Genomic DNA, 144,179 nt, shown 5'->3' on the forward strand with positions numbered 1-144,179 from the left:
AGGTACAGAAGACAAAGGACCCAGGAAAATAAAGAGATCAGCCAAAGAGCCAGAAATGAATATGCACAGATAAGAAGTGAGGCTCAGCGACAATATGAAAATGACATAGCATCGAAAGTCAAGTCTGATCCGAAGCCGTTGTATAGCCACATCAGGAGGAAAACAGCGGTCAAGGACCAGGTTATCAGACTGAGGAAGGATGATTGGGAGTTCACAAGAAACAACCAAGAGGTATGTGAGGAGCTCAACACGAGATTTAAAGAAGTATTTACAGTGGAAACTGGTAGGACTCCAGGAAATCAGAACAGGGAGGTACACCAACAAGTGCTGAATGTGGTACACATAACCGAGGAGGAGGTGAAGAAGCTGCTATGTGAACTCGATACCTCGAAGACGGTGGGACCAGACATCTCTCTGTGGGTCCTTAGAGAGGGAGCAGAGATGCTGTGTGTACCACTAACAAAGATTTTCAATACATCCATTGAAACTTGGCAACTCCCTGAGGTATGGAAGATGGCAAACGTAGTCCCAATTTTTAAAAAAGGAGACAGACAAAAGGCATTAAACTACAGACCTGTGTCACTAACGTGTATAGTATGCAAAGTCATGGAGAAGATAATCAGGAGGAGTGTGGTGGAGCACCTGGAAAGAAACAAGTGTATAATCGACAACCATCACGGTTTCAGGGAAGGAAAATCCTGTGTCACAAACCTACTGGAGTTTTATGACAAGGTGACAGAAGTAAGACAAGAGAGAAGGAGGTGGATAGACTGCATTTTCTTGGAATGCAAAAAAGGCCTTTGACATGGTTCCTCACAAGAGGTTAATGGAAAAGCTAGAGGATCAGGCAAACATAACAAGAAAGGCACTGCAATGGATCAGAGAATACCTGACAGGGAGGCAACAACGAGTCATGGTACGTGACGACGTGTCAGAGTGGACGCCTGTGACAAGCAGGGTCCCACAGGGGTCAGTCCTAGGACCTGTGCTGTTTTTGGTATACTGTGTGAATGACATAACGGAAGGGATAGACTCAGAAGTGTCCTAGTTTGCAGATGATGTGAAGTTAATAAGGAGAATCAAATCGGTCGAGGATCAGGCAGGACTACTAAGTGACCTGGACAGGCTACAAGCCTGGTCCAGCAAATGGCTCCTTGAATATAACCTTGCCAAATGCAAAGTCATGATGAACGGGGAAGGGCAAAGAAGACCGCAGGCACAGTATAGTCTAGGCGGCCAAAGACTGCAAACCTCACTCAAGGAGAAAGATCTTGGGGTGAGCATAATACCGAACACGTCTCCGGAAGCACACGTGAACCAGATAACTGCTGCAGTATATGGGCGCCTGGCAAACCTGAGAATAGCATTCCGATATTTCAGTAAGGAATCGTTCAAGAGTCTGTGCACAGTGTACGTCAGGCCCATACTGGAATATGCAGCACCAGTTTGGAACCCACACCTGGTCAAGCACGTCAAGAAATTAGAGACAGTACAGAGGTTTGCAACAAGGAGCTCAGGGGAATGTCCTATTAAGAAAGGTTGAGGGAAATCGGCCTGACGACACTAGAGGACAGGAGGGTCAGGGGAGACAAGATAACAACATACATAATACTGCGTGGAATAGATAAGGTGGACAAAGACAGGATGTTCCAGAGAGGGAACACAGAAACAAGGGGTCACAATTGGAAACTGAAGACTCAGACGAGTCACAGAGATGTTAGGAAGTATTTCTTCAGTCATAGCGTCGTCAGGAAGTGGAATAGACTAGCAAGTTATGTAGTGGAGGCAAGACCCATATATAGTTTTAAGACGAGGTATGGCAAAACTCAGGGAGCAGAGAGAGAGAGATGACCTAGTAGCGATCAATGAAGAGGTGGGGCCAGGAGATGAGTCTCGACCCCTGCAACCACAATTAGGTGAGTACAATTAGGTGAGTACACAAATAGGTGAGTTCACACACCACACACGAGTATACATACACACACGAGCAGCTATGTATGATAATCTATGTAACCGTATTTGCGTACACCCGAATTATTGAGCAAATGGCTGTTTTGGAAGATGTTAATAAAAATAATACATTCGTTTTGGCATAAATGGCACATCAAAGCCTATTAACATTTAGTTTTAAGCTGTGTAAGACACTTGGCCAATCACAGCAGTGTAAACAAAAACTTGTCATCCCCATATCCACCGCTGGAGAAGTAAGGTTATTACGTTCATCACTGCAGAAAATTTACAGGATATATACAGTGTGAAATATATACAGCGAAAGTTGTACAGTGAGAGGGATATACTCTGAGAGATGAATTTACTTAAGAACTCCAGTATTCTTGATGTTATGAATGACACAGCCTTATTGGCCCATATACAGTCGACAGGGTTTAACCTAAGAAACTAAACTAAAAAATGTTCTACAATATATAATCCTCATGTATTTAGGTCACCACCAAGCAAGATAGAACAATTATAACAGAGGGATTAGTACCAAACCTGCACACGAAACTCCCTATGACAGCAAAAAACTCGGCAGACAGTGTAACATTCCCCCAATGAAAAGCAGAGGTGCCATTAGTACAATAAGAGACAACAATAAGTATCAGGGGTCCAAGACTGTTCAACTGCCTTCCAGCATACATAAGGGAGATTACCAATAGACCCCTGGCTGTTTTCAAGAAGGCAGTGATCAGGCACCTAAAGTACCTGACCAGCCGGGCTGTGGTTCGTACGTCGGGTTGCGTGCGGCCAGCAGTAACATCCTGGTTGATCACGCTCTGATCCACCATGAGGCCTAGTCACAGACCGGGCCGCGGGGGCGTTGACCCCCGAAACCCTCTCCAGGTATCATTACTGCGTGGTCAGGAATAATAATTATATCCTAGCCAGTGTAATTGTTTATGCCTTCACATGAGCACTGTACAATTATATTACAGTACAGTGAAGAAACTGGGTACTCATATTTGTGTTATATTGCACAACCGTATTTTGTAATAGCATTATTAGTCTATCTGGGAGTTTTATATTGGACAAAGCTCTCGCTTCACACACGGAGGGCCCGGGTTCGATACCCGGCGGGGTAGAAACATTTCGACGTGTTTCCTTACACCTGTTGTGCTGTTCACCACCTAGCAGCAAATAGGTACCTGGGTGTTAGTCGACTGGTGTGGGTCGCATCCTGGGGGAGTTAGTTTAATATGTTTATTATGCACCCCATACCCATCCTGTGGGCGGTAGTCAAAAGATTACAGAGGTACATAATTGGTCCAGGGACTGGACTCCAAAGTTTTGACAGCTGGGGGACAAAACTGAGAACCACAATGGAAATAAGACAGACAGTCCTCGATGACACACTGACTTTCCTGGGTGGCTAACCCTCCGGGGTTAAAAATCCTAACGAAATCTTATCTTAAACTCCAGATTTACTGGAAATATTCTTTATTTGTAGAAGGTATCTGCACACTGTAGTGTAGATGATGATATTAAAAATTGAAAAAAAAAAAAATCACTGAGCTACTTGGTACTCAAAATTGGTGCCATGACGACTAAAGTCTCACTAACGAAGTTATTCTGAAGGAAGTATTTCCTCACTATCATTGTGCCACACCGCATTTATTATCAGTTAAAAATTTTTCCTTGTTATTTGTTCTTTTGTCAGTAATCATCTTCCAAAATGATTATTTGGTGTCGCTGTCTTTCAATCAACACTTCTTCTCTAAACAAGGCAAGGAACAAAATTATTATCATTATTCTAACTTGATAATAAATAATTGCTAGTTTACACAGAAACTTTTTTTTTATTTTACGTATGTTGTCTTTTGTAATTCTGTCAGTATAAGTACAATGTGTCGTTGTCATTCTGGGGGATCTAAGAGACAGTAGTGGTATTAGATACAGCAGTTGCTGCATTTGATTAGATTCTATTAACTTGGTTGATGCTTTTCTGTTACCACTATTTTTGTGGGGACGGAATTTGTTTGGTTACTATCAGACAGGTGTAACACAAACAAGGCGGATTATACTCATGACACACCAGTGCCAGTGGAGTCGGAGCATTTAGGCATCTGTGTGACGGCGTAAGAAGCAGCAAGATGTCTGAGGACTACGGCAGTGTGACGCTGAGTGATGAAGACAGTGAGGAAGATGCCCAATACCACCACTACGCCTATGGTAGACAGCCTACAGAACTACAGGTGACAGTAGCCCCTCTTATCTCCTAACTACATTAATATGACACGAATACTTCATAACTGCAATCATGCACTTCTCACATTAAATCATAATTCATCGCTGTAGGTTTATATAACCATATGCCTCTTGTAAACAATTTAGAAATTTTAAACAGCAGTTTTTTAAAATTGTTCCATTAACCTAAATAAAAGTTACCTATTTGTTTGCTCTTTATTTTAAACTGTTCACGCTACTACTGTTGCTACCATTTTGATTAGAAAAACCCTCTAAGGAACTTAGTATGTATATGCATACTAAATAGAAAATACTAAAAAAGTTTCACTGTGTTAAATAGATGTGATTGGGTGGGTGTGCTGGGTGAGGTGAACCTGCCTAACATGGGCCAATAGGCATACTGCAAAGCTCCACTGTTCTTGTGTGTACAGAACAGGATATTCTGTATGTAGGAAATTCATAAGACGGAAATTAGGGACTAGCCACTTATCAAGGCTGGGAGACTGATCACCTCAAAATTACCTCTCCACTTCTGTCTGCAGTGTCATAATTACCTGTGTTTGACTGAGGAGTCTAGTGCACAGGCAAAATGTTTTAACAAAGATGCTTAAGTGTTGCATGTATGTCTTTATAATGTAAGACATTTTTAATGGATGTTGACCCCCAGCAAAGGAGCAGATAAGATAGCAAAATGGTTATTAAAAAATGTGAAGAACCGGGTTATCCACTCTCAGAATGTTTTGAAATTTTACTACAAGAAGGTAAACTGGCAAAGCAATGGAAGTGGCACACATTGTCCAATATCTAAGAAAGGTAACAGGGAAGACCCCTTAAATTACAGGCCAGTTTTGCTGACATTTGTAAAAATATTGGAAAAAAGTAATTAAAGTGGATAAAACTCTTGGAAAGGAATAACCTACAAACAAATTTAATTTTAAATTATCACAACTGTATGTCTATGGTAATCATGTGCTCAGTGTAAATGTACGAATTTAAAGCAGCATTCTGTAAGAACACCTGTTTATTTAACACAAATAAAGCTTGCTTTCTTTCCATTGCAACACAGGCAAGTTCTTTGAGAACTACAAACAAGATATATAATTTTTTTTTTTTATATTTTATTTAAAAGGACACAGTACAAGATATAAATAAATAAAAGAACACAATTATTAACCGTTTGAAAATACAATGACCTACCATTAACCCCATAGAATACCACAAGTGTTACATTCATATTGTATTAAAGAATATACCATCACCGAACAATGAAACGAACAGGATAACACCTGCTCAGAAAAAACATCAACAAATTCTAAACCTACAAATCATGCCTATTATACAGTACAGTAAAACCTCCTTGCACAAAGTACACAGATGATATGATGCAGCATACGAAGGATAAAATTATACATTACAATAATTAAACAAAGGCTAACCTAACCCTACAATAAAATTGCAAAGACATACCACATTAATACTTCCCGCAAATAGCAGGAATCTCTTAACATAATAAAGAGCGAGAGAGCTCCAGCACCGAACAAAAAAAAATTAGCAAAAACCAAAAACTCAAAAATTTTATGTCTGTGTCCACATAAATCCCCCACAACTCTGTACAATTAGACCCCTTGCACAAAGTGCACATTAAATATTATTTAACATACAAAATTAAAATTATACAGAACATTAATTTTAACATTATGCAAACCTAAGCCTACAATAAACATTACATTGATACATCTCACAATGAAACTCCTCACATAAACACTGGGCAGGAAACACCCTCAAGTAAAAGACATAACATTATATACGCAAGTACAACCCATACAACTAACAAAATCCTAACATAAGGTATCAAAACTGTCTAGTTACAGGACATAAAAAACCTTATCTCCCTATTTGAAACACTAGTACATCATTGCTGATTTTTTTTTTTTTTTTATATATAAACGGTCTAAAAGATAATATATAAACAAATAATTAGCATATAATTATAATTCTCATTGTCTAAAGACTCGCCGCACTTCGTGCCGGCACATACTACCCCCCCCCCTTTTCCCTATTATCAATGTTATTATACTGAGCATTATCATGGGAATAAAAATTCCTCATGCACATACAGTAGTCATAATTAAAAATATTGACATACAAGTTCGTACATGTTCCATCCTTGTTTTTTCCCCAATAACACCATTGAAAAAAACCAGTTTACAATCTCATAGAAACCCCATTAAGGGCATCACACAATAAAATTGCCCACTCCTAACCTAATACCTCACTATCCATTATAATTCATATATCATTACATAACATGATTAGGTACATAGAAAAAGGTGTCATTATATGTGATTATAAAATTGACTAAACCAAAGATCATGATTTCATATATAAAACATAGCAGAAAATTTTTCCCACAAAGCAACTGTGCAGGGTGACAGCACTTCACAAACATAAGTTATACAACGATCAAGTTAACTTGTGTGCTTATCTTAACATCATTCTGCTCTAAACCCGAGATCCCAAGGTTTAGTCATCATGATTTTTAAGGTTATCCTGTATGCAGTGAACATAACCATAGATTCCAAATCCTCATTCATCACCCTTCCACTCTATTCATAACCCTCCCACCATCCACACTACAAAGAAGCCTAAACCAACCCACCCTCATGCATCCCCCGGTAGGAGACCAACCCTTTGCCCGCCCCCTGGGTTCATGAGGAGAAGGCCCCCCACAGTGAGATTCCGGTAACCCTCCGAAAAGCTAACTACCCACCTCCCACCATAGACTTGCCTATTCCTACACATAGTTCTATAAAATCTCGCTGCTAACGCTTTTATCCTCAACTCTCCCCTAACCTCCCTCATCCCCCAAGATACATGTAAATAATCCGTCATAACATACATTAAGGCTCTACCCACATCACCCGGCACCCCAGTTACATCCAACATTAAGGCCCGTAGGAATGGCCATTGCCCCCCCCCCAAAAATCTGATAACTCTCACCATCCATAACCTCACCCCCTCCAAAGAGGGACAAAAATATACCGCATGAAAGGCCGTTTCGATGTCCCCACAATGCAAGCATGAGTCCTCTCTCACAAGACCCATTTTATATAACACATCCCTAGAGGCCAATATTCCCATCAGAAAACGATATACTAACTCTCGTACCCTCGCTGGTATTCTAAGCAACCCAAACTTCCTCCATATGCTTATCCAGTCATATGTTGGATATACAGCAAGTCCCTGTAAGACACCCTTGCCTACCACAGCACCCACCATTCGTTTGACCTTTAACGTGGACACCTGTTTAACATGTAATAAAACCCTCAACATATCCTCACAATACCTCAAATCCCTTCCACACCACCATCTTCGTGCATCCTCCATTACCCTACCTACCCTGACTCCTCTATTCCCCCCAGTCCGAATATATCTTTGTTTAATATATAAAGCCATTACTCTATGACCCAATGACATCAGGCCAAGACCCCCACGTCTCCCCTCCGTCATCACCACGTCCTTGCTCAACCATGCCCTCCCAAACCCCCACACATACCTTAGAACCTTCCTCTGGATTTCTGCAATATCCTCTGCTCTTAAAGGGAACACCTCAGCCACTCCCCACACCTTACTGTAAACCAGAGAGTTGACCACTAAAACTCTCTGCTGTAATGTTACATCCCTAGCCCTTAAGCCTCCTAGCCTACCCAAAACCCTGCTCGTAACTAATTCCGAATTTATCTTCCTACTTTCCTGCACTTCCGCCATGTACCATATTCCACAAACCTTAATTCTGTCCACTACTGACCATCCCAACCCCTCCCCCAAGCCCCCTCCCACCCAATCCCCCACCTCTAATAGTCTCGACTTCATTAAATTAACTCTCATACCCGTGGCGTCCCCAAAAATCTGAATGATTCCACCAACTTTCCTTAGATCTTCCTCATGCCTTACCAGCACGGTAGTATCATCTACGTACCCCACAATCCCCCCCCTCCCACCCCCCCTAATCCCATGTTCAATCATCACCTCATCCACCAGCCCATAAAATGGATTCTGTACGCAGGCAAACAATAACTGAGAGAGTGGACAGCCCTGCCTCAAACCTCTCTCCATCAGTACTGGGTCCCCCAACTTACCATTAACCTGTACCCTAATAACTGCTCCCTCATACAAGGTTTGCACCCATCTCACCACCTTCTCCCCCAAACCCAGCTGTTCCAAACAAACTTTTAAGAAATCCCTATTCACACAATCATACGCATTAGCCCAATCTAATCCAAGTATTCCCCCTCCGGTGCAGTCCTCAATAAAATCCCTTATTTGACTATGCCCGTCCCTCATACTTCTTCCCGGAATGCCAAACTGTCCCCCATGTACCACTGATCCTAGAACCTTCTTCAGTCTATTGCCCAGAATTTTAGCATAAATTTTATAATCTGCACACATTAAGGATATTGCTCTATAATCATTCAATACTTTCCCATCCTTCTTCTTCGGCACCAACACAACGATCCCTGTTTTCTGGGTCTTCCCCATCCTCCCACTGCTCCACATATGATTCAAGACTTCCACTAACCCATACCTAATGCATTCCCAATAAACTCTATAAAAATCATTCGGTATTCCATCAATGCCCGGCGTCTTACCCTGACTCATCCCGTAAACCGCCTCCCCCACCTCCTCCTCACTAATACTACCCTCCAGCATTTCCTGTTCCTCTTGTCCCAATACAATAGTATTCTGCATAACCCCAAATACCTCCTCACTGACAACTTCCTTGTTCCTCCTCCATTTCTCCCTAAACCAATAATCAGCATAACCACTAATATCATCTGTATCAGTAAGACCTTGACCCACCACATAACCCCCCCCCCCCCCATCAGCGACCACTAGATGCGCTATGGTAGTCACCATCTGCCTTTCCCTAAATTTTCTTAGGACATAACCTGATGGTCGATCACCCTTTAACACCTCCTCTAATCCTGCCCTAACTCTAATCGCGTTAAACCTTTCATTATGTAATCCTTCAATCCTACTCCTTAAGCCATCCACCTCACCTCGCACATCTTCCCTTCCCCCCCCGTCATAAACAGCATTCAGCTGTCCCTCCAGGTAGTTTTGCAAACCATATCTCCACCTTGCCTGTTCCTTTCCACGTATCCTAAAAAACTCTGCTATTGCTGTCTTTGCTCGCATCTCCCACCAGTCAAGCAAATCCATCCCACCATCCCTACCCTCCCAGCAATGTCTCCACCATTCCTCAAAGGATGAGCCTTCATCCCCCTCCTGCAGAAGCCTCACATTCAATTTCCAATACCCAGCATATATGCGAACTATACCATCCACCCGCAGATCAGCTATCACCGCCCTATGATCCGAAAAACCGACATCAAAAGCCCTCACTCTCTCCACACCAATCCCCTGCATCACATATATCCTATCTAACCTCGCCCCATAATTCCCACGAATAAACGTGTGCTCCACCCCATACTCCCCCCTGCCCACCACATCTACAACACCTACATCCCTCAACACATCCCGTAGTGCACCCAAAACACATCCTGCCCCCCTCGGCGTCACATCCCCATACCTAATCACACAGTTCCAATCACCTCCAAGTACAGTTATGGAAGGTAAACCCCGCAAATAATACATCAAAACATCACGTACAAAATCAACTTTAACTCTAACATTGTTACATGCTGGCATATATACACCAATGAAACATACTCTCCTCACCCCCCAGTGCCCATCTACCCTTACAACCCTCCCCCCTCCCCCCTCCCAACCCATGACACGCAATGGGCTGGTCTCCTTTACAGCTACTGCTACCCCTCCTTTTAATTGCAAAGCATTACTGACAAACATTTTATAACCCCTCAAACTCAATTCACTCCCTAACCTATGGTTATGCTCCTGCAAAAAACATACATCCACATCAAACCTTCGTAAAAACCACTCTAACCAAACCCTTTTTACCTCAGATTTAAGCCCATTGACATTTATTGTGACACACTTGAATTTGCTAGAAGAGGGGCTTACCCCTATGCCGCTGTATCTTACTCACTTCACCTTTCTCAGTACCTGTACCATTTTTATCCTTTTTTCTAACCTGGCCTCCAGCCCCTCCTTGCCCCCCCCCACTGATCTTCCCCGGTACACCCCCTCCCCTGCCTACCTTTTCCCCTACAACTACCCATGACTTCTTCCCGGGTCTCTGCCCAGGTGTTAAAACCTCATCGAGGTCAAAAGCACCCGCAGTCCTTTTTCGTGAGCTCTCACTCACACACAAATCTACTTCCTGCACATCCTCCTGATGGACTTCCACCACCACTTCCATGTCCTCTCTGGCATTCCTCGAACCCTTCACCTGTTCCTGCTGCTCAACCATCAGCTGTATCTCACTTGACTTCTCAGGACCATCCTCCCCGGCCACCGTCTCGTCGAAGAACTCCTTCAGCACCGCATCCAGCAACTTCTCCTGGGTAGACTCTTCCACGTCCACCCGTCCCTCAGGCGATGGGGGCCCCTCCCCTGTCACCTCTGGGATGGTAACACAGGTACCGACCGTCGATACTTCCCGTTCTACCTCTTCACTCCATCGACCACTCGTCACTGGTTCCACCTCTCCCAACTCAGGCATCAACTCACATGGTCTCTGCTCCACTGCCAACGTACCAGGAGCCCTGGTAGGCTGCCTTCTAGGACAGTGAGCTGCCATATGATCATATGAGCCACAAAGTCGACAGGTCTTTCTCTGGCCGGCATAGTGTACAAAAACCTGCGTCCTGGACTCCACCAACATGACGTAGGATGGTATAGGCCTAGCCAACGTCATTTTGAGGGTATAAGAGCCCTCAGGTCGTCCCTTATATGGCCCTTCTGTCCATACTCCCATCGTTGCCGAATGGACTTTACCGTAGTTGTTGAATACCTCCTGTATACTATACGCCGTCGCCTCGAAAGGGACATTCCTGACCTTCACCCACGTATAGTACCTGGATACGTCATGCATAACGACGTCCACTGCCGAGTTCACCGTCACCTTCCTCTCCTGATACTCTTCAACAAGTCTGTCGTAGACGCCGGTACGATTCAGTTTTAGGAATACTCTGGTCATCCCATTCAAGGCAACACCATATACTTCCTCGTTGGGGACACCATAGGCGTCCCTGATGATAGCAGGTAGCAATGTATGCATCGTTGCTCCAGTAAGCGTGCCACGTACCAGCTGTATACAAACAGTGTTAATCCGTTGTCCCACTCGGTACGCCATTTTGTCTTCTAGTTGCTATAGGTCACCACCAGAGGGCAGGTGTAGCTACTAGGCGTGCGTCCTCTCTCCCCGGAGGTCGAGAGACGAATGAAGATATATAATTAGTATGTATGCAAGTGTGACTTTTTCTAATGCACAGAGCACTGAATGACCTTTTGTCCCCATCTCTCTTTGCCCATCAGAAAAGTGCCATCAGTATTTAACAGCATTCTTTTATTCCATTCCCAGTTTCAACTTTTATTCTGTATCTGTACTAGCTAGATTACCTTAATTGCTCTCTCAAAATATTACTTAATTGGGAATTGCATCATGCATTTTACTAATGTGCATTAATATACAATAGTAAAATGATATGTAGTTATGTTGTTACCTTTTTTAAAATTTTGTTTACAGGGTACAGTGTCAAAATGGACCAACTATATTCATGGATGGCAGAACAGATATATGGTGCTAAAAGATGGCACCATGAGCTACTACAGGAATCCAGATGAAACAGCGTTTGGTTGTCGAGGTTCCATAAGTGTTCAGAAAGCTCATGTAAAGGTAAGCATCATTTTAGTTCGAAAACTGTTGACATAGGAATACAGTATATGAGTTTATTTTGTTGCGTATATAGGAAGTGGCAAAATTCTGTATTTGCTTAGTTAATAATCAAAGAAGCTTGGTCATCGACAGTGGTGACAGTAGAAAGAACTTCTGTAATGTATAAATAATGTAATTTATTGCAGTGGAAATACTGCACTAGAAATCTTCCCTCGTAAGTCATGTGTGTCGCAAAACTGTGGTGTTTGGATGTATGTAGGTATAATTTATTGCATTAGAGATGAAACACTTGAATTCTTTCCTTGTAAGCCATGTTGCAAAAGAGAGCAAGGAGTTGGTAACCCCTTCTGTATTTAATTATTAAAATGCTGATGAAGAAAATTTTGAAACAGGTGTTTGGATGTGCATATGTTTAGCACAGATAAGAAAGACTTGTTAATATTATGAATGAAAAAAATGGTGCTCTAGCATTAAGTGAAGCAAAGCTAAAAGGGGTGTATCTGAAGGCAGGAGGGGTAGAGGATATCCCAGGAATGGTTGGAGAGAAAGAGTAAAAGAGACTGAATTTTAGGTGCTTGAGCATCCAGCAGTGCTAAATTGGAGTGAATGGAGACAAGTAGTTTTTAGTGGATGTGCTGTTGGAGTGTGAGGAAGATGATCTTCTTGAAGGGATTTACAGAAACAGCTAACTGACTTGAGTCCTGAAGGTGGGAAGGGCAGTGTCTGCACTCTGAAGGAAGGATGGTAATGTTGCAATTGGATGGTAATCTGCACTCTGATGACAGCACACTTCTGGAAAGACAGCGAATGAATAAATGTTGGTGAATGTATTTTCCTGTTTGGGACACCTTTCTGTGATTGTAAATAGCTATTGAGGTAAAATAAAATTTTTTAATACAATATATGTAATGTATAAATAATGTAATGTAGTAAATAGTGTACAGGTAATGTAGTATGAGTGAGAAGAGTTGGGTTTGAGAAGGATCTGCCTAATATGGGCCAGTAGGCTTTCTGCAGCACTTGTCTATCTAATGTGCTCATGTTTAAATGGGTGATTTTGTCACAGGTCTGGAAAATATTACAGTATGGCAATTTTTTTATTTATTTCATTATATAATTTCATTTCAATTTGAGTAACCTAAAATCTGAAGTGGCTGTAGTTTTATAACAAGTGAAGTATTGCACTTGAGTAAAGATGTAATATGTGCTTTACATGATTAGCAGTATAGTATGTATATAATACTGATGCGATTTATTTCTCTTGTGCCCTATGTAAATGGTATTAAATTAATGTTACACACACATATAGACATTTGACTGGTATTTCTCACATGACAAGTAGAACTTAGAAACATGTGACCCTGACTGAGCTCATGCAGTTACCATGTCTTCATTATTTATAATTAGTCCTGATGCTGGACTCATATTGTGTATTGCTGTAATGTTATGGCACAAATAATGGGAGTATTGGATGATTGAAGTTTGTTGTTTTTTACTTGTAAATAAAAAGAATAAACCTTTTAAAACATAAACTGATGGAAGAGTTGCCAGTTGTTTGCTGTTTTGGCTTGAATAGATGATGTAAGCAATTGAACTCTATATCTCTGAGTGAATAGTTGATTTTAGTAACAAGTTTATACCTTCTTTATTGCAATTTCAGTGTTCACTATATTTTGTAGTACAGGTGTGAATACCAGGTATATTCCCTAGTGTGTTTGAGTGAAATCTAATAATTTTTTTCATAGTGATACTTTTCATGTTATTTTTCATGGACACATCTGTGACCTGGAGGTGAGAAGGTAGACAGTTGCTTTATTCTATTAACTAACATTTCTTTATTAATTGGCAGTATTCTTGAATTTTAAAAATATTAGTACAATACCATATTAGTATCTTCATTCCTCAGTGTATAAATTTGCAATATCCCCATGTTACAGCACATGTCCATAATCATGCCCTTGCATAACTCCTGTACATGAATATATTCCAGATTCCTATTCTTTAGTTTCAGTTTCCAGTTAAAGTACAACTTTTTCATTGAATACACGACATAATCGAATAAGGCGCAACACTTACCAGAAATTAGGATCTTGTTTACGAGCAAGTTCTCTCTAATGTGTCACCATCTTGTACCATTAGTATTTAAGATGCAACACTCTTTATATGTTTAACATCTGCAGTGATTGTAACCATAAAAATACTCGTCTACTATAGGCAGTGTTTTACCTCTTCATGTAAACTTGTTTTTGTGGCAAAGTACTGTAAGTAAGTTTATTCAGGTACAGTTACATTGGTTACCGTACATAGGAGCATATGTGTAGAGAACCTAGGATAACCCAAAAAAGTCAGACAGGGTGGCTTATTTCCATTGGGGTCGTTGTGATAATTATTGTTTAGATTTAAAAGTTATAAAGCAGGTAAGTATCTTAACTATATAAAAGGAGTTGCAGTTGCCACTAGTGTTATACAGTACTGCTGTATATACAAAATTATCAAGTTTATCATTGAAAATGCTAACATTCTTTTGAAATACACCTTTTAATATTAACCCTTTGAGGGTCGACAGGCCCTCTCCGAAACTCGTTCTCAGGGTCGGCCAAATTTAAAAAAAAAAAAAATTATTTTCTCTTATGAAAAGATAGAGAATCTTTTCCCGATCATAAGGACACCAAAAGTTTGAAATTTGATGGAAAACTTACGGAATTATGCTCTCGCAAAGTTAGCGGTCTCGGCGATGTTTACGCATCGGCGATTTTGCCCACTTTGAGCCCCATTTTCGGCCAACTCCACTGTACTAGTCGACAAAAAACATGAATATTTCGCTAGAACTCCATTTTTTCTATCGAATGGGTGCAAGAAACCACCCATTTATGAAATTCAACTATCCAGTACAGTGGTCAGAATTTAGCAATTTTTTCCAATTTCCCACAAATTTCAAAAGATGCCAATTTCCGAATAGGGTCCAGAAAGAACAAGAAAGACATTCCTGGCACTAAAATGACATTTCCTCTGGTCATTAGTCACGTCTCAAGGCCCCTCTTATATTCTTTTGCTTTCCACTTTGAATTTTTATTCTCACAAAAAAATAAGATTTACTGTTATGCAGACTACTGCATTAGGGTAAGAAATGGTATAAATATTGTTGGTGCACTTGTGAAAGACTATTAGACTCACCAGTTGACGTGTATTGCACACTTGGCACGATTTGTTTACTTTTGAAATTTGGTAAAAATCGAACATTTCTGCTACTTTGAGCTCAATTTCAAGGTATCTTTCATTGTAAAACCAGTCAAAATCATCTCAATTTCTGTAATGTCTTCCATTCTATAAAATGAGACCAAGAAAACTAGAATACAACAATAAATACCATACGAAAATACACTGCAAAGTCGCTGTTTTATTCCAAAACAAATGGTCAAAGTTTTTTTTTTCTCATTATGCACTGTGTGCTGCAGGATTTTTTTTAGACTGTGCACACTGACCACATAGATCCATTCTTTCACATGAAGGCCTACCAGCTTTCTCCCACTAGATTTGAGGGCGCTAGAATTTAGGCGTACTAGTACGTCAAAAACCCTGGGTCGTAAGCCGTACTAGTACGTCCGAAACCCTCAAAGGGTTAATGAATATCTAATAAAAATTATACCCGATATTTGTATGTTTCCAATTGTTTACATGTTTGCTATTTTTACTTTACACTTTGAGCAGTATAATGGCTGCCCAAAAACCCTATTCTTCACCTCTTATGAGTGATACAGAGAATTTTCTTTTTAAGTATGTACAGTTTTATAAAGTGAGGAGTGATAAATGTGTGTATGGTATTAACTATAACGGGATGGGATGAATTATGTTCCACACAACTTCATTTAACCAGAAATCTCAAGAACCAGATCATTTTATAAATAATGTGGTGCAATTTTATTAATATTAATTTTGTAAATTTTTTTATTAGGTTCTTTTTATCATATACATTGTACACTATTGAGGAATAAACACAAGTCATGCCATGAGATACAGTATATATAAAAATATTTATTGTAATATAAAAATACCCTATGCCTTTTGTTGTTCAGTAAAGTAAATGCTATTTCCCTATCCATTACAGTCTTACCTAATTTTTTTTAACTAGGTTACCTTTATCTGACACATAAGCAAGTTGTCTAACCTCTGTCAGGTGCCTTCAAATAATGTTGTGTTGGCATTTTTTGAAGTTAGTGAAATGTGTGGGAAGCCCCGCAATAGAAATGTGGGTACACTCTTTTTCATTTCAGTTCTCTATACTCCCTCCCCCTACCCTATATAGTAGGGCCCCACTTTTATGGCAGGTTAGGTTCCAGGCTACTGGCGGAAAGCGGACATCGCCCGAGAGCAGAATGCCATTTTTCCACTTATAAATACATATTGATGGGATAAAGATAGAAATGTTAAAAGCAGGTGGGGATATAGTTTTGGAGTGGTTGGTGCAATTATTTAATAAATGTATGGAAGAGGGTAAGGTACCTAGGGATTGGCAGAGAGCATGCATAGTTCCTTTGTATAAAGGCAAAGGGGATAAAAGAGAGTGCAAAAATTATAGGGGGATAAGTCTGTTGAGTGTACCTGGTAAAGTGTATGGTAGAGTTATAATTGAAAGAATTAAGAGTAAGACGGAGAATAGGATAGCAGATGAACAAGGAGGCTTTAGGAAAGGTAGGGGGTGTGTGGACCAGGTGTTTACAGTGAAACATAAAAGTGAACAGTATTTAGATAAGGCTAAAGAGGTCTTTGTGGCATTTATGGATTTGGAAAAGGCGTATGACAGGGTGGATAGGGGGGCAATGTGGCAGATGTTGCAAGTGTATGGTGTAGGAGGTAGGTTACTGAAAGCAGTGAAGAGTTTTTACGAGGATAGTGAGGCTCAAGTTAGAGTATGTAGGAAAGAGGGAAATTTTTTCCCAGTAAAAGTAGGCCTTAGACAAGGATGTGTGATGTCACCGTGGTTGTTTAATATATTTATAGATGGGGTTGTAAGAGAAGTAAATGCGAGGGTCTTGGCAAGAGGCGTGGAGTTAAAAGATAAAGAATCACACACAAAGTGGGAGTTGTCACAGCTGCTCTTTGCTGATGACACTGTGCTCTTGGGAGATTCTGAAGAGAAGTTGCAGAGATTGGTGGATGAATTTGGTAGGGTGTGCAAAAGAAGAAAATTAAAGGTGAATACAGGAAAGAGTAAGGTTATGAGGATAACAAAAAGATTAGGTGATGAAAGATTGAATATCAGATTGGAGGGAGAGAGTATGGAGGAGGTGAACGTATTCAGATATTTGGGAGTGGACGTGTCAGCGGATGGGTCTATGAAAGATGAGGTGAATCATAGAATTGATGAGGGAAAAAGAGTGAGTGGTGCACTTAGGAGTCTGTGGAGACAAAGAACTTTGTCCTTGGAGGCAAAGAGGGGAATGTATGAGAGTATAGTTTTACCAACGCTCTTATATGGGTGTGAAGCGTGGGTGATGAATGTTGCAGCGAGGAGAAGGCTGGAGGCAGTGGAGATGTCATGTCTGAGGGCAATGTGTGGTGTGAATATAATGCAGAGAATTCGTAGTTTGGAAGTTAGGAGGAGGTGCGGGATTACCAAAACTGTTGTCCAGAGGGCTGAGGAAGGGTTGTTGAGGTGGTTCGGACATGTAGAGAGAATGGAGCGAAACAGAATAACTTCAAGAGTGTATCAGTCTGTAGTGGAAGGAAGGCGGGGTAGGGGTCGGCCTAGGAAGGGTTGGAGGGAGGGGGTAAAGGAGGTTTTGTGTGCGAGGGGCTTGGACTTCCAGCAGGCATGCGTGAGCGTGTTTGATAGGAGTGAATGGAGACAAATGGTTTTTAATACTTGACGTGCTGTTGGAGTGTGAGCAAAGTAACATTTATGAAGGGATTCAGGGAAACCGGCAGGCCGGACTTGAGTCCTGGAGATGGGAAGTACAGTGCCTGCACTCTGAAGGAGGGGTGTTAATGTTGCAGTTTAAAAACTGTAGTGTAAAGCACCCTTCTGGCAAGACAGTGATGGAGTGAATGATGGTGAAAGTTTTTCTTTTTCGGGCCACCCTGCCTTGGTGGGAATCGGCCGGTGTGATAATAAAAAAAAAAAAAAAATACATATAAATGCCAGATTACAGGTTTACACTAACATATATTAAGATAACAATAGAACTAGGCATTAAAAACAATAAAAAGTAAAATATACACACAGTACACTCATTACTTACATTAAAATATTTGTAGTCTTAACCCTTAAACTGTCCAAACGTAGATCTACGTTCATGTGCGTAGCACTCCGACCATAGATCTATGTTCGATCTTACATGCTTTCTTGTGTAAAAAATATGTAGATCTACGTTCGGAGTGCTACGTACATGAACGTAAATCTGCGTTTGGACAGTTTAAGGGTTAATGTAGGGTGAGAGGTGAGTAGTATTTATTGTAAGAAGTCAGGTGTGGGAGGTAAGGCAGCCAGCCAGGCCAGACCACCCCCACACACACGTAATATATGTACTATGACATTTAAAGCGCCCCGGAGCAATAAAATCATATACAGTATGCTCATTATTTTAAAATATTTGTAGTCTTAATGTTTTATGCGCCTCAGTGATTATTATTGTGTATTATTATCATTAATATGGCATCCTCAAGACTAATAAGACATTCTTAGTGATTTTAATGTGTATCTGCATGCCAGCACAGTGTGTAAGTTTATTTAGGTACAGGTACACACAAGTATAATTATCAGAATACATGAAATAACTTTAAAATACTTGAAATTTTTAAAGTTTCCAGACATAATGGAGAGACGCAGTGCTCACGGAGTATACAGAGAAGGTAAGCAAATGGGGTGGGGGCGTGGTGACCATATTAGAAAGACAGGTGGGGGGGGAGCCATATTGCGAGTTTTGGTCATAATTTGAAATGTCTGTATTAGCAGAACGTCGTAAGGTGAAACGCCATGAAGCAGGGCCCTACTGTATGTTATAAGTCTCTGCTCAGAATTTTGCAAATGCATTAATTGATCACTTGTCTTGCAAAAATATTTATGTATTTGTTCAGCACAAGAACTTTCAAAAATTATTTTATTTCGACTTTCAGCCCCATGAGATAGACGAGTGCCGGTTTGATGTGTGCTTGAATGACTGTGTATGGTACTTGCGGACAAATACTGAAGAAGAGAAGCATCAGTGGGTAGATGCGGTTGAACAGCACAAGGTAGGGAGACCTCTTCCTTTATGAAGATGAAATACAGTATATTATATCCATTGCACTTAATTTGGAAGTTGTTGTAAAATAGTCCATATGACCATAATATATCATTTTAGAGTACATGATTTTGGTAAATTGATGTAAGGCAGAAATTATAAGCATATACAGTAACTTCCACTCTTGCTGAAAGCTCTTTACTTTTCAAACACATTTTAATATGTAGTTGCACATCAGAGGTCTAAATGAATATATACACAGGCATGTATAAATCAACTGTTTTCTTTTAGTACTTGGAGAGTGAGGGTCTTCGGCGGCATGGAAGCACCATTTCACTTACATCCAACACGTTCTCTACTACATCTGGCTCTTCACTTAAGAAATCAAAAGGTTAGGTGTTTAAAGCCTTACATTTTAGCTTTGTATCTTCCTATCATCAGATGTTCTGTACTTTATGGGGGTATTATAAATAATTTTTTTTTTTAATATGCCGGCCATCTTCTACTGAGAATTTTTACATTTAGTAGTTTTTACAGAGAAGGGGTTACTATCACTTTGCTCCTGGCAATTTAGTCACCTCTTTCAACATGCATGGCTTATGGAGAAAGGATACTTCTCAATTTATCCATAGAGGGATAACATTAACCCTTTGAGGGTGGGTCCTGTTGTACTACGGCTTTCAAGCCAAGGTCTGTCCTGTAGCATATGCTATGAGCTCTACTCACTCAGATAAGCTGTGAGCAGTAAATATGGGTCTAGATATGAGAGAATGGATCTTTGCAGTAAGTGTGCACCATATAAAAACAAAGTCCTGCACCATGCAGTACGTAACAGTAAAAAAAACTGATGGTGTTTTTGGATTAAAACAGCAACTTTGTGGTGTATTTTTGTATGGTTGTATTCTCATTTCTTTGGTCTCATTTGATAGAATGGAAAATACGTCACAGAAGTACACATGATTTTGATTGGTTTCAGGACTGAAAGTAGTTTGAAATTGAGCTCAAAGTGGCAGAATTGTTTGATTTTTGCCAATATTCCAGAGTACACAAATGAGGTCACTCGTTCAATATGCATCCAGCTGACCACTCTGATATGCATTTAGAAATTCACTGACATAATTTATACAATTATTACAATAATGCAATAGAATGCATAATGGTAAATATTAAATTTTTTTTGTATGAATAAAAATCCAAAATGGAAAGCAAGCGTAAGCGTAATATAGGAGAGGCCTGGGGACGTGACTGATGAACAGAGGAAATGTTATTTTAGTGCCAGGAATATCTGCATTGTTTATTCTGGACTCTATTTTGAAATTGGCATTTCTTGAATTTTGTGTGAAATTGGCCAAATTACCACTTTCTGATCACTTCATTGGGTAGTTTAAATAGTTGAATGGGCAGTTTCTTGTAGTCATTTGATAGAATGGAAGCCATGCTAGTGAAGTAGCTAAGAATTAGATCAACTGGAACAATGGAAATGGCCTAAAATTAGACTGAAAGTTGACGAAATCACTGATGCACAAATATCGATGACTGCAAAATTTGCTAAAGCGTAATTTCGTCAGTTTCCCATCAATTTTTTTTTTTTTTTTTTTCTCTCAACAAGTCGGCCGTCTCCCACCGAGGCAGGGTGACCCAAAAAGAAAGAAAATCCCCAAAAAGAAAATACTTTCATCATCATTCAACACTTTCACCTCACTCACACATAATCAGTTTTTGCAGAGGTGCTCAGAACACAACAGTTTAGAAGCATATACGTATAAAGATACACAACATATCCCTCCAAACTGCTAATATCCCAAAACCCTTCCTTTAGAGTGCAGGCATTGTACTTCCCATTTCCAGGACTCAAGTCCGGCTATATTAAAATAACCGGTTTCCCTGAATCCCTTCACTAAATATTACCCTGCTCACACTCCAACAGATCGTCAGGTCCCAAATACCATTCGTCTCCATTCACTCCTGTCAAACACGCTCATGCAAGCCTGCTGGAAGTCCAAACCCCTTGCCCACAAAACCTCCCTTACCCCTTCCCTCCAACCTTTTCGAGGACGACCCCTACCCCGCCTTCCTTCTCCTACAGATTTAAATGCTCTCCATGTCATTCTACTTTGATCCATTCTCTCTAAATGACCAAACCACCTCAACAACCCCTCTTCAGCCCTCTGACTAATACTTTTATTAACTCCACACCTCCTAATTTCCACACTCTGAATTTTCTGCATAATATTTACACCACACATTTGCCCTTAGACAGGACATCTCCACTGCTTCCAACCGCCTCCTCGCTGGTGCATTCACAACCCAAGCTTCACACACATACAGTGGACCCCCGCATAGCGAACTTAATCCGTGCAAGAGGGCTGGTCGTTATGCGAAATTTTCGCTATGCGAATTAATTTTCCCCATAAGAAATAATGGAAATAAAATTAATCCGTGCAAGACACCCAAAAGTATGAAAAAAAATTTTTTTTACCACAAAAAAATGTTAATTTTAGTACACACAAACTGAAAAAGGCATGCACAATTACATGACACTTACTTTTATTGAAGATCTGGTGATGATTGATGGGATGGGAGGAGGGGAGAGAGAGTGTTAGTGTTTAGAAGGGGAATCCCCTTCCATTAGGACTTGAGGTAGCAAGTCCTTTTCTGGGGTTACTTCCCTTCTTCTTTTAATGCCACTAGGACCAGCTTCAGAGTCACTGGACTTCTTTCGCACAACATATCTGTCCATAGTGGCCTGTACCTCTCGTTCCTTTATGATTTGTCTAAAGTGGTTCACAACAGTGTCATTGTAACAGTCACCAGCACGGCTTGCAATAGCTGTGTGAGGGTGATTTTCATCAAAAAAGGTTTGCACTTCAAGCCATTTTGCACACATTTCCTTAATCTTTGAAGTAGGCAATTCCTTCAATTTCTCTCTCCCCTCCTTTGAACCAGTTTCCCCAGGTCTGGCCTCTTGCTCTTGAAGTTGATCTATCAGCTCATCAGTGGTTAGTTCTTCATTGTCCTCCTCCACCAACTCTTCCACATCCTCCCCACTAACCTCCAACCCCAAGGACTTCCCCAATTCCACAATTGATTCCTCAACTGGTATACTACTCCTCTCAGGGTTAGCCTCAAACCCTTCAAAATCCCTTTTGTCTACACATTCTGGCCACAGTTTCTTCCAAGCAGAGTTCAAGGTTCTCTTAGTCACTCCCTCCCAAGCCTTACCTATAAGGTTTACACAATTGAGGATATTAAAGTGATCCTTCCAAAACTCTTTTAGAGTCAATCGAGTGTCTGTGGTCACTTCAAAGCACTTTTGAAACAGAGCTTTTGTGTACAGTTTCTTGAAGTTGGAAATGACCTGCTGGTCCATGGGCTGCAGGAGAGGAGTGGTATTAGGAGGCAAAAACTTCACCTTAATGAAGCTCATGTCCCCATAAAGTCGCTCTGCCACGTCTGTAGGATGACCAGGGGCATTGTCTAACACCAGGAGGCACTTAAGGTCTAATTTCTTTTCAGTTAGGTAATCTTTCACATTGGGGGCAAATGCATGGTGTAACCAGTTATAGAAAAATTCCCTAGTGACCCATGCCTTACTGTTTGCCCTCCACAGCACACACAAATTATCCTTGAGGACATTCTTTTGCCTGAACGCTCTGGGAGTTTCAGAGTGATACACTAATAAAGGCTTAACTTTGCAATCACCACTAGCATTGGCACACATCAACAAAGTAAGCCTGTCTTTCATAGGCTTATGTCCTGGGAGTGCCTTTTCCTCCTGAGTAATGTAGGTCCTGCTTGGCATTTTCTTCCAGAACAGGCCTGTTTCATCACAATTAAACACTTGTTCAGGTTCCAGTCCTTCAGTTTCTATGTACTCCTTGAATTCATGCACATATTTTTCAGCCGCTTTGTGGTCCGAACTGGCAGCCTCACCATGCCGTATCACACTATGGATGCCACTACGCTTCTTAAATCTCTCAAACCAACCTTTGCTGGCCTTAAATTCACTCACATCATCACTAGTTGCAGGCATTTTTTTAATTAAATCGTCATGCAACTTCCTAGCCTTTTCACATATGATCGCTTGAGAGACGCTATCTCCTGCTAGCTGTTTTTCATTTATCCACACCAATAAGAGTCTCTCAACATCTTCCATCACTTGCGATCTTTGTTTCGAAAACACAGTTAAACCTTTGGCAAGAACAGCTTCCTTGATTGCCGTTTTCTTGCCCACAATAGAAGCGATGGTTGATTTTGGTTTCTTGTACAACCTGACCAGGTCGGTGATACGTACTCCACTTTCATACTTATCAATGATCTCTTTCTTCATTTCAATGGGTATTCTTACCCTTTGAGGTGTAGGGTTGGCACTAGAAGCTTTCTTGGGGCCCATGGTCACTTATTTTCCACAAACAGCACCGAAAACACTGTAATAATACGAAATATTCCGAGTGTATGCTTGAATGTTACCGCGGAGGCTGGCTGGTAAACAATGGGACGGGCGGCACATGTGAGGCTGGCTGAGGGCGCACATTGGACGCGTCTCGGACGAAGGTCGCTGAGCGGGTTTTTGTCCACTATGCGGGGCAAAATTTTAGCGAACAAAGCGTTCGCTATGCGGATTGTTCGCTATGCAAGGCGTTCGCTATGCGGGGGTCCACTGTATAAGAGTGTTGGTACTACTATACTTTCATACATTCCATTCTTTGCCTTCATAGATAACGTTTTTTGTCTCCACATATACCTCAACGCACCACTCGCCTTTTTTCCTTCATCAATTCTATGATTAACCTCATCCTTCATAAATCCGTCCGCCGACACGTCAACTCCCAAGTATCTGAAAACATTCACTTCTTTCATACTCCTCCTCCCCAATTTGATATCCAATTTTTCTTTATCTAAATCATTTGATACCCTCATCACCTTACTCTTTTCTATGTTCACTTTCAACTTTCTACCTTTACACACATTCCCAAACTCATCCACTAACCTTTGCAAATTTTCTTTAGAATCTCCCATAAGTACAGTATCATCAGCAAAAAGTAACTGTGTCAATTCCCATTTTGTATTTGATTCCCCATAATTTAATCCCACCCCTCTCCCGAACACCCTAGCATTTACTTCTTTTACAACCCCATCTATAAATATATTAAACAACCATGGTGACATTACACATCCCTGTCTAAGACCTACTTTTACCAGGAAGTGGTGTCCCTCTCTCTATAAAAAGAGTCTCTACTATTTCATAAGAAAAAATAATTGTTTTAATTTTCCGACCCTGAGAGCAAGTTTGAAAGCAGGGGTCCCGACCTTGAAAGGGTTAATAAGATCTTAAAGTTATACAGTTGTAGTTAATCTTGACACAGTACTGAAAAAGTAATTTAAAACTTCATTAACAGGTTATATTTATTATCTTCAGAATACTCCTCATTTTTTTTTTTTTTTTATTATCACACTGGCCGATTCCCACCAAGGCAGGGTGGCCCGAAAAGGAAAAACTTTCACCATCATTCACTCCATCACTGTCTTGCCAGAAGGGTGCTTTACACTACAGTTTTTAAACTGCAACATTAAGAACATAAGAACATAAGAATGTAGGAACACTGCAGAAGGCCTACTGGCCCATATGAGGCAGGTCCTTATCAAAACGACATCTACCTAAAGCTACCCAAGAAATAACTCCCGTACCCCATGACACCAATCAAACCCAGCCCCTCCCACTCATATATTTGTCCAGTCTCTTCTTAAAGCTACCCAAGGTCCTAGCCTCTATCACCCCACTGGGAAGACTGTTCCACGCATCCACAACTCTGTTAGAAAACCAGTACTTGCCTATGTCCTTTCTAAATCTAAATTTATCCAACTTAAATCCATTATTCCTGGTTCTTACCTGGTTCGACACCCTCAGTACTTTATTAATGTCTCCCTTGTTTATGCCCGTCATCCACTTATACACCTCAATGATATCTCCCCTCATTCTACGCCTCTCCAGAGAGTGGAGATTTAAGGCTTTAAGTCTATCTTCATACGGGAGGTTCCTTACACAGTAAATCATTTTAGTCATTCTTCTCTGTATGTTCTCTAATGAGTCTATGTCCATCCTGTAGTAAGGGGACCAAAACTGAGCAGCATAATCTAAATGAGGCCTCACTAGTGATGTATAGAGCTGTAAAATAACTTTTGGACTTCTGTTACTTATACTTCTTGAGATAAATCCAAGTAATCTGTTGGCCTTGTTGCGCACACTAAGGCACTGCTGTCTTGGCTTTAGGTTTCTGCTTACCATGACTCCCAAGTCTTTTTTACATTCTGTATGACCAAGCTCTACTTCACCTAGATTATAGCTTCGAGGGTTATTTTCATTACCAAGGGCAAGTACCTTACACTTATCCACATTAAACTTCATCTGCCATTTTTCAGACCAAGACGTTAGTTTGTTCAAATCGTCCTGGAGTTCATTGATATCCTCCTCAGAGTGAATTATACGGCCTATCTTTGTATCATCAGCAAACTTACTCATGTCACTAGTAATCCCTTCATCAAGGTCATTAATGTAAATTATGAACAGGAGAGGGCCTAAAACTGATCCTTGTGGAACGCCACTAGTGACTAATCCCCATTCAGATTTCACTCCATTAATTGTAACTCTCTGCTTTCTATTGGTAAGCCATGCCTCAATCCATGCTAGAACTTTACCTCCTATACCATGAGCTGCCACTTTTCTTAAGAGTCTCTTGTGACGTACTCTGTCGAAGGCTTTACTAAAATCCAAATAAACAATACCATATTCCTTATCACTGTCAACTGCCTCAAATGTTCTATTGAAGAATGTCAGCAAGTTTGTCAGGCAGGAACGACCTCTCGTGAATCCATGCTGAGATTCATTTATCAAGTTATGCTCTTCAAGGTGACTTCTGATAATGTCAGCTATAATTGATTCTAATAACTTGCCCACTATAGATGTCAGGCTTATTGGACAGTAATTTGAAGGAGTGGACTTATCCCCTGATTTGAATATAGGAACCACATTAGCCATCTTCCATAACTCTGGCACAACACTGATAAGGATGGACGCATTGAATACACTCGTTAATGGCTGACTAAGCTCCATCTTGCATTCCTTAAGTACCCTTGAAAACAACTCATCGGGTCCCGGGGACTTATTTTGTTTCAGTTTGTCTATCTGTTTAATAACCATGTCCCTCGTGACAGTAATATTAGTTAACTTAAATTCATCAGGAACTAAATAATTGTTAATTACTGGAATCTCATTTACATCTTCCTGTGTAAAAACTGACAGAAAGTAGTCATTAAATAAGGAACACATTTCCAGTTCATTATCCGTCAGCTGTCCATTCCCAGTTTTCAGAGGTCCTACTTTTTCCTTCACCTTCGTCCTATACACTTGAAAGAACCCCTTTGGATTAGTCTTTGATTCATTAGCAACTCTAATTTCATAGTCACGTTTAGCCTTTCTAATCGCCTTTTTTACTTCTCTTTTAAGCTGAACATATTGGTCAGTAAGGTTAACCTCTCCTCTTCTGATGCGCCTATAAATTCCCCTTTTCTCCCCTAATAGATGTTTTAGCCTCCTGTTAACCCATTTGGGATCGTTATTATTAGACCTAATTTCTCTCTGGGGAATGTATATACTCTGGGCACTGTGTACATTATTAAGAAAACAATCATAAAAGCAGATCCCTTCATATTCATAAGTATGATTATCATCAATAAAATCATTAGCTAGATAACCCCAATCAAGATTAGACAGATGTTCCCTAAGTCCATTATAATCGGCAGAACGAAAATCAGGGATTTTTACTGTATTATCATTATTCTTGCATTCCCAATTAATGCTGAAAGTGATGGATTTGTGATCACTTGCGCCAAGCTCTTCAGTGATCTCCAGATTATTTACGAGTGTTTCCTTATTTGACAAGACTAGGTCTAGCAAATTATTACCCCTGGTAGGCTCAGTTACGCTCTGTTTCAGAAAACAGTCCTGAACTGTTTCCATAAAGTCACTGGACTCTAGATTACCTGTCAAAGAATTCCAGTCAATTTGACTAAAGTTAAAGTCCCCTACTATGACTATGTTACTGTGTCCAGAAGCCCTAACAATTTCGTCCCAAAGAAGTCTCCCTCTATCGTGATCCAAGCCTGGAGGTCGGTATATTACACCTAGAATTAGTTTTTCTTAACCCTCCACGAACTCTACCCAAACAGACTCTGTTACTGCTCCATCTATTTTTATACCTGTTTTTATGCAACAATTAATATTTTCTCGAACATACAATGCAACTCCTCCCCCCTTCCCATTAGATCTATCCACATTGAACAACTTAAATCCCTGAATATTACACTCAGCAGTCATATCCCGACTCTTTAAATCATACCACGTTTCAGTTAATGCAATGATATCAAAGTTCCCAGCACATGCTACCAAACGTAGTTCATTAATTTTATTTCTTGCACTTCGACTGTTAGCATAAAACACCTTCATATGTTTTTTCTTCTCCTCATTTTTCCTAGTCATCACTTTCAGAGTGCAGGCACTGTACTTCCCATCTCCAGGACTCAAGTCCGGCCTGCCGGTTTCCCTGAACCCCTTCATAAATGTTACTTTGCTCACACTCCAACAGCACATCAAGTATTAAAAACCATTCGTCTCCATTCACTCCTATCAAACACGCTCACGTACGCCTGCTGGAAGTCCAAGCCCCTCGCACACAAAACCTCCTTTACCCTCTCCCTCCAACCTTTCCTAGGCCGACCCCTACCCCGCCTTCCTTCCACTACAGACTGATACACTCTTGAAGTCATTCTGTTTTGCTCCATTCTCTCTACATGTTCGAACCACCTCAACAACCCTTCCTCAGTCCTCTGGACAACAGTTTTGCTAATCCCGCACCTCCTCCTAACTTCCAAACTACGAATTCTCTGCATTATATTCACACCACACATAGCCCTCAGACATGACATCTCCACTGCCTCCAGCCTTCTCCTCGCTGCAACATTCATCACCCATGCTTCACACCCATATAAGAGCGTTGGTAAAACTATACTCTCATACATTCCCCTCTTTGCCTCCAAGGACAAAGTTCTTTGTCTCCACAGACTCCTAAGTGCACCACTCACCCTTTTCCCCTCATCAATTCTATGATTCACCTCATCCTTCATAGACCCATCCGCTGACACGTCCACTCCCAAATATCTGAATACATTCACCTCCTCCATACTCTCTCCCTGCAATCTGATATCCAGTCTTTCATCACCTAATCTTTTTGTTATCCTTATAACCTTACTCTTTCCTGTATTCACTTTTAATTTTCTTCTTTTGCACACCCTACCAAATTCATCCACCAATCTCTGCAACTTCTCTTCAGAATCTCCCAAGAGCACAGTGTCACAGTTGCAAAGAGCAACTGTGACAACTCCCACTTTGTGTGATTCTTTATCTTTTAACTCCACGCCTCTTGTCAAGACCCTCACATTTGCTTCTCTTACAACCCCATCTATAAATATATTAAACAACCACGGTGACATCACACATCCTTGTCTAAGGCCTACTTTTACTGGGAAATAATTTCCCTCTTTCCTACATATTCTAACTTGAGCCTCACTATCCTCGTAAAAACTCTTCACTGCTTTCAGTAACCTACCTCCTACACCATACACCTGCAACATCTGCCACATTGCCCCCCTATCCACCCTGTCATATGCCTTTTCCAAATCCACAAATGCCACAAAGACCTCTTTAGCCTTATCTAAATGCTGTTCACTTATATGTTTCACTGTAAACATCTGGTCCACACACCCCCCTACCTTTCCTAAAGCCTCCTTGTTCATCTGCTATCCTATTCTCCGTCTTACTCTTAATTCTTTCAATAATAACTCTACCATACACTTTACCAGGTATACTCAACAGACTTATCCCCCTATAATTTTTGCACGCTCTTTTGTCCCCTTTGCCTTTATACAAAGGAACTATGCATGCTCTCTGCCAATCCCTAGGTACCTTACCCTCTTCCATACATTTATTAAATAATTGCACCAACCACTCCAAAACTATATCCCCACCTGCTTTTAACATTTCTATCTTTATCCCATCAATCCCGGCTGCCTTACCCCTTTTCATTTTACCTACTGCCTCACGAACTTCCCCCACACTCACAACTGGCTCTTCCTCACTCCTACAAGATGTTATTCCTCCTTGCCCTATACATGAAATCACAGCTTCCCTATCTTCATCAACATTTAACAATTCCTCAAAATATTCCCTCCATCTTCCCAATACCTCTAACTCTCCATTTAATAACTCTCCTCTCCTATTTTTAACTGACAAATCCATTTGTTCTCTAGGCTTCCTTAACTTGTTAATCTCACTCCAAAACTTTTTCTTATTTTCAACAAAATTTGTTGATAACATCTCACCCACTCTCTCATTTGCTCTCTTTTTACATTGCTTCACCACTCTCTTAACCTCTCTCTTTTTCTCCATATACTCTTCCCTTCTTGCATCACTTCTACTTTGTAAAAACTTCTCATATGCTAACTTTTTCTCCCTTACATCATCATTCCACCAATCGCTCCTCTTCCCTCCCGCACCCACTTTCCTGTAACCACAAACTTCTGCTGAACACTCTAACACTACATTTTTAAACCTACCCCATACTTCTTCGACCCCATTGCCTATGCTCTCATTAGCCCATCTATCCTCTATCCTCCAATAGCTGTTTATATCTTTCCCTAACTGCCTCCTCTTTTAGTTTATAAACCTTCACCTCTCTCTTCCCTGATGCTTCTATTCTCCTTGTATCCCATCTACCTTTTACTCTCAGTGTAGCTACAACTAGAAAGTGATCTGATATATCTGTGGCCCCTCTATAAACATGTACATCCTGAAGTCTACTCAACAGTCTTTTATCCACCAATACATAATCCAACAAACTACTGTCATTTCGCCCTACATCATATCTTATATACTTATTTATCCTCTTTTTCTTAAAATATGTATTACCTATAACTAAACCCCTTTCTATACAAAGTTCAATCAAAGGGCTCCCATTATCATTTACACCTGGCACCCCAAACTTACCTACCACACCCTCTCTAAAAGTTTCTCCTACTTTAGCATTCAGGTCCCCTACCACAATTACTCTCTCACTTGGTTCAAAGGCTCCTATACATTCACTTAACATCTCCCAAAATCTCTCTCTCTCCTCTGCATTCCTCTCTTCTCCAGGTGCATACACGCTTATTATGACCCACTTCTCGCATCCAACCTTTACTTTAATCCACATAATTCTTGCATTTACACATTCATATTCTCTTTTCTCCTTCCATAACTGATCATTCAACATTACTGCTACCCCTTCCTTTGCTCTAACTCTCTCAGATACTCCAGATTTAATCCCATTTATTTCTCCCCACTGAAACTCCCCTACCCCCTCCAGCTTTGTTTCACTTAGGGCCAGGACATCCAACTTCTTTTCATTCATAACATCAGCAATCATCTGTTTCTTGTCATCCGCACTACATCCACGCACATTCAAGCATCCCAGTTTTATAAAGTTTTTCTTCTTCTCTTTTTTAGTAAATGTCTAGAGGAGAAGGGGTTACTAGCCCATTGCTCCCGGCATTTTAGTCGCCTCATACGACACGCATGGCTTACGGAGGAAAGATTCTTTTCCACTTCCCCATAGACAATAGAAGAAATAAAGAAGAACAAGAGCTATGTAGAAAAAGGAGAAAAACCTAGATGTATGTATATATATATGCATGTGCATGTCTGTGAAGTGTGACCAAAGTGTAAGTTGGAGTAGCAAGATATCCCTGTTATCTAGCGTGTTTATGAGTTAAAATTAAACTGCAGTATATGTTGTGTAGTAGTTCATTATACAATTTTCTCCCAGGGTGTGGGGCTAATGCTACCTGGAACTCTTAACAAATTATAGTGTACATATAAGATAGTTACATGTTCAACACTTTGGACATTTATTAAGGAACAATATGACCACTCTGGGCAAAACTTTTCCTTAATAAATGTCCTAAATGTTTCACATGGCTTTACTTCCTCAGCAGTGGCACAGTTATGGGATGGGGGCAGGGAGGATAATGGGGCTAAATCCCTCTCTCTCTGGATGCAAATACAGTGGTACCTTGGGATACGAACAGCTCAAAACTTAAACAGTTTTTTTTTTCTCCAACAAGTCGGCCTTCTCCCACCGAGGCAGGGTGACCCAAAAAGAAAATGCTTTCAAAATTCAACACTTTCACCTCACTCACACATAATCACCGTTTTTGCAGAGGTGCCCTGAATACAACAGTTTAGAAGTATATACGTATAAAAATACACAATATATCCCTCCAAACTGCTAATATCTCAAACCCCTCCTTTAGAGTGCAGGCATTGTACTTCCCATTTCCAGGACTCAAGTCCGGTTATATAAAATAACCGGTTTCCCTGAATCCCTTCACTAAATATTACCCTGCTCACACTCCAACAGCTTGTCAGGTCCCAAATACCATTTGTCTCCATTCACTCCTATCTAACATGCACACACATGCTTGCTGGAAGTCCAAACCCCTCACCCACAACACCACCTTTACCCCCCTCCCTCCAACCTTTTTGAGGACGACCCCTACCCCGCCTTCCTTCCCTTACAGATTTATACGCTCTCCATGGCATTCTACTTTGATCTATTCTCTCTAAATGACCAAACCACCTCAACAAACCCTCTTCAGCCCGACTAATACTTTTATTGACTCCACACATTCTCCTAATTTCCACACTCCAAATATTCTGCATAATATTTACACCACACATTATCCTTAGACAGGACATCTCCACTGCCTCCAACCGCCTCCTCGCTACAGCATTTACAACCCAAGCTTCACACCCATATAAGAGTGTTGGTGGTACTATACATTCATACATTCCCTTCTTTGCCTCCATAAATAAAATTTTTTACCTCCACATATACCTCAATGCACCATTCGCCTTTTTTTTCTTCATCAATATTATGATTAACCTCATCCTTCATAAATCATCCGCTGACACGTCAACTCCCAAATACAGTGGACCCTCGAATTTAGTCGTGCCTTTTCTGTATGCAAAACTATTTTTATTATCTATAAAATGTATTTTTTGTTAATATTTGTTAATATTGAGTAATGGAAGGGTTGAAGAGGGTTGGAATAGTTTTAAAAATGCAGTATTAGAATGTGGGGCAGAAGTTTGTGGTTATAGGAGGGTGGGGGCAGGAGGAAAGAGGAGTGATTGGTGGAATGATGGAGTAAAGGGTGTGATAAAAGAGAAAAAGGTAGCTTACGAGAGGTTTTTACAAAGCAGAAGTGTTATAAGAAGAGCAGAGTATATGGAGAGTAAAAGAAAGGTGAAGAGAGTGGTGAGAGAGTGCAAAAGGAGAGCAGATGAAAGAGTGGGAGAGGCACTGTCAAGAAATTTTAATGAAAATAAGAAAAAAATTTTGGAGTGAGTTAAACAAGTTAAGAAAGCCTAGGGAAAGTATGGATTTGTCAGTTAAAAACAGAGTAGGGGAGTTAGTAGATGGGGAGAGGGAGGTATTAGGTAGATGGCAAGAATATTTTGAGGAACTTTTAAATGTAGAGGAAGAAAGGGAGGTGGTAATTTCATGCACTGGCCAGGGAGGTATACCATCTTTTAGGAGTGAAGGAGTGAAGAATGTAAGTGTGGTGGAGGTACGTGAGGCATTACGTAGAATGAAAGGGGGTAAAGCAGCTGGAACTGATGGGATCGTGACAGAAATGTTAAAAGCAGGGGGGGATATAGTGTTGGAGTGGTTGGTACTTTTGTTTAATAAATGTATGAAAGAGGGGAAGGTACCTAGGGATTGGCAGAGCGCGTGTATAGTCCCTTTATATAAAGGGAAGGGGGACAAAAGAGATTGTAAAAATTATAGAGGAATAAGTTTACTGAGTATACCAGGAAAAGTATACGGTAGGGTTATAATTGAAAGAATTAGAGGTAAGACAGAATGTAGGATTGCGGATGAGCAAGGAGGTTTCAGAGTGGGTAGGGGATGTGTAGATCAGGTGTTTACATTGAAGCATATATATGAACAGTATTTAGATAAAGGTAGGGAAGTTTTTATTTCATTTATGAATTTAGAAAAGGCAAATGTGGAACAATGTGGCAGATGTTACAAGTACAGTGGACCCCCGGATAACGATCAGCTCCCAACTCGACCAGTTATGTAAGTTTATTTTTGTAAGTGCTTTTGTAGGTGTATTTTTAGGGGTCTGAAATGGACTAATCTAATTCACAATATTTCTTATGGGAACAAATTCGGTCTATAACGGCACCCAAACAGACTTCTGGATTGAAATAATATCGTTATGCGGGGGTCCACTGTATATGGAATAGGTGGTAAGTTACTAAATGCTGTAAAGAGCTTTTATGAGGATAGTGAGGCTCAGGTTAGGGTGTGTAAAAGAGAGGGAGAATACTTCCCGGTAAAAGTAGGTCTTAGACAGGGATGTGTAATGTCACCATGGTTGTTTAATATATTTATAGATGGGGTTGTAAAAGAAGTAATTGCTAGGGTGTTTGGGAGAGGGGTTGAATTAAATTATGGGGAATCAAATTCAAAATGGAAATTGACAGTTACTTTTTGCTGATGATACTGTGCTTATGGGAGATTCTAAAGAAAAATTGCTAAGGTTAGTGGATGAGTTTGAGAATGTGTGTAAAGGTAGAAAGTTGAAAGTGAACATAGAAAAGAGTAAGGTGATGAGGGTATCAAATGATTTAGATAAAGAAAAATTGGATATCAAATTGGGGAGGAGGAGTATGGAAGAAGTGAATGTTTTCAGATACTTGGGAGTTGACGTGTCGGCGGATGGATTTATGAAGGATGAGGTTAATCATAGAATTGATGAGGGAAAAAAGGTGAGTGGTGCGTTGAGGTATATGTGGAGTCAAAAAACGTTATCTATGGAGGCAAAGAAGGGAATGTATGAAAGTATAGTAGTACCAACACTGTTATATGGATGTGAAGCTTGGGTGGTAAATGCAGCAGCTAGGAGACGGATGGATAAAAGCATTAGTCAGAGGGCAGAAGAGGGGTTGTTGAGGTGGTTTGGTCATTTAGAGAGAATGGATCAAAGTAGAATGACATGGAAAGCATATAAATCTATAGGGGAAGGAAAGAGGGGTAGGGGTCGTCCTCGAAAGGGTTGGAAAGAGGGGGTAAAGGAGGTTTTGTGGGCGAGGGGCTTGGACTTCCGGCAACCGTGCATGAGCGTGTTAGATAGGAGTGAATGGAGACGAATGATACTTGGGACCTGACGATCTGTTGGAGTGTGAGCAGGGTAATATTTAGTGAAGGGATTCAGGGAAACCGGTTATTTTCATATAGTCGGACTTGAGTCCTGGAAATGGGAAGTACAATGCCTGCACTTTAAAGGAGTGGTTTGGGATATTGGCAGTTTGGAGGGATATGTTGTGTATCTTTATACATATATGCTTCTAAACTGTTGTATTCTGAGCACCTCTGCAAAAGCAGTGATAATGTGTGAGTGTGGTGAAAGTGTTGAATGATGATGAAAGTATTTTCTTTTCGGGATTTTCTTTCTTTTTTGGGTCACCCTGCCTCGGTGGGAGACGGCCGACTTGTTAAAAAAAAAAAAAAAAATCCCATAGGAAATATTGTAAATCCAATTAAACCATTCCAGACACCCAAAAATATTAACAAAAAATACATTTTATAAATAATAAAAATAGTTTTGCATACAGAAAAGGCACGACTAAATTCGAGGGTCCATATCTGAAAACATTCACTTCTTCCATACTCCTCCTCTCCAATTTGATATCCATTTTTTCTTTATCTAAAACATTTGATACCCTCATCACCTTACTCTTTTCTATGTTCACTTTCAGCTTTCTACCTTTACACAAACTCCCAAATTCATCCACTAACCTTTTGCAGTTTTTCTTTAGAATCTCCCATAAGCACAGTATCATCAGCAAAAAGTAACTATGTCACTTCCCTTTTTGTATTTAATTCCCCATAATTTAATCCCACCCCTCTCCCGAACACCCTAGCATTTACTTCTTTTGCAACCCCATCTGTAAATATATTAAACAACCATGGTGACATTACACATCCCTGTCTAAGACCTACTTTTATTGGGAAATAGTCTCCCTCTCTTCTACACACCCTAACCTGAGCCTCACTATCCTCATACAAACTCTTTACAGCATTTAGTAATTTACCACCTATTCCATACACTTGCAACATCTACCACATTGCTCCTCTATCCACTCTGTCACATGCCTTTTCTAAATCCATAAATGCAATAAAAACTTCCCTACCTTTATCTAAATACTGCTCACATATATGCTTCAATGTAAACACTTGATCTACACATCCCCTATCCACTCTAAAACCTCCTTGCTCATCTGCAATTCTACATTCTGTCTTGCCTCTAATTCTTTCAATAATAACCCTATCATACACTTTTCCTGGTATACTCAGTAAACTTATTCCTCTATAATTTTTACAATCTCTTTTGTCCCCCTTCCCTTTATATAAAGGGACTATACACGCGCTCTGCCAATCCCTAGGTACCTTCCCCTCTTTCATACATTTATTAAACAAAAATACCAACCATTCCAACACTGTCCCCCCCTGCTTTTAATATTTCTGTCATGATCCCGTCAGTTCCAGCCGCTTTACCCCCTTTCATTCTACGTAATGCTTCACGCACCTCCCCCACACTCACATCGTGCTCTTCTTCACTCCTAAAAGATGGTATACCTCCCTGGCCAGTGCATGAGATTACCGCCTCCCTTTCTTCGTCGACATTTAAAAGTTCCTCAAAATGTTCTCGCCATCTATCCAAAACCTCCATCTCCCCGTCTACTAACTCCCCTGCTCTGTTTTTAACTGACAAATCCATTTGTTCCCTAGGCTTTTTTAACTTGTTTAACTCACTCCAAAATTTGTTCTTATTTTCATTAAAATTTCTTGACAGTACCTCTCCCACTGTATCATCCGCTCTCCTTTTGCACTCTCTCATCACTCTCTCATCACTCTCTTCACCTTTCTTTTACTCTCCATATACTCTGCTCTTATAACACTTCTGCTTTGTAAATACCTCTCATAAGCTACCTTTTTCTCTCTTATCACACCCTTTATCATGCTCCTCTTTCCTCCTGCACCCACCCTCCTATAACCACAAACTTCTGCCCCCACATTCTAATACTGCATTTTTAAAACTATTCCAACCCTCTTCAATCCCCCCCACTACTCATACCTGCACCAGCCCACCTTTCTGCCAATAGTTGCTTATATTTCACCCGACCTTCCTCCTCCCTTAGTTTATACTCTTTCACCTCCCTCTTACTTGTTGTTGCCATTTTCCTCTTATCCCATCTACCTCTTACTCTAACTGTAGCTACAACTAGATAATGGTCCGATATATCAGTTGCCCCTCTATAAACGTGTACAACCTGGAGCCCACCCATCAACCTTTTATCCACCAATACATAATCTAACAAACTACTTTCATTACGTGCTACATCATACCTTGTATATTTATTTATTCTCTTTTTCATAAAATATATATTACTTATTACCAAACCTCTCTCTACACATAGCTCAATTAAAGACTCCCCATTTTCATTTACCCCTGGCACCCCAAATTTACCTACTCCCTCCACAACATTTTTACCCACTTTAGCATTAAGATCCCCAACTACAAGTACTCTCACACTTGGTTCAAAACTCCCCATGCATTCACTCAACATTTCCCAAAATCTCTCTCTCTTCTCTATACTTCTTTCTTCTCCAGGTACATATATGCTTATTATAACTCACTTCTCACATCCAACCTTTATTTTACTCTACATGATCCTTGAATTAATACATTTATAGTCCCTCTTTTCCTGCCATAACTTATCCTTCAACATTATTGCTACTCCTTCTTTAACTCTATTAGAAACCCCTGACCTAATCCCATTTATTCCTCTCCACTGAAACTCACCCACCCCCTTCAGCTTTGTTTCACTTAAAGCCAGGACATCCAGCTTCTCATTCATAACATCCACAATCATCTCTTTCTTATCATTCGCACAACATCCACGCACATTCAGACTTCCCACTTTGACAGTTTTCTTATTCTTTTTAGTAATTAGAACAAGAACTAAGTAATTAGAAGAAGAACTAAGATAAAATCAAAGAACACTCAGATGAGTGTGTATAAATAAATGTGTAGTGTGACCTAAGTGTAAATAGAAGTAGCAAGACATACCTGTATTCTTGCATATTTATGAGACAGACAAAAGACACCAGCAATCCTACCATCATGTAAAACAATTACAAGCTTTCGTTTTACACTCACTTGGCAGAACGATAGTACCTCCTTGGGTGGTTGCTGTCTACCAACCTACTACCTAACTTGAACAGTTATGTAAGTGTATTTATGTAAGTTTTTTTGTAAGTGTATTTTTGGGGGTCTGAAACAGATTAATCTAATTTACATTACAGTATTTCTTATGGGAACAAATTCGTTCGGTATCGGCACTGAAACAGCCTTCTGAAATGAATTAAGTTCATGACCCGAGGTACCACTGTACTTTATTTTTTCAGTTAAAGGCTAATTTTTACTGTACTGCCTCTCCTCACTTAACTCGTTTACCGATGACTCGGACTTATGACTGAGTGTCTGACCAGTATGCATACGTAAATAATGTATATTAGAGCTGATTTTCTCTATTCTGTATATTACAATATACAGTGGAACCTCGGCTTGCGAACGCCCCACCATGCGAATTTTTCTGGATACGAACTGTCGTTTGGTTGATTTTTTGGTCCTGGATACGAACTAAATTTCAGGATGTGAACTTTCCCCTTAAGGGAGGTTCCTTAACCCTCTCAGAGACTTGTTCTCAGGGTCGGCCAAATTTAAAAAAAAAAAAAAAAAAATTATTTTTCTTATGAAAAGATAGAGAATCTTTTCCCGATATAATGACACCAAAAGTATGAAATTTTATTGAAAACTTATGGAATTATGCTCTCGCGAAGTTAGTGGTCTTGACGATGTTGACGCATCGGCGATTTTGCCCACTTTGAGCCCTATTTTCGGCCAATTTCAGTGTACTAGTTGACAAAAATCATAACTATTTCGCTAAAACTTCATTTTTTCTATCGAATGAGTACAAGAAACCACCCATTTACTGATTTCAACTATCCAATAAAGTGGTCAGAATTTAGCAATTTTGCCAATTTCACACACATTTCAAAAGATGCCAATTTCCGAATAGGGTCCAGAATAAACACAGACATTCCTGGCACTAAAATAACAAGTTCTCTGTTTGTCAGTCACATCCCCAGGCCCATCTTATATTTCTTTGGCTTTCCACTTTTGAATTTTTATTCTTACAAAAAAAATAAGATTTACTGTTATGCAGACTGCTGCATTAGAGTAGAAATGGTATAAATAATATCAGCGCACTTGTGAAAGAATATTAGACTCACAAGTTGATGTGTATTGGACGCTTGGCATGATTTGTTTACTTTTGAACTTTGGTAAAAATCGAGCATTTCTGCTGCTGTGAGCTCAATTTCAAGGTACTTTTCATTGTAAAACCAGTCAAAATCATCTCAATTTCTGTAATATGTTTTCCATTCTATAAAATGAGACCAAGAAAACTAGAATACAACAATAAATACCATACGAAAATACAGTGCCAAGTTGCTGTTTTAATCCAAAAACACGGTTAGTTTTTTTTTTCTCATTACGCACTGTGTGCTGCAGGATTTTTTTATACTGCGCACACTGACCACATAGACGCATTCTTACATATGTAGGCCTACCAGCTTTCTCTCACTAGATTTGAGGGCGCTAGAATTTAGGCGTGCTAGAACGTCAAAAACCCTGGGTCGTAAGACGTACTAGTATACGTCCGAAACCCCCGAAGGGTTAACCCTTTCAGGGTCCAAGGCCCAAATCTGGAGTCACACACCAGTGTCCAAGAATTTAAAAAAAAAAAATTTGTTATTTTTTCTTATGAAATCGTAGAGAATCTTTTTGTGAAGGTAATAAAACAAAAAGTACGAAATTTGGTGGAAAATTGACGAAATTATGCTCTCGCGAATTTTGATGTGTCAGCGATATTTACGAATCGGCGATTTTGCCGAATTTGACTCCCATTTTAGGCCAATTACATTATTCCAATCAACCAAATTCTTAGCTATTTCACTAGTATTACTTCTATTCTATCGATTGAGCACAAGAAATCGCCAAGTCAACTGTTTCAACTACAAAATAAAGTGATCGGAAATTGTTAATTTGGCCAATTTTACACAAAGTTCAAAATATTCCAATTTCAAAATAGGGTCCAGAATGAACAATGTAGGCATTCCTGGCACTAAACTAACATTTCCTCTGTTCATTAGTTATGTTTTGAGGCTTTACAAATAAATTCCATTTTGGTTTTTTATTCACATAATGAATTTTTATTCACACCAAAAAATAGAAGATTTACTGTTATGCAATACTGTAATAATTGTATAAATATCATCACCACATTTGTGAATGTATATTAGACCCACCAGCTGACGTGTATTAGACTTGTGAGGTCGTTTGTTTACTCTTGAATATCGGCAAAAATTTAACATTTCCGCTACTTTGAGCTCAGTTTCAAGCCATTTCCAATGCTAAAACCAATCAAAATCATCTCTATTTCTGTAATATGTCTTCCATTCTATAAAATGAGACCAAGAAATCGCAAATACAACTATAAAAAACATACGAAAAAACACTGCAAAGTTGCTGTTTTAATCAAAAAATCATGATTTCATTTTTTTTCTCTCATTATACACAGTGTGCTGCAGGATCTGTTTTATGTGCTGCACACATACCACATAGATGTATTCTCTCCTATCTAGGCCCAAATGTACCACTCACAGTTTATCAGAGTGAGCTGAGCTCATGGCGTAGATCTACGGTTTGGACCCTGAACGTAAAGCCGTAGATCTACGGGACGGACCCTGAAAGGGTTAAATAAATAAAATATTTATTTCTTTGCAAAGGTTACAATATGTGTTTACATATCATAATATGATTGGAGCAAAGAAAGCCACTATCATGCCAAGGCATTTCGGGCAGACTTAACCTAATACTAATAGACTACTAAAGTCTAGACAGGGGAAAAGTGTACTAATAGTGGTTACCAATGTTTTGCTGGCAGCCTTATGAAGTTTCTCCTTACTATTATTATTATTACTATTGTATTATAGTTATTATTATTATTATTATTATTAGTAGTAGTAGTAGTGTAGTAGTAGTAGTACGTATGTGGTGAGGGGAATTGAATCTGTGCTCCAGGTCCCTAAATGAGTAATAATAATAATGATAATTATTATTATAATGCCTAAGTACTAATATGTAATGATAATACGTAATAATAACGTATAATATAATAATACCAATATGTAATACTATATAATAATATAATAATAATATAATAATATTATATAATATATAATAATATAATATATAACACTCTTATATGGGTGTGAAGCTTGGGTGGTAAATGCAGCAGCGAGGAGACGGTTGGAGGCAGTGGAGATGTCCTGTCTAGGGGCAATGTGTGGTGTAAATATTATGCAGAAAATTCGGAGTGTGGAAATTAGGAAAAGGTGTGGAGTTAATAAAAGTATTAGTCAGAGGGCAGAAGAGGGGTTGAGGTGGTTTGGTTATTTAGAGAGAATGGATCAAAGTAGAATGACATGGAAAGCATATGAATCTATAGGGGTAGGAAGGCGAGGTAGGGGTTCGTCCTCGAAAGGGTTGGAGAGAGGGGGTAAAGGAGGTTTTGTGGGCAAGGGGCTTGGACTTCCAGCAAGCGTGCGTGAGCGTGTTAGATAGGAGTGAATGGAGACGAATGGTACTAGGGACCTGACGATCTGTTGGAGTGTGAGCAGGGTAATATTTAGTGAAGGGATTCAGGGAAACCGGTTATTTTCATATAGTCGGACTTGAGTCCTGGAAATGGGAAGTACAATGCCTGCACTTTAAAGGAGGGGTTTGGGATATTGGCAGTTTGGAGGGATATGTTTTGTATCTTTATACGTATATGCTTCTAAACTGTTGTATTCTGAGCACCTCTGCAAAAACAGTGATTATGTGTGAGTGTGGTGAAAGTGTTGAATGATAATGAAAGCATTTTCATTTTGGAGATTTTCTTTCTTTTTTGGGTCACCCTGCCTCAGTGGGAGACGGCCGACTTGTTGAAAAAAAAAAATAATATATAATAATATAATAATACATAATAGTACAATAATAATTATAATAATATTTTATGGGGAATTAAATACAAAATGGGAATTGACAGTTACTTTTTGCTGATGATACTGTGCTTATTTGGAGATTCTAAAGAAAAGTTGCAAAGGCTAGTGGATGAGTTTGGGAGTGTGTGTAAAGGTAGAAAGTTGAAAATGAACGTAGAAAAGAGTAAGGTGATGAGGGTATCCAGTGATTTAGATAAAGAAAAATTGGATATCAAATTGGAGAAGAGTATGGAAGAAGTGAGTGTTTTCAGATATTTGGGAGTTGACGCGTCAGTGGATGGATTTATGTGTGTGATGAATGGTTTGAAAAACCGACAAGTTGAAGATTGAGACACTTATGCAGCATATGGGAATCTTTATTCAGGAAACGTTTCGCCACACAGTGGCTTCATCAGTCCAATACAAAGAGGAAGGCGTAAGGAGAGGAGGAGAATGAGGTAATCAGTCCCTCAACCTGGAGTCGATGTGTTCAGTCCATCAATCTTGTAGAATGTACAGCATAGGGCCGTAGACGTGGCTTATATACTGTAGTGAGGTGACGTGAAGCAGATGGAGGCGGGGTCATAGTGGTACCATCCACTAGTCGAAGTAGGTCTTCGTCCAAAGGTTGAACAAGTGTTGAAGAATTCTTTGTAACAAGATCCCATGATGCTGCATCATCATGGGATCTTGTTACAAAGAATTCTTCAACACTTGTTCAACCTTTGGACGAAGACCTACTTCGACTAGTGGATGGTACCACTATGACCCCGCCTCCATCTGCTTCACGTCACCTCACTACAGTATATAAGCCACGTCTACGGCCCTATGCTGTACATTCTACAAGATTGATGGACTGAACACATCGACTCCAGGTTGAGGGACTGATTACCTCATTCTCCTCCTCTCCTTACGCCTTCCTCTTTGTATTGGACTGATGAAGCCACTGTGTGGCGAAACGTTTCCTGAATAAAGATTCCCATATGCTGGATGGATTTATGAAGGATGTGGTTAACCATAGAATTGATGAAGGAAAAAAGGTGGATGGTGCATTGAGGTATATGTGGCGACAAAAAAACATTATCTATGGAGGCAAAGAAGGGAATGTATGAAAGTATAGTAGTACCAACACTCTTATATGGGTGTGAAGCTTGGGTTGTAAATACTGCAGCGAGGAGGCGATTGGAGGCGGTGGAGATGTCCTGTCTAAGGGCAATGTGTGGTGTAAATATTATGCAGAGAATTCAGAGTGTAGAAATTAGGAGGTGTGGAGTTAATAAAAGTATTAGTCAGAGGGCTGAAGAGGGGTTGTTGAGGTGGTTTGGTCATTTAGAGAGAATGGATCAAAGTTGAATGACATGGAGAGTATAAATCTGTAGGGGAAGGAAAATGGAGTAGGGGTCATCCTCGAAAATGTTGGAGGGAGGGGGTAAAGGAGGTTTTGTGGGAGAGGGGCTTTGACTTCCAACAAGCATGTGTGAGCATGTTAGGAGTGAATAGAGACAAATGGTATTTGGGACCTGACGATCTGTAGGAGTGTGAGCAGGGTAATATTTAGTTTAGTGATTCATGGAAACCGGTTATTTTTATATAGCCGGACTTAAGTACTGGAAATGGGAAGTACAATGCCTACACTTTAACCCTTAAACGGTCCAAACGTATATATACGTTCTCTCGCGTAGCGCCCCGAATATTTTGAGGAAAAATTTTTTTTTTTTTAGGAAAAAAAGAGCATGTTACCCAGGCATCCTCAGTTTTTTTCATATGGCTTTCACTTGAGTGCACGCACCCATTCTAGTCATAAGTTTGCCTGTGATACTCCAATATAGAAACTATGTATTGTGCCAAAACAAAAGCATTCACATTGCTAAACTCACAAACTAGTATTTAGTCACTTAGTATTTAGTCAACTTACTCTACAATTTATAATAATTTAGGGTTAAGAATTATTCTAAGTTTGCCCGAAATGCCTAGCTATGCTAGGTGTTCTAGTGACCCCCTCTGTAATTAGTATTTTATTACATGTAAACCACACAATAACCAAAATCTGTAAACCCTGCATTGTAATCCTTATAGAGAATAAACTTGGATTTGATTTGATTTGATTTGATTCTCTCATGTCTAGGCGACTCAGGCCTATCGTGCCAATGTTGAATGAATGACAAATGAAACGTATATATACATTTGGGGCGCTACTAGAGAGAACGTATATATATGTTTGGACCGTTTAGGGTTAAAGGAGGGGTTTGGGATATTGGCAGTTTGGAGGGATATGTTGTATATCTTTATATGTATATGCTTCTAAACTGTTGTGTTCTGGGCACCTCTGCAAAAACAGTGATTATGTATGAGTGGTGAAAGTGTTGAATGATGAAAGTATTTTCTTTTTGGGAATTTTCTTTCTTTTTGGGTCACCCTGCCTCGGTGGGAGACAGTCAACTTGTTAAAAAAAAAAAAAACAAAAAAAAAAAATATTGTGTATGTACTGCGTATAATTTAGTTTGACAACACCACCACGGTGCTCGCCAGTGCACATGTGATTACAGAGGTACCCTCCTGGTGCAAGGAATTCTCATGATTTCCTTACGTTTTGTGCAGTTAATTCACCAGATTTCTTTTTTCTAACCATGGGTCTAAGAAAGCAAGTGCAAAGGACAGTGCTGAGAAGAAAGAGGATGATTTGCATGGAATTAAAGCAAGAAATCATTGATAAGCACAGACTAGGTACGAGGGTTAAGGACTTGGCGAGTGAGTACAAGCGTAGCCCCTCTACTGTATGTACAGTACTAAAGCAGAATTAGTCTATAAAAGCTATAGTGCCAGCAAAGGGCATTACAGTAATTTCTAAGCAGTGGCCCTCTGTCAATGAAAAGATGGAAAAGCTGCTGTTGACATGGTTGACGGAGAAACAGCTCACAGGAGATGCGTAGTGTAGTGAGATAAACAAAAACTGTACATAGCAGTTCTTAAGAAAAGTGTGAACTCCTGGCAGGATATGCTGCTCTGCATTTCTTCTTCAAGGTATGTAAATGTCGTATATACACCAGATCTAATTCGGTTAGCCTCACAAACTCCGTTTTCTCTTATAATAACTCCTCTGACGTTTTCATAGCGAGAATGCGTGACCACTCTTGCGACCACAATCCTCCTCCCTCTGCTGTCCATATAATGACATTTTATTCATTCTAGAGTGTATATCAGGTTTCTATGTTATTTTTATTGTTTGTTATGTCATATTAGATGAATTGTGACAGATAAATAAGCCATAGAGTTGATATTAGGGTTATTTTGTTGTGCCTTCTGAGAGCAGGAATTCAGCTGGAACGAATTAATTGCATTTCAATTAATTTAAATGAGGAAAATTGACCTAGCATACGAACAAATCAGGATACGAACAAGTCCGCGGAATGGATTAAATTCGTAAGCCGAGGTTCCACTGTACAGTACACTACTGTATAAACATTTAAAAATATACTAAAAATGTTATAAATGGTGCAAAGGTGACATTAAAACAGTTTCAAAGATTGTTGACACAAATCCACTACCATTATAGTATGCTCCTTGCTTAGCAATGAATTCACTTACCAATGTGGTCTTAGGAATGGCACTTGGTTGTGAAGTGAGGAGAGACTATATTATATTGATCAAGAAAGTATAACAGTTTAAGCAATTTCACATACATACCAAAAATCATATTCTTTTAAAAATGAATTCTTTGATATTTAAGAATCCTATGATTTTTAAGCACCCCTGAGTGAAATCCTGGTTAAGGCCTCCTCCTCAGATTGAAATCCTGGCTGTGCCACAGCCCCACAGTCTGTCAGTATAGAAATAACTTACTTGTAGTATACATGTATGTGAATTTATAATCTCTTGTTAATTTTCTTTAAATATTGCAGGACTGAAAGAGAAACTAGCTGAACTGGAGACATACAGAGATATTTTGTTACGTCAGATGGATACCTTACAATCTTATTTTGATGCTTGTGCTGAAACTGTAAAGGATGTAAAGAATGCTGAACCTACATGTAAGTTATCATGGTATAGTTCTCAATCATGACTAGTACCATTCTTGCAGTTCCACTCATCTCACACTCCTCTCTCTCAACCCCAGAACTTACTTCCACACCTTTACAGTTAATTCCACAAACTTGCTCTCACTCCTGTAATACTACAACTTACTCACAGCCCTCCCATAATCCTACCTCCCCAACCCATACAACTATTTCCCACACTCTTAGGACTTACCCACACCCATCCCACACTTCTGCTGTCTGATCTTGTATATATCCAACTCACTCTGAACCTTTTTTACAACCCTGCAACTTAATCATGTACCCTATCCTAAATACTGCTCACTTCCACAGCCTTCTAATTAGCTGCAAACTCATTCTTACACTGTACAAATCTTTTCCACATCCTAGAACTCATTTCTGCACTTTTCAACAAATCCACACTTGTTTATACCATGGAAGTTTTAAAGTAAGTGGAAGGGAAAACGTGGAACCAAATTTTATCAGACACTAATTCCTGTCATATTTTTCCTGATTTTGCAGGATAAGGTGCAAGAGTTATTTGGGGGTTGGAGATACCTTGCTTCTTGTGAGGTTATTTAAATGGCTACAGTAGTTGTATGAGCAACACCATTTCATATCAGAGGATTTCATTTTATAATTTTATCGTTTTAATTGAATTGTGATGTCTGCATTTTTGGAAAGACAGCTAAGGAATAAATGATGGTGAATGTGTTTCCTTCTTTGGGTGACTGCTTTAGTGGGAAATGGCAGTTGTTAAAACATGTTAAAGGTTGCTAAAAAATTACACAGGTAATGGTCACGAATCAGAGAATGATGGGACAATTGAAGTAGCTGTGGCTGCAGAGTATGGCCTTGGAGAGTCTCCTAAAGTTGGTGGTAGAGCATTTTCTCCACACCATCTTCCTTATCCTCAAGTTAGTAAAGAAATCCTGCTAAAACATGGTGCCTATGCATTGGATTTCCGTGGAGAAGCCCTCACTTTTAAGGTAAGTTGGTTGATGATACTTTATGGATCAGGTACTTATTGTACAAATGCAAGGTTAGTCTAGATGTCTTAAGTAAGATATGCAGACATAAAATTATACCACATGATGGATTTGACAATAAAGCCTACATTAGTTCTGCTTCTCTTATCCTATTTGATAAATGCTAAAGAATAATAAGCAAAGATACGTTTGATAAATAATTTTGTGTAGGTATGCCTCTGGCAAGACAGTGATGGCGTGAATGATGATGAAAGTGTGTCTTCTTTTTCGGGTCACCCTGCCTTGGTGGGAAATGGCTGATGTGTTAAAAAAAATATAAAAAAAATTACTAAGAGCATTATGCACAAAATGGAATGTGAAGAAAAGCAAAAGGAAATTATTAAAAGATCTGGAGAATGTTTTAGTTTTAAATTTGATAAGGTAAAGTATTGTAATAATGGTAGAATTAACGACATTATGTTAGGTAGAAGGACACAAGTGGAACTAATGAGACATTTTATTGTTGCAACGTTTTGCTCTCCAGGAGCTTTGTCAAACTGTTACAAACAGTACAGGGATACAGAGGAGTATATATAGGTACAGAGTAAGGTGTAAAGCATAATATAATTGTAGGTATGTAGTAGTAGTAGTATTTGGGATGGTAGTAGTAGTTGTAGTACTTGTGATGGCAGTAGTAGTTTTAGTGCTTGTGATGGTGATAGTAGTAGTAGTGGTAGTGGTATCATCTATGTGATAGCAAGGTTTATTGTTTTGAGGAGAATTCTTACTAATACATCAAAGATGAAGAAGCTGCTGTACCTGTAATCATACTTTACAGGTACAGCATGTAGTTGGAAATATTAACAAGGCCCCATTGCATGGATTCTTGGTATAATGGACCCCATGCAATGTATTTTGGATAAAACGAAAGAATCTTTTCGGACAAAGGCTCAGTGAGTCTGTTGCACAAGGGTGTCCTGTAGAATTGTCAGTCTAGTGGACCAAGTCCTCTGAATCACTTGGTTGTTCTGTCCTGTCATACTATCGATGAAGCAAATAAAGTTCACTTCATCACAGGTTTGTCTGGTCCAGGATGCATTCCAAACCTGTTTGTTTTCATTGTTCCTGGGCAAGTGGGGCCAGTGACTCACCTTGTGACTGTTTATTGTTTGCACACTCACTCCCATACTATTATTTGGTCTTCGCTTTTCCCTGGATTTACAGTGTTTACATTTAATTTATTGAAGTGCCCTGTTCACTGTTATTAACAATAGCCTTCAAAGTAAGTGATGGTGCATGGAAGTGTTAAGCAGAAACTGAAATTGGTAAGGAAGGTGAAATTGACATGTCAGTGGTCCAGGTGTGAGGAGTATGGTGTAGCAAATCAAATGGTGTCTGACATTTGTAGAAGTGTGGAAAAACCAGCTATTAGCTCATCTATCCACTAGGAAAGGTAAGAAATACTGTACCTTAACTTTCATTTTCAGGCAGTGTACTGTAATTTATGCACTGTAATGAAATGTAGTTTATTCTTAGTACCATATGTCCTGTAGTGCCATCAATGCAGTGGACATCATCATCTGTTGCACTGAACAATCACTTCTATACTACAAAGGATTTCCTTTAAAATAGACAGATACCCCATATCCCCATTAATATGTTACACTGAGGTTTCACTGTGTTGTAAAATGTTGTTTTCCACAGCTTCATACTGCTAGTTGCCTATTTGTACTTTGTACAAATGCTAAATCCTCTTTCAATTTATTCCATTCTTCCACCACTGTTTGCACAGAAAAATTTTAAGGTACAGTATCATTTTTGGCCCTGTTTTTGTTTTTTTAATTTACATCTGTGGCCTCTTGTTACCCCTGTTGATAGCACTAAAAAACTTCTTTATCCATTCTTTCTTTCCCTTTTTATTATTTCTTTTTAAACATTGTCACTCTCCAATCAAGGTAGGGTGACCTGAAAAAGAGGAAACACTTTCACCATCACTCATTAAATCACCTTATTGCCAAAGTGTGCTGATATTGCAGTTTAAATGGCTCACTCCTCATAGAGAGAATGGGCACTGTACTTCCCACCTTCAGGCCTCAGATTTGAAAATCTTTTGATCATTTATTTACAGTTCTATCCTTATAGATTGTCTAGTTTGTCTGTATGGTTGAAATCTCCATTTACAGTAACATTATTATTATTTCCATCACTTTTGAGCAAAAATTCCTTATTCTTCTTTCAACACACTGGCCGTATCCCACCGAGGCGGGGTGGCCCAAAAGGAAAAACAAAAGTTTCTCCTTTCACATTTAGTAATATATACAGGAGAAGGGGTTACTAGCCCCTTGCTCCCGGCATTTTAGTCGCCTTTTACAACACGCATAGCTTACGGAGGAAGAATTCTGTTCCGCTTCCCCATGGAGACAAGAGGAAATAAACAAGAACAAGAACTAGTAAGAAAATAGAAGAAAACCCAGAGGGGTGTGTATATATATGCTTGTACTATGTGTAGTGTGACCTAAGTGTAAGTAGAAGTAGCAAGATGTACCTGAAACCTTGCATGTTTATGAGACAGAAAAAACACCAGCAATCCTACCATCATGTAAAACAGTTACAGGCTTTCGTTTTACACTCACTTGGCAGGACGGTAGTACCTCCATGGGTGGTTGCTGTCTACCAACCTACTACCTAGGAAAAATTCCTTATATTATCCTATATTTACCTTGTCAAATTCTTTCTCCCAAGTCTTTTTTTTGAGTCCTGGAAATGGGAAGTACAATGCCTGCACTTTAAAGGAGGGGTTTGGGATATTGGCAGTTTGGAGTGATATGTTGTGTATCTTTATATGTATATGCTTCTGAACTGTTGTATTCTGAGCACCTCTGCAAAAACAGTGATAATGTGTGAGTGTGGTGAAAGTGTTGAATGATGATGAAAGTATTTTCTTTTTGGGGATTTTCTTTCTTTTTTGGGTCACCCTGCCTAGGTAGGAGATGGCCGACTCGAAAAAAAAAAAAAAAAAAAAGATTTTCTTGTCTTTATTTTAGATTTCTGTCACTAAAATTTCCACATTATTTGTGTTTATTTTAATTTCTAAAACATCTATTGTTTCTTCAACCAGTATTACCAATTCCCCCTTTTTTTTTACCCACTTTCTTTTCCTCACACTAAGTAGTTTCCATAAAATACAACTTCATTTAAAATGTTTTTTTTTTTTACAGTTTATTTTCATTTCGATAGACCCTATTAGGTTTCCATTTTTTTGTATAATGTTTTTTGGCTCTAGTTTTTTATAAATTATTCCATCTGTTAGTATGTATCTATATTATTTTAACACCTGTTTGTCTCTCCATTTCCCTCCTTTAATCGATTGGCTGTTAAGTTTTTTTTTTCACATTATTCTCTTTTGAAAAGGTGTTGTCTTATTGGTATGTCTTTATAACCTTCCAATTTTCTTACATCCTCAGTTTTTTTTTTTTTTAAGATTTTCTTATGCTTAACCTTAGTGAATATTATTTTTAGTGGTCTTTTCATATTTTCCAATTTTCTTGCATCCCACTATATGGTCGTGAATACTAAAATTCTCTAAGCCCTTGTGACTTTTTTTATTCTCTTTCTGATTCTGATTTTTTCAGAACAGCTAAAAATAGTCTTTTCTTTGTCCACATTCCTTTTTTTTATTTCAAGACTAATGTTGGCTCTAGTTGTAATTTCCATAGGTATTACATTTTTTTTTCTTAGTTATCTTTTATTATAGCTTTAAATTCCCCTAGCCTTTTGATCTCTGTCAGAGTTTTTTTGTTGACATTTTCTGTGATATAATGAGTAAGCTGCAACTGTTGATCTAGTTTTATCTTCTGCTTTGTTATTCCACATAACTATCTTCTATTTTTGTTTTATTCTTCAAGGCTTTACTTTCTTTATATCAAATGTGTCCTTAAAAATTTCTTATCCATTTCTGTTGTTTCCTTTATTTATTTTTCCTTTTTTTTTTTTCTCAACAAGTTGGCCGTCTCCCACCAAGGCAGGGTGACCCCCCCAAAAAAAAAGAAAATCCCCGAAAAGAAAAAACTTCATCATTCAACACTTTCACCTCACTCATATATAATCACTGTCTTTGCAGTGATTATTATATAGTACAGAATCCTTTATCTGAAATGCTTAGGACCAGAAGTGTTTTGGATTTTGGATTTTTTCGGATTTTGGAATATTTGTATATTTGCATCTTTAAAACGGGATAGCTTGGGGATGAGACCCAAGTCTCAATGAGGTACTGTACTGAACAGGTTCTGTACCAAAAGAAAAAATGATCACTGCTTATGAAAAGAAGATGCCATATTTTACAGTCTTGAAGAAGCTAATTTTTTTTTTTCCCTCAAAAATAAGTTTTGGAAAATTTACCCAGCATCTTGGAGGCCGAAGATTACCTTATTCATAGGCCTCACTCTAAGCCTAGAGAAGTGTTTTCATACTAGACAGTAATCTAAGCTCCTGTATATGACCCAGTAATAAATTGTGTAAACTATTTTTTACAAAATGAGGAAAAGCAAAAATAATCATAATTGTAAAAATTCATTAGCGCTTACCAGCGGTAGGCTAAGATAAACCAGGCAGTGGAGTTGGATGGAGTACAAGTAGTATCATAAGTAAGTTTATTTAGGTAAAGGTATGCATTAATAGTCACACAATTTTTTTTTTTTTCAACAAGTTGGCCATCTCCCACCTAGGCAGGGTGACCCAAAAAGAAAGAAAATCCCCAATAAGAAAATACTTTCATCATCATTCAACATTTTCATCTCACTCACACATAATTGCTGTTTTTGCAGAGGTGCTCAGAATACAACACTTTAGGAGCATATACATATAAAGATACACAACATATTCCTCCAAACTGCCAATATCCCAAACCCCTCCTTTAAAGTGCAGGCATTGTACTTCCCATTTCCAGGACTCAAATCCCAAACCCCTCCTTTAAAGTGCAGGCATTGTACTTCCCATTTCCAGGACTCAAATCCGGCTATATAAAAATAACTGGTTTCCCTGAATCCCTTCACTAAATATTACCCTGCTCACACTCCAACAGCTTGTCAGATCCCAAATACCATTTGTTTCCATTCACTCCTATCTAACACGCTCATGTATGCTTGTTGGAAGTCCAAGCCCCTTGCCCACAAACCTCCTTTACCCCCTCCCTCCAACCTCTTCAAGGACGACCCCCTATCCCGCCTTCCTTCCCCTACAGATTTATATGCTCTCCATGTCATTCTATTTTGATCCATTCTCTAATGACCAAACCACCTCAACAACCCCTCTTCAGCCCTCTGACTAATACTTTTATTAACTCCACACCTTCTCCTAATTGCCACATTCCGAATTTTCTGCATGATATCTACACCACACATTGCCCTTAGACAAAACATCTCCACCGCCTCCTCGCTGCAGCATTTACAACCCAAGCTTCACACCCATATAAGAGTGTTGGTACTACTATACTACTTTCATACATTCCCTTCTTTGCCTCCATAGATAAAGTTTTTTGTCTCAACATATACCTCAACGCACCATTCATGTTTTTTCCTTCATCAATATTATGATTACCCCTTTGAGGGTTTCGGATGTACTAATACGGCTTACGACCCAGGGTTTTTGACGTACTTGTACGCCTAAATTCTAGCGCCCTCAAATCTATTGGGAGAAAGCTGGTAGGCCTTCATATGAAAGAATGGGTTTATGTGGTCAGTGTGCACAGTCTAAAAAAAATCCTGCAGCACACAGTGCATAATGAGAAAAAAAAAACTTTGACCGTTTTCTTGGAATAAAACAGCGACTTTGCACTGTATTTTCGTATGGTATTTATTGTTGTATTCTAGTTTTCTTGGTCTCATTTTATAGAATGGAAGACATATTACAGAAATTGCGATGATTTTGACTGATTTTACAATGAAAGGTACCTTGAAATTGAGCTCAAAGGAGCAGAAATGTTCGATTTTTACCAAATTTCAAAAGTAAACAAATCGTGCCAAGCGTCCAATACACGTCAACTGGTGAGTCTAATATTCTTTCACAAGTGCGCCAATAATATTTATACCATTTTTTACACTAATGCAGTAGTCTGCATAACAGTAAATCTTATATTTTTTGTGAGAATAAAAATTCAAAGTGGAAAGCAAAAGAATATAAGAGGGGCCTTGAGACGTGACTAATGACCAGAGGAAATGTCATTTTAGTGCCAGGAATGTCTTTCTTGTTTATTCTGGACCCTATTTGGAAATAGGCATCTTATGAAATTTGTGTGAAATTGGCAAAATTGCTAAATTCTGACCACTGTACTGGATAGTTGAATTTCATAAATGGGTGGTTTCTTGCACCCATTCGATAGAAAAAATGGAGTTCTAGTGAAATATTCATGTTTTTTGTCGACTAGTACAGTGGAATTGGTCGAAAATGGGGCTCAAAGTGGGCAAAATCGCCGATGCGTAAACATCGCCGAGATCGCTAACTTTGCGAGAGCATAATTCCGTAAGTTTTCCATCAAATTTCAAACTTTTGGTGTCCTTATGATCGGGAAAAAATTCTCTATCTTTTCATAAGAGAAAATTATTTTTTTTTTTAAATTTGGCCGACCCTGAGAACGAGTTTTGGAGAGGGCCTGTCGACCCTCAAAGGGTTAACCTCATCCTTCATAAATCCATCCGCCGACACGTCAACTCCAAAATATCTGAAAACATTCACTTCCTCCATACTACTCCTCCCCAATTTGATATCCAATTTTTCTTTATTGAAATCATTGGCTACCCTCATCACCTTACTCTTTTCTATGTTTGCTTTCAACTTTCTACCTTTACACACACTCCCAAACTCGTCCACTAACCTTTGCAATTTTTCTTTAGAATCTCCCATGAGCACAATGTCATCAGCAGAAAGTAACTGTGTCAATTCCCATTTTGTATTTGATTCCCCATAATTTAATCGCACCCCTCTTCTGAACACCCTAGCATTTACTTCTTTTACAACCCCATCTGTAAATATATTAAACAACCATGGTGACATTACACATCCCTGTCTAAGACCTACTTTTACCGGGAAGTAGTCTCCCTCTTCTACACACCCTAATCTGACCCTCGCTATCCTCATAAAAACTCTTTACAGCATTTAGTAACTTGCCACCTATTCCATATACTTGCAACATCTGCCACATTGCTCCCCTATCCACTCTATCATATGCCTTTTCTAAATCCATAATTCAATAAAAACTTCCCTACCTTTATCTAAATACTGTTCACATATATGCTTCAATGTAAACACTTGATCTACACATCCCCTACCCACTCTAAAACCTCCTTGCTCATCCGCAATCCTACATTTTGTAATTTTTTGTAATTTGCTCATATGTTACTATGTATGATAATTTGTGTAACTGTATTTGTGTACTTGTACCTAAATAAACTTACTTATTCCATTAAGTGGCATATGCTCACTTCGACGCTAACGAATCCACTCCATCAGTACACGATTGAGAGCTTTATATTTCCCTCTGTGCAGTGTTTTTTCTATATTTCATTAACTTGTGTTCATCACTTTCAACATAGAACTTCAGCAAATTGTCCTTCTGTTTATTTAGGTTGTAAATAGTGGTTGTTCCAACACCAAACTCCTCAGTCAGATGATTCACACTTACACCACTCAGGTTTTTTCTAAAACTTTACTTTGTGATATAGATAAACATAAATACTTTCTCTCTTTCTTTTCACTGCAGGAGGGCCCTGCTTGTATAGCAGGTTAGGTTCCAGGCTACTGCTGTCAAGTGAAAATTGTTAAATTGCTGTATAGTGAATCATAGCCTTTTTATGCTTTCAAATGCACATAAAAGCCTAACAACACATTTACACTCGTATATTAAGCGAGCAGTATAGCCAAGCCTAAAAAATGCATATACAGTACACATATTACTTACCTTCAAATATTTTTGTCCTTAGATTATAGTGAGTGGTGAGTATATTTATTGTAGGAATTCTGAATAAATGAAGAGTGGGTATAATTGAAAACTGGATTAGCGAAACGTTGTAAAGTGAAGTGCTGTAAAGCGGGGCCTGCCTATATTACCCATAGCCTATTTGACATTTTCAACAATATCTTCTAACCACAGAGCACAAAACACATGGTAATGAGTAATTTTCTGCTGACAACAAACTGAAAGATTCATTTATGGCTTGTCATGTCAACACTTGAAAAACTTTAGGATTTTGGTGGTTTTTGGAGTTTGGAATTTTGCATGAAGGTTTCTGTACTGGATCAGGTAATATTTGAAGTGTTTTTTTTTTGCATGAGGTGTGAGAGTTTTTCATTGTATTTATTTGAATTGTTAAATTTTCATTATCTTTATTTGATTTGTCAAGTCATTCCTGTCTTGTCTAGTTTTGCCAGTTTTATCATTCAGTCCACTTACCCAGTCAAAGCATGGAGCCATCTCCATGCTTTGACTGGGTGCTCTTAGTCATGTAAACAAAGGCTCTGCTGATGTTTGGTTACTCTTTTACTTCAAAATCTATATAGTTACCTCAACTCAGGAATCTTTTAAGCTAATGTACCCTTCAAGGGAGGTTCCTTGATGCTGGTGAGGGGCTCTTGATCTAAGGAATTAGATCTGTGCTCCATTTCCCTGAATTGAGCCTGATTACCCTCCATTCCCCCCCTCCACAGGCACTGTTTAATCCCTTGGGGTTTAGCACCCCCCATGATTGTATTAATAGGCTAATGTTTCCTGTGTGTTGTAGATGACACCCTAAAGCATACACTGTACTACTCTATTTCTTTTGCCACAACTGGTAGAATTATCCTTCTTTCTCTAATCAGGTGATGATGTGTTACAAATATTGGTAAAAATTTACTGCTTGTCTATCAATAACTGTGAATAATACTAAGATTTGAAAATATTTATAATAGGCAACAACTGCTGGGATCCTGACCACTTTGAGCCATTGTGTAGATGTTATGAATCAGAGGGAAGAATCTTTCAAGAAACGTTTAGAACGTGAAGGAGAGAAGCAGAGGCGACTAGAGGAGAGGTTGAATCATGCTCTTGCTGACATTGCAAAAGAGAGGCCAACTACTAGAAGAGTGGTAGTCATGGGAGGACCTGATTATGAGGTTTGTGTATATAAAAATACAGCATTAACAGTAATCTTGAACAACATGCTTTTTTCTTTATGCCTGTAGGTTATAAAGGTCTGCTGCTTACAAGTTTTTTAACCCTTAAACGGTCCAAACGTAGATCTACATTCATGTGCGTAGCGCTCCAAACGTAGGTTTACTTTTTTATATGCTTTCAAATGGAGAAAATAAAGATCGGAGCACTACGCACGTAAACGTAGATCTATGTTTGGACAGTTTAAGAGTTAAATATGCCTGTATTTAGCTGATGAAATACTCCATTAAGCTACTTTAAAGGAGTATCCAATAGAATTTGATGTAGTGTCAGTATGATACGCATTCATCTAATAGTGGGCTTGAAGTTGTGAACTGATATAAGTTAAAAAGTAAAACGGTACTGTACACAGTAAACTATAATAACTTGTAAGCTAAGAATGAAATGGTAATTTTTTAACTATTATTATTAATCCTGCTAAAGCATCAGCATTAGAACCATAAATTATGTACAGGAGGGCCCCGCTTTATGGTACCTTACTAATACGTACAGACATTTCAAATTATACCCCAAAATTCGTTTATGCTCCTGATATGCTATTACGGCATCCATGTGCCACTCTTTCTCTGTATGCTGTATGAACTCTGCATCTCTCGATTTTGTCTGGAAACTTTCCAAAGTTTCAAGTGTTTTAAAGTTATTACATATATTATACTATTTTTGTTACAATGGCATCTAAAGGTAGTTGCAATAAAAAGAGGAGTCATCAGTGCCAAGTTAAAAAGTAGGAGCTAAGCCAGGTAAGGGAGTAAATAAGAGTGTCTCATTGTGTTGAAGATGGAATAACGCAGGAAGAATGTCACTCTGGGATACTGAAAATGTCATAGTTATGCTATCCCTAGGTAGTAGGTTGGTAGACAGCAACGCCCAGGGAGGTACTACCGTTCTGCCAAGTGAGTGGGAAATGGAAGCCTGTAATTGCTCTACATGATGGTAGGATTGCTGGTATCTTTTTTCTGTCTCACAAACATGCAAGATTTCAGGTATGTCTTGCTACTTCTACTTACACTTAGGTCACACTGCACATGCATAGACAAGCATATACATACACACCCCTCTGGGGTTTCTTCTATTTCCATACTAGTTCTTGTTCTTGTTTATTTCCTCTTATCTCCATGGGGGAAGTGGAACAGAGTTCTTCCTCCATGAGCCATGCATGTCATAAGAGGCGACTAAAATGCCAGGAGCAAAGGGCTATTAACCCCTCCCTCTGTATATATTACTAAATTTAAAAGGAGAAACTTTTGTTTTTCCTTTTGGGACACCCTGCCTTGGTTTGTTGAAAGAAGAAATGTTAAGTTATCATAGACATTTTCCAAAATCCATCTATGACACATTTTGGAAAATTATATAAACATACTACATACCATGTAATAGATACAGTGGACCCCCAGTATACGATATTAATTCCTTCCTGAGAGCTCGTCGTATGCCAAAATTATTGGAAGGCGAATTAATTTTCCCCATAAGAAATAATGGAAATCAAATTGATCCGTGCAAGACACCCAAAAGTATGAAATTTTTTTTTTTACCACATAAAATATTAAGTTTAATACACACAAACTGAAGAAGACATGCACAGTTTGTAGTACTCTACTAACAATAGAATACATGACACTTACCTTTAATGAAGATCTGGTGATGATTGATGGGATGGGAGGAGGGGAGAGTGTCGAAGTTGTTAATGTTTAGGAGGGGAATCCCCTTCCATTAGGACTTGAGGTAGCAAGTCCTTTTCCGGGGTTACTTCCCTTCTTTTAATGCCACTAGGACCAGCTTGAGAGTCACTGGACCCCTGTTGCACAACAAATCTGTCCATAGAGGTCTGTACCTCCTGTTCCTTTAAGATTTGTCTAAAATGGGCCATAACATTGTTATTGTAATAGTCACCAGCACGACTTGCAATAGCTGTGTTAGGGTGATTTTCATCCATAAAGGTTTGCAGTTCAACCCACTGTGCACACATTTCCTTAATTTTTGAAGTAGGCACAATGGATTCCATAACTGGCATAGGCTTCTCAGGGTTAGCCCCAAACCCTTCAAAATCTTTCTTAATTTCCATACTAATTCTCACCCTTTTTACCACAGGGTTGGCACTAGAAGCTTTCTTGGGGCCCATGGTGACTTATTTTGCAGAAACAAGCACCAAAAACAGTGATAATATGGAATGTACCGAATGTATGCTTCAATGCGAGCACACTGGCTGGCTTGTAAACACTGGCACGCATGGGGCAGTTCAGGCCACATGTGGACGTGTCCCGGACGAATCGCGTGTGGCGGGTTTTTTAATGAGTGGCGAGGCAAAAATTTTGCGTTAAAATGTATCGAATACCGGATTTAACGTATACCGATGCCATCGGATGCCAGGGGTCCACTGTATTTATATGGACACATATTAAACCATTTAGACGATCAACTTGGAGTTACTGGGTGTGTTGCTGTGAGCCTGGGTGTGTTACCGTGAGCCTGGGTGTGTTGCCGTGAGCCTGGGTGTGTTGCCGTGAGCCTGGGTGTGTTGCCGTGAGCCTGGGTGTGTCGCCGTGAGCTTGGGTGTGTTGCCGTGAGCCTGGGTGTGTTGCCGTGAGCCTGGGTGTGTTGCCGTGAACCTGGGTGTGTTGCCGTGAGCCTGGGTGTGTTGCCGTGAGCCTGGGTGTGTTGCCGTGAGCCTGGGTGTGTTTCCGTGAGTCTGGGTGTGTTGCCGTGAGCCTGGGTGTTTTGCCGTGAGCCTGGGTGTGTTGCCATGAGCCTGGGTGTGTTGCCGTGAGCCTGGGTGTGTTGCCATGAGCCTGGTTGTGTTTCCGTGAGCCTGGTTGTGTTTCCGTGAGCCTGGTTGTGTTTCCGTGAGCCTGGTTGTATTTCTGTGAGCCTGGTTGTGTTGCTGTGAGCCTGGTTGTGTTGCCGTGAGCCTGGTTGTGTTGCCGTGAGCCTGGTTGTGTTGCTATGAGCTTGGGACTAGGCACTCCAAGTTGGGCATGATACATGTCATCTGGCCATTTAATGTGTGTGTCTGACCATCATTTGACTGTCTCATTACTTGTCCACCCAAAACACTGACATAATATATACAATATGGAGTATTATCCTCACAATACACCTTACATTATATACAAAATATCTTCACATTAATGCAGTAGCCTGCATAACAGTTGTCATGAGCCAGGCTGTGTTGTCAGGGATTCAGTTTGTTTACAGAATTTGTGTGCTCTTTCTCTGTATTCTGGCAATTTTTCAAAGTTTTAAATTCACCACTCAGTGTTCAAGTTGAGGACAAAAATATTTTAAGGTAATTAATGTGTATACTGTACAGTCATTTTACTTTCATATAATTTTTTAGGCCTATCTCTATTTCACACTTAATATATGATAGTGTAAATATTTAAATATTTAAAAGTGAAAAAAAAAAAGGCTATTCACTTTACGGCAGTATCCTAGACCGTAACCCACCATATAATTGGGGCCCTCCCACACTCTAACTTGATCATGAATAATTATTCTAAGCAAAGTAGCATGTGAATGCTTATTGTCATTCTTATTATTATTATTGTTGTAGGAAGGACCACATAGCGTGATAGGAGAGGATGAATTCTATGATGCTGTCGAGTCTGCTCTGGACAAAATGGATGAAGAGGAGGAGTTCAGGGAACGTTTACGACTAAAACAGTTGGCAGCTCCTCAGAAGCCTGCAGCTACTCATCCTCTCTGGCCTCAAGTAAAATACTAATTTTGTATGGGATAAGATTTCAAAAAATACAGTAAACTCTCAGTTTAAAGGGCCTCAATTTAATGTACTTTGGAACAATGGAAGAGAGTCCTCTTTGTCATTTGATTCAAGAACAATGATTAAAGTTCATTGATACAAAATTACCAGTATCCATTATTGGCTTGATCATAGCTAAACAGTTCCTCTCTTATTGCAGTCACCATTTCCAGCCACCCACTCTTTCCCAATTAGTCCACTAAACTGAATGTTTACTGTACCTGAAAGCTGCATTTGTCTTGTTTACCATATGTTTGAAAGGTTGCTTAACAGCTACATGCTGGAAAATGATTATTGATTAATATTGTGCATATTTCAGTTTGGAATAATATGTTGTAATGTACATTTGCATTCCCATTTTCATTCATTCTGAGGGAGACTTTTTTAAGAATGTATGATTTCATTAGATTTCTTGCCTTTTCATAATACTGTACCCTTTAAGAGTACCTTGATGACAGTGAAGGGCTCTTGGTCCAAGGAATTAGTTATCCTTCCTTTTCTTAGATTAAACATGATTGCTTTCCTTTCCCAGGTGCATTATGACCCCTATGAGTTTAGTGTTTTTATATGATGATGGTGTAGTAGTAATACTGTGTTACTTCATTTGTAAACATTAGACACTGTACTTAAATTTTATTGGGATTATTAACCAAGATAGATAATTGACATTTTGCAGGCACTATACATTCATTGGCCACTTTTTTAGGTACACCTGTACACCTTGTTAATTCAAATACAGTGGACCCTCGACCAATGATATTAATCCGTTCCAGAGAGCTTGTCGTTAGTCGAATTTATCGTTAGTCGAATATATCGTTAGTCGAATTTATTGTTAGTTGAATTTATCGTTAGTCGAATTAATTTTCCCCATGAGAAATAATGGAAATCCAGTTAATCCATTCCAGACACCGAAAAGTATGAAATTTTTTTTTCACACGAAATATACATTTTCCTACACAGAAAAAGGATACATGCACAGTAAATACTGTACTGTACTAAATGAAGACTAAATGACACTTATCCTTATTGAAGATGTAGTGATGAGTGATGAGATGGGAGGAGGGGAGATGGAGGTGTATTAATTTTTGAAAGGGAAATTAGAATTTTTCAGCTTCACCATGCCTTATCACACTGTATATGCCACTACGATTCTTAAATCTCTCAAACCAATCTTTGCTGGCCCTAAATTCACCAATATGAGCACTAGTTCCAGGCATTTTTTCATGTTCACCTGGGTGTTAGTCGACTGGTGTGGGTCGCATCCTGGGGGACAAGATTAAGGACCCCAATGGAAGTAAGTTAGACAGTCCTTGATGACGCACTGACTTTCTTGGGTTATCCTGGGTGGCTAACCCAATGGTGTGAATTGTTTCTCGGTAATTGTTTCTCATTAAGCCACACCAACAACACTGTCTCCACATCTTCGAGTAGTACAGCTGACCATGGTACAACAGCAGCAGCAGCGGCGGCGGCGCCCGTGGTGCAGCAGCAGCTGACCGTGGTGCAGCAGCAGCAGCTGACCATAGTACGATAGTATTTCTCACCCTTTTTACCACAGGGTTGGCACTAGAAGCTTTCTTTGGGCCCATGGTGGCTTATTTAGCAGTTACAAGCACTAAAAACAGTGGAATATGTAAAGCAAAATGTATCGAATGTATGTGTGGAACCATCTGCCCTTGCTTGTAAACAATGGCACACTAGCTGATGGGAAGGCAGCTGAGGCACTCAGGCTGGATGGACAGGTTCGGGACGAATGTTGTTGGTCAAATTTTTCTTCATTGGTTGGGCCGAAATTTTTATGCTCAAATGCTTCGTTAGGCGAATTTTTCGTTAGACGATGCTTTCGTTGGTTGGGGGTTCACTGTATCTAATTGGCCACTCGTGTGGCAGCACTTCAATAACTAAAAGCATGCAGACATGGTCAGGAGGTTCATTTGTGGTTCAGATTGAACATCGGAATGGGGAAGAAATATAATTTAAATGACTTTGACCATGGAATGATTGTTTGTGCCAGTTGGTGAGTGGCAATTCTGTGGGAAGAAAATATTTGATAATGAGAAAGGTCAGAGGAAAATGGCCAGATTTGTTCAAGCTGTCAGGAAAATGACTAACTTAAATAATCATATAGGTAGTAGGTTGGTAGACAGCAACCACCCAGGGAGGTACTACCGTCCTGCCAAGTGAGTGTAAAACGAAAGCCTGTGATTGTTTTACATGATGGTAGGATTGCTGATGTCTTTTGTCTGTCTCATAAATATGCAAGATCACAGGCATGTCTTGCTACTTCTACTTACACTTAGGTCACACTACACATACATGTACACATTTATTTATACACACTCATCTGAGTTTTCTTTGATTTTATCTTAATAGTTCTTGGTCTTATTAATTTTCCTTTTATATCCATGGGGAAGTGGAATAAGAATCTTTCCTCCGTAAGCCATGCATGTTGTAAAAGTCAACTAAAATGCCGGGAACAATGGGCTAGTAACCCCTTTTCCTGTAAAGATTACTAAAAAGAATAAGAAGAAGAAAATTGTCAAAGTGGGAAGTCTGAATGTGCGTGGATGTTGTGCAGATGATAAGAAAGAGATGATTGTGGATGTTATGAATGAGAAGAAGCTGGATGTCCTGGCTTTAAGTGAAACAAAGCTGAAGGGGGTGGGAGAGTTTCAGTGGAGAGGAATAAATGGGATTAGGTCAGGGGTTTCAAATAGAGTTAGAGCTAAAGAAGGAGTAGCAATAATGTTGAAGGATAAGCTATGGCAGGAAAAGAGGGACTATAAATGTATTAATTCAAGGATTATGTGGAGTAAAATAAAGATTGGATGTGAAAAGTGGGTTATAATAAGCGTGTATGCACCTGGAGAAGAGAGAAGTGTAGAGGAGAGAGAGAGATTTTGGGAAATGTTGAGTGAATGCATGGGGAGTTTTGAATCAAGTGTGAGAGTAATGGTGGTTGGGGATTTCAATGCTAAAGTGGGTAAAAATGTTATGGAGGGAGTAGTAGGTAAATTTGGGGTGCCAGGGGTAAATGTAAATGGGGAGCCTTTAATTGAGCTATGTGTAGAAAGAAATTTGGTAATAAGTAATACATATTTTATGAAAAAGAGGATAAATAAATATACAAGGTATGATGTAGCACGTAATGAAAGTAGTTTGTTAGATTATGTATTGGTGGATAAAAGGTTGATGGGTAGGCTCCAGGATGTACATGTTTATAGAGGGGCAACTGATATATCGGATCATTATTTAGTTGTAGCTACAGTTAGAGTAAGAGGTAGATGGGAAAAGAGGAAGGTGGCAACAACAAGTAAGAGGGAGGTGAAAGTGTATAAACTAAGGGAGGAGGAAGTTCGGGTGAGATATAAGCGACTATTGGCAGAAAGGTGGGCTAGTGCAAAGATGAGTAGTGGGGGGGTTGAAGAGGGTTGGAATAGTTTTAAAAATGCAGTATTAGAATGTGGGGCAGAAGTTTGTGGTTATAGGAGGGTGGGGGGCAGTAGGAAAGAGGAGTGATTGGTGGAATGATGAAGTAAAGGGTGTGATAAAAGAGAAAAAGGTAGCTTATGAGAGGTTTTTACAAAGCAGAAGTGTTATAAGAAGAGCAGAGTATATGGAGAGTAAAAGAAAGGTAAAGAGAGTGGTGAGAGAGTGCAAAAGGAGAGCAGATGATAGAGTGGGAGAGGCACTGTCAAGAAATTTTAATGAAAATAAGAAAAAATTTTGGAGTGAGTTAAACAAGTTAAGAAAGCCTAGGGAAAATATGGATTTGTCAGTTAAAAACAGAGTAGGGGAGTTAGTAGATGGGGAGATGGAGGTATTGGGTAGATGGCGAGAATATTTTGAGGAACTTTTAAATGTTAAGGAAGAAACAGAGGCAGTAATTTCATGCACTGGTCAGGGAGGTATACCATCTTTTAGGAGTGAAGAAGAGCAGAATGTAAGTGTGGGGGAGGTACTTGAGGCATTACGTAAAATGAAAGGGGGTAAAGCAGCTGGAACTGATGGGATCATGACAGAAATGTTAAAAGCAGGGGGGGATATAGTGTTGGAGTGGTTGGTACTTTTGTTTAATAAATGTATGAAAGAGGGGAAGGTACCTAGGGATTGGCAGAGAGCATGTATAGTCCCTTTATATAAAGGGAAAGGGGACAAAAGAGACTGTAAAAATTATAGAGGAATAAGCTTACTGAGTATACCAGGAAAAGTGTACGGTAGGGTTATAATTGAAAGAATTAGAGGTAAGACAGAATGTAGGATTGCGGATGAGCAAGGAAGTTTCAGAGTGGGTAGGGGATGTGTAGATCAGGTGTTTACATTGAAGTATATATGTGAACAGTATTTAGATAAAGATAGGGAAGTTTTTATTGCATTTATGGATTTAGAAAAGGCATATGATAGAGTGGATAGAGGAGCAATGTGGCAGATGTTGCAAGTATATGGAATAGGTGGTAAGTTATTAAATGCTGTAAAGAGTTTTTATGAGGATAGTGAGGCTCAGGTTAGGGTGTGTAGAAGAGAGGGAGACTACTTCCCGGTAAAAGTAGGTCTTAGACAGGGATGTGTAATGTCACCATGGTTGTTTAATATATTTATAGATGGGGTTGTAAAGGAAGTAAATGCTAGGGTGTTTGGGAGAGGGGTGGGATTAAATTATGGGGAATCAAATTCAAAATGGGAATTGACAGTTACTTTTTGCTGATGATACTGTGCTTATGGGAGATTCTAAAGAAAAATTGCAAAGGTTAGTGGATGAGTTTGGGAATGTGTGTAAAGGTAGAAAGTTGAAAGTGAACATAGAAAAGAGTAAGGTGATGAGGGTGTCAAATGATTTAGATAAAGAAAAATTGGATATCAAATTGGGGAGGAGGAGTATGGAAGAAGTGAATGTTTTCAGATACTTGGGAGTTGACGTGTCGGCGGATGGATTTATGAAGGATGAGGTTAATCATAGAAATGATGAGGGGAAAAAAGGTGAGTGGTGCGTTGAGGTATATGTGGAGTCAAAAAACGTTATCTATGGAGGCAAAGAAGGGAATGTATGAAAGTATAGTAGTACCAACACTCTTATATGGGTGTGAAGCTTGGGTGGTAAATGCAGCAGCGAGGAGACGGTTGGAGGCAGTGGAGATGTCCTGTTTAAGGGCAATGTGTGGTGTAAATATTATGCAGAAAATTCGGAGTGTGGAAATTAGGAGAAGGTGTGGAGTTAATAAAAGTATTAGTCAGAGGGCAGAAGAGGGGTTGTTGAGGTGGTTTGGTCATTTAGAGAGAATGGATCAAAGTAGAATGACATGGAAAGCATATAAATCTATAGGGGAAGGAAGGCGGGGTAGGGGTCGTCCTCGAAAGGGTTGGAGAGAGGGGGTAAAGGAGGTTTTGTGGGCAAGGGGCTTGGACTTCCAGCAAGCATGCGTGAGCGTGTTAGATAGGAGTGAATGGAGACGAATGGTACTTGGGACCTGACGATCTGTTGGAGTGTGAGCAGGGTAATATTTAGTGAAGGGATTCAGGGAAACAGGTTATTTTCATATAGTCGGACTTGAGTCCTGAAAATGGGAAGTACAATGCCTGCACTTTAAAGGAGGGGTTTGGGATATTGGCAGTTTGGAGGGATATGTTGTGTATCTTTATATGTGTATGCTTCTAGACTGTTGTATTTTGAGCACCTCTGCAAAAACAGTGATAATGTGCGAGTGTGGTGAAAGTGTTGAATGATGATGAAAGTATTTTCTTTTTGGGGATTTTCTTTCTTTTTTGGGTCACCCTGCCTCGGTGGGAGACAGCCGACTTGTTGAAAAAAAAAAAAAATGTTAAAACAGTGGTATTCAGAAGAGTATCCCTGAATGTCCAACACATTGAACCTTGAAGAGTACAGTGGTGAGGGTATCAAACAATTTGGATATAGAAAAACTGGATATCACATTGGAGGGAGGGAGTATGGAAGAAGTGAATGTTTTCAAATATTTGGGAGTTGATTTGTCACTGGATGGTTTTTTGAAGGATGAGGTTAACCATACAATTGATGAAGGAAAAAAATTGAGTGATGCGTTGAGGTACCAGTGGAGACAAAAAATGTTATCCATGGAGGCAAAGAAGGAAATGTACAAGAGTATAGTGGTACCAACACTCTTATATGGATATGAAGCATGGATTGTAAATGGTGTAGTGAGGAGGAGGCAGGAGGCAGTGGAGATGTCTTGTCTAGGGGCAATGTGTGGTGTAAATATTATGCAGAGAATTTGTAGTGTGGAAATTAGGAGGTGTGGAGGTATTTTTTTTTATTATCACATTGGCCGATTCCCACCAAGGCAGGGTGGCCCGAAAAAGAAAAACTTTCACCATCATTCACTCCATCACTGTCTTGCCAGAAGGGTGCTTTACACTACAGTTTTTAAACTGCAACATTAACACCCCTCCTTCAGAGTGCAGGCACTGTACTTCCCATTTCCAGGACTCAAGTCCGGCCTGCCGGTTTCCCTGAACCCCTTCATAAATGTTACTTTGCTCACACTCCAACAGCACGTCAAGTATTAAAAACCATTTGTCTCCATTCACTCCTATCAAACATGCTCACGCATGCCTGCTGGAAGTCCAAGCCCCTCGCACACAAAACCTCCTTTACCCCCTCCCTCCAACCTTACCTAGGCCTGTGTGGAGGTAATAAACATATTAGTCAGGGGGCTGAAGAGGGGTTGTTGAGGTTGTGAGAATGGTTGTGAGAGCATATAAATCTGTAGGGGAAGGAATGTGGGGTAGGTGTCATCCTTGGAAAGGTTGGAGGGAGGGGGTAAAGGAGGTTTTGTGGGCAAGGGGCTCAGGCTTCCAGCAAGCGTGTGTAAGCATGTTAGATAAGAGTGAATGGAGCTGTTGGAGTGTGAGCAGGGTAATATTTTGTGAAGGGATTCAGGGAAACCAGTTAGCCAGACTTGAGTCCTGGAAATGGGAAGTACAATGCCTGCACTTAAAGGAAGGGTTTGGGATATTGGCAGTTTGGAGGGACTTCTAAACTGTCGTATCTGAGCGCCTCTGTAAAGACAGTGATTATGTATGAGTGATGGTGAAAGTGTTGGATGATGAAAGTTTTTCTTTTTTTTTTTGGGGTCACCCTCCCTTGGTGGGAAGCAGCCAACGTATTAACAACAAAAACAAAAAAAAAAGTTTCGTCTTTGTTTGAAATTATTCTTGAACTTGTACTGTGGATTTCATTTCAGTGATAATGAAATGTTCTGATTATTCTGTGTTAGGAAATGGCATAACTTGGCATAATTATGAGAAAAATAATTTTAATTTTTACTTCCTCAGATAGAAAAACTAACACTGGAGCAACTGGGTTATGCACAACAAGGTGTGGAGGGTGGCATATGGCAAATCTTTGCAGAAGAGGGAGAAATGAAAATGTATCGGCGTGAATTAGAAGAAGATGGGCTGGTTGTTGATCCATTGAAAGCTGTGCATCAGGTACGAGGAGCTACAGCACATGAGATGGCTCATCACTTTTGGTCACCTGATGTTAGATTTGAATGGGACAGTAAGTATTAATGATTGACAAAGCTCCTTTCACAAGGATATTGTTTTAATACTCCTTTATCCCCTTACTCTTTTTTTTGTTTACACAAATTAATTTTACAAGCTAAGTCTGTTGAGTATACCTGGTAATGTATATGGTAGTTTTTTTTTTCTCAAGTCAGCCATCTCCCACCGAGGCACGGTGACCCAAAAAGAAAGAAAATCCCCAAAAAGAAAATACTCTCATCATCATTCAACACTTTCACCTCACTCACACACAGTCACTGTCTTTGCAGAGGTGCCCAGATACAACAGTTTAGAAGCATACATAAAGATATATAACATACCCATCCAAACTGCCAATATCCCAAACCCCTCTTTTTAAAGTGCAGGCATTGTACTTCCCATTTTCAGTACTCAAGTCCGGCTATATAAAAATAACCGGTTTCCCTGAATCCCTTAACTAAATATTACCCTGCTCACACTCCAACAGCTCATCAGGTCCCAAAAACCATTCTTCTCCAATCACTCTTATCTAACACGCTCACACATGCTTGCTGGAAGTCCAAGCCCCTCGCACACAAAACCTCCTTTACCCCCTCCCTTCAATCTTTTCTAGGACGACCCCTACCCTGCCTTCCTTCCCCTACAGATCTGTACGCTCTCCAAGTCATTCTAGTTTGATCCATTCTCTCTAAATGACCAAACCACCTCAACAACCCCTCCTAATTTCCACACTCTGAATTTTCTGCATAATATTTACACCACACATTGCCCTTAGACAGGACATCTCCACTGCTTCCAACCACCTCCTCGCTGCAGCATTTACAACCCAAGCTTCACACCCATATAAGAGTGTTGGTTCTACTGTACTTTCATACATTCCATTCTTTGCCTCCATAGATAACATTTTTTGCCTTCACATATACCTCAATGCACCACTCGCCTTTTTTCCTTCATCAATTCTATGATTAAACTCATCCTTCATAAATCCATCTGCTGACACGTCAACTCCCAAATAGCTGAAAACATTCACTTATTCCATACTCCTCCTTCCCAATTTGATATCCAATTTTTCTTTATCTAAATCATTTGATACTCTCATCACCTTAGTCTTTTTTATGTTCACTTTCAACTTTCTACCTTTACACACACACCCAAATTTGTCCACTAACCTTTGCAATTTTTCTTTAGAATCTCCCATAAGCACAGTATCATCAGCAAAAAGTAACTGTGTCACTTCCCATTTTGTATTTAATTCCTCATAATTTAATCCCACCCCTCTCCCGAACACCCTAGCATTTACTTCTTTTACAACCCCATCTATAAATATATTTAACAACCATGGTGACATTACACATCCCTGTCTAAGACCTACTTTTACCGGGAAGTAGTCTCCCTCTCTTCTACACTAACCTGAGCCTCACTATCCTCATACAAACTCTTTACAGCATTTAGTAACTTACCACCTATTTCATATACTTGCAACATCTGCCACATTGCTTCCCTATCCACACTATCATTTTTTTTTTTTTTAACAAGTCGGCTGTCTCCCACCGAGGCTGGGTCACCCAAAAAGAAAGAAAATCCCCAAAAAGAAAATACTTTTATCATCATCATTCAACACTTTCACCTCACTCGCACATAATCACTGTTTTTGCAAAGGTGCTCAGAACACAACAGTTTAGAAGCATATACATATAAAGATACACAACATATGCCTTTTCTAAATCCATAAATGCAATAAAAACTTCCCTACCTTTATCTAAATACTGCTCACATAAAAATGTTATCTATGGAGGCAGTGAAGGGAATGTGTGAAAGTATAGTAGTACCAACACTTATATGAGTGTGAAGCTTGGGTTGTAAATGCTGCAGCAAGGAGGTGGTTGGAGGCAGTGGAGATGTCCTGTCTAAGAGCAATGTGTGGTGTAAATATTATGCAGAAAATTTGGAGTGTGGAAATTAGGAGAAGGTGTGGAGTTAATAAAAGTATTAGTCAGAGGGCTGAAGAGGGTTTGTTGAGGTGGTTTGGTCATTTAGAGAGAATGGATCAAAGTAGAATGACATGGAGAGCGTATAAATCTATAGGGGAAGGAAGGCGGGGTAGGGGTCGTCCTCGAAAAGGTTGGAGGGAGGGGTAAAGGAGGTGTTGTGGGCGATGGGTTTGGACTTCCAGCAAGCGTGTGTGAGCGTGTTAGATAGGAGTGAATGTAGACAAATGGTATTTGGGACCTGATGATCTGTTGGAGTGTGAGCAGGGTAATATTAAGTGAAGGGATTCAGGGAAACCGGTTATTTTATATAACCAGACTTGAGTCCTGGAAATGGGAAGTACAATGCCTGCACTTTAAAGGAGGGGTTTGGGATATTGGCAGTTTGGAGAGATATATTGTGTATTTTTATATGTATATACTTCTAAGCTGCCTAGGTAGTAGGTTGGTAAACAGCAACCGCCCAGGGAGGTACTACCGTCCTGCCAAGTGAGTGTAAAACGGAAACCTGTAATTGTTTTACATGATGGTAGGATTGCTGCTGTCCATTTTTCTGTCTCATAAACATGCAAGGTTTCAGGTACGTCTTGCTACTTCTACTTACACTTAGGTCACACTACACATACATGTACAAGCATATATGTATATACACACCCCTCTGGGTTTTCTTCCATTTTTCTTACTAGTTCTTGTTCTTGTTTATTTCCTCTTACCTCCATGGGGAAGTGGAACAGAATTCTTCCTCCGTAAGCCATGTATGTTGTAAGAGGCGACTAAAATGCCGGGAGCAAGGGGCTAGTAACCACTTCTCCTGTATATATTACTAAATGTAAAAGGAGAAACTTTCGTTTTTCCTTTTGGGCCACCCCGCCTTGGTGGGATACGGCTGGTGTGTTGAAAGAAGAAGACTTCTAAGCTGTTGTATTCTGGGCACCTCTGCAAAAACAGTGATTGTGTGAGTGAGGTGAAAGTATTGAATGATGATAGTATTTTCTCTTTGGGGATTTTCTTTCTCTTTGGGTCACCCTGCCTTGGTGGGAGACGGCCGACTTGTTGAGAAAAAAAATATATATGCTTCAATGTAAACACTTTATCTACACATCCCCTACCCATTCTATATATATTTTGTCACCTTACCTTGGTGGGAAATGGCCTATTGATAATACAAAAAAAAAAAAAAAGGCAAGGAAAGGCAAGGCAAAGATAATTGAAAACCATCAATCTTTATTATTAACAATGAACATGTTCAGACTTTGTCATGACAGAGTACATATACAGTATATTTTCTTGGACGCTGTCAAACCTTATTGATCCTTGGATGTTTTATGAAGAGGGAAGAGCTACTCTTGTGAAATCTTGTACCCATTACTATTGAACAGTATAGGTGGAATGTGTAAACTATTCATCCATTAAAAGCTGGCATCACTCTTATTAACTTAATCCTAATAGTGCATTAATCATATCATATACCTTCCCACCAGAATATATTTTGTCTTATCGATCTGTCTCTCTCTCTCTCTCTCTTTGTACACAGGGTTTGACAAGGTTAAGGATCCCTAGCTTTGTTGACAAGCTATTTACAGGTTAAGGATTCCTAACTTTATTTGCAAGCTAAGAGCTGTTACCTACATCAGCTCATTTGAAAGCATTTTTATTGTTATGAGACATACAAGTAGGGAACAGGATGAAGTTGGAGCCATCTGTGGGCCAGCATTTTCATTTGATCAGCTGACTTCATCTCATTGACATCATGTGTACGAATGTGTTCCATACTCGAGTCATCCTGGGTATATATGATCTCAGATGGAGTGATGTTCTGGAGAAGGGTACAGCCAGAGTGAAGTTGCTGCTTTCTGCCCGTCTTGTTGCATAAAAGCTTGTTTCACGCTGTCCTTGAAGTGGATCCAAGTGTGGTACTTTGGCAATATTGGCCTTGTACATAACAGTAAGGCCACCCACATCCCTCCTGTGTTGAAGGCTGTGCTGAAATGACAGATCTATCCAAGATTGGTCCAGGCGAGAGATGAGACGTCTTGCTCTGTTCTCTACTCTGTCAAGCAGTCACAGATGAGAGGGGGGGGGGGCAGGCAAACCAAGAAAGTGGAGCATACTCAAGGTGTGAGCATACTTGTGCCACATACAGAATCTTGCAACCCCTACTGTCAAGCAGATGCGAGATACGGCGAAGTGCTGTAAGCTTCCTGGCTGCCTTTGTTGCTAGATTTACAACATGGTTCTTCATGGTCAGTTTGGAGTCAAATTTCACCCCAAGGATATCAACTTCTCCAGGTGCCAACACCCTCCCATTCATCCTTACTACTGCACCAGCATTACCATCATGGTGCCTAGAGACCACCATCATTTGCATTTTCTCAGGTGCAAATGTTACTTGCCATCTATTTCCCCAAGCTGATATAGCTCTCAGCTGGTGATTGATGTAGCTTAAAGCAGCTGGCATTTCTTCTCTTGGATAAGTGAATGTCAGTGTACAGTTGTCTGCATATGCATGGGATTCTGGGATGAGATGAAGAAGGTCATTGAAGTAGACATTACATAACAATGGTCCCAGCATGCTTCCTTGTGGAACACATGCCCCAATAGGATGTCTTGCTGATTCCGTTCCATTGAGAACTACCCTTAGAGATCTACCATGAAGGTAATATCACTGAGGAGACATAGTGTAGAGACTGCAATTCCCAGTGCTTGAAGTTTTGCCGAGAGGCCCTGGTGCCACACCCGGTCAAAAGCACCAGCAATGTCCAGTGCTACCACACAGCTGACTTTGGATTCATCCAGTGACTGGTGCCACTTACTGGAGAGGTTTAACAACAGATCAGCAGCAGAGTAACCTTTCCTGAAGCAATATTGATGGTCACAAGTAGTGAGTGGTGGTCAAAAAACCTCTGTCATTTGTCTTGAGATTGTCTCGAGGATCTTACCAGTGATTGTCAGGAGTGACACTGGTCTGTAGTTGCTGATTTCTGCTCTGCTCTTCTTTTTGTGAACAGGGACTACATTTGCCTCTTTCCACAGAGAGGGCCATTTACACTGTACTAGGCAGTGCTGAAAGATGCAAGTTAGAGGTGTTGCTAGCTGCTCTCTCTCTCTCTCTCTCTCTCTCTCTCTCTCTCTCTCTCTCTCTCTCTCTCTCTCTCTCTCTCTCTCTCTCTCTCATTCTCTCTCATTCTCTCTCATTCTCTCTCTCATTCTCTCTCTCATTCTCTCTCTCACATTCTCACATTCTCTCTCTCACATTCTCTCTCTCATATTATCTCTCACATTCTCTCTCTCACATTCTCTCTCTCACATTCTCTCTCACATTCTCTCTCACATTATCTCTCACATTCTCTCACATTCTCTCTCATTCTCTCTCATTCTCTCTCTCATTCTCTCTCTCATTCTCTCTCTCATTCTCTCTCTCATTCTCTCTCTCATTCTCTCTCATTCTCTCTCTCATTCTCTCATTCTCTCTCATTCTCTCATTCTCTCTCACACATTCACACATTCTCACATTCTCTCTCACATTCTCTCTCTCCCTCTCTCTCATTCTCTCACATTCTCACATTCTCACAGTCTCACATTCTCACATTCTCTCTCACATTCTCTCACATTCTCTCTCACATTCTCTCTCACATTCTCACATTCTCTCTCTCACATTCTCTCACATTCTCTTTCTCTCACATTCTCTTTCTCTCACATTCTCTCACATTCTCTCTCTCACATTCTCTCACATTCTCTCACATTCTCTCTCTCACATTCTCTCTCTCACATTCTCTCTCTCACATTCTCTCTCTCACATTCTCTCTCTCACATTATCTCTCACATTCTCTCTCTCACATTATCTCTCACATTCTCTCTCATTCTCTCATTCTCTCTCATTCTCTCTCTCATTCTCTCATTCTCTCTCTCATTCTCTCTCTCTCATTCTCTCATTCTCTCTCATTCTCTCTCTCATTCTCTCATTCTCTCTCACACATTCTCTCTCACATTCTCACATTCTCTCTCACATTCTCTCTCTCACATTATCTCACACATTCTCACATTCTCTCTCTCTCTCCCTCTCATTCTCTCACATTCTCACAGTCTCACATTCTCTCATTCTCTCTCACATTCTCTCTACATTCTCTCACATTCTCTCTACATTCTCTCACATTCTCTCTACATTCTCTCACATTCTCTCTACATTCTCTCACATTCTCTCTACATTCTCTCACATTCTCTCTACATTCTCTCACATTCTCTCTACATTCTCTCTACATTCTCTCACATTCTCTCTACATTCTCTCACATTCTCTCTACATTCTCTCACATTCTCTCTCTCTCACATTCTCTCTCTCACATTCTCTCTCTCACATTCTCTCACATTCTCTCTCTCACATTCTCTCTCTCACATTCTCTCTCTCACATTCTCTCTCTCACATTCTCTCTTTCACATTCTCTCTCTCACATTATCTCTCTCTCACATTCTCTCTCACATTCTCTCTCACATTCTCTCTCACATTCTCTCTCACATTCTCTCTCACATTCTCTCTCTCTCTCTCTCTCTCTCTCTCTCTCTCTCTCTCTCTCTCTCTCTCTTTCCCCCCCTCTTAAAAAAAAAAATGGCCATCTCCCACCAATGTAGGGTGATCCAAAAAGAGGAAAACCATTCACCATCATTCACTCAGTCTCTTTCTCCAAGGGCATGTTGACATCACAGTTCATGTGACTCTCTGAACTGCATCAACCTCATCCCTCCTTCAGAGTGCAGACACTGTATTTCCCACCTCCAGGACTCGAGTCAGGTCAATCCATTTCTCTGAATCAGTCACACACCAACAGCACATCAGGTCACTAAAACCACTTGTCTCAATTCACTGCAGTCTAATATACTCGCACGAGCCTGTTTGATGCTCAAGCCCATAGTTTGATGTTCAAACCTGGCTACCCATCCTGGAGATACCTCTACCTAAGTTTTATATACAGTAGGGCCCCACTTATATGGCAGCTCAGGTTCCAGGCTACTGCCGGAAAGCGGACATTGCCGGAGAGCGGAATGCCATTTTTTCCACTTATAAATGCATATAAATGCCAGATAACAAGTTTACACTAACATATATTAAGTTAGCAATAGAACTAGACATTAAAAAACAATAAAAAGTAAAATACACACACAGTGCACTCATTATTTACCTCAAAATATTTGTAGTCTTAATGTAGGGCAAAAGGTGAGTAGTATTTATTGTAATAAGTCAGGTATTGTAGCCCTCCTGGTGACCCCACCCACACATAATATACTACGATGTGTTTAAAGTGCAATAGAGTGATAAAAAGCATATACTGTACACTCATTACTTACCTTAAAATATTTGTAGTCTTAATGTAGGGTGAGAGGTGAATAAGTGAGATAAAAACGAATAAACGAGAGAGAGAAAGAGAACGAGTAAGAGGACAGAGCCACGAGTACTATGTAAACAAACGGATGAATGCGTCTGTATGGTTCATACATGTTTACACAAACACCTTACAGTGTGTACAACTTGTCTCCACAGTGGTACAGTAGAATAAATAAAGAGCAACACTTCTATTCTTATGCAACACACCATTTTTAGAGTGATATTATTATTATTATTTTTTTTATTAGCACACTGGCCGATTCCCACCAAGGCAGGGTGGCCCAAAAAAGAAAAACTTTCACCATCGTTCACTCCATCACTGTCTTGCCAGAATGGTGCTTTACACTACAGTTTTCAAACTGCAACATTAACACCCTTCCTTCAGAGTGCAGGCACTGTACTTCCCATCTCCAGGATTCAAGTCCGGCCTGCCGGTTTCCCTGAATCCCTTCATAAATGTTACTTTGCTCACACTCCAGCAGCACGTCAAGTATTAAAAACCATTTGTCTCCATTCACTCCTATCAAACACGCTCACGCATGCCCAAGCCCCTTGCATACAAAACCTCCTTTACCCCCTCCCTCCAACCTTTCCTAGGCCGACCCCTACCCCACCTTCCTTCCACTACAGACTGATACACTCTTGAAGTCATTCTGTTTCGCTCCATTCTCTCTACATGTCCGAACCACCTCAACAACCCTTCCTCAGCCCTCTGGACAACAGTTTTGGCAATCCCGCACCTCCTCCTAACTTCCAAACTACGAATTCTCTGCATTATATTCACACCACACATAGCCCTCAGACATGACATCTCCACTGCCTCCAGCCTTCTCCTCGCTGCAACATTCATCATCCATGCTTCACACCCATATAAGAACGTTGGTAAAACTATACTCTCATACATTCCCCTCTTTGCCTCCAGGGACAAAGTTCTGTCTCCACAGACTCCTAAGTGCACCGCTCACCCTTTTCCCCTCATCAATTCTAGGATTCACCTCATCTTTCTTTCATAGACCCATAGTACTAAACCTGTGAGACCTTCACCCACTGCATGAGGTATCCCAGCAAGTGAACACATCTCCTGTATTATCCCAGTGCTTAACAGAACAGGGAATAGCATAAGAGGGTACAAATAAAAATGGGAACTATGGCTGTAGTTTACTTAATAACATAAAGAGCGAGAATACAACATATCCTGACGGAAAATTACATAATATAACAATTGACCTATGAGACTTATTACCAGGGAAAGGGTAGATGTTATCAGTAACTCAGACTTGTACTCTTAATTCACTGACCAGCTGACCCAAGATTCGCAATGCGTGGTCCAGGGCTCCCGTTCACCAGACCTGTCACCAACCTCTCTCCCCCTCTTGCTGTTTCCTTGAGCTTATGTGGTTCTTAAAGCACCCCCCTTACCCATAAGGCATAGACCACATGTTACGACCTGATACTATTTCAAGAACAAAAGACCTGACTTAACCCTTTGACTGTCACAACCCCAAATCCTGAGGTGTCTCCTGGTGTCACAAAATATTTGAAAAAAAAAAAAAATAATTTTTTCTTATGAAATGATAGAGAATCTTTTCCCAATGGTAATGACGCCAAAAGTAGGAAATTTGATGGAAAACTTACAGAATTATGCTCTTGCGAAGTTAGCAACCTTGGTGATATTTACGAATCGGTGATTTTGCCCACTTTGAGCCCTATTTTTGGCTAATTCCATTGTTCCAATTGACCAAACTCATAGCTATTTCTTTAGAACTTCATTTGTTCTATCAATTGAGTGCAAGAAACTGCCCATTTACCGATTTCAACTACCCAGTAAAGTGGTCAGAAATTGGCAATTTGGCCAATTTCATGCAAATTAAAAAATATGCCAATTTCAAAATAGGGTCCAGAATGAACAATGGAGACATTCCTGGCTCTAAAATAACATTTTCTTTGTTCATCAGTCACGTCTCCAGGCCCCTCTCATATTACTCTTGGTTTCTATTTTGAATTTTTAGTCAAGCAAAAAATAAGAAGATTTACTGTTATGCAGACTACTGCAATATTGTAATGCATGTAATTGTATAAATAATGTCAACCCATTCATGACTGCATATTAGAATGGCTAGTTGGACATTTATTGGACAATGATGTCATTTGTTTACTCTTGAACATCTGCAAAATTCAAACATTTCCCCTTCTTTGAGCTCCATTTCAAGGTCCTTTTCATAGTAAAACCAATCAAAACCACCTCCATTTCTATAATGTGTTTTCCATTCTATCAAATGTGACTACGAAAATGAAAATATAACCAAAAAAACTATACGAAAATACACCTCAAATTCGGTGTTTTAATCTAGAAACACTGAGTTTTTTTTTGTCTCATTATGCACTGCTTGCTGCAGGATTTTTTTTATACTGCATGCACTGACCAAACAGACCCATTCCCTCACATGTGGGCCTACCAGCTTTCTCCTGCTTGATTTGAAGCCACTAGAATTTTTGAGCATATATACGTCAAACACATTGGCTCGTAAGGTGTATATTTTTTTTTTTTTTTTCAACAAGTCGGCCGTCTCCCACCGAGGCAGGGTGACCCAAAAAAGAAAAAAATCCCCAAAAAGAAAATACTTTCATCATCATTCAACACTTTCACCACACTTGCACATTATCACTGTTTTTGCAGAGGTGCTCAGAATACAACAGTTTAGAAGCATACACATATAAAGATACACAACATATCCCTCCAAACTGCCAATATCCCAAACCCCTCCTTTAAAGTGCAGGCATTGTACTTCCCATTTCCAGAACTCAAGTCCGACTATATGAAAATAACCGGTTTCCCTGAATCCCTTCACTAAATATTACCCTGCTCACACTCCAACAGATCGTCAGGTCCCAAGTACCATTCGTCTCCATTCACTCCTATCTAACATGCTCACGCACGCTTGCTGGAAGTCCAAGCCTCTTGCCCACAAAGCCTCCTTTACCCCCTCTCTCCATCCCTTTCGAGGACGACCCCTACCCCTCTTTCCTTCCCCAATAGATTTATATGCTTTCCATGTCATTCTACTTTGATCCATTCTCTCTAAATGACCAAACCACCTCAACAACCCCTCTTCTGCCCTCTGACTAATACTTTTATTAACTCCACACCTTTTCCTAATTTCCACACTCCGAATTTTCTGCATAATATTTACACCACACATTGCCCTTAAACAGGACATCTCCACTGCCTCCAACCGTCTCCTCGCTGCTGCATTTACCATCCAAGCTTCACACCCATATAAGAGTGTTGGTACTACTATACTTTCATACATTCCCTTCTTTGCCTCCATAGATAACGTTTTTTGACTCCACATATACCTCAATGCACCACTCACCTTTTTTCCCTCATCAGTTCTTTGATTAACCTCATCCTTCATAAATCCATCCGCCGACACGTCAACTCCCAAGTATCTGAAAACATTCACTTCTTCCATACTCCTTCTCCCCAATTTGATATCCAATTTTTCTTTATCTAAATCATTTGACACCCTCATTACCTTACTCTTTTCTATGTTCACTTTCAACTTTCTACCTTTACACACATTCCCAAACTCATCCACTAACCTTTGCAATTTTTCTTTAGAATCTCCCATAAGCACAGTTTCATCAGCAAAAAGTAACTGTGTCAATTCCCATTTTGAATTTGATTCCCCAAAATTTAATCCCACCCTTCTCTCGAACACCCTAGCATTTACTTCCTTTACAACCCCATCTATAAATATATTAAACAACCATTGTGACATTACACATCCCTCTCTAAGACCTACTTTTACCTGGAAGTATTCTCCCTCTCTTCTACACACCCTAACCTGAGCCTCACTATCCTCATAAAAACGACTGAAATAGTCAAAGGGTTAAGCCAAAAGGTGTGTCTGACAGCTATTTGCCAAGGCAAGGTGTGTGACAATTTACTGGAGTTAGGTCTCCCTTAGTGACTTCTCAAGCGCTACATCACAAACCCACAAGGGTTGCGAATAGCTATAGATAGAGTGAAGGCATATGAAAGGAATATTTTTCTACTGTTCTGCCCCAGTAACTTGTGTTTGACTAGAGAAAACGTAATTCTTCTGTCACTCCTGCAAACCGCTTGGTAAACACATCTCATATTTGTTAATTTTTATACTGTGGGTGTATGTATCATGTTTATATGTTATGTAGTGTGTTTTTTATACAATTTTGAAAAAAATATCATAGCTGGATTAATGGAAATGTTTATATTAATGTAATATATGACATACAATGTACCCAAGAGATTATTATTATGGCATCTTCAAGAGTAGAGAGAGTCTCAGTGATTTTAATGTGTACCTGCATGCCAGCACAGTGTGTACCTGCATGCCAGCACAGTGTGTACCTGCATGCCAGCACAGTGTGTACCTGCATGCCAGCACAGTGTGTAAGTATATTTAGGTACAGGTACACATGAGTATAATTATCAGAGTACATATAAAATATGCAGTAACTTTAAAACACTTGAAATTTTGGCAAGTTTCCAGACATAATAGAGAAGTGTGCTCACGGAGAATGTAAACAAACTGGGTGGAGCACGCCATATTAAAAACACGGGGAGCCGTATAACAAGTTTTGGTCATTTGAAATCGCCATATTAGTGGAACGCCATCAGGTGAAACACCGTAAAGCGGGGCTCTACTGTACCCTCCTAGTCATTCTATTTTCATCCATCCTCTCTAACATACCTAAACCACTTCAACACCAGCTCTTCAGCCCTCAGTTTCATGTATTAACTGTATCTGTACAACCACATATTAGGCCAGACTTAAGTCCTGGAAATAGGAAGTACAATGCCTTCACTTTAAAGAGGGGATTTGGGATAATGGCAATTTGGAGGGATATCTAAGCTGTCGTATCTGAGCGCCTCTGCAAAGACAGTGATTATGTATGAGTGATGGTGAAAGTGTTGAATAATGATGATGTTTTTTTTTCTTTCTCTTTGGGTCACCCTGCCTCGGTGGGAAACGGCTGACGTGTTAAAAAAAAATTTAGCCTTGGCATCTGACCCACTTCAGAGTCAAAATTCTGGTACAATTACATAATCAGTAACTTTTTATAAGACCTTATGCAAGATTACATTTTAACTACGTATATCAACCATAGGTAACCGCAACACTGAGTGACTTTATATGCATGATCTTGTATTGAATTACACTAACCTTTTTCAAACCCTAAATTTGATACATATCGAAGCATATTAAATATTGTGTAATTTGTTGTTTTATTTTAATTGATCTTCTAAAGATGAGAAAATTCATATTGGTTTCATATTTCTTCTCAGAATATCTTTGAAATTTTGTTAGAAAATTTCTCCAAGGTTAGAAAATGTTACATGGTTAATTTGACATTTGTGAATGTACATTAATGAATTGATATTTATGAAGGATATTGGCAGTTTGGAGGGATATGTTGTGTATCTTTATACATATATACTTCTAAACTGTTGTATTCTGAGCACCTCTGCAAAAACAGTGATTATGTGCGAGTGAGGTGAAAGTGTTGAATGATGATGGAAGTATTTTCTTTCTCGGGATTTTCTTTCTTTTTGGGTCACCCTGCCTCGGTGGGAGACGGCCGACTTGTTAAAAAAAAAAAATTATAAAGGAAGTCATCATTAGCATAGCATAGTATTTAATATATTTTTGTTAAATATTTTTTTTTTATAAGTAGAATATTTTCATTTTTTGATATTTTAATTACTGTGTTTGCAATTATTCCTCTACATTTCAGCAAGTATTGAACAAATGACTGTCTTGGACAGAATATCAGATGATACTCTTATTTTCCTGCAATTACACAAAAGAGTATGGCCAACAGCCCAGCGTGATGCTCTCTTTTGGTCACACATAAGACAGATACCCTCCACAGATCCAGCCAATGGAAATGCTCATGACACTTGGATTGTATGTAATCAATCTACCGAACATCCTGATGACCCGGTAAGAGTACATTCTTACGACTGTTATTTTTGTTGACAGTATACTTTAGAGAGAGTCTAAAGAGAAGTTATAAAGGTTAGTGGATGAGTTTGGGAGAGTGTGTAAGGTAGAAGTTGAAAGTGAACATAGATAAGAGTAAGGTGATGAGGGTATCAAACAAGTTAGGTAAAGAAAAATTGGATATCACATTGGTGGGAAGGAATATGAAAGAAGTGAATGTGTTCAGATATTTGGGAATAGACTTGTCTGCAAATGGGTTTGAGGGATGAGGTAAACCATTGAATTGATGAAAGAAAAAAGTTGGGTGGTGCATTGAGGTATCTGTGGAGACAAAAAAAACATCATCATGGAGGCAAACAAGGGAATGTATGAGAGTATAGTGGTACCAACACTCTTATATGGGTGTGAAGCATGGGTTGTAAATGCTGCAGTGGGGAGGAGGCTGGAGGCAGTGGAGATGATCTAAGGGCAATGTGTGGTGTAAATATTATGCAGAGAATTCGGAGTGTGGAAATTAGGAGGAGATGTGGAGTTACTCAAAGTATTATTCAGATGGCTGAGGAGGGGCTGTTGAGGTGGTTTGGTCATTTAGAGAGGGTGGAGCTAAATAGGATGTCTTGGAGGGTGTATAAATCTGTAGTGGAGGGGAGGAGGGGTAGGGATCGTAACTCCTAGATTTATATTTGCACACCAAAAAGACTGTGTATAAAACCACTCAAATTGTCATTGTCTTGTTAATCTGAAGTTAGCCTGAAATGCTCTGCATATTGAGGGGCTTTCTGCATGCACACCTAAATGTCATTCACCTTTGTACAAACATTGTATTAGGCTGAAATAAAGTATCTTATCTAGGAAAGAATGGAGGGAGGGCATAAAAGAGGTTTTGTGTACATGGGGTTTGGACATACAGCAGGCATGTGTGAGTATATTAGATAGGAATGAATGGTTTTTGGGACTTGATGAACTGTTGGAGTGTGAACAGGGAAATATTTTGTGGAGGGATTCAGGGAAATTGGTTAGCCTAGAGGTGGGAAGCACAATGCCTGTACTTTAAAGGAGGGGTTTGAGATATTTGCTCTTTGGAGTGGCATCTAAACTGTTATATCTGCATGCCACTGCAAAGACAGTAATTATGTGTGAATGATGGTGAGAGTGTTTCTCTCTTTTTGGGGTCACCCTGCCTCAGTGGGAGATGGCCAGCATGATGATGAAAAAAAATTGGTATACACCAGTATACTGAATGCGTTGAGGAAGAGTTTGTACACCAGGAGGGGTGGGTGGGTGTGTGTGGGTGTGGGTGTGGGTGGGTGTGTGTGTGTGGGTGTGGGTGGGTGTGTGTGGGGGTGGGTGTGGGTGAGTGTGGGTGTGGGGGTGTGTGTGTGGGTGTGTATGTGTGGATGTGTGTGTATGTGTGGGTGTGGGTGTGTGTGTATGTGGGTGTGTGTGTGGGAGTGTGGGTGTGTGTGTGGGTGTGTACTCACCTAGTTGTGGTTGCAGGGGTCGAGTCATAGCTCCTGGCCCCGCCTCTGTCATGTGGGTTTTCGATACGTGGATGGGTAAAAATACTCATGTAGGCTGGTAGTACGTATAATATATAACGGGAAGTATGGAAAGCGCCAACAGCTGACCTGTCTCTCTCTGCTGCCTAACTACGACTGACTCACAAGTCTCTACAGGGTGAGGGTGTTTGAAATCCTGCTATGGTCAGCAGCAATATGAATACAGTCAATGATTCACACAGACGGTTGGTAGTGAGTCATCTACTGGTACACTGGTTACTGGTAACTGGTTACTGGTTACTAGGAACTGGTACTACTACTGAGAGCTCGGCAATGCTAACGTATGTCATCCCGACATACAGCTACTACAAACTAGAGACGGCAGGTGTACGGCTTGGGCTGATTCTATACAATGTCAAAGTACACAACAATTGAACATTATAACATACATAAGTAGAATATTGGAATGGAAGCTTATGTAACTGAAACTGTAATGAAACTGTAATGCAATACAAGGTATGATACAGCACAACTCATCGAATGAAACTCAACGTTGGAATTACACAATAGAAGTGATAAAAAAAAAATTTTGATCGATCGATCTGTATTCATGTGATCTACAGATTCTGAGGAAGGAATATATACAAAGAAAAAAGTGTTTAACAGAAAGGCAGATTCGGTGCACTCAAATCTAGACTGTTAACTCTCAGAATTCGGAGAGAACGTGAACACAAAAAAAAAAATTATTGAATACTGATAAGTTGATACTGTAATTATTCATCTATACAGGTTATTTACATTTAACCCCAACTCTGCTAGGGTGAGATTGATATATGCAGAATGGGTGTCATCTCTGGGAGGATCAAACTCTGTTGCACTGGCTAACTCATGCTGTATTTGAGGCAAATCTGAATTGGAAGTAACAAATGATACTTGAGGATTTCTCAATATCTGTCGTGTACGTAGGGAATAACGACATTCAGGTTGATCGTCTGACTGAGTATCAGAGGTAGAGAGTACAGGATCAGGAGGATTGTTTCTGCCTCCACTACATCACTTTCTAGGCTATTCCACTTCCTGACTACTCTGTGACTGAAGAAATACTTCCTAACATCCCTTTGACTCATCGGAGTCTTTCAACTTCCAATTGTGACCCCTTGTTTCTGTGACCCATCTCTGGAACATCCTGTCTTTGTCCATCTTGTCAATTCGCAGTATTTTATATGTCATTATCATGTCTCCCCTGACCCTCCTGTCTTCCAGTGTTGTCAGGCCGATTTCCTTTAACCTTTCTTCGAAGGACAATCCCCTTAGCTCTGGGACTAGACTTGTTGCAAACCTTTGCACTTTCTGTACTTTACTGATGTGCTTGACTAGGTGTGGATTCCAAACTGGTGCTGCATTCTCCAATATGGGCCTGACATATATGGTGTACAGAGTCTTGAACGATTCTTTACTGAGGTATTGGAATGCTATTCTTAGGTTTGCCAGACGCCTGTATGCTGTAGCAGTTATCTGGCTGATTTGCGCCTCAGGAGATGTGCTCGGTATTATACTAACTCTAAGATCTTTTTCCTTGAGTGAAGTTTGCAGTGTTTAGCCACCTAGACTATACTCTATCTGCAGTCTTCTTTGCCCTTCCCCAATCTTCATGACTTTGCATTTGGCGGGGTTAAATTCAAGGAGCCATTTGCTGGACCAGGCTTGTAGCCTGTCCAGGTCTTTTTGTAGTCCTGCCTGATCCTCGTTCGATTTAATTCTCCTCATTAACTTCACATCATCTGCAAACAGGGACATTTCTGAGTCTATCCTCCTGTTATGTCATTCACATGTACCAAAAGCAGCACAGGTCCTAGGACTGACCCCTGTGGAACCCCACTCATCTCAGGCGCCCACTCTCACACCTCGTCACGTACCATGACTTGTTGTTGCCTCCCTGTCAGATATTCTCTCATCCATTGCGGTACCTTTCCTGTCATGCATGCCTGATCCTCTAGCTTTTGCATTAACCTCTTGAGGAACTGTGTCAATGGCCTTCTTGCAGTCCAAGAAAGTGAAGTCTATCCACCCCTCTCTCTCGTGTCTTATTTCTGTTGCCTTGTCATAAAACTCAGTAGGTTTGTGACAGGATTTTCCTTCCCTGAAACCATGCTGGTTGTCGTTTATAAGCTCGTCTCTTTCTAGGTCCTCCACCACTCTCCTCCTTTTTCTTTTAGTAGGCTATACAGGAAAAGGGGCTACTAGCCCATTTTTCCTGGCATTTTAGTTGACTTTTACAGTACACATGGCTTATGGAGGAAAGATTCTTATTCCACTTCCCCATGGATATGAAAGGAAAAACAATAAGAACAAGAACTATTAAGATAAAATCAAAGAAAACTCAGATGAGTGTGTATACATAAATGTGTTTTTGTATGTGTAGCGTGACCTAAGTGTAAGTATAGCAAGACGTACATGAAATCTTGCATATTTATGAGACAGAAAAAAGACACCAGCAATCCTACCATCATGTAAAATACAGACTTCATTTTTATGCTCACTTGGTAGGACAGTAGTACCTCCCCGAATGGTTGCTGTCTACCAACCTGCTGTAAATACTTCTTTAAATCTCATGTTGAGCTCCTCACATACCTCTTAGTCATTTCTTGTGAACTCCCCACCTTCCTTCCTCAGCCTGGTTACTTGGACCTTGACTGTTGTTTTCCTCCTGATGTGGCTATACAACAGCTTTGGGTCAGACTTGACTGTCGATGCTATGTCATTTTTGTATTGTCGCTGAGCCTCCCTTTTTATCTGTGCATATTCGTTTCTGGCTCTTTGGCTAATCTCTTCATTTTCCTGGGTCCTTTGTCTTCTGTACTCTCTTCATTCTCTAGTGCACTTAGTTTTTGCCCCCCTTCCTTTCCCTTGGGAACAAACTTCTCCTCTGCCTCCTTGCATTTTGTTGTCACATAGTCCATCATTTCTTTTACTGGTTTTCCTGCCAGTTCTCTCTCCCATTGAATGTCTTGCGGGAAGTTCCTCATGCCTGTGTAGTCCCTTCCCTTTTGTAGTTTAGTTTTTACCGTCCTATTCCTGTTACCCTCTCCACTTGTAGCTCATCTATGTAATCAAAGCACAGAACCACATGATCACTAGCTCCAAGGAGCCTTTTGTACGTGATGTCCTCGATATCCGAACTACTCAAGGAGAATACTAGGTCCAGTCTTGCTGGATCATTCTTGCCTCTCTCTGGTAGTGTGTGTAACATGTTGATGCATGAGGTTTTCCAGTACCACATCCATCATCTTGGCTCTCCATGTTTCAGGACCCCCATGGGGCTCCAGGTATTCCCAGTCAATCCCCTTGTGGTTGAAATCACCCATAACTAGTAACTTTGCTCTCCCCGTGTGAGCTCTTTTGGCCACCTTGGCTAGTGTGTCTACCATTGCTCTGTTGCTCTCTTCGTATTCTTTTCTTGGCCTCCTGCAGTTCTGTAATGGGTTGTACATTACTGCAATTACCACCTTATGGCCCTCAGACTGGATTGTTCCTACTGTGTAGTCCCTTTTGCCCATTTCATCCATTCCTTCCATTTCCTCAAATCCCTACCAGTTTTTAACCCCTTCAGGGTCCAAGGCCAAAATCTGAAGTGGTGCTCCAGTGTCCAAGAAATTTTGAAAAAAAAAAAAAAAAAAAAAAAAAAATTATTACAGAATTAAAGAACATATTTTTGTGAAGGTAATAAGACAAAAAAAAAAATTCTGATCAGTACTTACCGAGATACAGTGCCAAGAAGTTTGTCGAAAATGATGTGGTGGCGGCAACATCGACGAATTCCACATACGCGCATTACATTATTTTGCGGTTTTTGTTGTTTTTTCTTTTCTTTTCCAATTTTTTTCTATTCCTACTAACATTTGGGGCCTGATAGACCAATACTGTATATAATGTATATATATAAACTCACTGTATTGAACACAATAACCACACTAAAGTTATTATCATATTATTGTTTACCATTGTTGTTTATTACAATAAACATGCACAAATCTTGTATAATACTAATGTTCTATCATATATTTACATATTTACAATCACTGGACATGGTTTTAGAACTGCTGGAGCTTGTGGAACTCCTTGAAACAAGGCACCATGCACAGAGGCACCTTACATTCCTCACACATAAACCGAGTGTCTTTGCGTCTTTGTTGCCGTCTTTTTGTTTGTGCACAGACGATGCATCTCTTCTGAGCAAATTTCTTCTGAGTTGAAGGAAGTTGTATTATGAAATGATCACCTTCCCTCCTCAAACGCTTGGGTATATCCTGAGTAATTCGAGGACCTTGTTGTATAGCAGGTGTTGTTACCTGGTACTTCATTATGAGTTGTCTGACAACAGACAAACAAAATTCACCATACGGTGGTCTGTTGCCAGTCTTTATTTGGTACATATTATATGCATTGAGCATTGAAATGTCCATGAGATGGAAGAAAAGTTTCATGTACCACTTGTAACTCATACGAACACAGTCAACAAAACCAATCTGCATGTCACATTTGTCAACCAAGCGCATGTTTTGTGTATAATCAATCACTGTCACTGGTTTTCGAATACGTTCATTAGTCACTCGATCAACTTTGCCACTGTCTTGCATTTCATTACGGTGAATGGTTGTCAACAATGTGACATCTCGTTTGTCATGCCACCGTAATGCCATGATGTCATTGGCAGTAAACACCTGCACGTCATCACCACGAGCACCTGCGTTGAGCCTGGGCATATGTTTACGATTAGAACGCACTGTGCCACACACATCTGTCTTGTTCACTCGCATGAAATCACTGAGTAATGGGCTTGTGTACCAGTTATCGGTATAAAATGTATGCCCCTTACCAAGATAAGGTGCCATCATGTTTCTCACTACGTCACCTGAGATACCCAATAATATCTTGGTATCTTTCTATGTTTTACTCCCCGTGTATACAACAATATCCAACACCAGGCCACTGTCACATTCACAGAGTACAAACAGTTTTATACCAAAGCGTTTCCTCTTGCTCGGTATATACTGTTTGAATGACGGTCTACCTTTGAACAAAATCAAAGACTCGTCAATTACAAGATTCTTGAATGGATAAAAGTATATGCTGAACTTTTGTTTGAGATACATGAAAACATTTCTAATCTTGTATAACCTGTCACTTCTGTCAGGTCTGGTTTTGTCAGAGAAGTGCAACATACGTAAGAGTAAGATAAACCTGTTCACTGGTATGATTTCACTGAAGACCGGGGTAGAAATTAGCCGATCTGTGGACCAGTATGCTTTTATATTATGCTTATAGACGTGAGGCATAAGCATTATTGTTGCAAAAAGCAAATACATTTCTGCAACAGTCGTCTCTTTCCATCGGTGTAGTCTTGACTGTGGTGATAAGATCGTATTTGCCATGGTGTACTCAAAATACTTATTACTTTCCCTGACAATAATTTCCATCAATGGCTGGTCAAATAATAATTCAAAGAATTCCAGTTCATTGGCCGTGGTTCCAAGGGGACAAGTAGGTAGAATTCCACTTTGAGAGTCATCAAAGTGGTGAGGCTTGGGAACAAAATTGGGATTTTGCTGCCAATCCCACATACGGTTTGCTGGTGGATACTGGACATCATAGGCTGGTTGTGCGGGTGGTTGTGGTTGTGGTGGGCTGGTGGCTGGCGCTCCGCTTTGTCCTTGAACTGACGAGTCAGCAGCGTGGGTCCCAGCGTGGCCTGGTGAGTCACGCATGGCGGTGCCACTGCCATCACCACTAACACCATCCACTGATGCCTGTGGTCTATCCATGCCAAGTGTAGCCACATCATCCTCACTATCACTACCTAAAACTGGTGTTGGGCCACGGGATGTACTCCGGGATGTACTCCGTCCCCTGGGCACAGCATAGGGTACACTACCCGAGCGCATGCGGGAGCGAACATACCGACGCTTCACTGGTGAATATGATTCCTCACTATCACTACTCGAATGATCGTTGAGCGCAATAAAATCACAGTCCACGTCACTATCATCATCATTACTGAAGTCAGAGGCCTGACCACGCGAAAATATTAGTTTTCTCTTGCGATGAGGAACAACCGACCGTGAGTCACGAGTGCCCACACCAGAGGTAGAAGGTTGAGGATCGTCAGGGTTTTCTGCACTATTATCGATATCCTGGTCATTCTTTTCGGTCACTAACTGATCAAAGCCGTAGAATTCGTCTTCATTTCCACTTCCATCAGTGTCAGAACTATCAGATAGGAAGAGGAGAGTCCCAATTTTCCGGGGAGTGAGAGCTGACTTGCGACGAGGCATGGTGAACAAGGGTAACTGAGCCGGCGTTCCCACAATGCTATGCGGGTGCCTAGATTTCTTGTTTGTGGCGCACACCCACCACGCAGACCCGTTCTCTCACATGTAGGCCTATGAGCGTTTTCGTGCTAAATTTGATGGCGCTAGAATTTTGGCGTAGATCTACGGTTTGGACACTCAACGTAAAGCCGTTGATCTACGGGACGGACCCTGAAAGGGTTAATGAGCAGTGCAACTCCTTCCCTTCTGCTCCCTCTATCTTTCCTGAGGATTTGATATCTGGGTGTGTACATGGGCAGGCATGGGCGGGGGCGCGCGCGCGCGTGTGTGTGTGTGTGTGTGTTCTGAGCATTTACGGTACTTGATTTTTTAGTGATTATAGTGATTACCTACTGAACAACTGTTTGCTTAATATAATTTTGAATGACCCCTACCCCACCAGAAAAAAAAGTTTGATAGTTTCCCTGCTTAATGACTGTCTCCAGCTCATTTAATGACCAAATTACAGGCTTCTGGTTGTCCATACCCCTCATTAACGACTGCTTCTATGTTCAGTGAAAAACAGTGCTTATAAACATATTGTTTATCACTTTGCAAGTCTCCACAGCTGGGACTCAATCAGCTGTTTCCTGCATCAACAGTTACAGTATTTTCATATCCTCTTCATCATCAATTAAAATATGAGGAAAATGGGGATAATGCTTATACACAGTATTTAAAGTGCGAATCACCCAGGGAGAGAGGGGGTTTGATTGCGTCTGTGAGAGAGAAGTAATGTTATGTTGCATGCTAGACCTCTCACCACTCCTCCCACATTTCAAATGCTTCTGTATTTTCAGAAGGATGGAAAATGTGTTCGAGTGGACCTTACAGTTTGTTTTGTGTGCCAAACATTCATCGAGCCACCACCTGCTCACGGTGAACCTGTTACACGAGACAATCTTCTAACAAAGATAACATATTGTTCCGTAGGTGAGTGAATGTGTAGGCCATATTATTGTTACAAATTAATATTTGTACTGTATGTATTTTAGCACATTAAGAAAAGAGGCACCTGCAGCAGGCCAACAGGCCTGCTGCACTGTTCCTCCTTTCTTATGCTCATAAATACATGTAATTTCTCACAACTAACCTTTATTCTAAACCACACAGTTTTTGAATCTAATCATTTAGTGACTTAATCTCATTTTTTCAGCTTATTTAAACTTCACCTCCACTTTTAACTTTGCTGCACTTAGTGCTCAGACATCTAACATCCTTTCATTCATAACGGATCTTTCTGAACATTTATACATACTTCATATACATAAAAAGGAGTACTAGCCCCTTGTTCCCAGCATTTTAGTCTTCTATGGAACTTGTTAATTTCCTTACGTTTGTTATGAGCCATCAAACTGTAACAGATTTTTTGGAATTCACTTAACTCGTAATGTATATTTATCACAAAGGGGCCAATGTATGGATAAAAATATGCAACCATAATTTTTCTACAATTTGTTTACATAGATAAAAATATTTTCTCACCAGTACCATTACATGCTTTATAGTGCATTAGTGCTTTACCACAATTTAAATTGGGTAAAAATAGGTGTGATGCAATTCCAGTTTGGCCCCTCAGCCCTCAATTCAGAAATCTGATTCAGAACAGTTCTTTTGACTGTTTATTTCTTTCTATTTTTGTGCATCGTCATCTCAGTGGAGTTCTTTTCTATAATTTAGTGTACATTTTTATGTCTTTATGCTTTGAGACCTTTTAAAGTGCAACATTAGTATTTCATGCTAGGTATTGTAGTATCTATCTGTTCATTGTAGATGCAAATGAATGAACTTTGAACAGTGCATGCTTGAAACTGTTTAACCCTTAAACCCTCCAAACGTAGATCTACGTTCACTCGCGTAGCGCTCCGAACATAGATCTACGTTTTTTTTTTTTACATTCTTATAGAGAAAATCAAGGTCGGAGCGCTACGCGTGCAAACGTAGATGTACATTTGGACAGTTTAAGGGTTAAATTAATATCGCACACTTTATGGGTAGTCCAGTTGCCAAACCATAGTTTAATAAACAGTAAAAATTTTCCATAGCTTCCACTAAGCATTATCTTGCAAATTTCTGCTGTACTGTACTGTGATTTAAAATGTGCTGATGTAGAATGGAAATTTTAAGTTAACATTTGTTGTGATTTGTGATTTAGTTTGAGTTTGTTTTCCACAGTGAACCCTGGTGGGTGGGCTCCTGCCTCTGTGCTAAGGACTGTATATAAGCGTGAGTATCCGAAGTTTCTCAAGAGATTCACACAGTACGTTGTTGACAAATCTGCTGACCAACCTATAGCATTCTCAGGGCTGAAGATTAAAGATCACAGTAAGCACTGGAGAGGTTAAGGGTTTTATTTTAAGTCAAACGGTTAAGATAAAAGGTTTTGGCTGTGATTAAGGGAACTGGGGACTGCTACCAAAGTATCATTTCAATACTGCCAGATATAACTAATCACTTCAGATGAAGTTTCTCCAAAGCTTTATAGTATTGCTTTGGTAAAATATTATATTCATAATTGTGAACAGAGTACATGTATTTTACTAGAATATGAGCACTACAGTTAAGCATAAGCATTTAGGGGAAAATGCTGATAAAACATATATAGGAAGTTTTGAAGTCAAAATGTGGTTAATTCATTTACAGTGAGAGATTGTTTAAAATGTTTGATACCTGTGTAAAAAAAAAATTGATTCTCAGTACTTCTGCTGAAGTGCATTATTAAGAAGTAGATTAATTTTTTATATGATTTCATGGCTTTTTATATTTTCCATAATACTTTCTAAATACTTAACCATGCAATGTAAAGAATTATAGGTTTAAGATAATAAATGTTTAGGGATAAATTACTGTGAACTGTATAGCATATTGAAACATTATACAATACTAAATATATTAGCATTAATACACAAGACATGAATGAGATTAGTAGTAGTAGTGTATTTTGTATGTTTGAAAATTTATCACGCTAAATGAAGGGATATAAACATGAATGAATTGCTCTTTGCAGTGTATAACAGGCTGCCTTGAACTAAGAGTGTATAGCAAGTTACCCTGCAATGGGAGTGCGTAGTGGGTTGCTCTCCACTGGGAGTGTGTAGTGGGTTGCTCTCCACTGGGAGTGTGTAGTGGGTTGCTCTCCACTGGGAGTGTATAGTGGGTTGCTCTCCACTGGGAGTGTGTAGTGGGTTGCTCTCCACTGGGAGTGTGTAGTGGGTTGCTCTCCACTGGGAGTGTGTAGTGGGTTGCTCTCCACTGGGAGTGTGTAGTGGGTTGCTCTCCACTGGGAGTGTGTAGTGGGTTGCTCTCCACTGGGAGTGTGTAGTGGGTTGCTCTCCACTGGGAGTGTGTAGTGGGTTGCTCTCCACTGGGAGTGTGTAGTGGGTTGCTTGCCACCAGGAGTGTGTAGAGGGCATCGAGGGTGTGTAGTGGGCTACCCCCTACTGGAAGAGTAGTGTTTACAACAATTTGTAATTCATCCTATGGTAGGGGATTGCACTTATGTATGTGCCCTTTGCCTAATTTTATTATATTTTTCTCTATAATTTACTTGAGAAAACAAGTCTCAAGTATATTTTTATAAATTAGTTGATTGTCTTCAGACTGAAGCTCATTTTATTACTTCCATAGGGAGGTACAGTATATCTAATACTAGTAGATTTCACATAACCTTCACCTATGTAACTCATTAGAAATGGGAACATAAAATCGGGATCCAGATCACTGATAATAGACCTGTTATGAATAATTTTACCTTTCAGTCTGGTCAGAATTGTTTAAAATAAAAACTATCATTAATGTATTTATTACTTGTGGAATTATGCAGCAAAATTAGTGCTTAGTGGTGATTGAAACTTGCATTTAAAGAGTCTCAGTTTCCTCTGGTTATTGAGTGCCCAAATGGACAGGGGTGTTGTGCATCAGGCCCTAAAGAGCATAATTTTAAAGCCCTATTTCTTATGAGAGAATTTGATATTTTATTTTGTCTCATACTTCTAAGTTAATTTACCAAGGCAATTTATATAATCTTTCATGTGGTCCAGTGGTTGCACAAAGTTTTAAACTGCTTGTATATAGGTGCAATTCTGTCTGCCTGATTTAGTTTGACTTTTTCTTATCTAGACATGGCACTTCAAGAATCACTGCCCAGGCCATCTAATCCTTCAAATATTCTGTTATCAAATGAAAATAATTTAGGAAAAAAAGAGAAGTGTGGTAAAGAAGTGGAAAAGAGGAACAAAGGAGAGATTTACTGGTCTAATTTTTTAGATGATGATAAGAAAATGTGTGAGGAATGTAATATCTGTGAAGGGATTCAGGGAAACGTATTTAGCTGGGCTTATGCTTTGGAAACTTCGAAGTAGTCTCTGTACATTGAAAGTGGCATGGAGAAGTTGTGACTTATTGGGTCAACATTGGAGTGTAGTGTCTATCTTCTAGAAAAACAAGCAGAGATATGTGATGAATGTTCAGTGAGTGACGAATCCTCGAATTATCCTGCCTAGGTGGGAAATGGCCAGTTTAATTTTTTCTTGTATTGTTGTGTGAATTCTTCTAGGATTTCTGTCATGGTATGTATGTCTTTTATCCTTAACCCTTTCAGGGTTTTCGATGTACTAGTATGGCTTACACACCAGGGTTATTGACGTACTAGTACGCCTAAATTCCAGCGCCTTCAAATCTAGCGAGAGAAAGCTGGTAGGCCTACATATGAAAGAATGGGTCTATGTGCTCAGTGTGCACAGTATAAAAAAAATCCTGCAGCACACAGTGCGTAATGAGAAAAAAAAAACTGACCGTGTTTTTGGATTAAAACAGCGAATTTGCACTATATTTTCGTATGGTATTTATGGTTGTATTCTAGTTTTCCTGGTCTCATTTTATAGAATGGAAGACATATTACAGAACTTGAGATGATTTTGACTGGTTTCACAATGAAAAGTACCTTGAAATTTAGCTCAAAGTAGCAGAAATGTTCGATTTTTACCAAAGTTCAAAAGTAAACAAATCATGCCAAGCGTCCAATACACGTCAACTGGTGAGTCTAATAGTCTTTCACAAGTGCACTGATATTATTTATACCATTTCTACACTAATGCAGTAGTCTGCATAACAGTAAATCTTCTATTTTTTGTAAGAATAAAAATTCAAAGTGGAAAGCGAAAGAAATTTAAGAGGGGCCTGGGGACATGACTAACGAACAAAGAACTTGTTATTTTAGTGCCAGGAATGTCTGTCTTGTTTATTCTGGACCCTATTTGGAAATTGGCATCTTCTGAAATTTGTGTGAAATTGGCAAAATTGCCAATTTCTAACCACTTTATTGGATAGTTGAAATTGGTAAATGGGTGGTTTCTTGTACTCATTCGATAGAAAAAATGGAGTTCTAGCAAAATAAATATGATTTTTGTCGACTAGTACACAGGAATTGGCCAAAAATAGGGCTCAATGGGCGAAATCGCCGATGCGTAAACATTGGCGAGACTGCTAACTTCGCGAGAGCATAATTGTGTAAGTTTTCTATCAAATTTCATACTTTTGGTGTCGTTATGATAGGGAAAAGATTCTCTATCATTTCATAAGAAAAAATTATTTTTTTTTTTTCCGAAAAATTTTCGACCCTGAGAACAAGTTTAGGAAAGGGCCTCTCGACCCTGAAAGGGTTAAAGATCTATTGTTCCCATTTAACTCATATTTCCTGTTGTTAATAAAGATCAGTTTATTTGGTCTAAAATTTTAATTAAAGAAAGTATGCTAATGAGTAATAGTGAAGCAAGTAGAGTTGCTCTCCAAGGCTTTCACTTGCCTTACTGTGATAGTACAATAGTACAAGAACAAAAGTTTGTCCCATTACTTTTGTATGTGGACAGTAACGTAAACCCCTGATTTAACGGACTTCAGTTAGATGGATTTTGTAAATGCAGGACAACAATCCACTGCGTCGGTTGATTTGGAAATGATAAGTTTGTTGGTTACAGAATTGTACACAATTTTTACAATCAGGGCTATCCACTACAATCGCCATTACGGGCAACATGCTTTTCCCTGTTAGTCTGATAAATCGAGGGTTTCAGTTCGGTACAGTATGCATATTAATTTTTTATTTTTCATATTTTAATAAAATATTTATAAATTGGTTATTGCTCTTAAGCTCTGTCTAGTTACTATTTCAGACTGTAGCAATATTCTGTTAAAATGACTATGAGAATGGTGTAATGATACTATTATCTTATGCCAATCATAATTTTATATAGTACAGTATATATGTCCCAGTTTTTTAATTTGTGCACATGTTCTGTATCATATCTGATGGTTCAAAAGTAGAATCTTCAGATATCTTTTAGTTACATACATTGATATTTCTTTTATTTGGGAGAATAACTGTGTGAGGAATGTCAAAATTAAAGAACATTCTGAGTGATAGAAATTTGACAACATACATGGAAAAATGATTAATATTAAATTTTTCTACAGTAACTGTAATTTTAAATTTTTACTTCTACAGTGGACCCTCGGTTATCGTCCGTAATCCGTTCCAGAAGCTCGACCTAAAACTGAAATGGCCGAAAACTGAAATAATATTTCCCATAAGAATTAATGTAATTACAATTAATCCGTTCCAGACAAAAATATTCACCAAAAAATAATTTTTTAACAATTAAATCAGTATTACATACTTTTATTGAAAACTAATGCTGGCTTCTGGAATGCCTGTTACACTCCTTGCATGCCTGTCACACTTCTGCATGTCTGCTACACTCCCTGCATGTCTGCTACACTCCCTGCATGCCTGCTACACTCCCTGCATGCCTGCTACACTCCCTGCATGCCTGCTACACTCCCTGCCTGCCTGCTACACTCCCTGCCTGCCTGCTACACTCCCTGCCTGCCTGCTACACTCCCTGCCTGCCTGCTACACTCCCTGCCTGCCTGCTACACTCCCTGCCTGCCTGCTACACTCCCTGCCTGCCTGCTACACTCCCTGCCTGCCTGCTACACTCCCTGCCTGCCTGCTACACTCCCTGCCTGCCTGCTACACTCCCTGCCTGCCTGCTACACTCCCTGCCTGCCTGCTACACTCCCTGCCTGCCTGCTACACTCCCTGCCTGCCTGCTACACTCCCTGCCTGCCTGCTACACTCCCTGCGTGCCTGCTACACTCCCTGCGTGCCTGCTACACTCCCTGCGTGCCTGCTACACTCCCTGCGTGCCTGCTACACTCCCTGCATGCCTGCTACACTCCCTGAGTGCCTGCTACACTCTCTGCCTGCCTGCTACACTCCCTGCGTGCCTGCTACACTCCCTGCCTGCCTGCTACACTCCCTGCGTGCCTGCTACACTCCCTGCGTGCCTGCTACACTCCCTGCGTGCCTGCTACACTCCCTGCGTGCCTGCTACACTCCCTGCGTGCCTGCTACACTCCCTGCATGCCTGCTACACTCCCTGCGTGCCTGCTACACTCCCTGCGTGCCTGCTACACTCCCTGCGTGCCTGCTACACTCCCTGCGTGCCTGCTACACTCCCTGCGTGCCTGCTACACTCCCTGCGTGCCTGCTACACTCCCTGCGTGCCTGCTACACTCCCTGCGTGCCTGCTACACTCCCTGCGTGCCTGCTACACTCCCTGCGTGCCTGCTACACTCCCTGCGTGCCTGCTACACTCCCTGCGTGCCTGCTACACTCCCTGCGTGCCTGCTACACTCTCTGCATGCTTGCTACACTCCCTGAATGCCTGCTACACTCGTTGCATGCCTTCTACACTCTCTGCATGCCTGGTACACTTCACGCTTAAATTCCATGGTGTTTCTCACTTTCTTTACCACAGGAACTTTACTAGGAACTTTCTTTTGAGCTCTGGTTACTTATTTCGCAGTTGCACTGCAAAAAAACCACACAAAGAACAATGGAAAATAAGCGAAATGTTTGGATGTATGAGCAGAAGCTTCCTCACACACTGAAAGATATAGCCAAACTGACGTGCAAGCAGCCCCAGCCAGTGGACGGACGCGTCCGAAACAGCCGATCACCGAAATAACGGCTGATCACAGGGAGCCAAAAAAACAGCCGATCATCGAGTTGGCCGATAACAGGAACGGCCGATAACCAAGGGTCCACTGTATTTGGAAAATTTAGTTTTGAAAATAATCATATTACTGAATATTTTTGTATTTAGAAAATTCTAAATTTTGGGGTGCATTCTGTATTTATTTGTTTTTATCAGAATTGGAAAGAATTTTGAAGAATAAGTTCCAAATAAGGGATGTTAATGTATTTGCAGTTATTAGTTGCTGTTCACCTTATATGCTTGCATTAGTGTGAGTTTCAGAGGTTGATTTTACTACCATACAAGTTTGGACAGATGCAGTGTTCTTTGGTGTACACAGAAAGTCACTAATACATATGTAGCCTTAAATATTTCAAGGGCTGCCATTGTAGGAAGCTATTAAAGAGTGCACATGAAGCATAGAAATTGAAAATTCAGCTGAATTACTTAAAAACTATACCTGAAGAATTCTGTTTACTGAACTTATTGTAAGGGTCTTAATTGGTTTCATAGAATAACTGACAGCTACATTAAATGTGGGGAGCAATGGAATTGTTTTGTAACAAGATATACCTTTCAATTTCCACAACTAGGTTAGATAAAGATGATGATAAGGGATGCCAGTGATGTGATAACTTTTAATATACAGTAGGGCTCCAACTTATGATGTTGATGTGTCAGAATATTCATTGTGAGTCCATTGTTTAGTACTCAGAACCTGTTTTCCTGTAAGAAACAATGTGAAATGAATTAATGCATTCTCAAACCATAATAATCTTTATCTGATTTCATTTAATTTTTACACATGAATTTTATCTGATATTTTACTTTTAGGACTGTTGTTTTCACAAATAGAGGGCAAGAGAGGATTTGTGTGAGTGGGTGCATGTGAAGCTGGGTGGTGTGGGTGTGAGGATAGGTAGTGTGGGTGTGAAAGTAGATAGGTGTGAAGGTTGGTAGTGTGGATGTGAAGGTGGTGATGTTGTGTGAAGACTGTAGGTGTGAGGGTGATGTGGTTTGAAGATGGTGTAGGTGTGAGGGTGGTGCAGGTGCAAGTGCAAGGGTGGTGCAGGTGCGAGGGTGGTGCAGGTGCGAGGGCGGTGCAGGTGCGAGGGCGGTGCAGGTGCGAGGGTGGTGCAGGTGTGAGGGTGGTGCAGGTGTGAGGGTGGTGCAGGTGTGAGGGGTGGGTATGAGGGAGAGTGTTTACTGAACAGGTCCAACACATAGCTAGCAGTGCTGATTGGGAGGCCTCCCTCCAGGCCCACAGTCAACCAACCCACCTCCAACCATTGATGTACTAACAGTGTAAATATTGAAGCCTTAGTTCTCAATTAGTTTTTACCAAACAAATATGAGTTCTCCATACTTGCATAAAACATAAAGTTTAAATGCATTTGGTAAACTAACCAAGAAAAATATTTTATAATTTGTACTGAAGAAAATTATAATAGTTGTTCTGTTGTCAAAGGACCAAGTTATTGTTCATAATTAATTGGTTCCACAGTGCCAATGTTGCAAGTGAGAAACTTTGTAAGTTGGGGCCCTACTCTACTGAGGAAAGAAGTACTGTGCATTCTGTCAAAGGAAGCAGTTTCTTGTATAATTCTTTGTATTTCTTTTGCAGTGTTCTAGTGGTTTAGCAAAATATTTTCTTTTGTTAGTTTAGTATTGTTGATAATGGCTACTCATTAGGTTTGTTTAAAAATATTTTTTTTTTACATTTATCATATTGAAAATGAATATACTATATTTCTGTGTTAAAATGATGCTGAAATTTAGCATGAAAAGAATGTGAGAAAAATAATGACTTCATCCATTCCTTCTGGTTTGGTCACTGTAATTGTTTGTGGTATTTTGTAATGAAGTGGTAGCATGTTTGGCTCACAACTAAAAGTACTTGGGTTTGAATTCTTAAGCAGTAAACAAATAACAAAGCGTTAGTCATCTGTTGTGGGATGTATTTTTTGGGGGAGGACCTATACAGGAACCTAATAGAAATAAGCCACATTTCATAACTTGGGATTATCCTGGGTTATCGACCATTTGAGGTTATTAATCTGATTAGTACTTTATCATCTGTGTGGCAAGAGGTTATGGTATATAGATTGATTGTATACATAAAATGCCTGGCGTAATGATTTTGGTATGCTTTGTACTGGATAGTATAGAAATTTATTTACATTGTTGGTGTAATAGATGAGCAGATATTTGGCTATGATAATGGTGGATAACAGTATGTTGCTATGCTCGCTGAAATGAGGCTGATGGTATAATACAATATATAATATTATGTTGTACTGCAGGTATTTTATTCAGTGGACTAAAGAACAAATTCAGAGGTGCTCTTGTAGATTTTGTTTTCATATTATAAGATTATAAGGGAGATTACTTTTATTTTCTTGATGTTAAGAAATGAAGTTATAGATGTGTGAGATTATATTATAAACTTTATCAGAGCAAGTGTAAATGTATGATTGTGACTTTCATGTATGTTCTTAGGATTCATTGTTGCAGGGCTTCATATGTAGGTACAGTACACAGATCAGTTTACTGGCATTGAGGATAGTAAATCATTACTCAGGTTCAAAATCTTGGAGATGTGTTATCACTGTTTTAGCTAACAGACATAGACTAGTTGAATGCTTCATTTGCCAGATTATGACTGATAGTAAAAAAAAAAAAAAAAAAAAAAAAAAAAAATTGGGAGAGCATGTATGTATGGTCACTGCATTGGAGGATTTTGTATAAAAAATCTCTTATACATTGTGGTCATTGTCATGCTCTCTGTTTTTCTTACAATTGCTTGATGACACCAGAGGTACTATGAATAAATTTGATATGGGTATTTAATTCATATCAAGTATTATTGTTTATCACTGTTATTCCAAATTATAATTCTGTAGAAAAGTTTATCTTCAGCGTTAGTATAAGAGTAGTTGTTGTAGTCTCTTATGATCAGGTTCCATGCAGTACCATAGGAATGGCAACCTGTTTGTTGATCCTCTGTTATGTAAAGTAATGGATTCTTAAAGCACTTTTGTCTGGTATGACACCTTTTTTACCTGTGTGTATTTGCATCAGCAGTCCCACAAGTTTATATCATGGCTGTGGATTCTGGAGTGGTCTTTGGACATGCACACATATATGGATGCATGTGGGTGTATGCACACACCCATACATGCATGTATGCACACCTGTCTATTTTTTTTTTTTTTTTTTTTTTTTTTAACACTGGCGGTCTCCCACCGAGGCAGGGTGACCCAAAAAAGAAGAAATGAAACTTCCTCTTTTTACATTTAGTAATTTGTACAGGAGAAGAGGTTAATAGTCCCCCTTGCTTCTGGAATTTTAGTCGCCTTTTAAGACACGCATAGCTTTTGGAGGAAAGGATTCTTTTCCGCTTCCTCATGGAGAACCTACCTAAAATCAACCTAAACCCACGCACCCCCTATGAATATTCTTCTTCATTTATTCAGCTTTGAGCTCCATTTACACTGGAATCCTCTTCATCAGGGTTCGTTGATTCATCATATGTGCTCACAACAGGTAGACCTTCCTCAGCTCAACTTCCGAACCCATGGCACTTGAAGAGTGACTAGATCCTGGACCTTAGCTTAGACAGCTTGCACATGTCTGTGCCGTGACCTCTGGGGACCATGGTTCTGTAATACCTTGGTTTGATATTGCATTTTTAGATTGTTAATATATTCCTCAGAGTTCCATGACTTCCATTGGAACTTACAATTTAGAAGCTGGGCAGTATTCTCATGTTACTTTGTATTATATTGTGAATGTAATATGGGACAGTGATTGCAGTTCACACTGGAGAGGTTCGCACTGATTCTTGAGGTGTCCAATCTAGCCAGAGGTGGACTTTAAACTGAAGAATGGTAGAATATAGTAACTGTCCTGACTAGAGTTTGTCTTAGGCATGTTATGGCTTATACCAGTATAAAAATATGGACTGACATACTCAGACAACTGTTTGGAACTTAATAATTGAGGCAGTTCTCCTCAGGGATGTTAGGGTTTTTGATGCATGAAGGTGATTATGAAAGGTTTCTTTTTAACAATACCAATGCGCTTCTTGTATGTATGTGTATGCTTGTAAGCAGTGATCAAAATTTTCCTGACTAGCAGGAATATAAGCTTACACCAATCCCTGCCTGCAGATGCAAGGCTTTGTCCAGGCTTGCAGAAGAGATTTTTTTTTACTCGCATCCAACCTGATGTAACTATCTAGCAATTGGATTTAAAAATCACCCATGTCACAGATTGAATTTTCTGTTTCAGTACTTTGCACTTGAGTATCCTTCAGGTCTTCAGTTGCCTTGACCAAGATACTGGGTGCTGATGGTAAAATTCCTAAGGTTGTTCATGGAATCTAACACAGAATATAAATTTGAAGTGTGATACACTATCAAGGGTTCCATGAACCAGTGTCACCCACTGCCTCTTGGTAGCTGCTTCATCAAGGTTATTACTGAATGGGGCTGGGAGATTGCACAATGTCTGATGTTTCACTAGAGGAAGTGCTAGTGTGCCTTTATGCAGGAGAAGGTAAGGAAGATGTCATACTGATAGCAAAAGTGGTTTAAGAGTTTGTTGCTGGTTTTATAAGGGACAAATTAATATGTATGTTGTTTTTCTTACAGTAGTTTATGGAACCTGAACACAAAGTAGTTTTTCATACTGTTTTATATATATAAACATATGCAGTTATATCATTACTAAATAAACAAATATTTTTATATGCTAAGAAAAGCCCTGCATCATATCCCATGCAAATTCTGTACAAGAAAGAGCATGTAATGAAAGTATTGGGGTACAAGGAGTGGTTTTAAGCCTCTGGCCTTAATGAAAGAAGTGTTGTGTTAGATATACTGGTTTCTCTGGCGAATGTTAAATATGGAACATAGATTTCTGTGTTGAAAATGTTATATGGTATAGAGATAATAATAGCATTTCTTCATATTCCCTAGTCATGACACACCTAACTATCTCAGGTTTGATTATAAGTAGACCTATGTCTTGCATGTTTATGATAATAATGATTAAAAGTTTGTGAGCTGTAGGGAGAATGTATTTGCTCTTGAAAGTTGTGTAAAAGATACTTAAATAAAATATCTATTTGCAATTAACATTTAAATTCAACCATAGTGAGTATGGCTGACATAAAGGATGATTTGTCATATGTACTTGTATTAATGCATGGATCTTAAACTACAGTATTTATGAGGCTGTTGGCTCCTATTTAAATGTTTATGCTCTAAAGGTTTGCCATATATAATGGAGAATATTTTTGAAGAATTATAAAAATTGAGGAACTTGACGTTTTTTCTTGGTGCATTGAATACGTAAAAAAAAAAAAAAAAAAAAAGTAAACTTTCATAGGCTGCATACTGTTTTGCTCTCCATTTTTTAATTTTTTATATATACAGCAATGTAGATCAGAGAGTCATTAAGTCACTGATATGGTTCATTTATTTTGAAGATAAATTTTTATTCATGCTTTTGTATTGAAATTTCACCTAAACATTTTTGTGCTGGATGGATTATTACCTTCATTGTTGCATTGGCTGGAGCTTACCACACCAGAGTGGCTGTAAGTACAGAAATTGACAAAGTGCTGCTCTCATGTTTTTAATGCATGAAAGCTTGTATACTTGTTTTTGCTTACCTAGGAATTAAATATGACTCTGGAATTATGGTCTTTCAATGGGAAATGCATTTCTTGGGTAGGTGGATAGGTATACTGTAGGTAAAACATAGAAGTTCAGTGTTAATCCTACTTAACCATTTGGCTGCTCATGTATGGGTCAAGCTAAGCAGACATTAGAGAGCTTGCACCCTTTTGGCCCTGTAGCTGCAACTAGTCCTTTGATGGTTATCTGCACATAACCATGTAGTACTATATCTGCATATAGTACTGCATGTTTAATGCATCTTCTTGGGCTCACTGATGGCTGGGGGAATGGAGAAATGCAGTTGCTGTATACTATTATTGATGAATTTATGTATCTCTCCAGAGACTTGTAGGGCAGGTGATTAGGCCTGGGAGTCCTCTATTTTTGGATATTGTGTAACAGCTGCCATGCTTTATCCTATTACACTCTTGACAACCTACTACCCCTTCTTTAACCAACATACCTAGCGTTTCTCCTTTATTCCTTCCAACTCTGCTTAAGAAAGTATTCCAGCTAGATTGCTTTGTTTTTAATGCATCCTCAGTTTTTTGTAATCTAGTTGTCACTGCCTGTTTTTTTCCTGTTTCCTCCTAAAAGCCATACTTTGTGACATAGTGTGTTATTTCAAATTGATGATTACTTTTACCAAGTGGCTTTAGATACAGAAATTTATAGAAATTTCTTCTTTTCTAATAAATACGTTGTCTAGTATTGATGGTGTGATGCCTTCTCTCTCTTTAGTGTCCTGATGCATATGTCATATTTAGGAATTTGGTTTGTTTGCTGCTTCAGCCTTATAGACTTTCCAGTCTATTTCTTTATACAGTACAGTAATTGAAATTTCCAGTAACAGAATTTCGCCTCCATGGTTACAGTTCAGTAATGGTGCCCTAAATATTTTACACATTTCCTCAATCATTTTGACAAGTCTCTCACTACGTGCTGTTACAGTGGATTATATGTATATACAATTTATGTATACTGTATGTCTTTTGTGTTTTTGTATTTCTACTACTAAGGTTTTGATATTTGTTTGGGATTTTAGTGTCATTAGTGTTCATTTACCAATATTCCCAGGTCTACCTTTTTTTCTATCATGCGTCTTCTCAGTTTCCCTTGAATGTTAACTCATGTAGAATGTTTGCTCAATTTGGTTTTACTGTAGTTAGAGCCATAGTATCTGCTTTCTTCTCTATAATTTTGCTTATCTCTAATCTTATTGAGATTACCATTTCTCTGTTTATGTATACAGTCTTCATAAATTTATTAGTCTGTTCCATACACACTGGATGAAGACCTTTATATTAATATTTCATTGTTTGCAAGTAAATTCCATTTTATTAAAAAAGAGGTCTAAGAGCAATGCTGATTAAGCTACAGTGATAAGAGGAAGATGCAAGTGCTGTCGATGGCTAAGAAACAACAGGTGTAGCTTGTCCAAGGTGAGTGAAGTATTGAAATTTTTAACTCGACTTTCTCATCAAAAATGTTTTTGTATATGTTCATTTTGTGTTTATGGTGGGCTCATATTTGATTTGGTACAGATTATCAAGAAATCTGAATATTTTATGGTAAAGTACTTTTGTCAGTTTGCTGGATTAAACTCTTAATTACAGGAATATTCTTTATAGTACAGGCACTCCTCACTTAATGCCAGAGTTCCATTCCTACAACTAGGTCATTCAGTGAATCAGTCGATAAGCAAGGAGCATCATCATCAGATTTATCAGCAGGGTTATCAGAAGCTGCAGAGGGCCCGGGTAAGGGCCCTCTGCAGCTTCGGTGAGGAGATGGAAGGAATTGAAAGGGTAGGGGATGAAATATCTAGTCTTGGAGATTGTGAAAGCTAGTTTAGTGAATACCGACTGACTGTGCGAATGAGACAAACTGAGAAAATGTGATGAGAGATGAAATGCTCGACGCCGTGACGCCATGCTCCCGTTTCCATGACCAAAGTTCTTGTACAGTGTACAATACCATCTGGTTGGAGAGCTGGTCATAAGTCTGTGTGGTTGTTAAACAGGTAGGTCATTAAGTGAGGAGTGTCTGTACTGCAGTTAAGGCTTTCACTGTTAACACCTCCAAATCGAAAGCTTATTTTGTTGCCAATTAGGAAAAATTAAAATAAATTTTTCTGAATGGACAGTCTTTTTCTAAAGGTAATGATATAAAAAATGCAAAATTTAGCATAAAGCTTAGGCACGAAGTTGGAGGTCAGGGAGCACTTGACTCGAGTGATTTCACCAAATTTGATGCCTATTTTAGGTCAATTCCAGTGCTCAGACTGACCCAATTCCTGGCTATTTCATGAGTATATCTTCCATACTAGCCAATGATTGCAAGAAACTGTATTTAACAGTCAGGACTATCCTATTAAGCATTCAGAAATTGGCAATTTTCCCAATTTAACCCTTTGAGGGTCGACAGGCCCTCTCCGAAACTCGTTCTCAGGGTCGGCCAAATTTCAAAAAAAAAAAATTATTTTTTCTTATGAAAAAATAGAGTATTTTTTTCTAAACATTATAGGCTAAACAAAAAAATTTTAGCGTCAATACTTACCGAGATATGGAGGTGTGAAATTTGCCAAAATTGAACAACATATGGTAACATCGCCGACTGCCGTCACCCGGTATTTTTCTATTTACTTTTTTATGTACTATTTTCAATTTTTTTTCAATTTTTCTTTTTCTGAGTAACTTTTATGGCCTCTGAGGCCAACATGATCAGTATTTTGTAAGTTATTTCTTTTTCAATACTACACAATAAGGGCGTAAACACTGTTGTCATTATTTTGTTTACAGAAAATATTTACACAAACAAACAATATGAAATGTTGTTTATTACTATTTTTCTATATTTTATATACACATATACAGTCACAGGACATGTTTCTAGAAGTTCTGCAGCCTGTGGAACTCTTTGAAACATGGTGTCATGCACAGTGGAGTTTTGCACTCCTCACACATAAAACGAGTGTCTCTGCGTTGTCGTGGGCGTTTTTTTGTATGTGAACAGACGTAACACCTCTTCTGAGCCTTTTTCTTCAAAGCAGTAGCAGGCAGTTTTACCAGGAAGTGATCACCATGCTTCAGACGAGCAGGTAGTTGTTGATAATTTGGTGGGCGGTCAATTGCAGGTGCATTTCCTTGGTACTTGAATACTATTTGTCTGATGACAGACAAACAGAATTCGCCGTACTGTGGTTTGTTTCTGGTGCTCATCTTATACATATTATAAGCATTGAGCATGGAAATGTCCAGAAGATGGAAAAACAGTTTGATGTACCACTTATAACTCTTGCGAACACAATCAGCAAACCCAATCTGCATGTCACATTTGTCCACTGAACGCATGTTGAAGGTGTAATCAATCACAGCTGCAGGTTTTAGAATGGGTTCATTTCTCTCTCTATGCTGCCTGCCACTGTCTGCCATTTCATTAGGGTGAATTGATGACAACAGTGTGACATCTCGTTTGTCATGCCACCGAAATGCCATGATGTCATTGGCAGCAAACGCCTGCACCTCACCTCTGCGAGTGCCAGCATCAAACCTGGGCATATGTTTTCGATTTGCACGCACTGTGCCACACACATCTGTCATGTTCACTCGCAAAAAATCACTGAGTGAGGGGCTTGTGTACCAGTTATCTGTATATAATATATGCCCCTTACCAAGGTATGGTTCTATCATTGTTCGAACCACATCACCTGAGATGCCCAATAACTTCCTGGTATTTTGCAATGTATAACTTCCAGTGTACACAATAATATCCAATACCAGACCACTGTAACAATCACAAAGCACAAACAACTTTATACCAAAGCGTTTCCTCTTGCTTGGTATGTACTGCTTGAAAGAGAGTCTTCCTTTGAACAGAATCAAAGACTCGTCAATTACAAGCTTCCTGAAGGGATAAAAATGAGTACTGAATTTCTGTTTCAGATACACAAACACATTCCTAATCTTATATAACCTGTCAGTTCTGTCAGGCCTGGTTTTATCTGAGAAGTGAAGCATATGTAACATTAGCACAAATCGATTCACTGGCATTATATCACTGAAACCTGGTGTTGCAATCAGGGGGTCTGTTGACCAGTATGATTTCACTTTGTGCTTATACACATGTGGCATAAGCATTATTGTGGCAAAGAAAAGATACATCTCAGCCACAGTTGCCTCCTTCCATTGGTGTAGACGTGATTTTGGTGAAAGTATTGTGTTTGCCATGGTGTACTCGTAGTATGTGTTGCTTTCCATGACAATACTTTTCATCAGTGGTTCGTCAAAGAATAACTCGAAACATTCCAGTTCAGTGGCATTGTTCCCAAGTGCACAAGATGGCCGTATTCCACTTTGGCTGCCATCAAACTGGTGGGGATTTGGAACAAAATTGACAGCTTCCTGCCAATCCCAGGTGCGGTCTGCTGGTGGGTACTGGACAATGACAGGTGGTTGTGGTTGTGGAGGTTGTGGTTGTGGAGGTTGTGGTTGTGGAGGCTGGTGTGGTGGGGGAGTGGGGGATGGTGGCCTTTGTTCTAGATCAGCTGAGGCAGCGGCGTGGCTGGCAGCGTGGGTGGCAGCATGGCCCACTGCTGGTGCCTCACCGCCGGCACCACTACCACCACGCACATTTTCCATCCCAATTGCAACAGTATCTTCGTCATTTTCACTGTCTGTTCCTGTTGTACAGCCACGGGATGTACTCCGAGATACACTCCTTCCCCTTGGTATAACATATGGCACACTTCCAGAGCGCATATATCGTCGTATATACTGACGCTTCACTGGGGAATATTGCACTTCACTATCACTACTGGAACTAGTTTGAAGAGCTTGTAGTTCATATTCACTATCACTATCATCACCCATGCTCTCATCTGAGTCTGGGATTTGGGAAAATAGAAGTTTCCTCTTGGGTTCTGGAACAACTGAACGTGAACACGAGGGCCCAGCACCAGAGGTGGAAGGCTGAGGGTCGTCTGGGTTTTCTTCACTATTACCGATATTATGGTCATTAGTTTCGGTCAAAACCTCACTAAAACCACGAAACTCATCTTCACTGGCACTTCCATCACTATTAGAACTGTCACTGGGGAACAAAAGTGTCCCAATTCGCCGAGGAGTGAGGAGCTTCTTACCGCGAGGCATGGTGGACATTGTTTACTAAGAGGGCATTCCCACAATGCACCACTGGGTCCCAGATTTTTTTTCTACCGCGCACACTGACCACGCAGACCCATTCTCTCACACCTAGGCCTATCAGCCTTTTCGCGCGAGATTTGAGGCCGCTAGAATTTATGCGTACTAGTACGTCAAAAACCCCTACGCGTAAGACGTACTAGTACGACGAAAACCCTCAAAGGGTTAAACAACAGAGTCCAAAACAAGCACTGTAGGTATTCCAGGCACTAATGCAACCCTCCCTCTGTTCGTTAATCATATCCCAGTCTTTCCTAAATAATCTTGCCCTCACTTTGAATCCATTGTCATACAAAAATTTTATTCATTTCCCCATTTATTGGCTAATGAACCATCACCAATAATGTTTGTTCATGGCATAGGCTGTTCTAATAATTGAAGAAGACCAAGTAAAATTCCATAATACAGACTGGGGAAGAGGGTAAGGAACCCAACCATTCAACAGGAAAATTGCCAAAAATCAACATTTCTGCAATTTTGAGACCTTTTTCAAGCCATTTCCAGTCAGAAACTTATCAAAACTTTCTCCATTTTACTAGTATATCTTCTGGTCTGTCTATTGACATAGTCCCTCTTCAAGGGGGGCTCCTTGGCGTGGTGAAGAGGCTCTTGGTCTGAGGAATTAGACCTATCGGTCTTCTTCCTCAGACCGAACCTAATTACCCCCCAATCTCCCCTCCCCTATCCCATCCTCCCCATCCTCCCCTTTTTCCTTTCCTCCTCCCCCTCCCCACCCCTCCCTTTTGCCCTTCCTCTTTTTGTCCTTTGGGATTTCTCCCACAGGCGCGCTAGTTCCTACGTAGAGGAAAGGATACCGGGGTCCATCCCATTCCGTTGAGGTTCTTAGCGGTGGCGTAGTTTGCCGTGGAATCTGGATCGCCTTGGGATGTCCCGATCCCTCTCCGGTATCCCGGAGTAGCTTTGGGTGTCTTTCGGGCGACGAGTGTATCTCTGGAAGCCACCTTTCGGATGCTTTGTGGCGGATATCCGGCCGCCCTCTCTTTTGTCCACCGAGGTAGCTCGGCAGATGTGAGGTTGCTATCCCGGATTGTTAGTTTACTAGCATGATGGGTAGGGTATGGCACGGGTTCCATGCTGCATCTGCGCTACTTGCGGTGCTGAGGTCCTCTTGGGCGCGGAGGGAGATTTCTGGCCCTTTCATTCCTCCTAGGACCTATCCCTCCCCGGTCCCCCCTTTTTTTTTCTTTTTTTTATTTTTATTTTCTTTTCTTCTTTCTTTTTTTTTCTTAAAAACAAAAAGAAAGAAGTAACCTAACCATGGCAGCCCTAGTCCATGAACCTGGTACCCCCGGGCCCCTTCTTGATACCGCACCCCGTTCTGACCCCGCCTCGTCTTTGGACCACTCTTCAGACATTCCTCATGCCTCTGTACCTATTGCCGGTGCTGTTTCCTCACCCGCTTCAGGTACTGAGGCCTCGACTGACTCTTTAGATTTATCGGACCTTCGCTCTCCTCTGACTATGCTTCCGGCCTCTCCCTCTACGGTGCAGCAATTTTCAAATCGCCGACCCGTTCCACGTCGGACCAACTCTGGTCCCACGCCTAAATGCCAACGACAATTACCTGCTGATGATACTTCTCCACCTTCTCGTTCTTCTCAGAAACGATCGACACGTCCTTCACTACCTTTCCACGCTCAGTTTCAGACTGAACAGTGGACTAAATTCTTCACTTTATGACCAACTTCCTCTACTGCCTATCTTTCTGACCATAGTATTGGCAAGGCACTCCTACGCCATGTTGGTAAAGATATTTCTTTTCATTCTCTTAAGAGCGGTACGTGCATCATTACCGTACAGAATGCTACCCAGGCTCATGAGCTCTCTCGTCTTTCCCATATCGATACTGTTCCTGTCACTCTTGAAAAACATCATTCCCTCAATTCTTGTAGTGGTACCGTCATTCTGCCCCATACCATAGTTCAACGAAATTTCCAGACATGTGGCACCGACATTCTAGAACAGCTGGAGCTCCAAGATCTCCCAATCCTCAAGGTAGACACTTACGTTCTTCCTGCCCGTGGGCGGAGACGATACCCTAGCAATGTGGCTCGTTTAACTTTTGACAGCCGAGAACTCCCATCCTCAGTTTATATAGCAGGACATCGGTTACAAGTTCGAAAGGTGATCCCTACACCACAACAGTGTAGAAATTGCTGGCGATTTGGCCATCCAGCGAAATATTGCAGATCTATCGCCGAATGCCCAGTCTGTGGTGCCGATGACCATTCTAATACGTCTTGCAATCGATCTCCCTCTTGCCTTAACTGTCATGAGGCTCACCCTTCGTACTCTCGCCGTTGTCAGGTCTATTTAAACGAGCGGGAAATCCGTTACCTCAGAGACAGAAGGTCTCCCTTATGCCATGGCAGTTTCTCATCTCCGCCTCCAAGGGAGACTCCCACGTGTTTCTTATTCCCGTGTTTCAAAACGTCCCCCCACTTCTGGTATCCCATCTTCTACACCCACCTCTGTGGTTACCTCTCCCATAATCACTCCTGTATCTAATCCTTTTTCTGTCCTCGGCTCAGATGTCCCTACTTCAACGCCTCAGTCTAATCTCGCTTCTTCGAGTTCTCTCTCACAAGCCTCAGTATCGACGAGACCTCGTACGACACCTCCTCCCAATCGTCCCTCTACTTCTCAAAAGTCAAAAGAAGGTCCGGTAACACCTCCTACCCATCTTCCACCTCTTCATTTTACCCTCCCTGTCTCTGTCCCTAGTTCTTCCCCTCTCACTGGCTCAGTTACAAGTGCAGAGGTTCACCCTCCTCCTCGTAATGTACCTTCCTCCCCTGTTCCCTCCCAAGTTTCTTCCTCTTCTGCCACCTCCCAGGTTCCTGCCTCCTCTGTCCCCTGCCACGCTTCTCCAGTTCCCTCCACCCTTTCGCCCCCCCCCCCCTACCTTGGTACAGTCCAATACAGTTCCAATCTTTACTCATCCTCCCCCTACCATTCCCAATATTGTCTCCCATACGACATCTCTGAATTCCGAAACACTTGAAGCAATCTCTGAATATATTGCAGAGACCAAACCATCAATGGACACTGATCCACCTTCCGCTCTTTCTCTCTCCTCTGCTCCATCTGCGCAACTCCTTTCTTCACAGCGCACCGTTCCTTCGCTGCTTGAACATTTTCCACTGCCTCCGCATGTGGACTTTTCTAACCCTTCTAGTCCGTAGGAACCCTTACCTGCGGATTTCAAGTATCTTTATCATTGCCAATCATGGCCTATTTACAGTGGAATATACGCGGCCTCAGGGGTAATTGGGGTGAGCTTCAGATGTTACTCTCCCAGTTTGCCCCTGTTGGTGTTTGCTTACAGGAACCAAAATTACACTCTGCTGTTATTTCTCACATCTCAGGCTATAATTTATTGTATTATTCTGATCCTTTTCCTGATGGGACCTTTAATGAAAGTGCCCTTCTTCTCCGCACTGATATTCCGTACCATCAGCTATTTGTTCATACTTCGCTGCATTACACAGCAGCCCGTATCCACTTACATAGGTGGTATACGCTCTGTTCTTTATATCTCTCTCCTTCTCGGGCATTATCTATTCCAGATTTTGCCTTCCTTGTTTCGTCATTACCGCCACCGATTCTGTTACTTGGTGATTTTAATGCCCACCATTTCCTCTGGGGGGGGGTCTCACTGTGATTCCCGTGGAATTCAGTTAGAGGCTTTTCTTGCCACCCACCCCCTCCATGTTTTAAATACAGGTACTCACACCCATTTTGATCCTCGGACTCATACTCTCTCTTGCATCGATCTCTCAATCTGCTCTTCCTCTGCCGCATTAGACTTCACTTGGTCTGTTCTCCCGGACTTACATGACAGTGATCATTTCCCAATCATTCTTACTTCCCCTTCATATTCGCCACCTCTTCGCACCCCACGCTGGCAATTTAATCGGGCAAATTGGAACCTTTACTCACACCTTACTGTTTTTAAAGAGGTTCCTTCTTCGTCCTCCATCGATGAGCTTTTACACCTCTTCTCGTCCTCCGTTTTCACCGCAGCTTCTCATTCTATACCCCAAACTTCGGGCAGGCATTCTCAGAAATGCGTGCCTTGGTGGTCTCCTGCTTGTGCTCGTGCAGTACGTTTGAAACGCGCTGCATGGGGCAGGTACCGGTACAATAGAACCACAGAGCGACTCCTTGATTTTAAACAGAAGCGTGCGATCGCTCGCCGTGTCATCCGTGACGCTAAACGCACTTGCTGGCGAGATTATGTCTCCACCATCACCTCTGCTTCCTCTATGAGTGCAGTCTGGAAAAAAGTACGAAAACTGAGTGGTAAATATTCTCCTGACCCGGCTCCTGTTCTGCGGGTTGCCGGTGTTGATATCGCAAACCCACTAGATGTTGCCAATGAAATTGGCAATCATCTGGTCCGTATTTCTCAGGGACTCCATCTATGCCCCTCATTTCTTTCCTCAAAGTCTGCCAGAGAGTTAGCACCCTTGGACTTTTCTTCTCTCAGAGAAGAACAGTATAATGTGCCTTTTACACTTCAAGAACTGGAGGCAACACTCTCAGCTTGTCGATCATCGGCAGCTGGGCCCGACGACATTCATATTCGTATGCTACAACATTTACATCAGTCAGCCCTTGCAGTCCTATTACGCCTTTACAATCTTATTTGGTCACAAGGAGTTCTTCCACAGCTGTGGAAATCCGCCATTGTTCTCCCTTTCCGCAAACCAGGCACTACGGGACATGAAACCTCCCACTATCGTCCCATTGCTCTTACCAGTGCAGTTTGCAAAGTAATGGAACGTCTAGTAAATAGACGTTTAGTGTGGTATTTAGAGACACAACAGTCTCTCCACTCGTCAATATGGCTTTCGTAAGGGACGTTCTATCATAGACCCCTTACTGCGCTTGGAGACGTATGTTCGTAATGCCTTTGCGAATAACCACTCAGTTATTGCCATATTTTTTGACCTTGAGAAGGCATATGACACAACTTGGAGGTATAATATTTTAGCCCAAGCCCACTCCTTAGGCCTTCGAGGCAATCTACCATCCTTCCTTAAGAACTTTTTAACTGACAGGCATTTCCGTGTTCGGGTTAATAATGTGCTCTCCCCGGACTTTATCCAAGCTGAAGGTGTCCCCCAGGGATGTGTTCTGAGCACAACACTTTTTCTCCTTGCTATTAATGATTTGGCCTCTAGTCTTCCATCAAATATTTGGTCATCACTCTATGTTGATGACTTTGCTATTGCCTGTGCAGGCGCTGACTGTCACCTCCTTACAGTTTCTCTCCAACATGCAGTCGACCGTGTTTCCAATTGGGCCACCACACATGGGTTTAAATTTTCCAGCACTAAAACCCACCAAATCACTTTCACTAGACGCTCTGTCATCTCCGATCATCCTTTGTACCTCTATGGCTCTCGTATCCCTGAACGTGATACAGTCAAGTTTCTGGGCCTCCTCTTTGATCGTAGGTTATCCTGGAAACCTCACATTACCTCTCTGAAGGCAACTTGTCACAGCCGGCTGAACCTTCTTAAAACCCTTGCTCATCTTTCGTGGGGAGCTGATCGTCGAACCCTCCTTCACCTACATTCCACCCTTATTTTATCGAAATTTGATTATGGTGACCAGATCTATTCAGCGGCATCTCCTGCTACTCTCTCTAGCCTTAACCCCATTCATCACCAAGGATTACGTTTATGCCTTGGTGCTTTTCGCTCTTCCCCTGTCGAAAGCCTCTATGCAGAAGCGAACGTTCCATCCTTATCCGATCGCCGTGATGCCCATTGCCTGCGCTACTATGTACGCTCTCATGATCTCCGCAATCCTTCCATTTATAGAATGGTCACTGATATTAGTAGACATTCTTTATTTGTTCGCCGCCCCTGCTTACTCCGTCCCTTCTCTCTTCGCCTTCATTCGCTCTTGTCTTCTCTTCAACTACCACCTTTCTATGTACATGTAGCATCTCACTTTTCCCTACCCCCCTGGGAAGTTCCAGCTGTTCGAGTCTGTTCTTTCTCCCTCCCTTGCTCGAAAGCCCAACTGTCTACGGTCGCTTCCCGCTCTCTTTTTCTTGACCACTTTCACTCTCATTCTCATGCCATTGCTGTGTACACAGATGGCTCTAAGTCTTCTGACGGCGTAGGATTCGCAGCAGTGTTTCCGGACAGCGTCCTACAAGGGCATTTACTATCTTCGGCTAGTATTTTTACTGCTGAATTATATGCCATCCTTACAGCACTTATCCGTATTGCATCTATGCCTGTGTCATCATTTGTGGTTGTCTCAGACTCCCTTAGTGCTTTACAGGCTATACAAAAATTTGATACACCTCACCCCTAAGTCCTCCGTATCCAACTTTGGCTACGCCGCATCTTTACCAAGCATAAAGATATTGTTTTTTGTTGGGTCCCTGGTCATGTTGACGTACAGGGCAATGAACAGGCAGACACTGCTGCGCGGTCAGCAGTACATGACCTACCAGTTTCTTATAGAGGTATTCCATGTACGGACTATTTTGCTGTAATATCTTCCCACCTTCACACCCGTTGGCAACAACGTTGGTCTACTATGCTCGGCAACAAACTTCAGTCTATTAAACCGAGTATAGGTTACTGGCCGTCTTCTTATCACCAGTGTCGAGGTTGGGAGACTACTCTCTCCCATCTTCGCATTGGCCATACTCGTCTTACTCATGGATATCTCATGGAGAGGCGTCTTGCTCCTCTCTGTGAGAATTGCCAAGCTCCATTATCAGTCAGCCACATTCTGTTGGACTGCCCACTTTATCAACGAGCACGCAGAATTTACCTCTGTCGTCGTCTTCGCCCCGCTGCTCTCTCTTTACCTTCCCTTCTCGCTGATGGACCCACCTTTCATCCGGACTCTCTCATTGACTTTTTGACAACGACTGACTTACTTCACAAATTCTGATACTTTCAGCCCTTTCTACTTCAATCTCTTGCTACCCTCTACCCCCGTACTATCCCCTGCCCCGCTGTTTTCTGTAACCTGCTGATCATCCCCCCTCCCTTCTGCCATCCAATTCCCTTGCTTCCTTCCCTACCCTGCAGCGCTGTATAGCCCTTGTGGCTTAGCGCTTCTTTTTTTATTATAATAATATTGACATAGTCACAGCCAATGAAACCAAGAAAACCCACTTAAACAGCCCAAAATTGCTACTTAAATCAAAACGTAGGGACAAAAGTTAACTGTTCTTATGCATTGCACTGGGCAGGATTTTCTTTATTTATATTGCACACACCCACCACAGATCCATTCTCTCATGTCTAGGACAAAATTTGCTTCTTGCAGCAAATTTGAGGGCATTGTGAATTGTGTAGATCTATGAGAGCAATACTGATCTCACTGATGTAGCTCTACATGACAGACAGTGAAATTGTTAATGTACTTCTCTGTAACTGGAGGTTAGCATACTGTATGTGGTGGATTTATAGAAAAACAATGAAATTTTGAGGAGCAGTGAATTGTAGGGAGCAATGAGGTGACACAGCAGGTGTTGGTGTTCTCCCCCATCTACTTTAATTCTCTTACAGAATGGAAGAAACAGTGTAGTTTCAGCTATAGTACATACGTGTACTATAGATTATTGTACTAATAAGTTTGCTCAACTCAGATTGATGCAGAGCCCCTTCCTTCCACCCATATAAAGTGTTCATTTCATACAGTAAAAAAAGGATATAACCATTTTTGTCTATAGTAAATAGTCAGCTTACTAAAATATTTTCAGCCAAATAGAATGCTGCATCTATTTGCTTGATGGAAAAATGTAATGGTATGATTATGGGGATTATTTTTTTCTTTTGTTTTCAGCTGCAACCATCCTTTCCACTCTTGTAACTTTTTCTCTTAATATAGGAAAGAAAATTGCTTCTTCAGTTTCTTCTGTACTGCATACTTGCTGCTGTTCGTAGTTACCTTTTCAGTTACTATGCTTTGAGCAAATGGTGGAAAAATTCTTTGAATAAAGTCATTCATACCCAGATTTTGGAGCCTGTGACTGAAAAGATTAATATGGCCTTTGCTCACTTAGTGACGTACTTGTTTACAGACCACTCATACTTACAACCAGCTTTCCAACCAATATGCAAACCTAAATAATGTATATTAGAGCTGATTTTCTCTATTCTGTTTATTACAGTATACAGTACACTACTGTGTAAACACTTAAAAATGTACCAGAAATGATATAAATGGTGCAAAGGTGACATTAAAAATATCTAAAGATGGTTGACACAAACCCACTACCAGTATAGTAGTATGCTCCTTGCTTAATGACCAATTCGGTTACCAACCTACTCTCAGGAACGGAACCCTGTTGTTAAGTGAGGAGAGGCTGTAATAATAATTATAATAATTTTTTTTTTTTTTTCTTCAACAAGTCGGTCGTCTCCCACCGAGGCAGGGTGACCCAAAAAAAAAGAAAGAAAATCCCCAAAAAGAAAATACTTTCATCATCATTCAACACTTTCACCACACTCACACATTATCACTGCTTTTGCAGAGGTGCTCAGAATACAACAGTTTAGAAGCATATACGTATAGAGATACACAACATATCCCTCCAAACTGCCAATATCCCAAACCCCTCCTTTAAAGTGCAGGCATTGTACTTCCCATTTCCAGGACTCAAGTCCGACTATATGAAAATAACCGGTTTCCCTGAATCCCTTCACTAAATATTACCCTGCTCACACTCCAACAGATCGTCAGGTCCCAAGTATCATTCGTCTCCATTCACTCCTATCTAACACGCTCATGCATGCCTCTCCTCACTTAGTGACATAATCATTTACCAACGACTCGGAATTATGACAAGCTCTCCACCCAGTACGCATACCTAAATAATGTATATTAGAGCTGATTTCCTCTATTCTGTTTATCACAATATATGTTACAGTAATATATAAACATGTAAATATATACTAAAAATGTTGTAATTGGTGCAAAGGTGATATTAAAAGCGAGGACCATTATAGTATGGTCCTCACTTAGTAATGAATTCATTTACCAACGTGGTCTTAGGAACAGAACTCCTTCGTTAAGTGAGGCGAGGCTGTATTATTGAGTGCTAAATGCATGTGGGTCATTCATTGCAGTGGACTAATGGAGGCTTGATTCTCCATCACTTAATCTTGAGAGACAAGCTACCCTAGCAGCTGGGTGTCCCACTGAAAATAAATGCCTGAGAACTCCACATGATTGCCCTTGTTTCTTTTTGCTGTCAATATTATAATGCCTGAGACATTAAAGGAATGCATTTTATTTTCTCTAGTATGGTGTGTTATTGCTAAAATATAATAAACATAAAGAAGAGCATTTTATTTGTATGTAATACTAATAAACTGGTCTGTGTACAAAATTTACCTTCCATATGTTTGGTACTTGTAGAGGATGATTGTGTTGTGTGGAGGTAAATGTTGACGAGTGATCTCAAGGATACTAGATATGCCTTATTTGTATTGTGGAAAAATAAAATGTTGCATGTATTTTAAGGGTTTTGTTTAATATGTTTAAGATATAAAAGAGAAGAGTATATTGTTTTTGTATGTAATAAAGCCAAATTATAGTTATAAGACACTTTGAGACAAGGTTTTGCCCATACAACAAGTTTTTCCAAATCAATGAAAAGCTGTATACATATAGGCAAAAGGTTGTCTAACTAAAGATTCCTATAACTGCAGTTTGCATCTTTATTACAGTACATACAAACTCAGTATTTATATACTGTGCTATTATTTGTTACACAGTACATGTATCCTGTTTTTATAGAAAAAAAATTAATAGTACGTGGGTGTACTTGGGCAACCTTACAGATTACTTTCATTGCATGAAAAACAGAGCTATATTGATGTTAAATATTAAATTTACTTCACAAAACCCATCCATCAGACTATATACAGTAGCAACTGTGTGTTTAGTACAAATTAGATTGTGATACTTAAAGTTTAAAATTGAAATATGCTTTTGATTAATTTACATTACAATACTACAAATTAATATCCCTGAAAGTATCAGATGCTTTGTATATACTGTAACATATCTGGTTATAGTACCAATGTATAAGAGTATTGAAATTCTACATATTTATGAATACCTTCAAATATTCTGTTGTAAAAAATGATCTATTAAATAAATCGCTAATCTGATATGTTAAGAAATGGAATATATTTTTTTGCTTGAAAGCTGTTAGTTTAAACCAGATTTATGGTATTTTCTGAAGATGTTACATTAGAGATAATTCTAACTTGTCATTATTCTAATTGGACTGACTAAAATTGTATAACTGATTTTCTTTTATCTATTGAACTGTTGACTTTAAAGATCTGGTCATATACATTTGTCACTCATTTCATGTATTTATTTTTGTGTGTGATTTAGTATTCTTGATAAACACTGTGGTCAGGTAATATAGACTAAGGAAGGAAAATTAAACATTCCAGTAACTATATATCTATGCAAAGTAGTGTAATTCATAAGAAAACTTACCCAAGACTTCAGGTTTTAAAATTCTGTAAGAAAATAAGGATTTTATTTCAACTGGATCATAACGTTTTTCAAGTAGGTTTTTTTTTACAAACAAGCATCTGGAAGACTAGTGTCTAATTAGCTGATCACAAGAGTGAAGCTGTTATTGCATTTATATTTTATAACATTAATGTGCATCACTCTTTATTTGATTGTTTTCTGTGTAAATTTGTGCAACCTTGTCTGTAATATGGTAAGGAAGTTTGTCTATACATTATTCCTCTTAATTGGAACATGTTTCTTATAGAATTAACATTATTTTGGACATTTCACTGCTGAATGGTCCCTATGGGTCAGAAGTCATCTGCCAGTGCAAGGTGACCCAAATAAAGAAAACACGCCATCATTAATTTAATTGCTATCTTTACAGAAGAGTGCTGACATCACTATTCAGATTACCCTCGAACTGCAACATGGTCCACACCATTTTCAAAGTACATACATACTGTACATATACTACTTTATTACACATTTCTCTGAAAATGTTTATCCTTCACACTTTTCCCCCTTCACCACCCCTTTGCAATGCAGTTCTGAATGACCCATACGAGTTTGGTTGTTTTTAATACTGTATACATACTATAATGTAATAATAGGAATGAACTGTGATTTCCTTCTTATATTTCTTGTTGAATTCTTCATATTTGTTTACAACTGCCCCTTTTACCGGTAAGAACTCTCTTTTGTTTCTCGAAAGCTTTCTTAATTATCTCATTTTCCTTGTAGTAATTATATTCAGTTCTGATTGCATATTTTTTCATCCTTGTTCTTCATGCCGGAAAATGTATTTCATCTCTTAATAGAACAGTCTCTCTACCCAAGTATGTTAATTTATATTAAAGACTTCTTTTTTTATGTATAATAAATACTATATCTAGCACTGACGGCTTGATGCCATCTCTATCTTAGGTCACTTTTTTTATGCTGATGTATAAAAATACTTGTTATATTGAGGAATTTGGTTATAATTTTTTTTACTGTTATAGATTCTTAGGCTGTAATTAATTTCTAATAGTATATTGTATTTTAAAATTTCTGAGAATGATTTTTGTGATAGAATGGAAACTTTATAATTGTCTAAATACAGTTTCTTTATTAATTGTTTCTTTTATTATGAAGTTGGTAGGTTTTAAACCTGTAACTTCCAATGATTTTTGTCATTTCATAGTCGTATTTTTGTAATACTACAGTACAGTAGAGAAATTTTTTATTCATTCCCATGTTTATCTTGTCAAATACTTCTCCTATATGTTGTTAGTAGGTTGTCCAGGTCTCCCTCCACATTCGTGAGGGTTAGGGGATCAAGAACCTCGCGAATGTTGAAAAATCGCAAATGTTTGGTGTACAAATATATTGTAGAGAAATATAATAATAGCATTTACTTAGCCTAACAATACTGCTTCCTTAACCTATTGAACTATGAGCAATCATAAAACACATGAAAACATCATAAAATATTGTATTAGTACCAGCCCTTTGCTAAAGAACCTTGGCGTGGTGAAGAGGCTCTTGGTCTGAGGAATTAGACCTGTCGGCTGTCGAGAGCCTCTATGCAGAAGCGAACGTTCCATCCTTATCCGATCATCGTGATGCCCACTGCCTGCGCTACTATGTACGCTCTCACGATCTCCGCAATCCTTCCATTTATAGAATGGTCACTGATATTAGTAGACATTCTTTATTTGTTCGCCACCCCTGTTTACTCCGTCCCTTCTCTCTTCGCCTTCATTCGCTCTTGTCTTCTCTTCAACTACCACCTTTCTATGTACATGTAGCATCTCACTTTTCCCTACCCCCCTGGGAAGTTCCAGCTGTTTGAGTCTGTTCTTTCTCCCTCCCTTGCTCGAAAGCCCAACTGTCTACGGTTGCTTCCCGCTCTCTTTTTCTTGACCACTTTCACTCTCATTCTCATGCCATTGCTGTGTACACAGATGGCTCTAAGTCTTCTGACGGCGTAGGATTCACAGCATTCTTTACGGACAGCGTCGTACAAGGGCATTTACTATCTTCGGCTAGTATTTTCACTGCTGAATTGTATGCCATCCTTACAGCACTTATCCGTATTGCATCTATGCCTGTGTCATCATTTGTGGTTGTCTCAGACTCCCTTAGTGCTTTACAGGCTATACAAAAATTTGATGCACCTCACCCCTTAGTCCTCCGTATCCAACTTTGGCTACGCCGCATCTTTACCAAGCATAAAGATATTGTTTTTTGTTGGGTCCCTGGTCATGTTGACGTACAGGGCAATGAACAGGCAGACACTGCTGCGCGGTCAGCAGTACATGACCTACCAGTTTCTTATAGAGGTATTCCATTTACGGACTATTTTGCTGCAATATCTTCCCACCTTCACACCCGTTGGCAACAACGTTGGTCTACTATGCTCGGCAACTAACTTCAATCTATTAAACCGAGTATAGGTTACTGGCCGTCTTCTTATCACCAGTGTCGAGGTTGGGAGACTACTCTCTCCCATCTTCGCATTGGCCATACTCGTCTTACTCATGGATATCTCATGGAGAGGCGTCCTGCTCCTCTCTGTGAGAATTGCCAAGCTCCATTATCAGTCAGCCACATTCTGTTGGACTGCCCACTTTATTTTTTCCCACAGGCACGCTAGTTCCTAGGTAGGGGAAAGGGTACTGGGGTCCATCCCATTCCGTTGAGGTTCTTGGCGGTGGCGTAGTTTGCCGTGGAATCTGGATTGCCTGGGGATGTCCCGATCCCTCTCCGGTATCCCGGAGGGTGGCTTTGGGTGTCTCTAGGGCAACGGGTGTATCTCTGGAAGCCAACTTTCAGATTCCGGGGGTGGTGGCCGAAGGAGGTATGCTTTGTGGCGGATTTCCGGCCGCCCTCTCTTTTGTCCACCGAGGTAGCTCGGCAGATGTGAGGTTGCTATCCCGGATTGCCGGTTTACTGGCATGATGGGAAGGGTATGGCACGGGTTCCATGCTGCATCTGCGCTACTTGCGGTGCTGAGGTCCTCTTGGGAGCGGAGGGAGATTTCTGGCCCTTTCATTCCTCCTAGGAACTATCCCTCCCCGGTCCCCCCTATTTTTTATTCTTTTTTTTATTTTTCTTTTCTTTCTTTTTTTTTTCTTAAAAACAAAAAGAAAGAAGTAACCTAACCATGGCAGCCCTAGTCCATGAACCTGCTACCCCCGGGCCCCTTCTTGATACCGCACCCCGTTCTGACCCCGCCTCGTCTTTGGACCACTCTTCGGACACTCCTCATGCCTCTGTACCTCTTGCCGGTGCTGTTTCCTCACCCGCTTCAGGTACTGAGGCCTCGACTGACTCCTTCGATTTATCTGACCTTCGCTCTCCTCTGACTATGCTTCCGGCCTCTCCCTCTACGGTGCGGCAATTTTCGAATCGCTGACCCGTTCCACGTTGGACCAACTCTTGTCCCACGCCTAAATGCCAACGACAATTACCCGCTGATGATACTTCTCCACCTTCTCGTTCTTCTCAGAAAAGATCGACACGTCCTTCACTACCTTTCCACTCTCAGTTTCAGACTGCACAATGGACTAAATTCTTCACTTTACGACCGACTTCCTCTACTGCCTATCTTTCTGACCACAGTATTGGCAAGGCACTCCTATGCCATGTTGGTACAGATATTTCTTTTCATGCTCTTAAGAGCGGTACGCGCATCATCACCATACAGAATGCTACCCAGGCTCATGAGCTTTCTCGTCTTTCACATATCGATACTGTTCCTGTCACTATTGAAAAACATCATTCCCTCAATTCTTGTAGTGGTACCGTCATTCTGCCCCATACCATAGTTCAACAAAATTTCCAGACATGTGGCACTGACATTCTTGAACAGCTGGAACTCCAAGATCTCCCAATCCTCAAGGTAGACACTTACGTTCTTCCTGCCCGTGGGCGGAGACGATACCCTAGCAATGTGGCTCGTTTAACTTTTGACAGCCGTGAACTCCCATCCTCAGTTTATGTAGCAGGACATCGGTTACAAGTTCGAAAGGTGATCCCTACACCGCAACAGTGTAGAAATTGCTGGCGATTTGGCCATCCAGCGAAATATTGCAGATCTATCGCCGAATGCCCAGTCTGTGGTGCCGATGACCATTCTAATACGTCTTGCAATCGACTTCTCTCTTGCCTTAATTGTCATGAGGCTCACCCTTCGTACTCTCGCCGTTGTCAAGTCTACTTAAACGAGCGGGAAATCCGTTACCTCAAAGAGGCAGAAGGTCTCCCTTATGCCATGGCAGTTTCTCATCTCTGCCTCCAAGGGAGACTACCTCGTGTTTCTAATTCCCGTGTTTCAAAACGTCCCCACACTTCTGGTATCCCATCTTCTGCACCCACCTCTGTGGTTACCTCTCCAATAGTCACTCCTGTATCTAATTCTTTTGCTGTCCTCGGCTCAGACGTCCCTACTTCAACGCCTCAGTCTGATCTCGCTTCTTCGTGTTCTCTCTCACAAGCCTCAGTAGCGACGAGATCTCATATGACACCTCCTCCCAATCGTCCCTCTACTTCTCAAAAGTCAAAAAAAGGTCCGTTAACACCTCCTACCCATCTTCCACCTCCTCATTTTACCTTCCCTGTCTCTGTACCTGGTTCTCCCCCTCTCACTGGCTCTGTTACAAGTGTAGAGGTTCACCCTCCTCCTCGTACTGTACCTTCCTTCCCAGTTCCCTCCCAAGTTTCTTCCTCTACTGCCACCTCCCAGGTTTCTGCCTCTTCTGTCCCCTTCCACGCTTCTCCAGTTCCCTCCACCCTTTCGCCCCCCCCCCCCTACCTTGGTAGAGTCCAATACAGTTCCAATCTTTACTCATCCTCCCCCTACCATTTCCAATATTGTCTCCCATACAGTGTCTCTGAATTCTGAAACACTTGAAGCAATCTCTGAATATATTGCAGAGACCAAACCATCAGTGGACACTGATCCACCCTCTGTTCCTTCTCTCTCCTCTGCTCCATCTGCTCAACTCCTTTCTTCACAGCGCAACTCCTTTTTTCACTGCTTGAACGTTTTCCACTGCCTCCGCATGTGGACTTTTCTAACCCCTCTAGTCCGTAGGAACCCTTACCTGCGGATTTCAGGTATCTTTATCATTGCCAATCATGGCCTATTTACAGTGGAATATACGCGGCCTCAGGGGTAATCTGGGTGAGCTTCAGATGTTACTCTCCCAGTTTTTCCCCTGTTGGTGTTTGCTTACAGGAACTAAAATTACACTCTGCTGTTATATCTCCCATCTCAGGCTATAATTTATTGTATTCTTCAGATCCTTTTCCTGATGGGACCTTTAATGAAAGTGCCCTTCTTCTACGCACTGATATTCCGTACCATCAGCTATTTGTTCGTACTTCGCTGCATTACACAGCAGCCCGTATCCACTTGCATAGGTGGTATACGCTCTGTTCTTTATATCTCTCTCCTTCTCGGGCATTATCTATTCCGGATATTGCCTTTCTTGTTTCATCATTACCACCACCGATTCTGTTACTTGGTGATTTTAATGCCCACCATTTCCTCTGGGAGGGGGGGGGGGTCTCACTGTGATTCCCGTGGCATTCAGTTAGAGGCTTCTCTTGCCACCCACCCCCTCCATGTTTTAAATACAGGTACTCACACCCATTTTGATCCTCGGACTCACACTCTCTCTTGCATCGATCTCTCAGTCTGCTCTTCCTCTGCCACATTAGACTTCACTTGGTCTGTTCTCCCGGACTTACATGACAGCGATCATTTCCCAATCATTCTTACTTCCCCTTCATATTCACCACCTCTTCGCATCCCACGCTGGCAATTTGATCAGGCAAATTGGAACCTTTACTCACACCTTACTGTTTTTAGAGAGGTTCCTTCTTCGTCCTCCATCGATGAGCTTTTACACCTCTTCTCGTCCTCCGTTTTAACTGCAGCTTCTCATTCTATACCCCAATCTTCGGGCAGGCATTCTCAGAAATGCGTGCCTTGGTGGTCTCCTGCTTGTGCTCGTGCAGTACGTTTGAAACGCGCTGCATGGGGCAGTTAACGGTACAATAGAACCACAGAGAGACTTCTTGATTTTAAGCAGAAGCGTGCGATCGCTCGCCATGTCATCCGTGACGCTAAACGCACTTGCTGGCGAGATTATGTCTCCACCATCACCTCTGTTTCCTCTATGAGTGCAGTCTGGAAAAAAGTACGAAAACTGAGTGGTAAATATTCTCCTGACCCGGCTCCTGTTCTGCGGGTTGCTGGTGTTGAAATAGCAAACCCACTAGATGTTGCCAATGAAATTGGCAATCATCTGGTCCGTATTTCTCAGGGACTCCATCTATGCCCCTCATTTCTTTCCTCAAAGTCTGCCAGAGAGTTAGCACCCTTGGACTTTTCTTCTCTCAGAGAAGAACAGTATAATGTGCCTTTTACACTTCAAGAACTGGAGGCAACACTCTCAGCTTGCCGATCATCGGCAGCTGGGCCCGACGACATTCATATTCGTATGCTACAACATTTACATCAGTTAGCCCTTGCAGTCCTATTACGCCTTTACAATCTTATTTGGTCACAAGGAGTTCTTCCACTGCTGTGGAAATCCGCCATTGTTCTCCCTTTCCGCAAACCAGGCACTACGGGACATGAAACCTCCCACTATCGTCCCATTGCTCTTACCAGTGCAGTTTGCAAAGTGATGGAACGCCTAGTAAATAGACGTTTAGCGTGGTATTTAGAGATACACAACAGTCTCTCCACTCGTCAATATGGCTTTCGTAAGGGACGTTCTACCTTAGACCCCTTACTACGCTTGGACACGTATGTTCGTAATGCCTTTGCGAATAACCACTCAGTTATTGCCATATTTTGTGACCTTGAGAAGGCATATGACACAACTTGGAGGTATAATATTTTAGCCCAAGTCCACTCCTTAGGCCTTCGAGGCAATCTACCATCCTTCCTTAAGAACTTTTTAACTGACAGGCATTTCCGTGATCGGGTTAATAATGTGCTCTCCCCGGACTTTATCCAAGCTGAAGGTGTCCCCCAGGGATGTGTTCTGAGCACAACACTTGTTCTCCTTGCTATTAATGATTTGGCCTCTAGTCTTCCATCAAATATTTGGTCATCACTCTATGTTGATGACTTCGCTATTGCCTGTGCAGGCGCTGAATGTCACCTCATTACAGTTTCTCTCGAGCATGCAGTCGACCGTGTTTCCAATTGGGCCGCCACACGTGGGTTTAAATTTTCCAGCACTAAAACCCACTAGACGCTCTGTCATCTCAGATCATCCTTTGTACCTCTATGCCTCCCGTATCCCTGAACGTGATAGTCAAGTTTCTGGGCCTCCTCTTTGATTGTAGGTTAACCTGGAAACCTACATTACCTCTCTGAAGGCAACTTGTCACAGCCGGCTGAACCTTCTTAAAACCCTTGCTCATCTTTCATGGGGAGCTGATCGTCGAACCCTCCTTCGCCTACATTCCACCCTTATTTTATCGAAACTTGATTATGGTGACCAGATCTATTCAGCGGCATCTCCTGCTACTCTCTCTCTAGCCTTAACCCCATTCATCACCAAGGATTACGTTTATGCCTTGGTGCTTTTCGCTCTTCCCCTGTCGAGAGCCTCTATGCAGAAGCGAATGTTCCATCCTTACCCGATCGCTGTGATGCTCATTGCCTTCGCTGCTATGTACGCTCTCATGATCTCCGCAATCCTTCCATTTATAGAATGGTCACTGATATTAGTAGACATTCTTTATTTGTTCGCCGCCCCTGTTTACTCCATCCCTTCTCTCTTCGCCTTCATTCGCTCTTGTCTTCTCTTCAATTTCCACCTTTCTATGTTCATGTAGCATCTCACTTTTCCCTACCCCCCTGGGAAGTTCCAGCTGTTCGCGTCTTTCTCACTCCCTTGCTCAAGAGCCCAACTGTCTACGGTAGCTTCCCGTTCTCTGTTTCTTGACCACTTCCACTCTCATTCTCATGCCATTGCAGTGTACACAGATGGCTCTAAGTCTTCTGACGGCGTAGGATTCGCAGCAGTGTTTCCGGGCAGCGTCGCACGAGGGCATTTACTATCTTCAGCTAGTATCTTTACTGCTGAATTGTATGCCATTCTTGCAGCACTTATCCGTATTGCATCTATGCCTGTGTCATTATTTGTGGTTGTCTCAGACTCCCTTAGTGCTCTACAGGCTATACAGAAATTTGATACACCTCACCCCTTTGTCCTCCGTATCCAACTTTGACTACGCCGCATCTCTACCAAGCATAAAGATATTGTTTTTTGTTGGGTCCCTGGTCATGTTGACATACAGGGCAATGAACAGCCAGACACTGCTGCACGGTCAGCAGTACATGGCCTACCAGTTTCATATAGAGGTGTTCCATTTATGGACTATTTTGCTGCAATAGCTACCCACCTTCACACCCATTGGGAACAACGTTGGTCTACTCTACTCGGTAACAAACTTCAATCTATTAAACCGAGTATAGGTTACTGGCCGTCTTCTTGTCACCAGTGCTGAGGTTGGGAGACTACTCTCTCCCGTCTCCGCATTGGCCATAGCCGTCTTACTCATGGATATCTCATGGAGAGGTGCCCTGCTCCTCTCTGTGAGAATTGTCAGGTTCCATTATTGGTCAGCCACATTCTGTTAGACTGCCCACTTTATCAACGAGCACGCAGAATTTACCTCCGTCGTTGTCTTCGCTCCGCTGCTCTCTCTTTACCTTCCCTTCTTGCTGATGGACCCACCTTTCATCCGGACTCTCTCATTGACTTTTTGACAACAACTGACTTCACAAACTCTGATGATACCTTCAGCCCTTTGTACCTCAATCTCTTGCTACCCTCTACCCTGCACTATCCCCCGCCCCGCTGTTTTCTGTAACCTACTGATCGCCCCTACCCCCTTCTGCCGCCCAATACCCTCGCTTCCTTCCCTACCCTGCAGCGCTGTATATCCCCTGTGGCTTAGCGCTTCTTTTTGATTATAATAATAATACAAACTATTTTGCTGCAATAGCTACCCACCTTCACACCCGTTGGCAACAACGTTGGTCTACTCTGCTTGGTAACAAACTTCAATCTATTAAACCGAGTAAAGGTTACTGGCCGTCTTCTTGTCACCAGTGTCGAGGTTGGGATACTACTCTCTCCTGTCTCCGCATTGGCCATAGCCGTCTTACTCATGGTTATCTCATGGAGAGGCGCCCTCCTCCTCTCTGTGAGAATTGTCAGGTTCCATTATCGGTTGACCACATTCTGTTAGACTGCCCACTTCATCAACGAGCACGCAGAATATACCTCCAACGTCATCTTCGCTCCGCTGCTCTCTCTTTACCTTCCCTTCTTGCTGATGGACCCACCTTTCATCCGGACTCTCTCATTGACTTTTTGACAACAACTGACTTCACAAACTCTGATGATACCTTCAGCCTTTTCTACCTCAATCTCTTGCTGCCCTCTACCCCCCGCACTATCCCCTGCTCCGTTGTTTTCTGTAACCTACTGATCATCCCTCCCCCCTTCTACCGCCCAATACCCTCGCTTCCCTACCTACCCTGCAGCGCTGTATAGCCGTTGTGGCTTAGCGCTTCTTTTTGATTATAATAATAATTGAAGCCCGCGAAAGTGGAAAGCTCGAATGTTGAGGGAGACCTGCATTTACATTATTTTTCCTTTCTAAATTTTAACTTCTGTAGATTTTAGTGTTACATATACAAATGCTCTCAGTTCATCAGTTTTCCCAGTGTTTTTTCTCCATACTAAATTGTTTCCTTTAAATGCTTCCTCATTTAGAATATTTCACCAAGTTGGTTTTAGTTACACCCACTACAGTACACAGCACGTCCACAAATTAATGAACTTCTGACTTAGGATGTTCTGTATATTAGATATGGCTACTATGAAACCGATTAATTACAGTGCCTATGAACGCTGATCTGTAGTTATGATCATTGCATGTATAATATTCAGACAAATTATTTTAAATAAAGAAATTTTTTTCTTAAAAGCATTCATAATTTGTGTATGTTCATTTTATGGAGATTGTTCAAGAAATTTGGCTTCAATATTTATGATTTTTCAAGCTGAATTACGAATATTTTTGTTAAATTTTGCCAGATGTCTGAACATTTGATTTACCAAAATTTTCAGGAATGCATTAACATTTGTATTGTTCTTTCCTACCTCCTTGGGAAGTTCCAACGGTTCATGTCTGTTCTTTCCCACTGCCATGCTCGAAAGCCCAACTGCTTATGGTGGCTTCTCGCTCTCTTTCTTAACCACTTCCGATCTTGTTCTCATGCCATCGCGGTGTACACCAGTGGTTCCAAGTCTTCTGATGGCGTCAGACTCACAGCATTGTTTCCGGACAGTGTCGTGTGAGGGCATTTATTATCCTTGGCTAGTATTTTTACAGCTGAATTGTATGCCATCTTCGTAGCACTTATCTGTATTGCATATATGCCTGTGTCACCATTTGTGGTAGTTTCAGACTCCCTTAGTGGTTTACAGGCTATAAGAAAATTTGATACACCTCATCCCCTGGTTCCTCGTATCCAACTTTGGTTACGCTGTATCTCTAGCAAGCACAAAGATAGTTTTTTGTTGGGTCCCCTGTCATGTTGACGTACAGGGCAATGAACAGGCAGACACTGCTCATTCACAGACTATTTTGGTGTAATTGCTACCCACCTTTGCACCTGTTGGCAACAACATTGGTCTGATCTGCTTCATTAGAAATTGTATTTTATTAAACCAAGTATAGGTTTCTGGCTGTCTGCTTGTTATCGCTGTCAAGGTTGGGAGACTACTCTCTCCTGTCTTTGCATCGGGCACACTTGTCTTACTCATGGGTATCTCATGGAGTGGCGTCCTGTTCCACTCTGTGAGAATTGTCAGGTTTCAGTTTCTGTTAGCCATATTCTGTTAGACTGCCCACTCTATCAATGAGCACACAGAATTCACCTCCGTCATCGTCACTGCTCTACTGCCCTTACTGTACCTTCCCGTCTTGCTGATGGACCCTCCTTTAACTCAGATTGTCTTGTTGATTTTTTGACAGCAACTGATTTACTGCACAAACTTTGATGATGCCTCTAGCACTCCTCACAGCTCTCTGTACCTGAATCTCTTGCTTCCCTCTACCCCTGCACTATCCACTGCCTTGCTGCACTGCACGACCTACTAATAATCCCTCTCCATCTTGCTATCCAATACCCCTGCACCCTTTCCTGCCCTGCTGTGCTGTATGGCCCTTGTAGGTTTAGCACTTCATTTTGATTATAATAATAATCTACTGTTCCTTAGCATTAATTTTTTTAATTATTTCATCTGGGTTTGGAAACGACTTATTCCCTTCATATCTATTAATTTCCTTGAATGAGGTAGGCAAAATTTTTTAAGTAAGATGTTCCAAGTTATTAAAGTACTTTTAATGGAGTCACTTGGTTTTAATAAAGCCAACTCTACAAAATTTGTCATTTCAGCATGTCTTAATTTTATGGTAAATTTTCCTTTAATTTAATGTGACTTTGCTTAGGAATGCTTAAATCACACTGGATTTTTTTTAATACAGTACTCTGTGTCCTACAATACAGTACTCATTTTATACTGCTGAAAAGCTTCCAGAATTAGTTAAAAAACTGGTAAGCCATAGGTTGTGTGCATGTGTGTGTGAGGAGGAAGGGATGTAGGAGGGTGGGGTGTATGTACTTGCCTATTTGTGATTGCAGGGGTCAGTTCTCAGATCCTGGCTCTGCCTCTTAACCTTCCATTCTCCAGTTTCACTCCCTCATAGCCTTGTAGGCCCTATCATACCTGCTCCTAAAGCTATGCCTCAACCCCTCTTCAAGGGGGGGCTCCTTGGCATGGTGAAGAGGCTCTTGGTCTGAGGAATTAGATCTTTTGGTCTCTGTCTTCAGACTGAACCTAATTACCCTCCAGTCCCCCCCTCCCTTTTACCTTTCCTACCCCCTCCCAACCCTCCCCTTTTTCCCCATCCCGTTTGTAGCCTCTGGGGTCCTCCCCTCTGGCATTATGGTTTCTAGGTAGGGGGAAGTGTGCTGGGGTTTATCCCACTCTGTGGGGTTCCTTGGGTGTCGTGTAGTTTTCCGTGGAATCTGGAGGCACCCTGCTCCCTTCCCGGATTTTTGGGAGGTGAGGTGGGGTGTCCTGCAGATGACGAGTATCTCCAGAGGCTGCCTGTCGGTTCTGGAAGGTGGCAACCGGAGGAGGTATGCTTTGTAGTGGGTTTCCGACCACCTTCCCTTTTGTCTGCTGAGGTGGCTCGGTAGATGTGAGGTTGCTATCCCGGAGCGCTGGTTTACTGGCATGAAGGGTAGAGTATGGCATAGGTCCCATGCTGCATCTGCACTGCTGGGAGTCTCGAGGTTCTCTCGGATGAGGGGGGGAACTTATAGCCCTTTCATGCCTTCTATGACTGTCCTTCTGCTATCCCTTTTTCTTTTTTTTCCTTTAATAATAATAATAATAATAATAATAATAATAATAATAATAATAATAATAATAATATTATTATTATTATTATTATTATTATTATTATTATTACAGTGGACCCCCGGTTAACAATATTTTTTCACTCCAGAAGTATGTTCAGGTGCCAGTACTGACCGAATTTGTTCCCATAAGGAATACTGTGAAGTAGATTAGTCCATTTCAGACCCCCAAACATACACGTACAAATGCACTTACATAAATACACTTACATAATTGGCCGCATTCGGAGGTAATCGTTATGCGGGGGTCCACTGTATTATTAAGTACCACCATCATGGAGTCTTCATTCCGTGATAACCCTCTTCCTCCCAGGCCCCTTCTTGTTACCACATCTGTTCTTACCCGGCTTCATTATTGGACCATTCTCCATACTTTTCCCATACCCCTGTACCTTCTGCTGGTGACGCTTCGTCACCTGCTCCAGGTGCTGAGGCTCTGCGCATTTCTTCTAGTGCCTCTGCCTCTTGCATGCCTTTAACTATATGTCTGGCTTCCCCGAATACGGTGAGACGCTTTTTGGATTGCCCACCTGCCTCAGGTCAGGCTGCCTGCGGTCCTATGCCTAAACTTTCCAGACTATTTGCTGAAGATGGTTCTTCGATGTCTGCACCATGTTTACAAGTACAGCGGTACCTTGACTTTAGAGTTTAATTCGTTCTGTGACCGAGCTCGTAACTCAATTTGATCATATGTCAAATAAATTTTCCTCATTGAAATTAATTGAAATTCCATTAATCCGTTCCAGCCCCCAAAAAGCCACCTCAATTCTTTTGTTATGGGTTTTTAAATAAGAAAAATGTGTTTATAAATAAGAAATATTGTATAAAAACATAAAACATAAAAGAGAATGTAAAGAAGTAAACTGGTTTTATAAAGTGTATTTACCTTGGAGATCAAATGACTTGGGCTAACGGAAGATGCCGCTCACTGGTGTTTTTCTATGATTTCATGCTTTAATTCAATTCACATCATCATCATCTCAGCACTGTCCTTTGCACTTTCTTAGGCTCCTTATACGTATGTTCGTAATGCCTTTGCGAATGACCACTCAGTTATTGCCATATTTTTGACCTCGAGAAGGCATATGATACAACTTGGAGGTATAATATTTTGGCCCAAACCCACTCCTTAGGCCTCCGAGGCAATCTACCATCCTTCCTTAAGAACTTTTTAACAGAGACGTTTTCGTGTTCGGGTTAATAATGTGCTCTCCCCTGACTTTGTCCAAGTTGAAGGTGTCCCCCAGGGATGTGTTCTGAGCACAACACTTTTTCCCCTTGCTATAAATGATTTGGCCTCTAGTCTTCCATCCAATATTTGGTCATCACTCTTATGTTGATGACTTCGCTATAGCTTGTGCAGGCACTGACTGTCACCTCATTACAATTTCTCTCCAACATGCGGTCGACCGTGTTTCCAATTGGGCCACCACACATGGGTTTAAATTTTCCAGTACTAAAACTCGCCAAATTACTTTCACTAGACGCTCTGTCATCTCCGATCATCCTTTGTACCTCTATGGATCACGTATCCCTGAACGTGATCCAGTCAGGTTTCTAGGCCTTCTCTTTGACTGTAGGTTATCCTGGAAACCTCACATTACCTCTCTGAAGGCAACTTGCCACAGCTGGCTGAACCTTCTTGAAACCCTTGCTCATCTTTCATGGGGAGCTGATCGTCGAACTCTCCTTCACCTACATTCAGCCCTCATTTTATCGAAACTCGATTATGGTGATCAGATCTATTCAGCGGCCTCTCCTGCTACTCTCTAGAGCCTTAATCCCATCCATCACCAGGGATTACATTTGTGCCTTGGTGCTTGTCGCTCTTTTCCTGTTGAGAGCCTTTATGCAGAAGCGAATGTTCCATCCTTATCCGATCGCTGCGATGCCCATTGCCTTCGCTACTATGTTCGCCCTCATGATCTCTGCAATCCTTCCATATATAGAATAGTCACTGGTGTTAGTAGACATTCTTTATTTGTTTGTTGCCCCTGTTTGCTCCGTCCCTTTTCTCTTCAACTACATTCGCTCTTGTCTTCCCTTCAGTTACCACCTTTCTATGTTCATGTAACATCTCACTTTTCCCTGCCCCCCTTTGAAGTTCCAGCTGTCCAAGTCTGTTCTTTCTCACTCCCTTGCGCAAAAGCCCAACTGCCTTTGGTAGCTTCCCGCTCTCTTTTTCATGACCACTTCTGCTCTCATTCTCATGCCATCGCACTGTACACAGATGGCTCTAAGTCTTCTGATGGCGTTGGATTCGCAGCAGTGTTTCTGGACAGTGTCGTGCGAGGACATTTACTATCCTCGGCTAGCATTTTTACAGCTGAATTGTATGCCATTCTTGCAGCACTTATCCGTATTGCATCTATGCCTGTGTCATCATTTGTGGTCGTCTCAGAATCCCTTAGTGCTCTACAGGCTATACGAAAATTTGATACATCTCACCTCCTAATCCTCCGTATCCAACTTTGGCTACGCCGTATCTCTAGCAATCATAAAGATATTGTTTTTTGTTGGGTCCCTGGTCATGTTGACGTACAGGGCAATGAACAGGCAGACATTGCTGCATGGTCAGCAGTACATGACATACCAGTTTCATATAGAGGTGTTCCATTTACAGACTATTTTGCTGTAATAGCTACCCACCTTCACACCTGTTGGAAACAACGTTGGTCGACTCTACTTGGTAACAAACTTCAGTCTAATTAACCGAGTATAGGTAACTGGCCGTCTTCTTGTCATCAGTGTCGAGGTTGGGAGACTACTCTCTCCCGTCTTCGTGGGGCCATTATCGATATAGTCGGACCACAGATTGTCTTTTGGACTTTAAGTGAGCAAGGGCAGTCACTCGCCCCATCATACGCAATGCTAAACTCACTTGTTGGCAAGATTACATTTCTACTGTTTCCTTGACTTCCTCGATTTGTGCAGTTTGGAAAAAGGTACGGAAGTTGTGCGGCAAATATGCTCTGAACTCAGCTCCCGTTTTGCGGGTTGCTGGTGTTAGTGTTGTGGAACCTCTTGAGGTTGCCATGGAAATTAGGAACTATCTTGTCCGTGTCTCCCAAGGGGTTCACTTTTGTCCCTTGTTTTTCGCTTTTAAGTCTTCCAGGGAGCAGTTGCCCTTGGATTTCTCTTCTAATGGGATGGAGCCATATAGCGTACCTTTTACTCTCTTAGAGCTAGTCTCTCCACTTTACACTTGCTGGTCATCGGCAGCTGGGCCTGACAATATTCGTATCTGTATGCTACAGCATCTGCATTCTACAGCCCTTACACTCTTTTTGTGTCTTTTCAATCTTGTTTGGATGCGAGGGGTTCTCACCCAACAATGGAAATCTGCCATTGTACTTCCACTTCGCAAACCAGACACTTTGGGGCTTGATGCCCCTCACTATTGTCCTATTGCTTTGACCAGTGTACAGTGGACCCCCGACATTTGATATTAATCTGTTACTGAGACCCATTGAATGTCAAAAATATCAAAAGTCGAATTAATTTTCCCCATAAGAAATAATGGAAATCAAATTAATCCATGCAAGACACCCAAAAGTATGAAAAAAAAACTTTTACCACATGAAATATTAAGTTTAATGCAATAGAATAATTACAATAAAAATAATAATAATAATAAAATAATAATTGACACTTACCTTTAATGAAGATCAGGTGATGATTGATGGGATGGGAGGAGGGGAGAGTATGGATGGTGTTAGTGTTTAGAGGGGGAATCCCCTTCCATTAGGACTTGAACTGGCAGCCTCACCATGCCTTACCACACTGTGTATGCCACTATGATTCTTAAATCTTTCAAACCAACCTTTGCTGGCCTTAAAAACACTCACATCACCACTAGTTGCATGCAATTTCCTTACTAAATCATCATGCACTGCGACACACGCACTCCACTTTCGTACTTTGCAATTATCTCTTTCTTCATTTCAATAGTCATTAGCACCTTTTTTCTCGAAGGGTTGGCACTAGAAGCTTTCTTGGGGCCCAAGGTTACTTATTTTGCAGAAACAAGCACCAAAAACAGTGACAATATGGAATGTATCCTTAGATGTGCGCACACTGGCTGGCTTGTAAACACTGGCACACACGGTGCAGTTCAGGCCACACGTGGACACGTCTTGTACGAACCGTATCGAATGCCGAGGCGAAATTTTTGTGTTAAAATGCATCGAATGTCGGATTTATCGAATGTCGATGACATCGAATGTCGGGGGTCCACTGTAGTCTGCAAGGTGCTGGAATGATTTGTGAATAGACATCTGATATGGTATTTAGAGATTCACAATAGTCTTTCTCCTCGCCAATATGGCTTTCGCAAGGGTCGCACTACTTTGGACCCCTTGCTCCACTTAGGTACGTATGTGCGAAATGCCTTTGCTAATAAACACTCCATCCTAGCAATCTTTTTTTGATCTCGAGAAGGCACATGACACCACTTGAAGGTATAATATCTCAGCCCAGGCCCATTCCTTAGACCTCTGTGGTAATCTACTGACCTTCCTAGCTGCTTTCTTATCTGAAAGACGTTATTGTGTCTGTGTTGGTACCTTACTTTGTTCAGGCCAAAGGAGTCCCACAAAGTTGTGTCCTTAGCACTACTGTTTTTCTCTTGGCTATAAATGACCTACTTTCTGTCCTTCCATCGCATATTTGATCGCCACTTTATGTGGATAACTTCGCTATAGCTTATGCAGGTGCTGACTGTCACCTGGTAGGGCCTCCCTGCAGGATGCGATTGACCGTGTTTACCATTGGGCCACTTCTCACGGATTTATGTAAAATTTCTAGTGCGAAAACCCATTTCATTACCTTCACTAGACGTCCACTTGTGCCAGACATTTCATTGTATTTACACAGCTCATGTATCCCAGAATGTGATAGTCAAGTTTCTTGGCCTTCTATTCGATTGCTGGTTGACATAGAAACCTCACATTTCCTCTTTGAAGGCAGCTTGCCATGGTCGGCTGAATCTCCTTAAAATTCTTGCACATTGTTCGTGGGGAGCAGACCGCCAGACTTTCCTCAGTTTGCGTTCTACCCTAGTCGTGTCCAAGGTGGATTATGGTGATGAAGTCCATTCTGTGGTTTCTCCTGCAACTCTTTCTAAGTTAGATCCTCTACATCATCAGGGTCTGCATTTATGCCTTGCTGCTTTTCATTCATCTTTTGAAAGCCTCTATGCTGAGGCAAATGTTCCTTCCTTAGCCGATTGTCGTGATGCTCATTGCCTTCGTTAATTTGTCCGCTCTCATGAACTTCGTGTTCCTTCTACGTATAGGTTGGTCTCAGACGTTAATAAAAGCCTGTTATTTGTTCGGCGCCCCTGCTTACTCCGACCATTTTCTCTCTGTCTTCACTCCAGTCTTCTCTCCATTTGCCTCCCTTGTATGTTCATGCAGAGGCGTTGCTAGGGTTGGAGTCACCTGGGGCGGAATCTTTGGGGTCAACCAGGGTGGCATCTTTGGTGTCACCCCCATAAAATCCAAGGGGAGGGGGGATAGGGGAAGTAAATTCCAGTTACGTCACTGCTGCATGACTAGTGACTAATGTTTAACAATGAGAACTTTATTAATGATAAAATAAATAATCGTAGTATAATATTGAGGAAACATAAATACTACTTTGAGTACAGGCAACAGATCCTACATTTATTCATCTTCAACAATAAAAAAAAAATAAAAAATAAAGAAAAACACTAGTTCCAATTTAACCTTGAGTACAGGTAACATCTCAATGAATCTGATATTTCATTTCCTTGCCTTCAATCCTGCAAAATCATCTATCACATTATCAAAATCAATGATTTTTCGCTATATAGGCCTATTTGTACTCTGTAATCCTATATTAGGCTATATAGAAACAAAGGATTTTTCTCTTAGGTTGCTGCAGCATGGTTTTGGCCATTAGTGTTACCTTCTTTAGAGCCCCTATGGTGTCACCCCCTAAATGATGTCACCTGGGGTTGTCGTCCCCCGCTTCCCCTTACGATGCCCGTGTTCATGTAGCGTCTGCCTTTTCCCTTCCCCCTTGGGAGGTTCTGACAGTCTCTCTTCTCCCCTACTACCGTGCTCCAAAGCTCTCCTACCTACAACTGCTTTTCAGTCTGTTTCTTGATCACTTCTGGTTGCATGCTCATGCCATAACTGTTTATACAGATGGTTGTAAATCTTCTTACGGTGTTCCCTGATGATGATGTCTGGGGTCTTTTGTTAGACTCGACTAGTATTTTTACCACCAAGTTGTATGCCATCCTCATAGTGCTTTTCCATATTACATATATGTCTCCTACAGTGTTTGAGATTTCAGATTCCCTCAGCGCTTTACAAGTCATTGACCATTTTGATTCCCTTCATCCATTGGTCCTTCATAATCAACTTTGGTTGTGCCGAGTAGCTAGCAAAAACAGAAATGTCATTTTCTGTTGGGTCACTGGGCAATGAACAGGCAGATGCTGCTATGCGGTCAGTGGTACGTGATCTTCCGGTTTCCTATAGAGGTACAGTGGACCCCGGTATTCGATATTAATCCGTTCCTGAGAGCTCATCGAATACCGATAATATCGAAAACCGAATCAATTTTCCTCATAAGAAATAATGGAAATCAAATTAATCCGTGCAAGACACCCAAAAGTATGAAAAAAAAAAAATTTACTACATGAAATATTAAGTTGAATGCAATAGAATAATTACAATAACAATAAAATAATTGACACTTACCTTTAATGAAGATCTGGTGGTGATTGATGGGATGGGAGGAGGGGAGAGGTGTTAGTGTTTCGAAGGGGAATCCCCTTCCATTAGGACTTGAGGTAGCAAGTCCTTTTCCGGGGTTACTTGCCTTCTTCTTTTAATGCCACTAGGACCAGCTTGAGAGTCACTGGACTTCTGTCGCACAACATAGCTGGCAGCCTCACCATGCCTAATCACACTATGTATGCCACTACGATTCTTAAATCTTTTAAACCAACCTTTGCTGGCCTTAAATTCACTCACATCACCACTAGTTGCAGGCAGTTTCTTTACCAAATCGTCATGCAACTGCCTAGCCTTTTCACAAATGATTGCTTGAGAGATGCTATCTCCTGCTATCTGTTTTTCATTTATCCACACCAGTAACAATCTCTCAACATTTTCTAACACTTGCAGTCGCTGTTTCGTAATCACAGTTTCACCTTTTGCAAGAACAGCTTCCTTGATTGCCGTTTTCCTGGTCACTATAGTAGAGATGGTTGATTGGGGTTTATTATACAACCTGACCAGCTCCGACACACGCACTCCACTTTCGTACTTTGCAATTATCTCTCTTCATTTCATAAGTCATTAGCGACTTTTTTCTCGAAGGGTTGGCACTAGACGCTTTCTTGGGGCCCATGGTGACTTATTTTGCAGAAACAAGCACCAAACACAGTGATAATATGGATAATATGGAATGTACCGAATGTATCCTTAGATGCACGCACACTGGCTGGCTTGTAAACACTAGCACACACGGAGCAGTTCAGGCCACACATGGACAGGTCTCGTACGATTCATATCAAATACCGGGTTTTCAATCGAATACCGAGGAAAATTTTTTGCGTTAAAATGCATCAAAAACCGGATTTATCGAATACCGATGCCATTGAATACCGGGGGTCCACTGTATTTCATTCATGGACTGTTTTACAGTCATCTCTGTCCATCTTCGCGGCCATTGACAACAACGGTGGTCAAACATGCACCATAACAAATTGCACTCTATTAAACAATTTGTAGGTTTGTGGCCATCTTCTTACCACCGTTGCCGTACTCGGGAGGTTGTCTCAAGTGTAAGGTCTGTTCATTTGCAATGTTTAGGTGCAATTGTGTGTATTTATGCATTGGTGTTGTTTGTTGGGAAAAGAGGGATAGACCAAGACTGATGTTTATTCCTTTGGTGTTAACCCCTTGACTGTCGCAACCCCCAATCCTGGTGTCGCAAAATTTAAAAAAAAAAAAAAAAAATGTTTTTTCTTATGAAATGATAGAGAATCTTTTCCCTATTGTAATGACACCAAAAAAACGAAATTTGATGGAAAACTGACGGAATTATGCGCTCGCGAAGTTAGCGACCTCGGCGATATTTACAAATCGGCGATTTCGCCCACTTTGAGCCCTACTTTCGGCTAATTCCGTTGTTCCAGTCGACCAAACTCATAGCTGTTTCTTTAGAACTCCATTTTTTCTATCGATTGAGTACAAGACATTGCCCTTTTACCGATTTCAACTACCCAATAATATGGTCAGAAATTTGCAATTTGGCCAATTTCACAAAAATTAAAAAATATGATAATTTCAAAATAAGGTCCAGAATGAACAATGCAGACATTCCTGGCTCTAAAATAACATTTTCTTTGTTCATCAGTCATGTCTCCAGGCCCCTCTGATATTACTCTTGCTTTCTGTTTTGAATTTTTATTCAAACAAAAAATAGAAAACTTACTATTATGCAGACTACTGCAATACTGTAATAATTGTAAAAATAACATCAACCCATTCATGACTGCATATTAGAATGGCTAGTTGGACATTTATTGGACAATGACATCATTTGTTTACTTTTGAACATTAGCAAAAATCAAACATTTCCCCTACTTTGAGCTCCATTTCCAGATTCTTTTTATAGTAAAATCAATCAAAATCACCTCTATTTCTATAATATGTTTTCCATTCTATCAAATGAGATCAAGAAAACGAGAATACAACCATAAATACTATACGAAAATAGACCACAAAGTTGGCATTTTAATTAAAAAAAACGGTCGGAGTTTTTTTTTCTCATTATGCACTGCGTGCTCCAGGATTTTTTTTAAATGGTGCACACTGACCACACAGACCCATTCTCTCACATGTAGGCCTACCAGCTTTCTCCTGCTTGATTTGAAGCCGCTAGAATTTATGAGTATATATACGTCAAAAACGGTACCTTGTAAGACGTATATATGCGGCCGCGACAGTCAAAGGGTTAAGAGTGGTACTGGGTGTGGGGCATTGTGAATCGTTGATTGGCTGATGTAGGGTATAAAAAGTGAAGAGAAGGGTGTGTAGTGTAAGGTGCAGAAAGGTATGTAATGTGGTGAGCGGCAGGGGAAAAAAGTGAGAAATGTTTGGTTTACGGAAAGGGGATGTGCGGGGTCTACTTTTGATGTTTCCTACATTATTTTATTTTTTTGCCAAATACAAGTTTTTTTTTCTCTCCCTGCATGAATTTTGTACTGTTTTAGATACACTCAAATTGATAAGTGTTCCCTGTTATGGCAGTTATTGCCCGTGTGGCCCAGTCTCAGACCTGGGTTCCTAAACTGTAAAGGAAATGGTGCAAGGGAAAGAACTACCATATTAAGAAACACCCAAAGAAGTTAAGATAAGTATGCAGAATGTAAGTTCAGTAGAAGCCTTTGGAATTTACCTGTCACCTTGCATGCTTGAGAGAGAAGAAACCAGTAATCCAGCCAGAGTGCAAAACATTTATGATAGGACTGTATTATCTCCCAGAACGGTATTACCTCCTAGGGTAGTTATTGCTTATCAGTTTACTATCCGATACTGCATACCTTATTGCTGCGTGTTCCATGATATGACTTGATAAAGATCACACATGAGAAAAAAGTACATCCATCGAAGGCCAGTGTTAAGAAGTACCCTTGTTTTACCTCATCATTAGTTTGCTTATCATTTCATCCTAGGTAAAACATGCATATTCAGATATCTTCCAGAAAATGTCTGCTTTGTCCTAGACACAACTTACATGGGCTTTGTCAGTAAATGTATTTTCCCCAGCCCATAAATGAAAAAAGTCCTGAATGATGATAATTCTATTTAAACAGATCTTAGATGATCACAACAGTAATGTACAGTATATAGTTTACAGAGCTTTATTTTTTGCAGTTGTTTGAGATATATATATATATATATATATATATATATATATATATATATATATATATATATATATATATATATATATATATATGTATGTATTATATTATATTATTATATATATTCATTTTAAGAAAAAATGCTGAATATTTTCATACGATTATTAATTTGTAACAAAATTATTATCAAACCAACATTATGAAAGCACTACTGTGTGTTTCTCTTATATCAACTATATTTTCATTCCTTGAATTATTAGACTGTAAGCAGAGTCCTGAATGTTGGTGCATATTTTGTGTTTTTCTGAGTATATAATTATATTGGTGTCAGAAGCCACTGTCTTAAATTTGGCTTTGTTGTATTGGGTGAGATTCCTCCTGTCAGCACTGCATTGTTAATGGTTCCTTAATAAATATAATGAGCTTATTTTCATGGCAGTTTTTAGTAACCAATATCAGTTATGGTTTTAATTATGCAAAGAAAATAATAAATTTATTTGATGCTTTCCATTCTAAAGATTTATAAAACTGATCCCTTATCAGAACTAGTAGAGGGTAAACATACCACAAAATGGGTGGGATATGAACTCATGGTAAGTGAATCCTAAAACTCCATGCCAGAGCACAAGCCACTTGGCCAGCTGGCTAAAATAAGATTCATCCAACTGGTATATTTCTGTTACAATTTCCACTAGCCGATCGTTGGCAGTTGGGCCTGATGGTATTCGTATTTGTGTGCTTCAGCATTTACATCTGTCAGACCTTGCAGTCCTCTTTCGTCATTTTAATCTTATTTTGTGGCAAGGGGCTCTTCCCCAGCTGCGGAAAACTGTCATTGTTCTGCCTTTTTGTTAATCAGGTACTTCGGGCCATGATGCCTCACACTATCGTTCCATTGTTTTTACCAGTGAAGTTTGCAAGTTGATGGAACATTGTATATAGATGTTTGGTGTGGTATTTAGAGACACAATAGTCTCTCCCCGAATCAGTTTGGTTTTTGTAAGGGCCACTCCACTATTGACCCCTTACTCCTCTTACCTATGTTTGTAATACCTTTCCTACTAACCACTCAGTTATCACAGTCTTTTTTGATCTTGATAAGGCATATGGCACTACTTAGAGATATAACATCTTTGCCTAAATTCATTCATTAGGCCTCCGAGGCAATCTGTCACTTTTCCTTAAAAACTTCTTATCAGAGAGACATATCCATGTTTGGGTTAATAATTCGCTTTCCCTGGACTTTTTCCAAGCTGAAGGTGTCCCTTGGGGATGTGTCCTTAGCACCACTCATTTTCTTCTAGCTGTAAGTGATCTGGCCTCTGTTCTCCTCTCTAATATTTGGTCATCACTTTATGTCGATGACTTTACTATAGCCTGTGCAGGTGCTGACTGCCTAGTAGCAGACTCACTCCAGAATGCTGTCAACTGTGTTTCCCATTGGGCCACAACACATGAGTTTAAATTTTCTGGTGCTGAAATACACCAAATTGCATTCACTGAATGTTCTGTTGTCTCTGATACTCCATTGTGCCTGTATGGCTCCTGTATCCCTGAAAGTGATACATTCAGATATTTCAGCCTCCTGTTTGATTGCCAGCTGCCCTGGAAACCCCACATTACCTCCCTGAAAGCAACTTCCCATAGCCAGCTGAACCTTCTTAAAACCCTCGCTCATCTTTTGTGGAGGGGGTGGATTGTTGAACTCTTATTCGACTATATTCAGCCCTAATTTTATTGAAACTAGGCTATGACAGCCAGCTATATTCTGTAGCTTCTTCCTCAACTCTTTCTAAACTTGATCCCATCCATCATCAGGGATTACGTTTATGTCCAGGTGCTTTTCGCTCCTCTCCTGTTGAGAGCCTGTATGCAGAAGTGAATGTTCCATCCTTAAATGAGTGCTGTGACGCCCATTGCCTCTTGTTTTTTCTCTGCTCTCATGACTTTCACAATCCTTCTACATACAGGATAGTCATGGCCATTATGTGTTCATGCCCCTGTTTACTCCATTCCTTTTCTCTTCATTTTTACTTTCTCTTGACTTCTCTTCAGTTGGCCCCTTTATATGTTCATCTAGCATCTAATATTTCTTTTACCTCCCTGAGAGGTATTGACAATTCATGTCTGTTCTTCCCCACTGCCATGCATGAAAGCTCTAATACCTACAGTTGTTTCTCACTCCCTTTTTCTCAACTACTTCCGGTCTCATTCTCATGAGATGAGATGATGGTTCCAAATCCTCTGACGGTGTTGGGTTTGCTGCAGTGTTCCTGGGCAGCATTGTGCGAGGGCATTTATTAGGCTTGGCTAGCATTTTTATAGCTGAACTTGTGCAATTCTTATTGCAGTTATTTGTACTGCATCTGTGCCTACCTCACCATTTGCAGTAGTCTTAGATTCCTTTAGTGTTTTGAAAGCTATTAAAAAATTTGATTCACCTCATCCCCTAGTTCTTTGTATTCAGCTTTGTTGATGTTCAGGGCAACAAGCAGGCAGACTTTGCCATGTGGTTAGCAGTACATGACCTCCCGGTTTCGTGTAGACGTACAGTGGTACCTTGACTTAGGAGTTTAATTCGTTCCATGACCGAGCTCGTAACTCAATTTACGTGTATATCAAATAAATTTTCCTCATTGAAATTGATTGAAATGCCATTAATCCGTTCCAACCCCCAAAAAACCCACCCCAGTTTATTGCTCCGGAAAATTGGAGGAGTTTGTTTCATTTCATGCTTTTTCGGTCACTTTCGTTCGTCATAAACTCTATTGTTTAATTGCTTAACTTCCTTTCTACACTCTTAATGCTACACTTTATCGCTGAACTTAATTGCTAAAAAATTTTTTTCGCCTTTTTTTCACTGTTGCTGTTTTTTACCTTTTTCATCACACTTTCCTCACTTTCATCTGCAGGGCGTTTCAATAAAAACCTGTCCAAGGGGTTTGTTACATTCTCCCTTTCAGAATGTTTTGGAAACGAGTTAGGCAATTGTCATTAAATAGGGCTGACATCATCATTCTCTTCTCAGCACTGTCCTTTGCACGTAATTTCTTAGGACCCATGGTTAGAAAAAAGAAATTTGGCAAAATAACTGCACAAAAAGCACAACACAAGAGACGCTTCCATGGCAAGGTAACCACGTGAACTGGTGCATTGAACAAGTGAGACGCAGGATGCTGGGCGGATGTTGTGGTGTTTGCTGTGCCAACTAGTGGCGGCATATCTGAAGCTTGCTCGTAACTCAGATTTTGGCTCTCGACTCAAAGCAAAATATCGACCAAGTGATGGCTCGTAACTCGGAAAACCTGTAAGTTGGGGCACTCGTAAGTCAAAGTACCACAGGTACCACAGTATTCCATTCTCAGGGTATTTTGCTGTAATCTCTAACCAACTCATAACAAATTTTATTCTATCAAGCCAAGTTTAGGTTTCTGGCCTTCTTATCAGGGGTGTCACTGCCATTGGTAGTGCTGCTGTCACTCCATTCAATGAAAATTAGATCACCTTAGGACATGTTGGGTAACCCTCAAGTGAGACATTAGGTGGCCACTTGGCAAGGCCTCTGATGACATTACCAGAGGTAATATCATCAGTGGCAAATGTAGGTGTATGTCTTCTGGCATTTGTTTCAGTTCACCCACCACCATTTTTGGCTGCACATTTAGTTTTCTTGTCTAATCAGGCTGTTTTGCTAAACCTAATTCAGTCAGGTAAAAGGACACAAGTGCAGCTAATATGACATTTTATTGTGGCAACATTATTACAACTAGTTCAATCAGTTTTGGAGACGCTATCCTAGTGTTTGTGCACCAGGTAGGGAAAGATGTAGATTTTTTGGGAACATTATTATTATCAAAAGAAGCGCTAAACCTACGAGCAGTGGCGTTGCTAGGGTTGGTGTCACCTACATGAAATCTAAGGGTAGGGGGATGGGGAAAGAAAGCTCCAGTTACGTCACTACTGCATGACCAGTGACCAATGTTTAGCAATGAAGACGTTTAAGGGCCATAAACCGAACAGGGGAAT

At 40.5% G+C, this 144,179-nt stretch overlaps 1 protein-coding gene across 3 annotated transcripts; it reads left to right on the top strand.

The window, feature by feature from the left end:
* Positions 1-3,799: 3,799 nt before the first annotated feature.
* cert (ceramide transfer protein) lies at positions 3,800-101,418 on the top strand. Of its 3 annotated transcripts, XM_070088739.1 has the most exons (13): positions 3,808-4,190; positions 11,855-12,004; positions 19,118-19,234; positions 19,516-19,615; positions 45,443-45,571; positions 46,370-46,566; positions 55,486-55,689; positions 59,298-59,456; positions 66,813-67,038; positions 80,167-80,375; positions 89,043-89,175; positions 90,418-90,468; positions 100,575-101,418. In XM_070088739.1, exons 1-13 carry the CDS (start codon positions 4,089-4,091, stop codon positions 100,586-100,588), a joined length of 1,791 nt encoding a protein of 596 aa, XP_069944840.1. In that variant the 5' UTR covers positions 3,808-4,088; the 3' UTR covers positions 100,589-101,418. The 3 variants fall into 3 exon arrangements, with proteins under 3 accessions (XP_053636517.2, XP_069944840.1, XP_053636516.2); XM_053780542.2 differs by lacking the exon at positions 100,575-101,418 and having other exon boundaries at positions 3,800-4,190; positions 89,046-89,175; positions 90,418-95,141; XM_053780541.2 differs by lacking the exon at positions 100,575-101,418 and having other exon boundaries at positions 90,418-95,140.
* The last annotated feature ends 42,761 nt before the right edge of the window (positions 101,419-144,179 follow it).

This window comes from Cherax quadricarinatus, chromosome 26, assembly GCF_038502225.1.
Source record: "Cherax quadricarinatus isolate ZL_2023a chromosome 26, ASM3850222v1, whole genome shotgun sequence".
NCBI classification, from domain to species: domain Eukaryota; kingdom Metazoa; phylum Arthropoda; class Malacostraca; order Decapoda; family Parastacidae; genus Cherax; species Cherax quadricarinatus.

Coding starts and splice junctions, on each gene's coding strand:
- cert (XM_053780541.2), top strand. CDS start 4,089: ATGTCTGAGGACTACGGCAGTGTGACGCTGAGTGATGAAGACAGTGAG. Junction 67,039..80,166: donor TGTTAGATTTGAATGGGACA/GTAAGTATTAAT, acceptor TCTACATTTCAG/CAAGTATTGAACAAATGACT. Junction 80,376..89,042: donor CCGAACATCCTGATGACCCG/GTAAGAGTACAT, acceptor CTGTATTTTCAG/AAGGATGGAAAATGTGTTCG.